At 43.0% G+C, this 121,896-nt stretch overlaps 2 protein-coding genes across 7 annotated transcripts; one reads left to right on the top strand and one right to left on the bottom strand.

Annotated features, from left to right (window-relative positions):
• Positions 1 to 672: 672 nt before the first annotated feature.
• Positions 673 to 41,662, top strand: NFRKB (nuclear factor related to kappaB binding protein). 4 transcript variants are annotated; one of them, XM_082683948.1, is made up of 27 exons: positions 673 to 793; positions 1,853 to 1,936; positions 3,741 to 3,896; positions 6,366 to 6,567; positions 16,318 to 16,445; positions 16,938 to 17,112; positions 17,699 to 17,800; positions 18,406 to 18,479; positions 19,471 to 19,555; positions 20,007 to 20,187; positions 20,441 to 20,549; positions 20,764 to 20,890; positions 21,133 to 21,198; positions 24,858 to 24,937; positions 25,046 to 25,092; positions 28,369 to 28,429; positions 28,858 to 29,032; positions 30,324 to 30,430; positions 30,840 to 30,963; positions 31,140 to 31,219; positions 31,354 to 31,574; positions 31,697 to 31,967; positions 32,555 to 32,767; positions 35,346 to 36,113; positions 39,437 to 39,543; positions 40,333 to 40,468; positions 40,584 to 41,662. In XM_082683948.1, exons 3-27 carry the CDS (start codon positions 3,762 to 3,764, stop codon positions 40,707 to 40,709), a joined length of 3,900 nt encoding a protein of 1,299 aa, XP_082540074.1. In that variant the 5' UTR covers positions 673 to 793; positions 1,853 to 1,936; positions 3,741 to 3,761; the 3' UTR covers positions 40,710 to 41,662. The 4 variants fall into 4 exon arrangements, with proteins under 4 accessions (XP_082540074.1, XP_082540072.1, XP_082540075.1 ...); XM_082683946.1 differs by having other exon boundaries at positions 682 to 793; positions 17,663 to 17,800; XM_082683949.1 differs by having other exon boundaries at positions 685 to 793; positions 28,372 to 28,429.
• Positions 41,663 to 44,288: 2,626 nt separating this feature from the next.
• Positions 44,289 to 78,275, bottom strand: TMEM45B (transmembrane protein 45B). Of its 3 annotated transcripts, XM_082683956.1 has the most exons (8): positions 77,884 to 78,270; positions 76,715 to 76,935; positions 57,854 to 57,954; positions 50,397 to 50,592; positions 48,200 to 48,406; positions 47,151 to 47,335; positions 46,530 to 46,675; positions 44,289 to 45,255 (listed from the first exon to the last, which is right to left on the bottom strand). In XM_082683956.1, exons 4-8 carry the CDS (start codon positions 50,575 to 50,577, stop codon positions 45,147 to 45,149), a joined length of 828 nt encoding a protein of 275 aa, XP_082540082.1. In that variant the 5' UTR covers positions 50,578 to 50,592; positions 57,854 to 57,954; positions 76,715 to 76,935; positions 77,884 to 78,270; the 3' UTR covers positions 44,289 to 45,146. The 3 variants fall into 3 exon arrangements, with proteins under 3 accessions (XP_082540082.1, XP_082540081.1, XP_082540083.1); XM_082683955.1 differs by lacking the exon at positions 76,715 to 76,935; XM_082683957.1 differs by lacking the exons at positions 57,854 to 57,954; positions 76,715 to 76,935 and having other exon boundaries at positions 77,884 to 78,275.
• Positions 78,276 to 121,896: the final 43,621 nt, after the last annotated feature.

Here is a 121,896-nt window from a genome sequence, read left to right as displayed (position 1 = left end):
ATTTTATTTATTTATTTAAGAGAGAGATTGAGAGAGAGCAACGAGAGGAGGGAGGGTCAGAGGGAGCATCAATGAGAGGAGCAGGGAGCCCCATGCAGGACTTAATCCCAGGACTCAAGAACGCGACCTGAGCGGAAGACAGATGCTTAACCGACTGAGACACCCAGGGTGCCTGGGGCCTAGATTCTTAACAGAGGAATGTTATCGAGTTTAATTTTAAATGTATTTCTTCGACGTGTTTATACTTTCTTTCTGAAGGTCAGGGGCCCAGGGACAGAAGGAAGATACGGGGATACTCAAGGGCACAGGCTCCTGTGTTTTCCTTCCTCCCTGAAACTCAAGAAACTGCAGTTTCCTCAGTTGTAAAATGGGAATAGTGCATAAGAGCAGACAGCTGTAGTACAGAGATGGGGCTAGAAAGTGCTTAGCATAGTGCCCGGTACAGAGTATACTCTCCGCAAACGCTGGCGAATAAAATTGCATTCACCATTCATGGGCCTCAGTTCGCGGCCAGGTAGACTACCGACACTGTTCTTTCTGAAAAAGCAGGTGAGACCATGGGCCGCGAGAAAACTGCAACCCAAACCCAGCAGCGCGGGCTCGCACCGCCCCAGGCCCCGCCCTTCGAGGCCCCGCCCCCGGCACCCTCCAGGTCCCGCCCCTCGCAACCCCGCCCCTTCCGCCGCCGAGCCCGGAGCGTGCACGCACCGAGACGCCTTGCGGGAGCGAGCGCGTCCGGGAGCCCGCGGGCCGAGAAGCGCTGCGGGTTGGGGGACCCGCGCCTGCGACTCAGGTGAGGGCGGGCCCAGGACGGCGAAAGGGTTAAAAGCGTAGCCGGGGAGTTGAGGGAAGGAGCGGCTGGGTCTCCGAGGGTCGCTGCTCCTGGGGACCTGGGGCAGGGGAAGCGGGCGGGTTGGGAGCCGGGCTGCCGGGTGGGTGGGGGTTAGGGTTAGGCACGGTGTGGGGGAGGGGCCGTGGGCGCAGAGGTGCAGTTTAGAGGGGCGGTACCCGGCCTTGGGCAGGGCCGGGTTGGCTGGGGAGGGGTTTAGTTGCAGGGACGGTGGATTTGGAGCCGGCGTTTGCTCCGGAAGCAGCCCGGGGTTTAGCTTTTTGCGTTGGGGAGGGTCCAAGAGCCAAGGCTAGCCCAGGTGCAGAGGCAGGGCCATCGGGAGACACCCTCCCGGTCCGGTACAGAGGTTCAGGACGCCGCAAGACTCAGAAATCCTTGGCTTCCGGGGTTTCAATCCTCTGGCAGCTCCCTGTTTTTTGTGTTTTGAGATCCTATTCAGAATAGTAGCAGGGCAAAGGTTGCCACTCGAATAGATTAAATTTAGCTACACATCCATCATAGTTGAAGAAACTTGTGAACAAGTTGTGAAACGGGTGATCCTCCTAAGAGTCAGAACACTGGCTTTGCAGTTACTGTCCTGTTCTATGTCAGTTCTGTGAAGAGTGTCTTGCTCTAAGCATCAGGTTGCTTCTGCCAATTTTTCTATTTTAAAGTTTTGTTAAACTCATGCGCCATGTGCTTTCTCACCTGCTTCAGTTACTTAGGCACCAGCAACGTTCAGGATGTTGACATTCCCCATGTACTGAAAGGTGATGGAGCACAATTGTTTGGAGACCATCTGGTTTGTCCAACACTAATCTTCCTACAGTATCTCTACATACATCTGAAATCTCTCAAAGATAACCTGAGATAATTTGTGGGAAGATGCTTATTTTACTAGTGGTATTACAGCTCTGCTTTTTATCATTTAAGAGTTTTGGGATCAGAAGTCATTACATTACTGTTTCTGTGACTGCATTAAGTCATATAAACTGTCATCCATCTGGAGATTATTTATTGTAGGATTCCAAGATTGGAAATAACTGTACAGAGGACCTGGTACAACTCCCCTTTGTCTTACAGATAAGGAAATTGACACCTGGCAAGGTAAGAATTTTGCCTAAAGTCACCGAGATTAGGCTAGAAGTTTGGCATTTTGACTGTTAAGTCTGTTTTGTTTTGTGTTTTTCTTTCCATTTTATTGTGCTTCTTAGTCCATTTGGTAGGAATAGGAGATGGAATTGATTTAGCAAATGTTTGTAGAGTGATTGAGTTCATACTCCTTGTGGTCCTGTTAGTTTAGTTCAGTCCTCTGGCCTCAGCTTTATAGCTGATTCAGGCCATTAGCCAAATGAGATGCTTTCTGAAGATATATATTTTTTTTTAAGGACTTATTTATTTGAGAGACAGAGCCTAAGTGGGAGGAGCAGTGGGAGAGGGAGACTCTCATGTGGATTCCCCACTGAGCATGGAGCCTGATACAGAGCTCGATCTCATGACCCTGAGATTACAGCCTGAGCAAAACCAAGAAGAGTTGGACCCTTAACCGACTGTGCCCCCCAGACAACCCTCTGAAGATGTGTTTTTTTATACATTTATAAAGAAGACCAGCAGTGTTCATTTATTATAAGAAGGAAAAAAATAGCATTATATTTACATGGTTACAAATACCAAATGGACCCTTAGTTGGCAGATTAGCTACTAAGTTTACTGGTGTGGTCAAATGCTTGGAGACTCCAAGTTGTTTTGTTTTTGTTTTTAAAGATTTTATTTATTTGTCTCTGAGACAGAGAGCGAGTGAGGGAGAGCACAAGCAGTGAGGGCAGGCAGAGGGAGAAGCAGGCTCCCTCACAGCAAGGAGCCTGCTGTGGGACTCATCCCAGGAGCCTGGGATCATGACCTGAGCTAAAGGCAGACGCTTAGACAGCCACCCAGGTGTCCCAAGACCCCAGAGCTTATGTGGACTAAAGTCATATTAACATGTTCGCCTTTCAAAATTGCAATTGACAGTTTATGTAGGAGGTGTAGTGTTAAGAATGTGTGGCAGACCTGAGTTTCATTCATTCATAACTGTTGAGATTGGGCAAGTTATTTATCTACTTTAATCCTCAGTTTTAGTATCTGTAGAATAGATCTGATGACCCTGTGTTGCACAGTTGTAGGAATTAAATGAGATTCATGAAAGGCCAGGCACTTAATAGGCCCTCATTAAATAATTTATTGTCAGTGTCTGAGCTTTACTAGTCTATATGGTTGATTTTTTTCTTCATGAAGGCATAACAAAGAGTTACTAAAAAAAACAAAGCAATAATTGTTAAAGAAATTATTTTTTAATATTTTTAAATTATTATCTTTTAAAGATTTTATCTATTTATTTGAGAGAGGGAGAGAGAAAGGGAGCATGAGCAGGGGGAGGGACAGAGGGAGAGGGAGAAGTGAGCAGAGAGCCTGTTGCAGGATCATGCCCTGAGCCGAAGGAAGATGCGTAACCAACCGAGCCACCCAGGCACTCCAAGAAATTATCTTATGGTAGAGAGATTATTGGCCTGAGAAGTTTTAAGTTATGAACTCTGATCTGTTTATCAGTTATCTGTTTAATCTCTAAGTCTCACTTTGCTCAAGTGTAAAATGAAGGTATAAGAAATTCTGCAGATTTGGGAGTTACTTTAGAAGCATTCTGAGCAGCAGGAGACCTGCTAGAAAAGGTTTGAAGATTGAGATGAGAATGCAGTTGTAGAAGAGAGAAGAGGTGTGTAGCTGTAGTTAAGGTAAGAGGATAAAATATTAAAAACTGGACTTGAGTTTGACTATTTTCTGGGCCAGAATATTTTTTGAAGGAGTGTTAGTATCACCCAGACCCCTGGGATTCCTACCTTTCTATCTGGAGGTATGACTTCATATATTTGTCTAGATTTTCTTTGGAACATAAACAATGGACTCCTTGGACCATATGCTGACGGATCCCTTGGAACTGGGTCCATGTGGAGATGGCCATGGCACTCGTATTATGGAAGACTGCCTCCTGGGGGGCACCAGGGTTAGTCTGCCCGAGGACCTTCTGGAGGACGTAAGTAGTAGCAACACCACCGTCTTCTTTCTGTCACCTTGCCCCTAACCACTATTCTAAACCTTTTCCACACACTGAAGGTTTTCAGTCTTTTGTGTACCCTTTGGTTTCATTTTCTACAATGCAGCCAGAGTGATATCTCTCACTTTTTTAATGTAAAGTCTTTAATAATGTGTTCAGAGAAGAAAGTTCAAGCTGTATACCGAAGCCCCCCCCCCTTTTTTTTTTTATTTGTCAGAGAGAGAGAGCGCGAACACAGACAGACAGAATGGCAGGCAGAGGTAGAGGGAGAAGCAGACTCCCTGCCAAGCAAGGAGCCCGATGTGGGACTCGATCCCAGGACGCCAGGATCATGACCTGAGCCGAAGGCAGCTGCTTAACCAACTGAGCCACCCAGGCGTCCCCCGAAGCCCTATTTTTAACCAGATAATTCTGAGCAGTTAACAAGAAATTAGATATTTTGAGGACAGAATTATGGATGTGCTTACATTGAATTTGTTACCCACATTGTGGATCGTGAAACAAAATCCAGGCATACTGTATCTGTTCATCAAGCAAGTAACCTCTAGTCAGTTAGTAGTACATGTCCTGGATGGGATATCCGTGTGCTTTTGGCCCCTTTCACAGGCAGGCTATGTAATCGTCATCATCATTAAGGCGGCTCCCACTTATTAAGTGCTTATGTGTAAGGCATTGTGTATGCCAAAAAGTGTATTTATTTTTCTCCTTTCTTTTGCCATTATCACATATACAGACAGGTGTAGGGTGTCATATCAAGCATTCATTTGTACATCATTCAGTTTTAGGAGATAATTGCACTTAGTTCTCTGCAGTTCAGAGTTTTTCGTTCCTAATATGTCAAATATTATAGATAAAATAATGCCACCATTTATTCTCTCTGCCACCTGAAGTAACAACTACTGAAGTGACATATATATCCTTCCCATCCATGTTTTCTTTGCACACTCTTTCAGATAAATCTCTTTCTGTTATTCATTTAGTCAGCAAACACTTACTTTATTACATACCTACTTGGGCAGAACTGAGACACAGGAATAAAGTGGTGTGCAAAAGTAGACTTGCAGGGGGACAGTTTGGACACTGAGGTGCTCTTGGTACATGCATGCAAGAGATGCCTGGTAGGTGGTTCGAATTCTGGCTTTTCTCCTGCTTCAGCCCTTTGGTGGCTCTCCATTGTCCTTAGGATAAAGTCACACGTACTTAACATGTTTTTAGGTCCCTTGCTCCTCTTCTGTCTGCTGCTCCCTCCCTCTGCGTCCTTGCGCTAGCTATGCATTACCTCAACTCTTTTCATTATTCAAAAAAATGGACTGTATCATATAGAAGAAGAGTATATAAAATCCATATAAATAAAACACGGATAAAACAACCATGTAGCTACAAGAAGTAGAACGTTGCCAATACTATTCAGGCCCCCACAGGTATCTTTTATATTAATTATTCTTCTGTTTTTATGGTTTTGCTCTGGATTTTTAAATTTTTGTTTATTTGTCTTTAATTTCTATGCCCAGTGTGAAGCTTGAACTCATGATCCACATGCTCTACCAACTGAGCCAGCTGGGTGCCCCTGCTCTGTTAGATTTTTAACTCTCCTCCTTCAGCACTTTTTTTCCTTTTCCTTTTTTTTATCCTTTAACTATCTTAAATGTCATTTTTTCTGGTAGGTGTTCTCTTGACACCTTGGGTGTGGGACACGGGCTTCTCCTGTATGCTTCTGTGCACATCAGCTTTTCCTTAGGTACATTGTAATTGCTTGTCTCCCCCCTACTCCCACCGAAACAAGCCGCCTAGCTTAGTACTCAGCACATAGAAGGTATACAGTATATAACTGAGCTGAGATTGAACTCCGTCCTGCTGCTTGTCACTCTTGGCAGGTGACTCAACTGCTCTTCCTCTCCTCCCATGTTAACTTTTTCCTGCCCCTCATCTCAAGCTGAATTCAGGTAGAAACTGACATCGTTTTTCCTTTGGGTTATTATTTACTGTTGGGTATAAGATAGTGGTTTAAATGTTGTTATTAATCTCTAAGATTTGAGAATTGAGTAAAGATCGATGACTTTTTTTGTTGTTGTTAAGATTTTATTTATTTGTTAGAGAGTGCATACACACAAGCAGGGGGAGTGGCAGGCAGACCGGAGAAGTAGGCTTCCCACTGAGCAGGGAGCCCAATGCAGGACTCGATCCCAGGACCCTGGAATCATGACCTGAGCCCAAGGCAGGTGCTTAACTAACTGAGCCACCCAGGCATCCCAGTAACATTTTGGTTTAAACCAACTTAAAAACTTGGGTATAGTGATGGTTGCACAACAGTGTAAATGTACCTAATATCACTGTACACTTAAAAATGGATAAAATGGTAAATTTTAAGTATATTTTACCGCTCATGGATAAACTTAAAAGTTTTTGTTTTTCTCTTATTTACTTGTCTGCTTTTCCTCATTGTCCTAGCCTGAGATATTCTTTGATGTAGTCAGCCTCTCAACATGGCAAGAAGTATTGAGTGACTCTCAACGTGAACACCTCCAGCAGTTTCTGCCTCGCTTTCCTGAAGACAGTTTTGAGCAGCAAAATCAGCTCATCCTAGCCCTATTCAGTGGGGAGAACTTCCGCTTTGGGAACCCTCTGCACATTGCCCAGAAGCTTTTCCGAGGTATGTAGGTTGGCATTCTTTTTTTTTTTTTTTAAAGATTTTATTTATTTATTTGACAGAGATTACAAGTAGGCAGAGAGGCAGGCAGAGAGAGAGAGGGTGAAGCAGGCTCCTTGCTGAGCAGAGCGCTAGATGCGGGTCTCAATCCCAGGACCCTGGGATCATGACCTGAGCCAAAGGCAGACGCTTTAACCCACTGAGCCACGCAGGTGCCCCGGCATTCTTTTTTTTGAGAGGAGTGAAAGAGAAGGAACACGTTCACTTATGTGAGTACTACTTTCTTCATTTATTGTATTTATTTTCATGTACTGATATTGACTCAGAGCCCAATTGTGTGTAACACTTTGCGTAGGCAATTCTTTTTTTAATAAAATTTTTAATTTACACAGGAAATATATCAATCATAAATGATTTGTTGTAAAATGAACTTAACTGTGTAACCACCACCTGGATCAAGAAATAAAACATTACTTGTGTCTTATAGGCACCTTTTTTGAGTAGTCTTTAAAAAAATTTCTAAACAGTGTATCATTTGCTTTTTCCTGCATACAGATGTGTGTATGTGTATTTGTGTGTCACACATACATACACTTTTTCTGCAGAAAATGTGATACTTTATTGTCAGGCACTTGAGCATGCATGTGTCTCTTAACAAGGATGTGCTGCCATGTAATCACAGTCCTGTTCTCACACCCAAGAAAATTTATACTGCACAAATACCATAGAATATCTCTTATTCAGAAGTTATCAGTGGTTTCCTAAATCTCCTTTATGGTGGCCTATTTAATTTTTTTCCTTTTAAGTTCATATCTATTCAAGTTTATGCGTTGTGTTTGGATTTCATGTCTCTTGGCTTCCTGAACCTAAGGCCCTCTGGCTTTTTTGTCTTTCAAAAAACAATGATTTCTTTTTTTTTAAGTGTGACTGACATGCAATATATTTTTTTTAGGTGTACCTCTTGATTCTCTGTATATATATATATTTTTTTTTTTAAGATTTTATTTATTTATTTGACAGATCACAAGTAGGCAGAGAGGCAGTCAGAGAGAGAGGAAGGGAAACAGGCTCCCCGCTGAGTGGAGAGCCTGATGGACTTGATCCCAGGACCCGGGGACCATGACCTTAGCCAAAGGCAGAGGCTTAACCCACTGAGCCACCCAGGTGCCCCAGTTCTCTATATTTTGAAGTGATCCCCATGATACATCTAGCTACCACCTGTCGTCATACAAGTTGTTACATATTATTAACTATTTTCTGTATGCTGTACATTGTATCCTTTTGTCATATTTATAACTGGATGTTTGTAGCTTAATCCCTTTCTCCTATTTTGCTTATACCAACCCCCCATCCCCCAAACACAATTGTTCTCTGTATCTGCTGAGTCTGTTCTTTTGGTTGTTCATTTGTTTTTCAGATTTTATATACAAATAAAACTCTGATACTTGTTTTTCTCTGACTTCGTTCAGTAAGCACAATACCCTCTGGGTCCATCCATGTTGTCTCAAGTGACAAGATTTCATTCTTTTTTTAGGCTGAATAGTAGTCTATTATATCTATCTGTAAACTCTTTATCCATATAGTCATCCTCATCCATTCTTCTATGGATGAATGTGTTACGTTGCTTCCATGGCTTGACTCGTGTAAATAATACCTCGGTGAACATAGGGATGTATGTACACTTTTTGAATTAGTGTTTTCAGTTTCTTCAGATAAATACCCAGAAGTGGAATTGCTGAATGGTAGTTCTGTTTTTAATTTTTTTTTTTTAAAGATTTATTTATTTATTTATTTGACAGAGAGAGAGAACAAGTAGGCAGAGAGGCAGGCAGAGAGAGAGAGAGAGGAAGCAGGCTCCCCGCTGCGCAGAGAGCCCGATGCGGGACTCGATCCCAGGACTCGGGGATCATGACCTGAGCAGAAGGCAGAGGCTTAACCCACTGAGCCACCCAGGCACCCTCTGTTTTTAATTTTTTAAGGAACTTTATACCGTTTTCCATAGTGGCTGCTCATTTCCACCAACAGTGCACGAGGGTTCCATTTTCCCCACATCCTTGTCACTTGTCATTTCTTGTCTTTTTGATAGTAACCATTCTCACAGGTATAAGGTGATTATTTGGCAGTTTTGATTTGCAGTTCCCTGGTGATGAGTGATGTTGAGCATCTTTTCATGTGCCTGTTGTCCATCTGTATGTCTTCTTTGGAGAAACGTTTGTTCACATCCTCTGCTTATTTTTAATTGGATTGTTTTTTTGATGTTGAATTGGAATTCTTTATATAATTTAAATATTAATTCCTTACTGGATATGTCATTTGCAGATATGTTCTCCCAGATAGGTTGCCTTTTTGTTTTGTTGATGGTTTTCTTTGCTTTCCTTTGTTTTCTAATTTGATGTAGATCCATTTGGTTTTGTTTGTTGGTTTTTATTTTGTTTTTGTTTTTTGCTTTTGTTGCCCTTGCTTGAAGAGAGAGATCCAAAAAAATTCTCTAAGACTGGTTCCCAAGAGTTTACTGCCTGTGTTTTTTTCTAGAAGCTTGGGATTTTCAGCCTTACATTTAAGGTTTTTTTTTTAGGATTTTACTTATTTGAGAGAGCACAAGCAGTGGGGAGAGGCAGAGGGAGCTGGAAAGACAGACTCCCTGCTGAGTGGGGAGCCAAAGACTGGGCTGTAGCTTAGGACTCCAAGATCATGATCTGAACCAGAGGCAGATGCTTAACCGACTGAGCTTCCCAGGCCCCCCTTACATTTAAGTTTTTAATCCATTTTTAATTTATTTTTGTGTGTGGTGTAAGAAAGCAATCTAGTTTTATTCTTCTGCATGTAGCTGTCCAGCTTTGCCAGCACCATTTCTTCTTCTTCAAAGAAGAAACTCCTCTTTTGTATATTCTGTCTCCTTTGCTGTAAATTAATTGATTATATAACCTAGTAGGTTTATTTCTGGACTCTATTCTGTTCCCCTTGATCTGTGTGTCTCTTTGTGCCAGTACCATCATGTTCTGATTACCGTAGCTTTATAGTGTAGTTTGAAATAAAGGAGCATGATCTCTCCAGCTTTGTCTTTCTTTCTCAAGATTGCCTTGGCTATTTGGGGCCTTTTGTGGTTCCGTACAAAACACACTGATATTTTTGAAGAGTCCAGGACACTTGAATTCTAAAATGTCCTGCTTTCTGGGGAATTGTCTTGTTTCCTCATCACTGGATTTGGCTTAAACATTTTGTTACTTCTTTCCCACCATCATCTCAGGAGGCATATGAGGTCAGTTTTTCTAGTGTTGGTAATGATGCATTTGATTACTTGGTTAAGTGGTGTCTGCCAGACATACTCCTTGTAACAGTACCTTTTTTCCTTCATAATTCAGAGGAAAAAAATGTAAAATGGTACTTTTTTCCCAAAAGCCTTTCTTTTACTCAGTGGTTTAACATTAATGATCCTTGCCCTGAGTCAGTTATTACATTGGGGATTGCAAAATGGTTTGGGGCCACTATTAAGCCACGGTTTCCTCTCTCTCCCAGGGAGAGCAGCAGAAGAGGCCTCTTCTCCCCTTTCTGGGGTGACTTTACTTTGGCAGGAGGCCCTAAAAGTACAGTGCATTTCCCTGAGTTTTGGAAAATTGGGCACAATCACTATAAAAGCCTGGACAGGGCAGGCTTATCATTGCAGAACTTTTATTATCTCTGCTGTTTTAAACTAGCTTTCCTTTCTTTAGTGAGCTACTGGTTTACCAGCTGTGTAGCTGGCAAAGGTGTACTTCTCTGCAGCAGGGGCCTCAGGTAGCAGTAAACCATTTCTTCCGATAGAACCTGCCTGCTTTTGGTGGGGCTGTGACAGGGACCTTGTGAAACGTATGCCTGGGCTGCTGTGCTGGCATGTTTCCCCCCACAGCAGTGTGCTGGTGTGGTGAGGACGCAAACAAGGAATGTCAAGACAGGAAATCCTGTGCGTTTCACTCTGAGCGCAGTCATATTTTGTTCTAGTGTTGCTGCCGACAGCTGCATGACTGTGCTTACTTGTATTTTTTTCACCTTGCTTAGCTTTCCTGATTCTGTTTTAAGTGTTCACCTTTTCCTTAAGTTCCACATGCTTAGCAGACTCTTGCTTCCTGCTTCATAAAGGATCTTCTGTCATAAACTCCCCACTTCCTACTTCCAACCTATACTCCTGCTCCCTGTTTTCATTTCCATTCTGACGTTCTTGTCTCTGAGGAGGAAGGAGTTTTGTCCTTCTCTTTGCGATTAACCTCTGCTCTTGATCCTTTCATCTTTTACCTCCTCTGGGACCTACATTTTCTTCTCTCCATTGTTTAACAAGCTGAATTGCCCCCTTCAGATCAGAGATGCACGTAGGAGAACACATCCAAATAAAAAGAGCCTCTGCTGATTCCCACATGGCAAAACATCTTAAATCTGACTGGCAAACTGCTCCCTCAAGAGTGAATACGTATTATATGGGCACCCACCATTTCCACATCCGAGCCTAAGATCCACTCAGAGCCACAACCACGTGCCTCGAAGATTACCACATAGGTCCAGACCCCGGAGCCACGAAGCCTGGTGCCCTATTCATCCGTCAGGGTATCTGGAGGCCTGTGTGCTCTCACACACACAGTTTCTGACATTCTTTACTTGTCTCTGAGGAGAAAGGAGTTTTGTCTTCTGTTTGAGATTAACCTCTGCTTTTGATTCTTTCATCTTTTACCTCCTATGGGACCTCTTTTCCTTCAGTTAACCATCCCTTCTGTACTGTGTATTCACTCTATCTCGCTGTTCGTTCCACTGGCTCTTCTTCAGCCTACAGATGTGTTCAGGAGTCTCACACTAAAAAAAAGTCCTTCACCATCTGTTCCCTCATTTGTCCTCTATCATTTGCCTTTTTATCTCCAAGCTGGTTGAAAGACATCCATAGCTATTCCTTTCAGTCATTCTGCCCCTATTCCCTTGTGACTCTTCCATTTTTACCTCACAGACAGTGCTCTCACTAATGCCACCAGTGACCTTTTTTTCCTTCAACTTTTTTACTTTTAGATTTCAAAGCTACAGAAAGGTCACAAGACTTTATAACGGACACCCATATACAGTTGACCTGTGAACACTGTGGGGCTGAGGGGCGCCTGCTTCCCACTCACTCACAGGTCCATGTTTAACTTTTGACTCCCCTAAAGCTTACCTCATAGCCTGGTATTGACTGGAAGTCTTACAACAGTCGATTAACATGTTATTTACATATTGTATTTATATGTGATACATACTGTATTTTACAACTTTTATTTACAACTTTTTTATTTTTTATTTTTATTTTATTACTTTTTAATTTTTATTTATTTTATTTACAACTATTTTATTTCTTTAAGCTAGAGAAAAGAAAATGCTAATAAGAAAATCATAAGGAAAATATATTTACAGTAAGTACCATTAAAAAAATCCACATAGAACTTGACCCACATGCTTTCAAACTCATGATGTTCAAGGGTCAGCTCTACTCTTCACCAGATCCACCAATTATTAACATTAACATCTTGCCACATTGGCTCTCATCGTTACTGTAGATTATTACTGTCTTTTTTTGCTGAACCATTTGAGAGTATTGCAGACATTGCAGCCCTACATTTTTCATCATTAATGTCTGAAGAATAAGAACATTTTCTTACATAACCACAAATGATCAGATTCAGAGATAATACAAGTACAGAATTTTTCTGTGTTTAAATTCTGTATGTACATGTAAAATGTAACATAGATGAGCCGTTACCTAGTTACATCACATCTCACCAGTGAGCATTTTCCCTGCTCCATGTCTCTTTAGTGAGCAAGTAATTTCTAAACCAGCAGATGCATTTTATTTTATTTTTTATTTTTTTAAAAAGATGTATTTATGGGGCGCCTGGGTGGCTCAGGGGGTTAAGCCGCTGCCTTCGGCTCAGGTCATGATCTCAGGGTCCTGGGATCGAGTCCCGCATCGGGCTCTCTGCTCAGCAGGGAGCCTGCTTCCTTCTCTCTCTCTCTCTCTCTGCCTGCCTCTCAGTGTACTTGTAATTTCTCTCTGTCAAATAAATAAATAAAATCTTTAAAAAAAAAAAAAAAGAAAAAAAAAAGATGTATTTATTTGAGAGAGTGGGAGTGTAAGAGCACATGTATGGGGAGGGAAAGAGGGAGAGGGAGAATCTCAAGCAGATTTCCTGCTGAGTGTGCAGCTTGTTCCAGGGCTCACTCCCATGACCTTGAGATCATGATTAGAGCTAAAATCCAGAGGTAGACGCTTAACTGACTGAGCCACCCAGACACCCCCAGCAGATGCTTTTTAGTTCTCTACTTGCTCCGTGCACAGCATCACAGTCTTTTTTTTTTTTTTTTTTTTAATTACTATTTTAGCAAGCTCTACACCCAACATGGGGCTTGAACTCATGACCCCAAGATGAAGAGTCTCATGTTCTACCAGCTGAGTCAGTCGGGTGCCCCTGTGGAGCCCAGCATCTGCTGTCATGGGCACTTTCTTCATCTTGAGACTTTCCTCCCTTTTGCATCAGTGACTCTTCCTTGGCCTGGATCTCCTCCTGGTTTCTGACACCCTACCTCACGCACCCCAGTTTCTCTGCTAACCCCTGTTCCGCTCACTGGTCCCGTCTGTGTTACTGCTGTTGAGGCACCGTTCTTACCTCTGTACTTGTCTGCTTTCATTCACTGTCTCTTCACTGCCGACTGCTGGGCTGCTTTAGCAGCCACCTCCACACAGCTGCTACAGCGAGCTCCTTAAAACCTCCTTTCTCAGAATATTTAGCAGTTGCCTTCACTTAAAATAAAATTCAGTGTCTGCAGGGCTCTATGTGACCTGGCCTTGCCCACTTATCCCAACTTCATCTGGTACTGCGCTCTCCTTTCCTCACTGTTAACTAGCCCGCCACCAGCCAATAGAAATGTTACATGAACTGGGGCACCTGGTGGCTCAGCTGGTTAAGTGACTCTTGATTTCAGCTCAGGGTTGTGAGATCGAGTCTGGCATTGACTCCCCACTCAGTGGGAAGGCTGCGTCACTCCCTTTCCCTCTGCTCTTCCCCCCGCCTTGCTCTCCTTCTCTCAAATAAATAAATCTTAAAAAAAAAAAAGATGAAATATGTGTGTTCAAGTTAAAATTTTCCAGTAGCTGCTTTAAGAATCATAAAGGCAGTTAATTTTAATGAGACATTTTGATCTATTATTATAATTATTATAATTATAATTATATTTATAATATATTTATATAAATATATATTATAAATATTATATATTTATAATAATTATATTTATAATAATTTATAATAATATTATAATTATTATTAATTTCTTTCCTTTTTTTTTAAAGATTTTATTTATTTATATGACAGGGAGAGACAAGCGAGAGAGGGGGAGTGGAAGAGAGAGAAGCAGGCCTCCTGCTGAGCAGGGAGCCCGATATGGGGCTCGATCCCAGGACCTGGGATCATGACCTGAGCCAAAGGCAGATGCCCAACCACTGAGCCACCCAGGTCCTTCAGTATTTTCCTTAATACATACAAAATATTTTTTTCACAGAGGTATGGCATTTAATGGCTTTCAAAAAGTGGGGGAAACTAAATGCTGAAGGAACATAACTTCAAGGAAGTCACCCAGAGGCAAAAAAGATACTCAGTTTTTATATATCAAACAGCATCAGTAGCATTCAACTCTTGGCTCGTTTCTTGAAGGTCACATCCTGTTTCCTGGAAGCAGGCAGCATAGCATGGTGGGTAAGACCTTGGACTGTGGAGCTGGATTACCTGGGTTCATACCTGCTTTCCCCTTTTATTAGGTGTGTGACCTTGGACAAGTTATTTAAATTTCCTATCCTTCAGTTTCTTCATCTGCAAAATGAGGATTTAGTAGTGCTTTCTATGGGGTGGTTTTGAAGATTAAATGAGTTAATAGACGCAGGGTCCTTATATAGTGGCAGTTGTCAAGGGCTGGTCTTTTTTTTTTTTTTTTTAAGATTTTATTTATTATTTATTTGGCAGGGATCAAAAGTAGGCGGAGAGGCAGGCAGAGAGAGAGGAAGGGAAGCAGGCTCCCTGCTGAGCAGAGAGCCCAACTCGGGGCTCCAGGAACCTGGGATTATGACCTGAGCCGAAGGCAGAGGCTTTAACCCACTGAGCCACCCAGGCTCCCCAGTCAGGGGCTGTTCTAAGTAAACATTTGCTATTATTAGTTACATTGGATGGTATTAGGGTGGTTGGGGCAAAAAAGAGAAACACTGTGTACTTTAACTTATCATTTTAGCCTTCTGAGATTAGCTTTTCAGTCTTTCCTTTTCAGTTTTCATCATGGTCTATCAGCTCAAATCCATATGTCCGAAGTAGACCTCTCCTCGACCTTTTTATCTCAGATGATAATATCAGTTTGTTATGTCCACTAATCAGGGTACCATGCTTAGTTGACCTCTGTGTGGCCCCCATCCTGTTCCAGGATCTGAACTATCAGCTGGTTTAATCCTTCTCCCTCAGGAATGTATCTCAAGTCTCTACTTCTGTTCATGTAACCACTATTTTACTTACTAGCCAGCTAATAGGTGCCAGACATTCTTTGAGGTTCTGGAAATATGGTAATGATCTTACATTCTCATAGGGAAGAACATGATAATAAACAAGAAAATACTTATGGGCATTAAGTACTTTTTAGAATGGGACTAGAATGATGGGAAGGAGCTCTTTTAGACATGGTACTTGGTGAAGATTTCTCTGATGAGATGGTATCAAGACAGGGACTTAATGAGGGTAGGATGACCAAGCTCTGAAAACACTGGGTGTTAGTAGGAAGCCTTGCATTTAGAGGGAACTTTAAGTACAAAGGCCTTGAGAAAATAGGGTATGTAGCCTATTCAGGAAACAGCTTGGAGGCCAGTAGGGCTGAGATAGAGGGAGCAAAGAGAAGACTGGTGGAAGATGAGGCCAGAGGGAGCCCAGGACACATGAATGGCCTTCCAGGCTATCTTTCAGACCTGGGCTTTTATTCTGAGTGTGGAGGGAAGCTGCCATCCTCTCTCACCTAGACCTCCTTCAGGAGTTTTCTTTCTTCTCTCTTGCTCTCCACCATGTCCTGCTTTAAACCCTTCAAATTATTCCCGTTGCACTTAGGATAAAATACAGCTCCACCCGTGCCCTATGGGTTTCTGTGTGGTTAGATCTCTGCCTGCCTTCCCAGGGCGTCGCCCGCTACCTCAGCTTTAGACCACTCTGTGTTAGTCATACATTTCCTCCAGCTTTGGGTTGTGCAGAGTCCTTGCTTGCATCAAATCTTCCTTAGCATGGACTGTTCCTTCTGCCTTCCCCCCATTTTTACTTCTTACTTTTAAATTCCCATTGATTTTCCTCCCAATTTTTTGTTTTGAAAATTTTTAAACAAACGGAAAAGTTGGCAAATAGTATAACAAACGTCTGTGTAACTTTTTAATATTTATCAGTTGTTAACATTTTACCGTAGTTGCTTTTATTAGGCTTCATTTTATGTTTTGTTCCTTAGAGATCTCTTTCCCGAATATACCCCTCCTCACTCTCGGTAGTTGCTTCAAATTCATTCCCCAGAGTACTTAAAAAGAGTATCTATCTGTTTAACTGCTTATTTTCTGCCTCCCATGGACTGTAGGCTCCACATATGCAACAGTCATCTTTTACTCTCCTGTCCTGTCTTCTGGTATCTAGCACCTTTTAAGCATGTGTTAGATATTTGTTGACCCGTATTCACACACAGTTTTGCCTCTGTTCTTCTCAGATGGACACTTCAACCCGGAGGTGGTCAAGTACCGGCAGCTGTGCTTCAAGTCCCAGTACAAGCGCTACCTGACATGTCAGCAGCAGTACTTCCACAGGCTGCTCAAGCAGATCCTGGCCTCCCGGAGCGTAAGTAGTGCTGGCCCCTGCGTGTGGCACGGGGACGCTGAACATACACATCTCATCGCTTCAAGAAGTTGTTCGGGTACCGCACGCCGGCGATAGCAGTAAGAAGAAAACGGGACCAGTAAAGTCACCACACAGTTAGGCTGTATTGTCCTTTCTTACTCATTTAAGATGTAGCCTGGTTTCAGAGATGTGAAAACATGGAAAAATGGTATCTCTTAAAACTGATGAAATATCATAGCTTCAGTCTTTAGCAAGGTCAGCAGATGGCTTTGAGATCCATCGTGGGTTGTTTAGGAGAAGCAAGTTGCTGCACAGCTGGCATGCGAGAGCACACAGGCCTCCAGATACCCTGACAGATGAATAGGGCACCAGGCTTCATGGCCTGGGAGTTGGACCTGTGTGGTAATTTTAGAGGCACGTGTTGTAGACTTGAGGAACACACCAGAACAAACTTTGGGTGATGACGTGTATGCCCATCTGCTCTCTTCCTAGGACCTACTGGAGATGGCCCGACGGAGTGGCCCAGCCCTTCCCTTCCGCCAGAAGCGCCCTTCACCGTCCCGGACCCCTGAGGAGCGGGAGTGGCGGACCCAGCAGCGTTACTTGAAGGTCTTGAGGGAAGTGAAGGAGGAGTGTGGTGACACAGACCTGTCATCTGATGAAGAGGGTGAGTGTCTGTGGGCACTTGGAGTAGCTGGGATGTTGGATTTACACCAGCAGCTTGTTGTTCAGTTGGAGCCAGTGGTAGCCATTTATCTCCCGCGAAGGAAGCTATCCCAATTGTCTCTCTTGGGGGGAGGTGGATGATGGGACTCAGAAGTCCTTAGTCTTTGGGCTCTGAGACGTTCCTGTTAGGTGGGGTGTGACTGCATACCTTTTTTACCCTTGATGCTTAAGTGGCATTTGAGTTTAGATGAGATGAATCCCTGCATGGCAGGGCTCTCCACAGTAGGCCTTCTGGTCCTATTGTGCCACTTGAGAGAACTGCTTTTCCCCTTACAGGAGAGTAGTAGTGACTGTTGGCCTGCTGCAATGCGACCCCATCACTCTGTTGAAGTCTCTCTTCCTGGAAGAGCCGTTTAAATGACCTAAATGTGCTCCAGTTCGTCTGGAGAAGGGTCAGAAAGGAATGGTGGAACCCTGGCCTCCATGTTGTTGGCTTAGCCTTGTTGAACCCAAATGGCCACTTACCCAATCTCCCCTATTGGAGTCCACAGCCACGTTGGATTTACAAGAAAAATTTTCTTTTGAAGATCTCAGCTCATGGCTTCCGAGCTCTCCAGCGCGTTCTCCTAGCCCTGCGGTGCCCCTGAGGGTGGTGCCCACGCTTTCAACCACGGATATGAGAACTGCAGGTGAGAGCTGAGTGATGCTGTGGACACTTCGGGAGAGCAGGACCTAGATCTGAGAACTAGGACGGGGGTGCTGGATTCTTACCTACCAGGGAATCGAAGCATTCCTTAGAAGTGGGAGATTAGAAGTTTTTGTAGGATTCCACTTGTCTCCAAGTAGGTAGGCCTGCCTTTCTTCCTTCCTTTGTTTTGAAGCTTTTCCTTAGTTGCTGATCAGATGGTATTTTGGACTAAAGAAAGCAAGATTCTTAAAATAGCAATATTTAGGGGCAGTTCAGTAATAGAACAAGAGAGGTAATCAGAGAAGTTTCTTAGAATGTGAAATTAGAGAAGAACTTTTAACTGGGATAGGAATCAAAGAAGATGGTTAAGAATTTTTGAGGTGTTTTAGGAGCAGCTGAGATCATTCTTATCCATCAACATAGAGAAAAGCTGAAGAGTTGATCCTGTGACTATTTCAAGATTGTGCGTGCTTACAGTACATGGGAGTCAGAAGGGACACTCAGAAACAGGTTACTTTGAGTATCACAAGTGACCAGAAAGACTTGAATTTGAGCATCATGCTAGTGAATGACCTAGTCCATATGGTTTGGTTCATTTTCTCTCAGATAAAATAGAACTGGGGGACAGTGACCTGAAGATAATGTTAAAGAAGCACCATGAGAAGCGGAAACATCAACCAGTAAGATTGGGTGGGGTGGTCACTAGTGGTTTTTGGTCTAACATCTTTGGATTGGCGTTTGGGAGATAAACACCAAATATCTTTGGATAGGCTTTTAGGAGATAAGGTAGTCACCATATTGTTTATGCTTCCTTTTCTTTCGTTGTTGGGGAACGAGAGCTACTATAGTGGCTAGTTAACACCAGCAATATGAGAGGAAGACAGATGCTTGACCTAGTGTCTGATTTATATGGTATATGAATCACTATATACATTTTACCTGTGTTCAGAGAGGTTAAGGAGCTTGTCCTTGGCCCTACTGCTAGGAAGTCAGGAGTCAGATTCTGTGTTCTTCCTACTTTTTACTCTCTGTTACTCTGCTGAGTCAAGGTGATGCCAGTACAGCCAAGTCAGAGAGCAGAGCTCCCGTCCAAGAAAAGGCAGGGAGGTGGGAAGCGTCCCACATTGGAAATCAGCAAATTCCTTACCTTTTATGAACTGCATTTTCAGACTATAATATAAAATATAATGATATTTAATAAGCTTGTTTGAAGAGCAGTAAGATAAGGAATGCAGAAGAGCTTTATAAACTAAATGTCATGCAATAGAAAGGTTGGAAGTGAGTTCTGTGTCCCGTTATGAAGGGAAGTAGTTTTTGTCTTTGCGTCTCCCCCCCCCTCTATATATATAAATAAAAGACTTTATTTATTTATTTGATAGAACTCACAAGTAGGCAGAGAGGCAGGCAAAGAGAGAGGGGGAGGCAGGCTCCCTGCTGAGCAGAGAGCCTGATGCGGGGCTTGATCCCAGGACCCTGAGATCATGACCTGAGCTGAAGGCAAAGGCTTTAACACACTGAGTCATCCAGGTGCCCCTCCATATATTTTTAATTGAACATGATTTCCCCAAGTGTGCCTAATATCTGATTGTATCTAGGTAAATTGGGAAAATAATCAGCAGTTTTAGCTTCTTTTGGGGGCCTGTATAACAAATCTTTGAATATCACATCCAGGATCATCCGGACCTTTTGACAGGGGACCTCACACTCAATGACATCATGACTCGAGTAAATGCTGGCAGAAAGGGCTCTCTAGCAGGTAAAGATGTCCTTTTTAGGTATATATCATCGGACTGTTGTGTTATGTTACATGAGCCTGTCTGTGTGGCAAAAATAAATGAGACCACAGCTTTCTTCTTGTTGATAGCTTTTGTTTAGTTATTGCTTGTTATGGACTTACAGGTGAAAAATGAGTATAAGATCAATACACTACATCTTTGGCTGTTTAATAGGTGTTAAAATTAACTTGTGAAATCTTTCAGTGGATTTGGTTAAAAAAAACAAAAAAAAAAGAAAAAAGAACTCAGTGTCTTATTACTTAAGACTTTTTTTTTTCTCCATCTACTGGTGGATGTTCGGAAAATAGCATTTAGATGGGACCCTCCCCTTTTTTTTTTTTTTTTTTTTGTTGTTGTTGTTTGTTTTTTAGGACCCTCCCTTCTTGATGTAGAAAATGCAGTTCTGTGATTTGTGTTGTCTTTTCTTCCTAGCCCTATATGACTTGGCTGTCCTTAAAAAAAAGGTTAAGGAAAAAGAGGAGAAGAAGAAGAAGAAAATAAAACTGATCAAATCAGAGGCAGAGGATTTGGCTGAACCCTTAAGCAGTGCTGATGGGATCCCACCTCTCTCCCAGGCCCCTTCTCCACTGGCTATACCTGCCATTAAGGAGGAGTAAGTGAGCAACAGAGATTCCTGCTCAAGGGTGAAAGATGAACCCGCAGTTTACCCAGCACTCATGCGTGGAAGAAGCCTGTGCATGTTGAATCTGCAAGACCAGAGTCCCAGGGGACCTGCTAGGGAATGTGTTTGGTGTGGTCCTTTATTGAACTTTTGTATGACTCTTAGAGGGTTTGGAGGACCTAAACCATCTGGGAATGTGTTCTTGGTCTCTTCAGTTGTTCTTACATATTTTTTCCTTCCTTAGGCCTCTTGAAGATCTCAAACCTTGCCTTGGAATCAATGAAATATCTTCTAGTTTCTTCTCTCTTCTATTAGAGATCTTGCTGCTAGAGGGGCAAGCTAGCCTTCCCATGGTAAGAGTTTTGGAAAGGTCAGATGTACATTAGAGTTTTCAAATTGTAGAAGACTGGCAGTGTTCAGCTGGAGAGGAATTCCAGGTTCCTCTCAGAGTTCTGCAGCTCACTTGCTCTGCGACTTGTAGATAGATTCTAGCTTGCTCGGGCGAGTCTGCAGGGTTGCTGATGTGGAACCGAACTCTGACTGGCTTCTGCCTTTGTGTTCCCTTAGCTGGAGGAACGGGTTTTGGATTGGCAGTCCTCTCCAGCCAGCTCCCTCAATAGCTGGTTCTCTGCGGCCCCCAACTGGGCAGAGTTGGTGTTACCAGCTCTGCAGTATCTTGCTGGGGAAAGTCGGGGTAAGATACTTTTTTCCTTAGGGTCAAGTATCCTCCCCCATTTAATTCATTTTCCTGTAAACCGCAACATTCCTGGTTAAAGCCCTGTGGTTTCACCTACTGCTGTGCCGTGGGGGTCTCCACTGTCCTGATCCACTATGAAACATTCAGAAGTTCTCTTGGGGCTCGGGGATCGCAGTTATTCAGAGTTTTGCGCTCTTTCTGACCTGTGCTGCTTGTTCATGTGATCCATTTCTTGGCAGCCGTACCTTCCAGTTTCTCTCCGTTTGTTGAATTCAAAGAGAAAACGCAGCAGTGGAAATTGCTGGGTGAGTAATTCATTCTGCTCCTCATAGCAGTGGGTTTTCATCCTTTCCCATCCCTGCTCAGCTGCTTTTGCCTTCCAGTCCATACAGCCCAATAGGATGTTGAGAACAGCAGTATTAAGCCTTACTTTGTTCAGTAAAAGAAGCAAAATATCTGTAAAAAAAAAATCCTTTGTGACTCTTTTGGTATCTCAGGGTCTAAGTTTCACCCCTCCTCTGGATTTTGGCTCCCCCAAGTTGGGGTGGATGGATGGCCTTTCTAGGACAATGCACTCTGGTGTTGGCTGGGTTTATATCTGTGGGGCTCTTTTACAGTAGGACCCATAGTCATATTAATTGCACCTGTTCTTGTAGATTAACCTGCAATAGTGTAACTATTTTTCTTTCCTAACAGTGGTCTTTGCTATTGAGGATAACGTGCAACAGGATGTCAGACAGCCCTGAATACACTATTTCCAAGTAGCAGGATTGTTTTTTTCTTTTTTAAATTTATAAAGTCCCACTTACTAAGTTTTAGTATCATGTATCTGAAGCACTTTGATGACTTTTACCAATGATGGTGATCAGAGGAAAATTCCATGTTGATTTCCTACTGAAACTCACTAACCTTTCTCTTTACCCCCTAGAGTGATCTGTGAAGGGAAAGAAGGAGAGAAGATTTTAAGTGCAGTAGATTAATTTATTCCTTAAAATGTTTATTTGGCTTTTAGATGTCAGGGATTGTGTTAGGTGCCAGAGTATATAATGAACAAATATTCATTCACATGAAAAAACAAACATTTACATTCTGTGAGGGGAAAGTACTAGAAAGATGGAAGTTTATGACAAGGTGTTGGTGTATTCTGCAGAGTTGGGAGGACCTTCCTGAGGAAGGAACATTTCAGCAGAGATGTTAATGATGCCTGGGAGGGAGGGAGGCAGACTGAGGGGAAGAGCTTTCCATGTGGGGGAAACAGTATGGGTCAGCTAGGGAAGATTGGATGCGAGAAAATCACACAGGCCTACGTATAGATGATGAGAATCTGGGGGCGAGGAGAGAGAATGGACAAATTGAGAAGTTGTAGGTGGTTAAAGCCATACGACTTGGTTATGACTGGCTGTGGGGAGTAAAGGGAGAGTGCTGTCAAGCATCACTTCCACATTTGTGCCTTGTACTGAAGCTGCCATTCATTGTGGTAGGCGGCTGTGGAGGGTGAGGGTGGAGATCCTGAGTTTAGTTTTGGACGTGCTGAGTGTGAGCTGCCTTCAAGGTGTTAAAGTGTCGATGTTGAGTAGGCAGTGTGGGTGAGAGGGAGTAGAGAGTGTGGGTTTAGAATCCAGATGGGAGAGTCAGGGCAGGGAGTTGTTGGCATATCTACAGTAGTCAAACCCAGAGGCGAAGTGAAGAGAAATGAGAACCTTTGACGAGGCTTTGAGAAGCTCCAAGACAGGGCAGGCTGAGCAGGAGAGCATCCTCCCCAAGGATACTTGGGGGGAAACCATGAAATAGTTGGATCTTGGAAGCCAGGGAAGGACCCAGTCAGGAATTGGGGAGTAGTCATTAGCCTTGATCATCCTAAAAGGTTCAGTAAGATAAAGCCCATGGATTCGAGGACATGGAAGAGCTGGTGAATTTCTTATAAGAGTGATTCCTTATCAGGATGACGGGCATCAGGGATAGTGGGGGGCTGAAGGCAACCCGTGATTGCTGACTGTGTTGCTCTTTCTGACTCTGTCAGCCTACTAGTGGCTGGAAGTCAGCCTGGAAGAGGACCTATGCCCGGGGTGGTAAACCTTATAGGACCAGCTAATAAGGATTTTAAGCTTGTGGACCTGATAAGACAGGTGGCCAGTTTGCTGACCCGTATGTAATGTACCCCTTGGAAATCTGCAGGTGCTACCAGTCAGGGCCCCCTTTTCTATAGTCAGTCTATTGACCATCATACCTCTGGTTAAAGAGACGATGAATCTAAACACCTTCTTTGAGGCTTAACAGGGAAGGGGATGATAGTAACAGGGACTTGTAGCCAAGAAAGGCATTTTTTTCAATGAGAGAAACTCTGAGTCTAAGTGTTGATGTGAAGAGTACAGTGGAGAGAGGGAGATTGAAAATGCAGAAGAGAAGGGGGAATTCACCATGAAAACGCCTGAGAAAGAGGGAAAGGGATTGGCCTTGGTTGACAGGAGAGAGTGCAGTTCTTACTGTGGGGGCAGGTGGTGGACACCCAGCAGTCAGCTGCGGGCTGTGTTTTTAAAAGTTCCCAGGTGATGATTCTGTGGATAGGGCTGGGGTTGAGGAACATTGCATTAGACATGTGGAGGATGGAGGAGTTTCAGGTAATGACAGAGTCCATTTGTGACTGTGGGAGTGAGTGGCTGGAGTGCAGTGGAGGGAGGTTGTGTGGACAGAAAGAACCTCAAGGTTTGCATATTGGCCGTACTGCCCATCTGGATGTGCTAGTTGCCCAGTGTGCTGGCAGGAAGTGTCATGGTAAGAGGCCAGGTGAGCCAGTGCTCTGTGAGAAATGACTAGGTCAGTAGCTGCAAGAAGCAGGGGGCAGGGTGGAACAGGTGGGTGGGTGATGGTAAGAGTCTTGGGGACCAGGCCTTTGTTTTATTTTGATTTTCCAGAAGAGCTGGGGAAAGGTAGTCCGGAAGCAGTGATGGGATGGAAGGAGGAACTTGTGCAAAAGGGCGTGGCTGTGAGAGGACAGGCCGCCAGTACTCCCCAAGGTAGACTGTGGAGAAGCAGACTTCACATTCAATAAGGATGTGGAGGGAGTGATTGAGAAGGGGATTAGGCTGTGGGGAAATGGACTATGAAGGAGCAATTCTAGAAGGCAGAGGAGTAGGGGAGTCTTCCCAGGATGAGAAAGTGCAGTACTTTTCGGGGACAGTGGGACTGTGCCTGACGATGGAGAGCATGTTTTGAGTCCTCAGAAGTGTCATCTCAGCTGCTTTGAGAAGGGTAGGCCCTGGGGGGCTGCATTCTTCCCACAAGCAGACCCAAGTGCTGGTGGTCTCTGTGGCTTCTAGCCTGGGCAGGAGACATAGGGACTGTCCTGTGATGGGTGCTTCCGTAGGAGACCGAACAAAGTAGTAGGGGAGGAGGGCACAGATGGACGTGCTTATTTCTCTAGGTGGGTCAAGGGGGTCAAGCTTTTCTCCTGCCTGAGGGCCTGCTCATTGCTGTACGAGTTGGTAGAATGCTTCTGTTGCCCCACTATGAGAAGAAGCCTTTTCTGACCCCACAAAGATAGGAAAACTTGCCTAGGGTAAGCTCTCATGATATTTTTTGTGATACCTTTCACTTTGAGATTTTATTAACATGTATTCTTTTCTCACTTGACTATAAACTCTGTGAGAACAGAGACTGAGTTCACTAAGTAACCCCGCCTCTCATGCAGTGTGTGGCACGTGGTGGCTGCTCAGCAAATCCCTGGGAAATGAGCAATTCACTCAGGAAGCATCAGAAGTGTTGGTCCAGGCAGACAGAGAATGGAAGGCAATACAGGCTGAGGGGATAGTAAGTGCAAAGGTCCATTACACCATCGGTTCTGATGGGTTCTTTCTTTGGTGTAGATACAGCAAGTAAGAAGAAAGTGGGATTTTGAGTAATACCTTAGATTGTTCTATTATTATTGTTGTTGTTGTTGTTATTTGCCTTTTTAATTTTTTGATAGGCCAGGCCCAAGATAATGAAAAGGAATTAGCTGCACTCTTCCAGCTATGGCTGGAAACCAAAGACCAGGCTTTCTGTAAGGTACGGTTTTTAAGAAATAACCAGACTTTTCCTATTGGATTTCTAGAGCCCTTAAATTAGCCAAAATTCTTTAATGTGTTTACCTGTTAATGTTTCTTCTTTCTCCAGCAAGAGAATGAAGACAGCTCAGATGCCACAACACCTGTTCCTCGGGTGTGAGTATAATACTTTAATGGGGGGTGGTAGTCCATGAAATTATAGTTTAAGGTCCTGCCATGGTTTTGATGATATTTCTTAGTATGTTAGAATGTAGTGAACTAGGTGTCCCCTGATTCTGACCTGCCTTAACATACCTGAGAAGGGTAACATGCTCCTATCAGTAAGAATGGCTTTCCGAGCAAAGGATTCTGAACTGGAGAGAGGATTGCATAGTAGATGCTCTGAAGAGCTTGTGATCCACCTTGTCGGAGGGCGTAGTCCTTTCCCTGAATTCTCCTTCAGTTCCCATTTGAGAGAGATATGATCTTTCTTATTCTACCTATGAAGAAATTGAGGCATGAGGTTAAATGACCTGCTGAAGGTTAGTGACAGGACCTCATCTAGAATTTAGGCCTCTTGGCCTCTAATCATGAGCTCTTGATATCACATCGTTGTCATGTGATTGTTTCTAGTCTGATGTGGTCCTTTTTGTCCTCCCCCAACCCACACCCCACCAAGCTTTGTAGAGATACAGTTGACATACAGTATTGTGTAAGTTTGAAGTATAGAACGTGTTGAATTGATACATGTGTGTATTATGTATCGATTACCGTAATATTAGTCATATTCATTATGTCACATAATCATCAGTTCATTTTAGTGGTGAGAACATTTAAGATCTCTATTAGCAACTTTTAAGTGTATGAAACAGTATTGATAACTGTAGTCATTTTGCTGTAGGTCAGATCCCCAGAATGGACTTGTGTTCTAACTGGAAGTTTATACCCTTTGACCAACCTCTCCCCATTTCCCATTTCCCCCATCCACCATTCCTTGATAATTGCCATTCTCCTGTTTCTGTGAGTTCAGCTTTTTTTAGATTCCACATATGTGAGGTCATAACAGTATTTGTCGTCTCTGACTTATTTCACTTAGCATAATGCCTTGAAGGCCATCCATATTGTTGCAAATAGCAGGAGTTCCTTCTTTTTTACGGCTGCATAATATTCTGTCTTATGGAGTATTATATACCACATTTTCTGTGCCTATTCATCCACTGATAGGCAGTTGGGTTGTTTTTGTGTGTAGCTATTGTAAATAATGCTGTGATGAACATAAAGGTGCACATACCTTTTCAAGATCGTGATTTCATTTCCTTCAGAAGTACACCCGGAAGTAGGATTGCTGAACCATGTGATAGTTCTAGTTTTTTTTTTTAACCTAACTTTTTGAGGAATGTCCATATGCTTTCTGTGTAGTGGCTAAAGCAATTTACATTCCTGCCAGCAGTGCACAATGGTTCTCTGTTCCCTGCATCCTTCCTAATGCTTATTTCTTATCTTTTTGGTAATAGCTGTTCAAACACATGTGAGGTGGTATCTCATTGTGGTTATGATTTGCAAATATTTCCTCCCATTTGGTAGGTTGCTTTTTCATTTTGTTTTTTTCCTTTGCAGTGCACAAGATTTTGATTGAAATAGTCTTACTTGTATATTTTTATTTTTATTGCTTGTGTTTTTGTATCATGTCTAAAAAATTGTTGCTTAGACCAGTGTCTGGGAAGCCTCTTTCATATGTTTTCCTCTAGGAGTTTTACAGTGTTAGGTGTTATGTTTAAGTCTTTAATCCATTTTGAGTTAATTTTTGTGAGTGGTATAGGGTAGGGTTCCAAATTCAGTCTTCCCATGTGGCTCTCCAGTTTTCCCAACACCATTTACTGAAGAGACTGTCCTTTCCTTACTGAGTATTCTTGGCTCCATTGTCAGATATGGAGCCAATAGTTTGACTATATACACAATGGTTTGTTTCTGGTCTTTTGATTCTGTTCCATCGGCTTATGTGTCTTCTTTTATGCCAGTGCTGTACTGTACTATTTTGTCTATTATAACTTTGTAATAAAGTTTGAAATCAGCAAATGTGATGCTTCCCAGGATTGCGGTGGCTATTTGGGGTTGTTTGTGGTTCCATATAAATTTTAGGATTTTTTTTTTCTATTTCTATGAAAAATGGTATTGGGCTTTTAATAGAGATTACATTGAATCTATAGGTGATTTGAGGTAATTGGACTTTTTATTTATTTTTTCTTATTTAAAGATTGATTTAGAGAAGAGCATTGGGGAGGGGGAAAGGGAGAGAAAGTCCCAAGCAGATTCCCTGCTGAGCGCAGAGCCCAGATCAGAGCTCTTACCATGATCCTGAGATCATGATATGAGTCAAAACCGAGTCAGATTCTCAACCGACTGTGCCACCCAAGTGCCCCCGTAATACAGACTTTTTTTTTTTTTAAAGATTTTTATTTATTTACCTGACAGAGATCACAAGTAAGTCAGAGAGGCAGGCAGAGAGAAAGGGGGAAGCAGGCTCCCCGCTGAGCAGAGAGCCCGATGCAGGGCCTGATCCCAGGGCCCTGAGATCATGACCTGAGCTGAAGGCAGAGGCTTAACCCACTGAGCCACCCACGCACCCCAATATAGACGTTTTAACAATATTTTTCTGGTCCATGAACATAGGCAATCTTTTTGTTTATTTGTGTGTGTGTGTGTGTGTGTTTTTCAGTTTCTTTAATCAGATTCTTGTACTTTTCAGTGTACAGATCTTTCTCCTCTTCTGTTAAATTTATTTCCAAGGGGGCGCCTGGGTGGCTCAGTGGGTTGAGCTGCTGCCTTCGGCTCGGGTCATGATCTCAAGGTCCTGGGGTTGAGCCCCGCGTCGGGCTCTCTGCTCAGCAGGGACCCTGCTTCCTTCTCTCTCTCTGCCTACCTCTCTGCCTGCTTGTGATCTCTCTTTGTCAAATAAATAAATAAAATCTTTAAAAAAAAATTTATTTCTAAGTATTTTATTGCTTTGATGCTGTGGTGCGGTTTTATAGGGCCCTGGGCACCAGCAGAGAGGGCCAGCCTGAATATGGCAGAACTGTTGTCTTACATAACAGTGGTGTAGAACTCAGTTTCTCTTGGGAGCAGAAAAACTGTTCTTGTCCTGTTACAAATTTGAAGTCCTTTGTTCCTCTAAAGCTGAATTTTTTTGTTGCTATTAGGTGGGGTTTACTTAGCAACAGTACTGAAAACAGGTAAAAATATCAACCTCTTTCTCACCTACCTAATAACTTTCTGGATTTCTAAGACTCAAGTAATTTTTGGAAATATAGGAGTTACTTGGTAGGGTCTGGAAAGTGGACTTTTTGGCCTTTGCAGGAACAGAATACTAATGAAGGGAAATTTTTTTCATGGTGCAAAGGACTGGTTCTGGGTACTGGAGAAGGGGTGATGGATACAGAATTCTTTATGTTCCAGAAGAACTGACTATGTGGTGCGGCCCAGCACGGGGGAAGAGAAACGAGTTTTTCAGGAGCAGGTAAGGGATTGCTAGTATCCACTGAAAATCGTTTCATCTGTGGGACCATGCAGAGAAAGCTCTGAGCCTAGCTCTCCTTGAGTCCATATTCTTAGAGGAAACTCACACTCTTAACCTTAGATCTTCTCCTGGTTGAGATTGTTTGCTGGGGTGGAATTGGTGTGAAGAAAACAAATGATTTTGTTTTCAAAACAAATGTTTTGTTGGGCTTTTGTTCCAGACAGCAGAATACCTCTATATTTCTCTCTCTGTCCCTTTGCTAGTGAGCTCTTTGGAAATCATCCTTTTCCCAATACGTTTGGCTCAGTATTCCTAGTGCAATAACCTGTTTCCTTGTTTTAGTCTCTCCAGGTCAACCCCTTATTGTGTGAAAGTGTCAGAACCCCACTAATAGTGACCTAGCAGCCCTGTCTCTTTTCTCTTGGTAGGAGCGCTACAGATACAGCCAACCTCATAAGGCATTCACCTTTCGCATGCATGGCTTCGAGTCTGTAGTGGGGCCTGTGAAGGGTGTTTTTGACAAGGAGACCTCACTCAACAAGGCTCGGGAGCACTCCCTGCTACGCTCTGACCGGCCTGCCTATGTCACCATCCTGTCTCTTGGTATGTGCCATTTGTCTCTTTTTTTTGTTTTTGTTTTAAGATTTTATTTATTTATTTGACAGACAGAGATCACAAGTAGGCAGAGAGGTGGGAAGAGAGAGAGGAGGAAGCAGAGAGCCTGATGCGGGGCTCGATCCCAGGACCCTGGGATCATGACTTGAGCCGAAGGCAGAGGATTTAAACCTCTGAGCCACCCGGCGCCCCTGTGCCATTTGTCTCTTGTCAGGGATCCCTTCTTTCTGTAATCAGCTGTCTCCCCTGCCAACTCCAAGAAGGGCTTTGAGGGTCAGATAAGTTTTAGGAGGCCTTGGAGTTTGGGACACGAAGAGGGAATTCTGTCCCCAGAGATCGATGTGAGAATCCGTGATTCTCCCCTGAAGTCTAGGCTCACATTTATTTTCCATGTGGAAATTTTTCACAGGCCAGCTAGATAGTTAAGTTTGGGAATTTGCTTTCTCTAGACTGTTTTAAAGATGAGGTTTTTAATTTTTTTTATGCCGTGAAGCTTTTTGGTGGTCTGGTAAATCCTACAGACTCCACCTCAGAATTTGGTCTTTATTTATTTTTTTTTTTTTAAAGATTTTATTTATTTATTTGAAAGACAGAGATCACAAGTAGGCAGAGAAGCAGGCAGAGAGAGAGAGGAAGGGAAGCAGGCTCCCCGCCGAGCAGAGAACCTGATGCGGGGCTCGATCCCAGGACCCTGAGACCATGACCTGAGCCGAAGGCAGAGGCTTAACCCACTGAGCCACTCAGGCGCCCCAGGATTTGGTCTTTAAATGCATAAAATGAAATGCATAGAGTTACTAAAGAAAATGGTCCTGTTAAAATATTTATCAAAATGTTAAATTTATGATGCAGAAATATGTATGTTTTTATTACAATATTAAATGACAGCCCTCAGCAGCAGGTCTTTTATCTCCTATAATTTCCAAATAGTGTTGGGTAGAAATGATGCTGTGATGTGATAATGAAAATACCTGATTTCTGATCCTATCACTGCCAACATAAGATTTGTTACCTTTGCTCATAATTGAAGGAAATGCTATATTTCAGTCAGATGTGGAAAATTTTTTTCCACCTGAATTTACAGACTTTAGTCTTGGCTGAACATATGAAGGGTGTAGGATACTGTCCCCTTATTACTGTCATAATAGGTGATAATGCCGAGTCTGACTAAGGCTGAGGCACTCCTCAGTGAGCTGCTCCCCATGAGAGCAGGTTAGAGGACAGTGCTCTGCAGTGACAGCCATGCTTGATTCTTGGACTTTCCATTTTCTGATGCCATCAGTTCGAGATGCTGCGGCCCGGCTGCCTAATGGGGAAGGTACCCGGGCAGAGATCTGTGAGCTGCTCAAGGACTCCCAGTTTCTCGCCCCAGATGTCACCAGCACCCAGGTAGGATGGAAAAGAGGTGGTGTTTGTTTTGTTTCAGAACGGATTTAAGAAAACTTACAAGGAAACATAAAATGTCATAGTTTTTTTGTTTTTTTTTTTTTTTAATTGAATGAAGAAAAGGAAAGGAAGAGGTCCTGAGAAAGGGGAACAGTGATGACCTAAGACCCTGTGGAGCACAGATTTCACTCGCACTTCCCTTCAGCTTCTATGGCTTCTTTGTTCCCTGCTCCTTCGGGGAGCAGCTCAGTCTCTCAGGAATCTTGGAGTGTTGCTAGGTGCTGCAGTGAGCCATCGGCAGTATGGCCAGCAGGCAGGAGAGGGTCTGTTTGTCACCTGCAGCTTAACACCTGGCATTTTGCCTCTGGTGTCTGAGTCTGAAGGGTCCCTTTCCCTTTGCTCTGGTTCTCAGGTGAACACAGTGGTGAGTGGAGCGCTGGATCGGCTGCATTATGAGAAAGACCCGTGTGTGAAATATGACATCGGGCGAAAGCTGTGGATCTACCTGCATCGAGACCGGAGTGAGGAGGAGTTCGGTGCGTTGAGGCCCCGAGCAGAATAGGGGTGCTTTTGGCTTCCTGCCCCAGGGCCATGACACTTCCCAGTGACATTCAGGCAGGACCTTGCCCGCTGGGGAGGCCACCAGCCAGGGCTTGGCTCCTAATGAAGGCACCCTGCTTACTGTGCTGAGGCTTACCACTCTTGTTTACAGAGCGGATTCACCAAGCACAAGCTGCTGCAGCTAAAGCACGGAAAGCCCTTCAGCAAAAACCCAAGCCCCCGTCCAAGGTGGTAAGTGACCTCTGAGGGCAGCTGCCTTAGGGGTGTCATGGTGGGTGGCAGTGAGGCCTGCCTTGAACCACAGTGCCGTGCCATCCTTTGGTGACTTTGGTTAAACTGCACCCACATTTCTCCTCTGCCTGTAGAAATCTGGCAGCAAGGAGAGTTCACTGAAGGTCCTCAGCAGTGGTCCCTCCGAGCAGAGCCAGATGAGCCTCAGTGACTCTAGCATGCCACCCACCCCGGTCACACCTGTGACCCCCACCACTCCAGCTCTGCCTGCCACTCCAATCTCCCCTCCACCTGTGTCATCAGTGAACAAAAGTGGCCCTACTACTGTCTCAGAACCAGCTAAATCTAGCTCAGGGTAAGGTCCTCCATTTTTTCCTCCAGCTTTCTCCCTCTAAAGGCCTTTTGGATGTGTGGCTTCAGTTGTTTGGTTTTTGTCATGTTCCCTTCCACCCCCCTCATTTCCCCATCTCCTTGCAGTGTTCTTCTGGTTTCTTCACCGACAATGCCACAGCTAGGAACAATGCTTTCCCCGGCTGCCAGCCAGACTCCACCAAGTTCTCAGGCCCCTGCCCGTGTCGTGAGCCACTCTGGCCCGGCTGGACTGCCCCAGGTACGGGTGGTGGCCCAGCCGGGCCTTCCCACTGTGCCTCAGCAGTCCACAGGGCAGACACAGACGCTGCCCCAGATGCCGGCGGGACCACAGATTCGTGCTCCAGCCAGCGCTCCACAGACCAAAGTCGTGCCCCAGGTAAACAGGGACAGCAAGCCTGGACCCTGCCATGGTCTCATGAGTCCAGTGGGCAGGCTGGGGAGGGACCAAGAAGCTTGACGCAGCAGCTCATTTAATATTCACAGCTGAGTAAGCATGACTAATAAGTTGTGTTTTACATGGTGGGAATCAGAACTTTGGAGCAGTTGAGTGATTTACCCAGGATTGTAATGTCAGGACACTTGTGGAAGTGGGATGTGTTTCTAAATCTCGGGCTCCTTCCGTTTGCCTTTCATCTGGTCATGCCACTAACTAGTCGGGTAATTTTAGAGAAGAGTCTTACTCCTGTCTCAGTTTCCTTTACCCTAAAAGTGGTATAATATTTGTTCTCATTGTGTAGGAATAAAATGGGAGGTTCAGCGTGAAAGCTTTCTGAAAATTAAGATGCTCCACACAGATACAAGAACTTTACAGTGTCCACTTATGAGTGTAGCAAGCCTTAAGCAGTGGTAGAGTACATGTGCTCTTAGAGGGACACTTCTGGCTGGGGGCATGCTGGGGACAGCTTGGTGGGCTGGGCTGCATTTCGGTGTCTTATCAAGCTCTTGGTCTCACACTTGAACCAGACAGTTATGGCTACTGTTCCAGTCAAAGCCCAGACTGCGGCAGCCACTGTGCAGCGTCCTGGCCCCGGGCAGACGGGGCTCACGATGACCAGTCTCCCTGCCACAGCCAACCCCGCGAGCAAGCCAGCCACAAGTTCTCCCGGCAGCTCCGCTCCAAGTGCTTCCACGGCTGCTGTCATTCAGAATGTCACAGGACAGAACATCATCAAGCAGGTTGGTGGAAATCTCTGGGTGGATTCGACGCCTTTGTCCTAAAGCAGGACCATTGGAGATCTTAACGATTTGTAATCTTTGATCTTTAGCTCACGGGTATTTCAAGGGTAAGTTCCCTGATGCAGTCTTTTAGATGCCAAAGATTTCTTCTATTTCTTTTCCGTATAATTTAGCAGTTAGTAGTATCTGGATTCAGAGTAGATGTTTCATGAATCTATTTAATGACAATCTTGTGGTATAACATATACTTTTTTGGTGTTTTTGCTTATCTCTGATAACAGTAGGATACATTTGTACTTTCCTGCTTGTGAATGTGCAAGGATGATCATTGAATTTTTGAACAATTGGTAAATAGGGGGGCACTTGGCTGACTCAGTCAGTGGAGCATGTGACTCTTGATCTCAGGGTTGTGAGTTTGAGTCCCATGCTGGGTGCAGAGATTATTTAAAAATAGAATATATTTTTTTTAAATCACAAAAATCCCCAAAGAATTATTAGGCACAGTAGCAGTGATGTGCTTTTCAGGTGCCTGCACTGTGCTTTTATAGGTACTGTGTAATTTAATCCTCATAATGCCATGGGATAGATGCTTTTATTATCCTTGTTTTATACATGAAGAAATGGAGTCATCTAATGGTAAAATAATGTCATTGTTTTCATTGACCAAATATTTATTGAGTGCTTTTTTTGTGCCAGGCACATTCCAGACTATTGGGGATGTAGTGGTGTATTCCAGAGACCGAATCCCTGCCTTTTTGGAGCTTATCTTCCCATAGAGCTAGGGGACTGAGCTGCTTCCGGGACAGGTGTAATAGCTAAGGAGAGCAGTAAACGGGGAGGGGTAGAGAGTGACAGTGTGCCATTTTAGCTAAGGCCATCTGTGCAGGCCTGAGAGGATGGCATTTGGAAGAGGGATGAAATGAGGTTAGAGTGTGCCATATTTGGATTATCTGGCAGCAGCATTCTAGGCATCAGATGAAGTAAATGAAAGTGCAGGGAATCTGTTGTTTTCACGTCATACTCTTGAGGAGCAACGGGAAAGCCATTGTGTGTGAAACTTAGTAAGCAGGTGTGAAAGCGTTCGAAGGGGGTTGCTTGAGAAGTTGGCTGTGGTTAAATCACATCACACTTTGATTTTAATTTTAACGTGGGGAGCCACTGAAAGATCGTGGGCCAGAATAAGTTGATTGGTTTATGTTTAAAAAGCTCTCTGGCTGCTGCGTAGGATGGGCTTCAGGGGACATGGAAGCAGGGAGACTGGGAGGTAGTCGAGGCAGTCCAGGAAGATGGTGCTGGCTTGTGTGCATCATCTTTGGAGGTCGGAGAGGTGCTGGGATTCTGGATATATGGTTGGCGGTTGAGCTTGTGTGATTCTCCGGTGGGCAGATTGGGGGGTCTGTTGAAAGAAGGGATTTGAGTGTGTCCCACAGCTTCGGGCTTGAGTGATTAGGTAGACTGTGATATCATCTCCCAAGCTTGCAAACACTGAGGTGCGGATACTGGAATTCAGACCTGGAGAACAGTGTGTTTATGAAGTCAGCACCTGTGTCGGCTGTGGAAGTGTGAGAGACGTGAGGCTGCAGGCAGATCACACTCTGCTTGCTTGACTGGCCACCAGTGGATTGGTGGCTGTTTGGGAATGGGTTCAAGAGAGAATGTAAGGTGAGGAAGTAGAGACAAGGAATATTGGCAGTTTTTCAGCAATTCTGTTTCTGAAGAGAGCAGAGAAGTGGGGCTGGGAGAGGGGACGGCATGTGGAGTAAAGGAAGGTCTGTTGCTTCGTAGGTTGAGAAATGTTAGAGCATCTTTGCATACTGATGAAATGCAACATAGAGAAGGTCCTTGAGGCTAGAAGCGTTCATGTGTTACACATGGGATATTGACCTTAGATAGGAGTTGGTGTAGGAATCCAGTAAGTCGGGCTCCAAAGCCCATGCTGTGGACCACTGGTGCCATTGTCTGCTCTTGAAATTAAAGGTCATCATAACTGTAAATAAAAGACATTTTTGAAACAGTTGGGGAAATGCAAATATATATTACTAGATAGTATTTATAGATGATTAGGTTTTAGTAGTTGGGTGTGTTGGGGTGGGGGCTGTGGCCTAATATGTGATCTGTCTTGGAAAACATTCTGTGTGCACTTAAGAACATGTATTCTGCTCTTTGGGGATGGAATGTTCCATATGTGTGTTAAACCCATCTGGTCTAATGTGTAGGTGATTTTTTTTACTTTAAAAAAAAAGTCCTTTTCTAGGTTAGAAGTGTGTACAGAAGTATTGATCAGTAAAATGATATAGTGGTTTACTTTAAAATATTCCAGCTCCTCTCTCCACCCCCCCAAAAAAGGAAAAGTGGGGCAGATAAAACAAGATTGGCAAAGTGATCACTTTGAAGCTGGGTACATGGATTTTTTACACACCATTCTCCACTTTTGTAAACATCCACAAGTTTTCAAAACAAAAAGTTAAAAAAATATCTAAAGCACACACCCCCAGGAAATGGAGATTTGTCTCATTACTCTGCACAAGCAGCTTAGCACTGCGGATCCCCTTGTCAGTGCTCTTTCTTTCCTATCCAGGTGGCCATCACTGGGCAGCTCGGTGTGAAGCCCCAGACGGGCAACAGCATTCCACTCACAGCCACTAACTTCCGTATCCAGGGTAAGGATGTCTTGCGTCTGCCGCCCTCTTCCATCACCACAGATGCCAAAGGCCAGACGGTTCTGCGAATCACTCCGGACATGATGGCCACATTGGCCAAGTCCCAGGTCACAACAGTCAAATTGACCCAGGACCTCTTTGGGACAGGAAGCGGCACTGCAGGCAAAGGCATTTCTGCTACCTTACACGTCACTTCCAATCCGGTCCATGCCACAGAGAGCCCTGCCAAGGCCAGTTCAGCTAGTGCCCCTGCGTCCACTCCGACAGGTACCACCGTGGTTAAAGTGACTCCTGACCTCAAGCCAACAGAAGCCTCAAGTTCAGCTTTCCGCTTGATGCCAGCACTTGGTGTGAGTGTGGCAGACCAGAAGGCGAAAAACACGGTGGCTTCTTCAGAAGCAAAACCAGCTGCCACGATCCGCATCGTGCAGGGCCTGGGAGTGATGCCCCCCAAAGCAGGCCAGACCATCACAGTTGCGACCCATGCCAAGCAAGGGTCCTCAGTGGCCAGTGGGTCTGGAACTGTCCATACTTCAGCGGTGTCCTTGCCCAGTATGAATGCTGCTGTGTCCAAGACTGTGGCCGTGGCTTCTGGGGCTGCCAGTACGCCCATCAGCATCGGGACGGGAGCCTCTGCAGTGCGGCAGGTCCCTGTCAGCACCACGGTGGTTTCCACATCCCAGGCTGTGAGTAACACGGGGAAGAATAGCCGTTCTCCTTAGGGAGCTTCTCTTTTTAGGAACGGAAAGTACACCCGCTCTCGATTGCTTCGTTTGACCCAAACAGGCTTACTTCCTAGTAGGCTTATTTAAGCCTACTAGCTAGCCTACTAGCCTAGCTTTTTTTCAAAACAAATTTATGAAGTAGTGTATGTGTTCGCTCTTATAAAGGATTAAAACGTACAAAAATACTTAGAGTAAAAGATAAAATTTTTTCAGTCACCCTCTACTTCACTCTTCACGAGTGCTCATTACTACTGGATTTTGGCATTTATCCTTCGAGTCCTTTTCCTGAGCGTTTTCATGCAGTATGTACACATAGTTTGAAAAGAAATCCCTGTGAGAGACCTTAAATCTGAGTACTGTTCTGTGCTTTGCCTTACTTATTTAAAAATATATCTTGGGCATTATTCTAGATCCCCTGTGGATATTGATAGCATTCTTTTTACTGATACATGGTAATCCTGTATCAGTGCATATTCATATTTTACTTTTCTAAGAAGCGGTGTGCTTGAACCTCTGTTCTGTTGAAGACCAGTGCTGCGGTGAATGCAGAAAAGCATCTGTGGAGTGGAGGATGCTAGAAGGGGGCAGGGATACACACGGAAAGCTTTGTTAACACCAGTCATGCAACCAAAAAGCTCACACCACCTTACACTTCCCTTGGCAGCTCTCCTAACCGATGCTGGGCATCCTGGGATTTGTAGTTTTAACTTTATCTAACTGGTGAAGAGAGTTCTTCTGTTTCATTTCTCTGATCTTTAGAGGAGTTGGGCATCCATTTTGCCATGGATGTTTGAGATGGCTCTTTATTTCTTCTGGATGTTATTCTTGATATGTGTAGAAAATACTTCGTTCCAGCCTGTCATTTTTTAACCTTGGAGCCTTTGCTCTACAGGTATTTTATCGGTTTAGATCTATCAACATTTTCTTTTATGGTTCCTGGGTTTTGCGTCTTGTGCTTTTCTTACTCCAGGGAATAAAGATATTAGCCTTCATTTTAATAAAATATTTTCAGGGTTTTAGAAAAAGTATAGTTGATAATGCATTTGAAATATGTTCTGTGAATGGCATGTCGTAGAGATGTCATTTTATAGTTCTTACTTTATTCCAACATCACTAATCAGTTTATTCCTTACTCACTAACTTGAAATACTACACTTATCATAAAGCAAATTCCCATATCAACACAGGTATGTTTCTGGGTGCATGTTTTTATTCTTTAGCCTGTGGATAAGGAGCATTCTTCTGTAGAGTGGGGTGCATATGCACAGTATTAAACACAGTTTTTACTTTTCTAAGCAACATATATAGTAAATCCTCAGGAATCTGGATAAAAGCCAGAGTGGTAGAGGAAGGAGGACATTAGTAAAACCAACCAGCCAAAAAACCCTGAAATATAGTGTGGCTTAAAAGAAAATATTTATTTAGGTTCTCATTATCACAGAAGTTAAATTAAGGAAAAAAGAAGACAGTGTGTACTTGATCCACTTTTGTTTCTTTGAATCTTTCTCCTAATACAGAAACGTAGTAAGCCCGTGGCATCTACTCCGTCACAGCCCAAGAGCCTGTGAGGGGCACGAAGCATAAAGCAGTGCTTTTTTTTCCCGGTCTATTCAGCAAGTTAGGCTGGTCACAAAGGGACGATTCCAGCTGGTGTTACGGTGGTCTGAAGGTTAAAAGCAGCTGAGGCATTTTTTTTTTTTTCTTTTAAGATTTTTATTTATTTATTTATTTGACAGAAATCACAAGTAGGCAGAGAGGCAGGGAGAGAGGGGGGGGGCAAGCAGCTCTCAACTGTGCAGAGAGCCTGATGCGGGGCTCGATCTCATGACCCCGGGATCATAACCTGAGCTGAAGGCAGAGGCTTTAACCCACTGAGCCACCCAGGCGCCCCAGCTGAGGCATTCTTAAGAAAATAAAAACCATAAGTAAATCCACCTGTAGGTACCATCTCAAGTTATTCTCTTGTCTGTTGACATCGTTGAGCTTTCTGATGGGCTACAACTTGTGAATCAGCTGGAGATTGGTATCGGGACCTGTGACACACAGTTTTGTACCTGAGTGCCTGGCTTCTTGAGAAATAGCTTGCCCTTGGGAAGTGTTGATGCCCTTTCTGAGTATCCTAATGACCACCCCTCTTGAATCTTTTTTTTTTTTTTTTAAGATTTTATTTATTTATTTATCAGTCAGCAGAAGCACGGGGAGCAGCAGGCAGAGCAGGCAGAGGGAGAAGCAGGCTCCCTACCGAGCAGGGAGCCTGATGCAGGACTCAATCCCAGCACCCTGGGATTATGACCCGAGCATGACTGAGCCAAGGCGTCCCTTGAATCTTTTTTTTAGGATTTTATTTATTTATTTGACAGACAGAGATCACAAGTACGCAGAGGGAAGCAGGGGCAGGTGGGGGAAGCAGGTTCCCCACTGAGTAGAGCCTGATGCGGGGCTCGATCCCAGGACTGGGATCATGACCTGAGCCAAAGGCAGAGGCTCTAACCCACTGAGCTACTCAGGCGCCCCTTGAATTATTTTTAAAAACCAGATTTACACAAGATTTTACTGTGTTTAAATTTTATTACCAGCCAAGGGTTAAGAGGCACCCCTGAACATCGGTGATTATGTGAGCTAATCTTCGCCATCCTGAAATGCAAAGACTGTAGGCCTGTTCACCTTCTACTTTGTTCCTTTTCGGCCTTTATTGGCTTTGGGGTTGGACTTTTCACTTGGTTGAGTTTATTATTAATGTCCCTTAACTAACCTCTCTTATCTCTGGGAGAGAGGGAAAGCACCTGGAAAATTTGACCTGTTCCCAATCTAGCATGCCGAGCTGCGTGCACCGCGCCAGTGAGCCTGCGTTCCAGGGAAGCAGGACTGTGCACTTTAGTAACTGCCGCGTGCCTCTGTCCTTCGTCACACTTCCTGCAGATAGTAGTTGTGTGCCAAGTATCGGGAGGTACACGGATGATTGAGAGCCCATCCTCTACGGAGCTCAAACTCCTACTCTGCTTAAGTGAACATGATGCTTCTCTTTGCAGTTTAGTACACGTTTTTATGCTGATGGCAGTGGTTATCTGTGTTTGTTTGCTGCTTTAGGGTGCGTGAAGGAGGATGGTTAATGTCAGATGAGACCTAAATAGAATATATGAACACTTACTACAGCCTATCGGCAGTTTTAGGAGAAATACTGGGCCCCTGCAGAGTATAGGAAATGAGAGCATCGGGGCGCTTGCTCCTAGCTGGTGGCCCAGTAGGTGACACTTGCCGTGAGCCTGATTTCTTTTTTTCTTTAGGGGAAGCTGCCCACGAGGATCACGGTTCCACTGTCTGTTATTAGCCAGCCTATGAAGGGCAAAAGTGTGGTCACGGCCCCCATCATCAAAGGCAACCTTGGAGCCAAGTAAGTGCTGGCGTGAAGGGCAGGGCTTCCACATGGCTCCCTGCCACACAGGGGAAGGGCAGCTCGTGTTTCTGGGGCTTTTGGATATTTCTCCTTTCTTGTGCTCATTAACATTTATCGAGTACCTAGTATTGTTTTTAGGCACTGGGGAAACAGAGCCGTGATTAAAACAGACAAAAGGCCATGCTGTTTTCAAGCTTACATCATAGGGGGAGGAGTGAAATGATGGAGTAAAATACCATGTAGCATGGTGAGACGTACTATGGAGAAAAAAGGAGGGGGATGGGAAGTGCTGGGATAGGTTGTGCTGGTGCTGTGGCTCAGATGGCAGTTCGCAGTGTGGGTGTTAGGGAAGGCATCATTTTGACACTGAGCTCTGTGTTACAGTAGTTCAGAGGAGGAGGACGACTTACTTGGGGGCTTTGTGTGGTCCTGACCTAAACAGGGATAAGGGGCATGATGAAATCAGATAGTCTCAAGACAGCTGTCATGGAGAAGAGTTTGTTTTCTGGAATGCACATTTCCCTGGAGTCCTGTCCATTATTTCTCCTGATCTGGATACAGTGTCAGAGCCGTTGTATTCAGAGCACTGAGGGCCTTGGAGCTTTATGGGAAGCCTAGAAGCTAGGAGAAAGGTGGTCTCACCAGCTGGTTTCCATTTTAGTCCAGAATGCAGGAAGTTTCGCAGGACTGCAGATCTCCCTGTCACCCTTAAGCATGCGGCCTGCTTCTGGGCCAGAGGTGACACCTTGCCTATCATGATGCCTCACCCCTGCTTTCCCTCCACAGCCTCAGTGGGTTGGGCCGCAATATCATCCTCACCACCATGCCGGCGGGTACTAAGCTCATTGCTGGCAATAAGCCTGTGAGTTTCCTCACTGCACAGCAGTTGCAGCAGCTTCAGCAACAAGGTCAGGCCACACAGGTAAGGGCCAAGGAGAGCTGTCGGCCATACCAGACTTCTCTCCCTGTCACTTTTTCTTTGCAGCTGAGGGGCTCATCTGTGACCTCCTAACCGGACGTTCTGTCTTTGTACACAGGTGCGCATCCAGACTGTCCCCGCATCCCATCTTCAACAGGGAACAGCTTCTGGTTCCTCCAAAGCAGTCTCCACTGTCGTCGTGACCACAGCTCCATCTCCTAAACAGGCACCTGAACAGCAGTGATTCGGGGAGAGACAGATGGCGTCCGTGCACGCACTCACGCATGCCCGCCTGGTTTGCCCTCCTGGCTGAGACGAGGGGAGCTGGGAGGCGGCGGCGTTCTTCTCAGCTTGTCTGGTTGGGGAAGGCCGGCAGTGGCGTGACGGCATCCGTGGCCTGGAATCTGCTGCCATACTCCACGGTGGAGCACTCCTAGAAAAGTCCCCGCCAGACTTCCTGGCGCTGTGCGGTTGCGATCGGGAGAAGCTCCTCTGCAGGGTGGCGTGAGGTCATTGTTGTGCCACACGAGCCCCAGTTCTCTTCCTAAGAGCCAGACACCAGGGGCAGGTTCATAGCCACAGAGTGTGCAGACCGGCAGGAAGCCATGTTCTCTGTGGGGATTGGATTTTCTAGCTTCTGCTCTTCTCTGTGACTAGTGGTCTAGATAGGAGTTTTGTGTCCAGAAATTTTTATGTAACTTATTTTTTTAAAGAACCTGTTGTACATGTTTATCCAATAGAAACTTGGGCTTTAGCCCTCTCCCCCCCGCCCCTCAAACTGAGGACTTACTCTTGACCATAATGAGAGAATCGCAGGATTCTTAGTAACTTGGTGGCTGACATGATCACTGCATAGTAGTGGGGAGGCTCCAAGGTGGTCAGGAACCCTAGGGAGCGAGAGAGTGCGGGTTCCCTGAAATGGTATGAATTTGGCACCACCTCATAGAGATGAGGCATCAGGATCTTGATTGTGGTCCTTACCTTCACCTGCTTTGTCCTCCTTGTCAAGCCTGTTCAAACCAAAGTCCAGAGTCAGTGGACAGAGTAGGCAAGTGCCAGCAGAAACGCTGCTGTCGCAGCTCCGACGTTATTACGGTTCAGAGATGATAGGTTTGCTTTGCTCCAGAGCAAGAGTCTGCAAACCACAGCCTCGGGGCTGGCTACCTGTTTTTGTAAATAAAGTCTTATTGGAACACAGCCTGTGGCCATTTGTCTCTGTACCATTACCCATGGCTGCTTTCAGTGAGAGGCAGACCTGAGTCATTGCCATAGAGTCTCTGTGGCCCTTAGGCCTAAAATACTTATATCTGTAGGCCCTTTAGGTAAAACTTTGCTGACTTCTGCTCCAGAGTAGAGACAGCAAGAAGAGAGTGGTGTGCACACCCTGCAGCTCGGTCTTAGGTCAGCTGGGATTTACCAGTCTTCTCATCCTGGCTGTGTCACCAAGCTCTAGGCAGAGTTCCGAACAATACTGGAAACTGTCAGAATTAAAGCCCTGGTTGTTAACAGCATAGGCCTCTTTTGTGTGGGAGCAGGGGTTGGATGGTGGAGCTTTCCTGCAGGGTCAGAGCTTCCTTGTCTCTCTTGAGAGTGTCCAGATTATTAAAAACGTGTCTTTAATCTGTGGAAATTCGGTGATGATCTTTTATGTGGTCTGGTGAGGAAGTGGAGTTAAGGCGCAGAAAATCTCAACAGCCTAGTTTAGAGGGGGTTGCTTGGTGGTGCCTAGTGATGAGATAGGCTGCAAAGGTCAGAGTGGCTGGTGGCTTTCTAGACCTCAGATTTGATTCTTAAAGCAGTTCTATAAAATAGACATTCTTCTCCCTCTTCTGACTTCTCATCCCTGTGACAAATGGCAAGTCTGAGTTGAGGTTAAAGAGAAGCAAGATGTACATCCAGTCTTCTGATTCTAAGTCAAGTATCCTTTTTGCTGCCTTCCCGGGGGAGGGTGGCTGTGATGTGTCCTGCTGAGAAGTGGGAACAAGTTCAAGTAACTTGTTCAAGTAACAAGTAAGGGTGGTAAGCCCCAGTTACAGAGTGCGGATTTGAATTGGCTGAAGGGTGACTGAGCTTTTGCTGGTGATCGGGGGCTGGCACAAAAGTCAGACTAGGAAGGGGAAAGGTAGGGATGCCACGAAGAAGAAAAATGGCCTTTTAGCTGAGTCGAGGAGAGGGCATCTGTTGTTTCCAGTCCTTTGATATTTGCATGTCATTGTTTCCTAGAAGAGTCCACCTGACAGTTTCTAAATGAGAAAATGGTAGACATCTGAGGGACCCTGTCTCAGGTCTTTATTGCTGGTTAAAACACACCCTTCCTGAAGTTACTTTTCAAGTGATTGTAGGAAAGTAGTTTGGACGTTCAGCCCCAGCCCTGCCTCCCTCTTTTGTTTACTAAAGTCACCTGGCCGTGTCTGTCTCCTTAGTGCCTGGAGACCTCCACCTGCGTGCTCAGAGAACAGGGACTTTTCAGGATGCTAGGGTAGGCCTGGGTCCCTGGTGAGTATGTTTCGGTATGGCCTGGCCAGTCGGTGGATGCTGAGGAATGGCAGCCCCTGCTGTAGTTGTTCAAGGGATGTGAGCAGCATTTGCATCAAACATGGTTCCTTGGATACAGACCTCAAGGGTCTTGTAGAGATGTGGGAGCTATGGTGGATACTTTGGGGGAACACGTCCAGAAGAACATACGGGAACAATTGAGCCTGTGTACCTAAGATTCAGAGGTTGGTACAGTTATTCAGACTGTGTGCCTAAGACTGACTTGGTGACTAGCACTGTGATGGGTTTGTATTTTGATACCACTTCTAAGATTTTTCTCCAAGGTAGATGAGTTCCATGAAGGTGCTGTGAAAGGGGCATCACAGTAATCAGTGTTTTCTCTCTGATCTTCACACCTCAGCCCCTCACTCTGGAGAAAATACATTTCCTTACAGTGTGCTGCACTGTCTTCGCCCCTTCCATCCGCAGAGGAGATCTTTACATGCAACTAACACTGTAAGTAGGTTCTTACCCCATGCCAGTCCCTAAGAAAAGAATGTGTTTTATGTTAATTGCCCATAATGGGTCCTCCAGTACTTACTGAATGGATGTTTGGGTTCCTACTTAGCAGGCAAATGGAAGTGGATCCTGAAAGGCAACCCACAGGTTCTCTTCTCATAATTAAATCCCAGTTTCAGGTAGTTAATTTTTAACCCCTTAGTTGTGAACTCAGTACTGAAGTGCTGGATAACCATGGGAGGTCAGCTCTCACGTAAGTGCATTTCTGCCAGAGAGCGCACAGTGCTTCATGTTGAAGATCTCTGCTGTATTTGTATGAAGTAGTGGTCTGAAGTAGTGGTCGTGGGGAGGGGGTCCTCTGTCGAGAAGTAAGCTGGCTTTGTAATCCTAAAGGCTGGCTTTGCAACTTTGTAGCTCTGTGACCTTCAGCTCATCAGCTTCTCTGCAGAACCAAGTGTGCTTCCATTACACGTGGTTGTGCAGGTCACATGGGAGACAGTGCCTTTCAGAATGAGGGGAGTGCTGTACACACAAATGTTACTGTTGGTCTGGAAGACCTTTCCAGCTTGTCCTAGCCCACTTCTGTCAGTTTGTGGAACTTAACTCTCTGTGTTCCTTTGTGATTTCGTGAACTTTGTGCTTCCTGTTCTCTATGCCTGGAATGTGCTTTTTCTACAGGGCAGACTCCCCATCTGCTCCCTCCCTCGTATTTCACGGTAGTTGCACTTACCCCTCATGGCACCAGTCACTCTGTAGGTAACTGGTTGCATATCTCTCCCATTAGACTGAATTCCTGGTTGGACAGGTATCTCCGTGATCCTTCCAACCATTTCCATGCTGGTGCAAAGCAGATGTTTAATAAATATTCGTTGAAGGAAGTTAAAAAACAAGAAACATCCAGAACCAACATTACAGTATTGAGACTTTACATTACTAGTTCAAGATCCACATCTTCTGCAGGATTCTTACCCTCTGCTTTCAGCTATATTTAAATTCAAGGTCTTTAGTAACCTGCCTTTTTCTCTCTACCTCATTATACAGACTTCCTGTTAGCATCTTCTTATTAGAGTACTTTTGAGGACCCAGAACATCTATGTTCCAGCTCTCAGCTGGGCCACTAACTAGCTTCCTAATTCAAAAAAAAGAAAAAAAAGTCACCTTTGGCCCAGCATCATCACTTATCAGTAGTATTGCAGTATTGTGGAATATTAATGGTTAATTAGGAAATGTTTAACAAGTAATATTTAAAGTACCAAAGCTTGTGAATTTTTACTTAAAAAAAAAATGTGCTAGAATTGCATCTTTAAAATAAAGGCAGTCTTGTTTACTTAATTTCTGCTAAGAAAGTACCTGTTTTCTTGAGAGAAAAAGGAATAATTTATCAAAAGCAGTATTTTCTGTTGGATTCATATCCTGGATTCATCCATGAGGCCACATCCTATTCTGAAACTTTCAGAGTCTTTGATTTCCCTTCATATGGGAACATAAATAAGGGCTTGTTGCTTCATTTTTCTCTATGAAGGATACCATAGCAACAGAGACCTTAGTTTAATGAGAAGGTGCGAATGTATAAACCCTGCAGACCACAGCAGGCACTGAAAGGGAGATGAGCTACCTCTTTGCACACTCTGGCATGTTGTACTCAGAGGGGCACATCCACCCCGCACTGGTGACGGGTGGCCTCCTCTCATTCCTCATCCGAGCCACTCAAGAGGGCTGTCTGGTAAGTGTGATCTGACTTCAGCTTCTGAATACCAATGATTTCTCCTCCGGGCCTCTTTAACCGGGTCAAATGGCTGTAACAGAGCAACAGTAAAAGCACATGACATTAGCTCTGAAGTCCCTTGTTCTCTCAACCAAGGACATTAAGGCATCCATTGGTTCTTTTTTTTTTTTTTTTTTTTTTTTTTAAATATTTATTTATTTATTTATTTGACAGTGAGAGATCACAAGTAGGCAGAGAGGCGGGCAGAGAGAGAGAGGAAGGGAAGCAGGCTACCTGCTGAGCAGAAAGCCCGATGTGGGGCTTGATCCCAGGACCCTGAGATCATGACCTGAATCGAAGGCAGCGGCTTAACCCACTGAGCCACCCAGGCGCCCCCATCCATTGGTTCTTAAAGCATTTTCTTTACATGTCTGTAAAATACTGTGACTTTCTGTATATCTCACTTCTTGGACACTATTCACTGGTAGATGATTAATAATATTTAATGGTTAATGTCATAACAGACTAAACATAGGTCTCCTATCTCCCATTTTATTGTTGCACTGGCCAGACAGTAGAACTAAAGGGAAAGTGTGACCTTAAGCTCCCTTCTGTTTGGTGTGTGTGTGTGTGTGTGTGAAGTCTATCTGCTTTGGGGAGGGAGATTGGAAACTAGAAAAAATGAGGGGCAGCTACAACAGGATTAATTACTAGCATACCCCAAAAATCACTCGCTTCACAGTTCAAGGCCCTGTCTGCTGCTGACTCAGTGGGTGACTTCGATCAAGTTACTAAGTCTTTGAAGCCTTGGTTTCCCCATCTGTAAAACCTTACAGCACATACTTCATAAAATAATGAGGATTCAGTGGGATAATAGACGTGCGGTTCTTACCGCAGGGCCTGGGACAGTGAGTACCGGGGAATGGTCAGCTATTCTAGTAACCTCTGACGAGCACTTGAAAGCGCGCCTGCTGTTACGGCACTGTCTGATTGCCACATCTCTGGGAAGGAGGAGGGGCAAATCCAGGAATAAGGTGATGGGTTCAAAACAATGGCAGAGTGGCATCTGCAGTCCAGTACTGATGCCTAATTCAGAGTTTTCCTTCAAGTCTATCAGAACTGCCTTTAAAACCTGGGTCTGTTGGGTTACTATGACAGACAGTCCTTTAACTTCTCAGAATCTCACCACCCTTATCCGCAGCACTGGGCAGATAGTTGGCTCTCAAGAAGTGGTACAAGTTAGCACTGCTTAGTTATGGAAGCTCAGTCACTGGAAATAAAAATGATGTAGTGTAATGGGTTTTGGGTATAAGAGGTTGTTAGGAGGAAAAAAACTAGACAGAACTTGTCTTCCCTTGGACTTACCAGAAAACGAGCGAGTAGCCGATGGCCACAATGCAGAGGGCAGCCAAGTAGTGCCAGCAGAAGCACATGGTGACGAACATTAGGTTTGCGTGATCTTTCTGGTCCCATTCGGGTCCTCCAAAAGGTGGGAACAGCACAAACCCGATCTGGTGGGTTATACAGAGAAGCTGGCCTTAGTTGCTCCTGAGAAGCGAGCCCACTGCCTCCCCACACTCCCCCCATTGTCCAGATCTCCCCCACTCGGATCTCCCCCACTGGCTCATCTTCCTCATACCTATACTGGAGGCAGAGAAAGGCAGGAGGATTACTCTCTGGGTGTAGCATGAGCTTATTTAAAGACAACATTTCAGGACATCCATTTCAGGCAAGTGGAGCCTGTAACAGTGTCTGCACCACAGGGCAGATGGGGTGTTCTTTAATATGCTCGCTCTGTGCTGTGTGGTTCCGCCCGTTGATCCATCAGTAAGATGCTACCGGATGAAATGACTTAAGGGGAGGGTAGGCATGGGAAGAAAAGTTGCCCTTCAGAGCTCTTCCTGTGCTGGCCTGGCGGGACCTGCCTTACACGAGCTCAGCGTGGCACCTGGAATCCATGCGTGTGAAGAGCACCGTTTTTCATACCTGCCAGAACCAGGTGCCCTGAAGAATAACGAGACTGGTTCGGAAGAGCTGCAGCACGATATTGTCCCGAAGGATCACCTCTACGAAGATGCTGAAGGCCCCTCCGAACACGGCGCACAGCAGGAGCGAGTGGATATGCTGGTCCAGGGGTGGGCGGTTATGGACGTGGTAGTAGAAGAGGAAACCTGCACAAAGCAATTTCAGCCACCACGGATTCACTGCTTTCTGCTCCAAAGGCTTCATCTGCACTGTTCCCGTTCCTAGAATGCCCTCCTACACCTGTCTCAAAGCTTGATCTTTTTCAGCAGTTAGGAAGTCAGCTGATACAACATTACAGGGCTATAGCAGATTGATTTTGTGTTATGTACGAAGTGGATCTGTGCTGCAAAGGATGGATCCTTTAAGTAAATGCCTTCATGCAGCTGCGTAGGTGAAACAGGTTGCTGATTTGTGACAAGACTGTGCGTGTGTATTAGAAGTTCAGTTTTGCCCTCATTCAACCTTTCTACTCCCCCAGCCTTCTTGAGGTACGGAAGTAGGGGAGGTTGTTGGATTACAAAATGCTTTTTCCTTATCCCAGTTAGTGTGAGTTCTGTGGGGAGAAGGGGAGCGAGGATTGTGATGGAGTCCAGACAGGAACACACTCCAGGGTGGGAGGTGGAGTGCAGTTTCTCTTCCCCGAGCAGAGGGAGTTCTGATGCGGGGTGGCATCCGGCCAGGTTTGGGAGAGCTACTGTGTGTGTGTGAGTGTGGATGTGCACACGTGCAACCATGATCGGGGAGGGGCTAGGGAGTTGATGCACAGAGAGTTCCAGAGACTTGGGCTAAAAGCCTTATGTTTTCATGTGCTGTTTTACGGACTACGTCCCCTGTATCATCCAGAGCACAGGACCCAGTCCTGTTCAGGTTTCTGAAATTCAGAGATTGGGGCTTTCTGGGGGAAAGTTACTGTATTTGCAGTATTTCTGGTCTTTTTATCCTGATCCGTCATAAACACAATTTGTCAGTCTCTTGCTTTGTTCTTTTTCCCATCCGCACCACTAAGTTACCTTCGGTGAATGCCGCCACGGCCATAACCAGTCTGTCCAGCCCCAGGGGAACATGGCTGACGAGGCAGGTGAGCAGATCCACGATCCCCGAGACGGCGAAGAATAAGTACATGGTGCTGTGCTGCCAGTTCATTAACTTCACCCACCCGCTTTCGTGGTACAGGTGGAGGTGGGGCCCGTCGGGAACAAACTGCTCTGCCAGGATCCCTGTGGGGGATGAGAGCAGAGCATGAGAGGGAGGAGGAGCTCAGCACAGACGAAAACACCCTCAGGTCATGAGTGAAGTTGAGACACGAAGGTGAAAGTGGCCCACACTTCACTGGGCCTACTTTGCTCCCTCAGATGCAGCTATTTCAGTGCAAAATGAGGCTTTTGCCGGGGAACCTGTGTGGACATCTTGCCTTTTGTTCCTTTGGGGATGGGCTGCGGAGAGGAGCAGCAGTAGAAACAGCCACACAGGTCCCCAGGATATTTGTTTGGTGACTGAGCTGAAAGCAAGGCACAATTACTTCGGTGAGAATGTCGCTGATGCATTAATCTTTGGGCTAAGTGAGCAGTGAAGGAAATCCTGGAACGAAACCATTAGGTTGAAAATAAGGGGACCTGAGCAAAGACACACTGGTGGTGGAGATAGTGGAGTGTGTCTGAGGGGGTGAGGGGGGAGAAGCAGCTCCCGGTGCGTGGTCATCAGGGCAGCCTTCGAGTGAGTGGTTTTCCTGAGCACAGAGTGAGCTCTGTGAGCTGTGAGCCCTTCGCGTAGCTTTCGGTCTCCGTAACCTAAATACTGGGAGAAGCAGGTGGAGGCACGTCACCGGGGATTCTTTGTCTTAAAAGAGGCAACCCTTTGAGACAGTGGCTCGTAGTTCTTAGCCCTCCTACTTCATCATCTGTTCTGGAAGGCAAAAGATTGGCCTTTATGCCCGGTGCCCAGAACGTTCTTGGGGCCTAGAATAATGCTTCATGACAACATTCTGGACCCTGTTCCCCAAACGTTTTTCCCTTAAACCCAGCCCCTTCCCAAATTTATATGTGAAGGGTCAAGGAACTGATGGCAAGGACCGGGGGAAGAAGTCCCCCTGACACTGGAATGGGAGCTCTGGGAGGGCAGGGACTCTGCTTGGTTCCCAGCTGTATCCCCGAGACCTGGAATAGTGAGTTCCTGCTGGGTAGGAGCTCAGGAGATCTCGCTGGATCGCAGTGGTTTTACCCAGCGAAGAGGCCAAAGACTTTTCTACCTCTTTTTCTAGGCAACACTGATGCTGTCTTTAGCATTTAAGTTGTGTAGTTCCCATCACTTCTTGACTCCAGAAAGATGAGATGCCCGAATGTCTGCTTGGGCGATGGGAAAACCCAGCGGGGCTGAGCAAAGCAAGCAAGGTGCCTCCGCACACTCCAAGAGGGGCTGCTGGTGTTGCTTCAGCAACTTCTGAGACGCTGTGGGCCTAAAATGAGAAGCAGCAAAACGCAACTGCAGAATGAAGTCCCCTGTTACCCCTATGATGGGCGGATCCTGAGGAAGAACACTTTTTTCTACTGTTGGCACTGCGGGCCCCTTCTCATGTGGCCATGAGTGGAGTGGAAGGGATGACGAGTCACCATGGAAGTGCGTGGGTTTTGCTGGAACAGGCACAGTAAAGGAAAATCCCTTTCCAACAGACCTCTGCTGGCTTTCTTCAGTCTCTTCCCCTGCCTCTCTTACTAGTCCTCTAGCATAAAGTCTCTGTCTTTGTGATTGCTTGAGATATGGGGATGGAGGATATGTCAAGGAATTAGGTGGTAACTACTCTTGAGATTCTAGTGGAGAGACAACTGAAAGGAAAGATGATTTTTCTAAACTCCATTTAGTACTTCCCTAATTCATGTACATGAGCTTACTCTATTATTTTTTCTATTATTTATGTTTTATCTCTTTCATCAAGTAGGTCTTCTATTCCTACAACCTAGACCTATGTCCTTCTAGGGCAAAGAATGTTTATTTGGTAGTTTCTCACAGCGCACTATGGTGTAAAGTGCTATTAACTATTAACACTGACGAAACTTGGATCACAATAGATACTATAAAATATTTAGTGGTGCACTGAAAATCCTTGTTTTGTTAACTGTCAGTGGAAACATTCCATTTCACAGAGTCCAGAAAATGGGTTAAAGTGGCTGGGTGTGGTGGGGAGAGCCCTGGACCAGATGACCCCCTTCTTACCAATGACTGAAAACAAGGTTCTGATTGCAGCTTCAATGATCTCGAGACGCTGTTGGTAACGAGTCAGTCGGCTGCTTTTCCCCTTCTGGTGAAAGTATATCAGCGGGTACTTTACTGACCACCACAGCCCAACTATCAAGAAGAAACTCCCTGGGAGAGCGTGGCCCTTAAAGTTCGCCATTGTGTTCTCCGGCACCTAAGAAAATAGGGGACAGCTGTCATGTGGCTGAACGAAGAAAACAAAAAAGGATATTTTGGCAGGAAACACGATATGTGACTGAGAATTCCAAATCATATGCCCAGGGAAGAAGGCCCCCCCCCATTCTCATGGGCAGGCGTTCAGCAGATAAGACTTCAAGGGCATAACATGAAGGCTTATTTTATGAGAATGACTATTCCAACCCTGGCCGTCAGGACTTCCACCCCTGAGCACTGGCTACATGGTCTGTTTCACATCTGATGCCCTTACAATTGAGCATCTCATCCTTCCTTAAGAACTTTCCCAAGTTTTAAAAAACCCTTATCATTAAAAACAAGTCAAACCATATTCAAAAGGCTTCTAATGGAAAGCAGCAGCCCTGTGACCCTTCCCTCCCCACCCACTAGTGAAATCACTCTGAACCCTTTCCACTATCTCTTCTGGTATTTGCCTGTAGGATTCTCGTGCATTTGTGCAGGCTCCCATTTGCTCGTTCGTCTCCATGGGGCCTTGTCTGCCAGCTTCCTGGAGCTCTCCCTCCTCAACCCTCACGGGCACCGCAGTCACATGATGTTCATTTGCTTCAATCATCGGTTTCATTATTATGGCTCTGTCGATCCAAAGTCCTTACCGCGATTGATAAGCCCTACATGATCCCTGCTATCCCTTTGACCTCTCCGACCCACCCCTCCAGCCCCACACCACGGGGTCCCTTCCCAGGCCTCCATTCCCAAGCACAGACAGCTCCTGCTTCAGGGCTTGAGCCGTCTGCTGTTGCCAGCAGGCTTTCCACAAAAAGCCAACAGGTCTCCCTTCATGTTTCTCAAGTCTCCATTCAAATGTTACTCTATTCCCAGACTACTTTGTGTAAAGTAGCAGGCACATCCCATTTTTCAATCCAGGTATGCTTTTTAAAAAAATTTATTCATTGTATGTTTATTATTTACAGCTAAGAACTACCTACCAAATGCTATCCAGCTATACGTCTAAATTTTCTTTAGAAACATGGATCACTATCTGATATTACATATTGATTTTTTTTTAAAGCATCCAGCTCTATCCACTGGAATGTAAAGTCCCTGAAAGTAGGGATTTACTCTGTTTTGTTACTGCAGTTAGCCCAGTGCCTACAGGGGGGCCTGAGTAAGCACTCAAGCATTTGTGGAACAAATACATGCTCATCCAAGTAGTATATTACAGGGTATGTTTTCAGCATTTTTTTTTTTTAAGAGCTGTTGTAGGTTTACAGCAAAATTGAGAGTAAGGTAGATTTTTCACACAGCTTTTGCCTGCACAGATGCATAGTCTCCCCCATTATGGATATCACTCACCTGAATGGCGCTTTTTAAAATTACTGTTTTAGTCATCATACAGTACATCATCAGTTTTTGATGTAGTGCTCCATGATTCATCGTTTGCATATAACACCCAGTGCTCCGTGCAATCTGTGCCCTCCCTAATACCCACCACCCGGCCAACCCATCTCCCCTTCCCTTTAAAACCCTTAGTTTGTTTTCTGGAGTCCACAGTCTCTTATCATTCATCTCCCCCTCTGATTTCCAACCCCTTCATTTTCCCCTTTCTTCTCCTAATATCCTCGACGCTATCCCTTGTGTTCCACATATAAGGGAAACCATATATTGACTTTCTCTGCTTGACTTATTTCACTCAGCATAATCCCCTCCGGTTCCACCCATGTCGATGGAAATGGTGGGTATTCGTCCTTTCTGATGCCTGAGTAATATTCGGTGATTTTTTTTTTTTTAAACCAAGGATGAATCCATACTGACACATCATCATCACCCCAAGTCCACAGTTCACCTTTGGGTTCACCTTTTTTCTTTTTTCTTTTTTTTTTTTTTTTTAAGATTTTGTTTATTTGAGAGAGAGAGTGCAGGTATTGGGTGGGGGTGGTGGGAAGGGCACAGGGAGAGGGAGAAGCAGGCTCCCCACTGAGCAGGGGGCCTAATTTGGGGCTCCATCCCAGGACCCCAGGATCATGACCTGAGCTGAAGACAGACGCTTAACTGACTGAACCAGCCAGGTGCCCCTAGGGTTCACTCCATGTTGTGCATTCTGTGGGTTTGGATAAAAGTATAATGACATGTATCCATCATTATAAATATCACACAGTATTTTCACTGCCCTAAAAATTCTCTGTGCTCTGCTTGTTCATCTCTTCCCCTCCCCACCCCCTACACCACCCCTTTTTACTGTCTCCACAGTTTTGCTTTATCTAGAATGTCGAAAGTTGGAATCGTAAAATATGTAGCCTCTTGAGATTGGCTTCTCTCATTTAGTAATACGCACTTTTCTCTTGTGCCTTTTCATGTCTGGATGTACCACAGTTTATCCATTCACCTACTGTAGGACATCCTGATTGCTTTTAAGATTTGGGAATCATGGGGCACCTGGGTGGCTCAGTTGGTTGGGCAACTGCCTTCAGCTCAGGTCATGATTCTGGAGCCCGGGGTTGAGGCCCACATCGGGCTCACTGCTCAGCGGGGAGTCTGCTTCTCCTGCTGACCTCTCTCCTATCATGCTCTCTCTCTCTCTCTCACTCTCTCAAATAAGTAAATAAAATCTTAAAAAAAAAAAAAAAGATTTGGGAATCATGAATAAAGCTGTTACATCTGTGTACAGGTGTTTGTGTGAACATAAGTTTTTATCTCCTTTGGGTAAACACAAGGAGTGAGACTGCCGGATAGTATGGTAAGTGTGTGTTTTGTAGGAACTGCCAAACTGTCTTCCAGAGTGGCTGTACCACTTTGTATTCTCACTAGCAACATATGCAGCTCACCAGCATTTGGTGTTGTCAGTGTTGCAGACACTGAATTTGGCCATTCTAAGAGGTATGTAGTAGTATGTCATCATTTGAATTTGCAGTTATCTGATGACATACTATGATGGGGAGCATCTTTTCAGATGCTTATTTGTGTATCATTGGTGAAGTGTCTGTCAAGGTGTTTGACTCATTTTTTATTTTTTTTTCTTCAGTTTTAAGAGTTGTTTATTTTGGATAGCAGTCCTTTATCAGATGTCTTTTGCAAATACTGTCTTCCAGTCTGTGGCTTGTCTTCTCATTTTCTTGATTTTGTCTTTTGCAGAGCAGAAGTTTTTTTAATTTTAACATATAATTATATATAGGAAACACAGTTGCCATGGTTATCATTATTATAGGAATCAAATGAGACAATGTATTTATTATAAAGTACTTTAAAAAGCGTATTACAAAATTTTTTTATAAACATTTTTATAAACATTAATTTTAGGGGTGCCTGGGTGGCTCAGTTGTTGGGTATCTGCCTTCAGCTCCGGTCATGATCCCAGGGTCCTGGGATCTAGCCCCGTCTTGGGCTCCCTGCCCGGTGGAGAGTCTGCTTCTCCCTCTCCCACTCCCTCTGCTGTGCTCTCTCTCTCACTGTGTCTCTCTATCAAATAAATAAAATCTTTAAAAAAAATTACTAATTTTAATGAAGTCCAACTTACCAGTTATTTCTTTCATGGATTATGTCTTTGGTGTTGTATCTAAAAAAGCATCACCATACCCCGGGTCATCTAGGTTTTCTCTTATATGTCTTCTAGGAATTTTATAGCTTTACATTTTACATTTAGATCTATGGTTCATTTTGAGTCATCTTTTGTGATGGGTAAGGTCTGTGTCTAGATTAATTTTTTGCAAGTGGATATCCAGTTGTTCAGAGCTATTTGTTGAAGAGACTATATTGCTTCATTGTGTTAGTTACCTTGGCTCTTCTGTCAAAGATCAATTAATTGATCAGGGTCTATTTCTAGGCTCTATATTTCTGTTTCATTGATCTATTTGCCTATTTCTTTGCCAATACCACAGTCTCTTGATAACTGTAGATTTATAATAAGTCTTGAAGTTGGGTCACATGAGTCCTTTGTTCTTTGTTCTTCTTCAGTATTGTGTTGGCTATTCTGGGTCTTTTGCCTCTCCATATAAAATATGAAATAACTTGCTGGGCTCTTTTCTTCTTTCTTTCTTTTTTCTTTTTTTTTTTTTTTTGAAGATTTTATTTATTTATTTAACAGAGAGAGCACAAGTAGGCAGAGAGGCAGGCAGGGGTGGGGGGAAACAGGCTCCCTGCTGAGGAGATAGCCCTATGTGGGACTCCATCCCAGGACCCTGAGATCATGACCTGAGCTGAAGGCAGAGGCTCAACCTACTGAGCCACCCAAGTGCCCCAACTTGCTGGGCTCTTGATTGAGATTACATTTAATTATTAGTTGAGTCAGGAAGAACTGATATCTTGACCATATCAAGACCTTGTTTTCCTATCCATGCACATAGAATATTTCTCCATTTATTTAATTCTTTCGTTTCATTCATCCAAGTTTTGTGATTTTCTTCAAACAGATCTTGTACTTACTGTGTTAGTTTTACACCTAAGTATTTCTTTTCGGGGGGTTGCTAATGTAATCTGTTTTTAATTTCAAATTCCTCTTGTTCTTTCATACCTTTTTTGTTCCTCTTTTCCTTATTTACTGCTGTCTTTTGTGTATAGCATAATTTGGATGTATTATTCTAATTCCTCTTTTCATATTTTTAAGCTATAGTTTTGAAAATATTCTTTTCTAGTGCTGGCTCTAGAAATTACGGTATGCATCACTGTCTACTTAGGTTAATATTAACTTAATTCTGGTAAAATATAGCCATTTTGCTAATTTATAGCTCCATATCCTACGCCCTTCATCATGCCATTGTTGAGATATGTATTAATGATGAAGAAATATAAATTTATGTATATAACATCTGTATTATAAACCAACAGCATTACAATTATTGCTTTAAATAGTCATTTCAAAAAACTTCTTAGTAACTTTTTAATTTTAATTCCAGTATAGTTAACATATGTGTTATATTAGTTTTAGGTGTACAATATAGTGATTCAATACAAAAATATGTTTGCATATCCTGCTTGTGCAGAGGCCAGGTTAATCTTCTCTGTATCATTCCAATTTTAGTATCTATGCTGTTGAACTGAGCACTGAATAGTCTTACATTTTTCAGGAAATAGAGACGGATATATAGCCTTTATATTTAATTACGTATTTACCATTTCGAGTGCTCTTCATTCCTTCCTGTGCATTTGAATAATACTTTAATCTCATTTACTTCCAACAGGAAGGAGATCCTTTAATATTTCTTATAGATCAGTTCTGTTACCAATGAATTCTTTCTGTTTTGTTTACCCGGAAATATCTTTATTTCATTTTCATTTTTGAAAAATAGGCTGGATACAGAAGTCTTAGTTGGCAGTTTTTCCTTTCAACACTTTGATTATGTCATTCCATTGGCTTCTGGCTAATGAGAAATCAGCTATTAATTATATTGTTATCCCCCAGGGAGTTACTTTTCTTCCTGCATTCAAGTTTTTCCTCTTATCTTTGGCTTTCAGCAGTCTGACTCTAATATATCTTTTTGCAGTTCTTCTGTGTTTTGTTTTGTTTTATTCTTTGATCTTGGCTAAGTGGCTTGGGTCTATAGTTTAATATTTTTCATCAAACTTGAGAAGTTTTCAGCCATTAATTCCTCAGTTATCTTTTCTGACTCCCCCCTCTCTCGGCCTCCCCTTCCCTGCTCATTCCCTTGTTTAACTCAGAGAGCCAAGGATTTTCAACCCCGGTTGCCACCCTAAATTGCATCTGTTTCTCCTGGCAGCAAAACTACTTGTTTACATAGCTAGCTCCACATTACTTCACAGACCTGTACCCCTGGGGCAAATAGTACATTATATGTCAATAAAAAAAAAAAAAAAAAGGAAAAATAAGTCATTGACTGAGTGGAGGTGTTAATGGCAGCAGCCTCAGGCAAAAAGCCCATGGCCTCCAACTGCTTTGCCTGAAGATATAGTAGCTTTTCAAAAACAAAAGCTGCTGTTGGGAGTTTAGCTGAATTACTCCATAACACCGCTGACCTCTCCACCATTTTGTGTGGGCAAGTGGCCAGCAGAGGCCTTGAACTGGCACGAGCCCGTCCTGCGAGCAAGCCCCAGAGATCAACAGCAGAGTCATGAGTACACGGAAGTTCCTGGTACCACTACCCCAGGGGTGTGTCCCCACCCCCCAACCCCCTCTCCACCCTCCCCACCTTCACTCCCCACCCAGGGCCTTCCCCGCTCTTAAATAAGACCCCTGTGAAGCTTACCAAATCCTGTTCTTTCTGATTGGAACTGACCAGTCCAGGCCTAGTCTGGGAATCCCAGGGGCTCCACTTGTGGATATGTGTGCCAGGTCCTGTCACACTCTCTACCTGTGCTCTGCCTTGACCTCCCCATGTGGTCCCTCAAGGTGTGACTTGCACCTTCTCCAGGACCTTTGGAAAATACAAATCTCTGTTTCAATAGTCATCTTTTGGTAAACAGAGACTCAGATGCCCCAGGACTCTTACTTAACAAACGTCAATTTAACAAAGTCACAACAGTGAATGATTTGTGGTCTGACTTTGGTCAATTTCCAGTTCCTGGAAATGGCTAGTTTTGACCATTTTTTCAACTTTATACATTTTTTCATTTGGTTTTTGCAGAAAGAAATTGCCAGTCTATTCATGCTTCCATTACCGGAAGGCTCTCTTCTCATTCTTTTTAAACCCTGTATTGATCAACATTTTAAAAAAGCCTCTGTTTTCATTTAGTGTTCAACACAGGTCCCCTTCATGATCAAGCCTGTTCTACTCCCTTGTTTTCTTAGCCAGAAGTGCAGAAAAACCAGCTCTGCAAATCCTTCCTGTCCTTCCCCATTTTTTGAGGAGCAATACCCTGAATGAAGGCAGAGTCCTTGTCTGTTCACACCAGTTTGTCAGGCTTCACCCTCCCTTTTTACCTGGTTTCGGATTCACATCAGTGAATGCAGGGCCTGCAGCACATCTGTAGACACTATTTCTGAACTTACTTATGCTACTTGGAAAGCTGAGTACCTTGATTTGATGAGGGAGAGGAGCAGGGAGGTAGATTTCTTCCAGTAACCAATTAGTAGATTACTTGATTAGCTACCTCATAGGACATGTAGTACAGATATAGGATAGGTCAGTTTCAATAAAGAGGAAAAAGGAACTAACTAACCTCAAATTAAAAAATAAAAATTTAGACTTCTAATAATTTGGATAACACCATTCAAAGAGGCTAAGTCCCTGAAGAGTCTAGCTTTAAAAAATAATAATTTAAAAGTAAATTAAAAAGCAGATGTTTAAGGGATAAGTCCTTTAGAATTACACTCTAAAATACTTCAGAGGTACCTGGGTGGTTCAGTCAGGTAAGCGTCCAACTCTTGATTTCGGCTCAGGTCTTTTTTCCCCTTTATTTAAAAGTAGGCTCCACAGGGCTTGTACTCACAAACCTGAGATTAAAAAAAAAAAAAAAAAAAATCAATCTAAGGAAAACCCACAGAGAAAACGTCAGAAAGTGCTTCTGCAAAGACAACCTTCCTTTCTTATTTTAATATATTTGCTCTTTTTTTGATATTGCACTAGCTACAGTGTGAAGGGAGGGCTGAGTGTTTTGGAGAGGTAGTAGCTTTAAGTTACAGCTGACAGCTGAGAAGACTAGTGGTTTGGGTACCTTTTCATGTCCTGTCTTAAAGAGATCACTGGACCAGGAACATCATTTGCATAAGAGGTTTGACATGCTTTTCCTTGTCCTCCTTCTCTTTAACCATTTCCCTCCTCTACATTCTCTAATTTTAATTTGAGATAAGTAAAATGGAAGACAAGTTGAACATGTCCAGAAGAGAAAAAAGAGGGAAGAGTAAGGACGAGGAGAAGACAGGGAAAGAGGAGGACTGGAGAGTCAGAGAAGTAGAGGGAGTGAGCAGAGCAAAGGAGAAATTATGCTTGATGTGGTTTGCCTGTAGTTAAAAATAAAACTTGATATGGTGCCCTTTGCTTCTTAATAAAGCCCATATTTTCCCTTATTTTAGATGAAGAAAGTAGGGAAAGGATGTAGTTAGATGAGTGAGAGAATCAAAAATAAGGAAATCAAATTTTATTTTCTTCCTTGAGTGCCTGGGCTTAGCAACCAGCACTCTCTAACATTAGAACTAAGGACTTGGCATTCATGGAAGGGGGGTTGGAATTAAAGCCAATTTCTCCCAATTTGAGATGACAGGATACAAATGTATAGATTACCAAATATCAGAGAACCTGGACCTCTTCTTAGTTCTCGCCATCCATTTGACTTAGTAAATTATGGTTTATCTTCACGATGGGAAATTATGTAATCATTAAAAAGAATGAATTAGAGCTATACCAGCTGTACTGGAAGGTTTTCCATGAAAGAGTTGGCTGAGACAAGCATGATGGAAACGAATACTTATAATATGACCCATTTAAAACAAAACAAAACAAACAAAAACAAATAATATGAACCATTTGGAGCAACAGTGGTACTGTCCTGCATATGTATATTATATATGTGTACAGGTATCTGATTATATGAACAGGGAAAGCAATATGGAAGGGTACTTTGAGGGTATGTAATACTATATATTAAGTATGTTTGGCTCTCTGTCTTCTGGGCACATGGTATGATTGCATTTTCTGGCCCCCTGTGGTTGGGTGGGGTCTTGGGAATTGTGGGCAGAAGAGTTAGTTCTGGGCAGAAACATGTGATTGCCAGTTCAAGGACTCCCCCCCACCCCCCAGAACACATTTCCCTTTACCACGTTACTATCAATATTCATGACAGTAGCTCTTCTAAGAGCCCAGATTCCAGAGTAAGGAGACATGGAGCAGAGCCCCAAACAAGCCATGATGAACACATGGCATGAGAAAAATAAACATGTGTAATGAGCCACTAAGCTTTGCGGATTGTTTTTATCCAGCATTACCTAAATTGTTATGAGTCATACGGATGTACAGGATCAACATGTTATAGGTAGGACACTCAGGCTTTTGCAGTTTCTTTAAAAAGATATTGGAAAGCTTTACTATTTCAAGGGAAGAAGTTATGATGTCATGAAGAATGGCAGAATTTGTACCAAAAAGTTGCAAAAGACAATTTTGGCAAATTGTATCTGCAACTGTCCTGACTCCCCCCCCCCCCCCCCCCGTCTTTCTGATATCTGATAGACACATTTTCTCTTTCAAAATGGTGCCTGAGTTCTTCTACCTCCACCCTACTGCCCTGCCTTAAAAGGCAGCAAAATTAAAATTCGAGCAAGTGGGGGGTCTGTTTGTTACATTGTAAGGTTAACCTCTAGGGCCATTTCTCCAGCCCCCTGATGCATTCTCAACAGTGGTGATGTGTCTGTGGATACTTCTGGTCGTTGTCACAAATGGGGGTGATGGCGGTGTTGTTCGCATCCAGTGGGTAGAGCCTGGAAGTCCTGCTAAGCGTTTTGCAGTATGCAGGACACCCCCCACGACAAAGCAATTCTGCAGCTCAACTCTCAGTAATGCTGAGGCTGTGAGACCCTGAGACCCTGATCTATTCTAGGATAGCTCCCTATCTTGTTTACTTTCTGAAGGAAGCAGAGATCCGGCTGCCTTTATTTGTTGTGTATGTCACCACTTATTAGAGTGTTCTACCTTCAAAACTGTTTATGGGGCATAAACTCACTTTCCTAGAAATTATCTCCCTTGCCTGCCATGATGCTCTTTTTGTTTGTTTGTTTTTAAGTAACAGCTTTATGGAGATATAATTCACATACCATTTTTACCTACAGTATAAAATTCAGTGGTTTTGCATATATCTATGGAGTTGTACAATCAATCACCACAGTCAATTTTAGAACATTTTCATACCCACAAAAAAACTCCCCCAACCCATTAGTGACTCCATTTTCCCAAGTCCTCTTTCCTAAAAGCCCTAGGGAACCACTAATGTACTTTTTATCTCTACTAATTTACCTATTCTGGACATTTTACATAAATTGAGTCAAACAACATGTAGTTACTTGAGACTGACTTTCTTTTTTTTTTTAATTGTTTAATTGCTACACCCAGGATGGGGCTCGAACTCACAACCCCAAGATCAAGAGTCACATGCTCTCCCAACTGAGCCAGCCAGGCGCCCCCAGACTGGTTTCTTTCTTTTTGCATCATGTTTTCAAGGTTCATCCACGTTGTGGCATGCATCGCTACTTATCCCTTTCTATGGCTGAATATTTCATTGTATGCATATAACGCATTTATTGGTTTGCTGGGGCCGCTGTAACAAACCACACTGGGTGGTTTAAAAAAAAAAAAACCAAAATTTATTTTCTCACAGTTCTGGAGGTTAGAAGTCTGAAATGGAGGTGTTGGCAGGGTTGGTTTTTTCTGAGGCCTTGGTCCTGGGTTTGAAGATAGCACACCTTCACATTTATCTTCCCTTGGTATGCGCCTGTGTCCTCTTCTTATAGGGCAACAGCTAGATTAGATTAGAGCCCTCCCTGATGATGTCATTTTAACTTAATTATCTCTTTAAAGACCCTGTCTTCAAATATAGTCACCTTCTGAAGTACTGGAGGTTAGGACTTCAACAACATATGAATTGGTGGGGGGTGGGGAGCATAATTCAGCCCATAACACCCCATTTTATTTATCTGTTCATCACTTAATTAACAGTTCCATATACTTTTATAGATTTAATTACTAAACCACTACAAAAGACAACTCAGATGTATCTAAGAAGACACTCTGAAGGTTTCAACAACTTTGCTAAGTGTTCCTGCTTTGTATTCCTGGGACAGTTTTTCCTAATGAATCTGAAAGTCACCCTCATATGGTTCTAGAAGTCTTAGTGCTTTCTTGCTATTTCTCTTTTTCTTTTTTCAAATAATAGCTTTGTTGACATATAATTCATATGTCATAAAATTCAGTACTTCAAAGCATATAATTCAGTGATTGCTGGTATCTTCATAGTTGTGCAACCATTACCACCGTCTGATTTTAGAACATTTTCATCAACCCAAAGCCATCATTCCCCATTTCCTCCCAATCCCTCTGACCCTGGCAACCACTAGCTTCCTTTACGTCTCCATGGGTTTGCCTATTCTAGATATTTCCTATAAGTGTAATCCTATATCTCTGCCTCTTTCTTTTTTTTTTTTTTTTTCTGCCTCTTTCACTTAGCATGGTTTCAAGGTTCATCCAATCTTGTAGCATGTATCAGTGCTTCACTCTTTTTTATTGCTGTTGTTATTTCAGAGGGAGAGAGAGTGCAAGCAGGAGGAGGGAGAGAGAGGTTGAGTAATGCTCAAGCAGACTCCCTGCTGAGCGGGGAGCCCAACTTGGGGGACTCTATCTTATGACCCTAAGATCATGACCTGAGCCTTTGGAAACCAAGAGTCCGATGCTTACCAACTGAGCCACCCAGGCACCTCCATTCATTTTTATTGTTGAATAATACTCCATTGTACAGATCTGGCATATTTTGTTTAGCTATGTATCTGGTTTTTAAATTTTAATCTTTCAAAAATCTTTAAAAATATTTATTTGAGGGGCACCTGGGTGGCTCAGTGGGTTAAAGCCTCTGCCTTTAGCTCGGGTCATGGTCTCAGGGTCCTGGGATTGAGCCCCACGTGGGGCTCTCTGCTCAGTGGGGAGCCTGCTTCCCCTTTTTTCTCTGCCTGCCTCTCTGCCTGCTGTGATCTCTCTCTGTCAAAATAAATAAATAAAATTAAAAAAATATATTTATTTGAGAGAGCGAGAGTGAGAGAGCGAGAGAATGAGCACACAGGCAGGAGAAGCAGTAGAGGGAGAGGGAGCAGGGAGCCTGATGCAGAGCTGGATCTCAGGACCCTGGGATCATGACCTGAGCTGAGGGCAGATGCTTAACAGATGGAGCCACCCATGCATCCCAGAAGCTTTTGATTTTAATGAAGTCCAGTTTACCTATTTTTTTTCTTTTGTTGTTTGTGCTTTTGGTGTCCTAAGAAACCACTGCTTAACTCAAAAACATGAAGATTCACTCCTGTGTTTTCTAAGATTTTTACAGTTTTATTTCTTACATTTATGTCTATGATCCATTTTAATTAACTTTTGTATATGCTGTGAGGTCATGATCCAACTTCATTTTTGCATATCCAACTGTCCCAGCCATCTGGTGAAGAGATTCTTTTCCCCTTTGAATTGTCTTGGTGCCTGTCCGTTTACGTTTCTACTCTTGAAAATGGATTTTGTCAATCTTCAGAGAAGGACCTTGACTACAATAAGGTGAAACTCTGGTGAAGAAAGAGTACTTCAACTCTTATGACACATATATTAAGTATTTTAAAAGAGTGTGCAGAGTTATGACAATGCAAGGAGGACTCTGACTCACCCTGAAAGAAATAGGAGAAAGATTATAGAGGGAAGTGTCCCTAAAACTTCCTTGAAAAACAGGTAAGCATAGGTAGGGTGGATACAGTGCCAGGCAGAGCAAATAGTACATGCAAAGGCGAAGAAGCAGGTGCAGCTAATCATCCATACAGTCAGAGCTGAGACAGGTAATGTTGCTTACTCTCTTCACCCTGCTATTCCTACCTTCTTTACCAACAAAGACCAAATGTCACTCTCTTCCATGGGTCGAATCCATTAACCCTTGAAATTATCTCAGAATGGGAATGAACAAAGCAGTATACTTCAAGTCAAATAAGCCAAACCTTGGGGTCCTGTGTGCCCAAGGGTCTCTGGAAAGGATATGAACCAACTCACAAATGGGCCTGAGGAAGGTTAAGTTAGAAAAGATGCAAGTCAAGTTTTATGTTAGTTCGGGTGCATTCAATTTCCCAGATTTCCCTAAAGGAAACTGGGTTCTTACACGTTCCTTTAAGAGGAAATATAGTCACATAATAGAAAGAACATGAACTATGGAGTATAGATCCTTCTTTTGCTACTCCTGCTGGTAAGAGCTTGCGTAAGTTCCCTAACTTCTCTGGATCTCAATACCCCCTTTTCCAAAACAGGGACCTCAACAGAAGCATCTTGTGAAGATTAACTGAGAGTTTCTAGCAGCTAACTAGAGTGAGTGTTTAACAAATGTTAGTTTCCTCTCTTCTCTGGTATTCTTATACTTATTCCCACAGCTAATGGGGGGAGAAACTTGGGCTTCTCTCTTAGTGGAAGTATAATTATTGAACTAAGGCTGTTGTCCTTTGCCTTTGGTACTTATTTCCAAGTGGGGAGGGAGGAATCATTTACTGACCCTGGAGAAGGTAGCCGTTGAGTATCTTTTTTTTTTTTTTTTTTTTTAAAGGTTTTATTTATTTATTTGACAGTGAGAGAGGGAACACAAGCGGGGGAGCGGGAGAGGGAGAAGCAGGCTTCCCACTGAGCAGGGAGCCCGATGCGGGGCTGGATCCCAGGACTCCGGGACCACAACCCAAGTTGAAGGCAGATGCTTAACGACTGAGCCACCCAGGCACCCCCGGTTGAATGTCTTTTTAATAGGAATGGGATGTGTGTTTGGTCAGTAGGCAAGTATGTTATGGGGAGGATACAGAATATTACTTTACTCCACAACACGGTTTTTATACTTTTTGAATCTATTCTTGCTTACAGAAACACTCAGATGGCTTCTGGTCTGAGTTTACTTTGGAATATAACCAACCCTACCTGACTCAGCTTTCTGTTACTCTGCAAATAACAAGCTTAATACCCCTCCTTCTTCTATGAGCTGCTTGGTAGTAAGATGCAGAGAAAGCAGAAGTACAGAGGTGAAAGTTCTCTGTTGCCCACAGCTGATGTGACAGTGAACTTCACTGAACTTTAGGCAGAGTGTACCCCTGCTTTACAGTACCCGAGAGCCCTTATGTCACTCTGGAAGCTATCACTCTTTTTAAAATTTCATAACTACTACTGTCACTGTTATTTTCTCTGTAAGTGGGTAGGTGGGTCCTTGAACAACTGGTCAGAAGGCATAAGACCAGAATAAGAATCTAAAACTTGTCTGGCATGAGTTCATGAGCTATGGAACAACATTCCATGAACTTAACATGGTTTCAAGGTTCATCCAATCTTATAGCATGTATCAATGCGTCATTCCTATCAGAGCTCAGTTTCTTTCCAGCTGAGTTTGATTTCTAAGCGAAAGATGGTCTTAGTCCTGCTTTCTTTCTTTCTTTCTTTCTTTCTTTCTTTCTTTCTTTCTTTTTTTTTCCCCCTTCATGTGATCCTATTAACTAGAAGACTCTGTGCTGGGTGATGAGGAAATAATAAAGTGAATAAGAAATGACCCCTCCTAAAATTTGTATGGACCCACAAAAGATCCTGAATAACCAAAGCAATCTTCAAAAAGAAAAGCAAAGCTGGAAGCATCACAATTCTGATTTTAGTATATGTGCTGTGGAAGTGAGCACAGCATCACAATTCTGAACTTCAAGTTATAGTACAAAGCTGTAGTAGTCAATACAGTATAGTATAGTCATAAAGACAGACACAGAAATGAATGGAACAAAATAGAAAATCCAGAAACAAACCCACAATTATATCATCAATTAATCTTTGATGAAGCAGAAAAGAGTATTATTGGGAGAAATATAGTCTCTTCAGCAAATGCCAAAAAACTGGATGGCAACATGCAAAAGGATGAAACCGGACCACTTTCTTTCTTTCTTAGAAAAAAAAAAAAACGATTTTATTTATTTATTTGACAGACAGAAATCACAAGTAGGCAGAGAGGCAGGTGGAGGGTGGGCAGGCGCAGAGCAGAGAGCCTGATGTGGGACTCAATCCCAGGACCCTGAGATCATGACTCGAGCTGAAGGTAGAGGCTTAATCCACTGAGACACTCAGGTGCCCCTGGATCACTTTCTTATACCATACACAAAAATAAATTCAAAATGGATTAAAGACCTAAATGTGAGACCTGTAGCCATAAAAATCCCGAAGACAGCACAGGCAGTAATTTCTCTGACACTGGCTATAACAACTTTTTTCTAGATAGGTTCCTTGAGGCAAGGGAAATGAAAGCAAAAATAAACTACTGGGAGTACATCAAAATAAAAACTTACGCACAGTGAAGGAAACAATCAGAAAAACTAAACTGCGACCTATGGAATGGGAGATGGTATTTGAAAATGACATATCCAACATATCCAAAATATATAAGAACTTATAAAACTCAACATTCAAAAACCAAATAATCCAATTTAAAGTGGGCAGAAGACATGAGCAGACATTTCTCCAAAGAAGACATACGATGACCGACAGACACATGAAAAGGTGCTGATCATCACGCATTATTCGAGAAGTGCAAATCAAAACTATAATGAGATATCACTATACACCTGTCAGAATGGCTAAAATCAACAACACAAGAAACAACAGATGTGGAAAAAAAGGAACAATTATGCACTGTTGATGGGAATACAAATTGGTGCAGCCACTCTGGAGAACAGTATGGAGGTTCCTCAAAAAATTAAAAACAGAGCTGCTCGATGACCCAGCAATCACACTACTGGGTGTTTACCCAAAGAATACAAAAATACTGATACAAAAATACTATTCAAAGGGATACATGCACCCCATGTTTATAGCAGGATTAAATAAGTACAATAGCCAAAATATAGTAACAGCCCAAGTGTCCACTTCATCCATCCAAGTGATGAATGGATAAAGAAGATTGGTATATATATATATATATCTTATATATATTTTGGTTATTGTACTTATTTAATAAGTACATATTTTGGCTATTGTACTTATTTAATAATATATATATCTTATATATATACATGAAATATATATTTATATATACATATATGTATACATACAATGCAATATTACTCAGCCATAAAAAGGAATGAGATCTTACCATTTCAATGACATGGGTGGGACTAGAGAGTATTATGCTAAGCGAAATGAGTCAGTAACAGAAAGACAAATATTGTATGATTTCACTCATATGTGGAATTTAAGAAACAAAGCAAAAAAAAAGAAAAAGAAAGGCAAATCCAGAAACTATAGACTCTTGGAATGCCTGGCTGGCTTAGTCAGTTAAGTGTCTTTGGCTCAAGTCATGATCTCAAGTTCTTGGGATCAAGCCCCGCATCAGGCTCCTTGTTCAGTAGGGAGCCAGCCTGCTTCTTTCTCTGACTGCTGCTCCCCCTGCTTGTGCTCTCTCTTTCTCTGTCTCTCTGACAAATAAATAAAAAAGGAAAGGAAAAGAAGGGAAAGGAAAGGAAGGAAGGAAGAAAGGGAGGGAAGGAGGAAGGAAGGAAGGAAGGAAGGAATTATGGAGTCTTTTTTTTTTTTTAAAGATTTATTTATTTATTTACTTGACAGAGAGAGATCACGAGTAGGCAGAGAGACAGGCAGAGAAAGAGAGGGGGAAGCAGACTCCCCACTGAGCAGAGAGCCTGATGCGGGACTCGATCCCAGGACCCTGAGATCATGACCCAATATGAAGGCAGAGGCTCAACCCACAGAGCCACCCAGGCACCCAAAACTATAGATTCTTAACTATAGAGAACAAATATGGTTACCAGAGAAGAGGTGGGTGGGGGATGGGTGGAATAGGTGATGGGGATTAAGGAGTGCACGTGTCATGATAAACGCCAGGGGATTAAAATAAAAACTTAAAAAAAGAAAAGAAAAGAAAAGAAATGACCCCTCTCCTTAAGGAGTTTATAATCTAGTATGGAGCTATATACTTGTGAAAGTTTGAATGTCAGGAAATATATGGATTGTAATTCTCTAGTCACAGAGGGGGCTGGCATTACAGTTGGGCCTTTCTTGATTGCCTCTTTCAAACTGTCATGAAAATTAGTCTTAGTGGAATCTTGAATTAAAAACTGAAGAACATATCTGGGCTAAGTTCCATGAGTTCTCAAGAACTAATAAAGAACACTGGCCTCTGAGTCAGCTGACCTGGATTCTAGTCCATGTTTTGTTATGAACTTACTTTGTGACCTTGAGCAAGATATATAACCTCTCAGGATCATAACTTCTTTGTTAAATGGTAGTTTGGAAGAGGTCCTCTCCATGGCTTCTCCTAGTTCTAAAATCACTTTCCATGTTCGCTCCTAACACAATACAAAAAATGAACTGAAACATGAAAAGGACAGAGCAAGTTCAGACATGAACATGGGGAGAAAATGGAACTAAAGTTGTGGATATGACCAAAGAGGACAAGCAGTCACTTCTGCGTACATTACAGCAGGAGGGGCATCCCTAGACTTGAAAGGCTCGCTTATTTTTTAAGCACCAAGAAACCATTTCTCATGTATTTTTCCTTCCTTCTGTACTATCAGTGAGCGTGTCTGGCATTTAAGTCAGTGAACAAGATGGATGCTGGGCCTTCTACTGCATTCAGCAGCGCTTCTGGACACATGCAAGGTCTTACTACCATTTCCCATAGACTGGTGTCTGAAAACTCGTCCCTTCCCTCAGAGCTGAGTTCACTCAACCCTAGGTAAATCTTTCCTCTCATTCCAGGAAAACAATCGAGACTACAAGGCACCAATCATCTCAATTTCCTTTTCCTAACCTATGAATTCATATCTTTCCACACCTATTCTTCTCAAATTCACCTCTCTGATAGGCCAGTCTTCCATCTGTGTCCTCTGGGTCTACTTCTATTACTCAGGAACTTCTCTCACTTGTTGTTGCTTTCTTCCTTCCAACTATGACCAGGCACAAGACTTTTCCCACACAAAATAACAAAAGAAATCAGGAAAAAGAAACAAACAAAAAAAAATCTGCTTTGACCCTGGCTCTCTGAAGAACCACTGTGTACCTCTTCCTATTTACTATTTCAAACATAAAAATAACATAGCTAATGTATATAAAGAGTTATAAAGAGTAACTTAACAACTGTGTCTGATGACCCAGCTTAAGAAAAAGAACACTACTAACATCCTTGGAGCTTCCTGTTGACACCTCTTGATGGCTTTTCCCCTTCCTCCCTCTTGAGAAATAAGCATCATTTTGAAATGTGTGTTCAGCATTCACTCACTTTTGTTTTATTATATACTACATACTTACTACATATATTATCTCCAAACAAAATACAGTTTTACAAAGTTTTTAACTTTATATATATATATTTTTTTCTCAAAATATGTGGATCTTTTTCTCACCATCTCCCCTAGTCCAGAGACAAAATACCTTTGATAATAGGTCTACTTATAGATAATTAAAAACAATTTCTAATATTGAAATTCTTTGACAAGTCAGTAAATTACTGAAATAAATTACCAGTTACATGAAATTTTCTTTGGATAGAAAGAAATTTTGATGGTTTTGTGTAATGCAATCAAACATTGTCAAAATCATTTAAATTTCTTGGAAAAACCTGGAAATACAACTGTTTTCTCCATTTATTGCTCCTCCTTCACCACCATGACAATGAAATGATTCATAGATGTCACCAAATGTTCCTCATACTGCTTCAATGAAATCTTTATGTTCCTCATACTGTTTCAATGAAGTCTTTAATATATCACGTGAATAGACTTCTCTTCTGTTCTTGTGTTGCTACAGTTGAAGATGTCACTTAGTCACTTACTTTCAGAATTAACCTTCTGTTTTTGGCTTTCATGATACTCTTCTGTCCTGGCTCTCTTCATCTTATGTAATCTTCTTCCTCTACTTTGACTTCCTCTCCTTTGACTCCTGTCCTGTCTCTTAAACCCTAGCAGACTTTGGTCCACTGTTCTTCTATATATCTTCTTCTTGCAAGAACACACACACACCCATAGTTCAATAACCACCTGCACACTGATGACACTTATCTCTAGCCTTGACCTCTTTCCTGAGTTTCAGACTCATATATCTAACTACCGGCTGAACCAACACACACACACATAAACACACAGATTCTTCTTAGACATCTCAGAGTCAACATGTCCCAACCTGAATTCATCATCTTCCTTCCCCATCAATTTGGCTTCTGTTCTGTATCTCAAACTCAGGTAATAGCTTAACATTCAGTCATTCCTAAAGTCAGATTCCTAAGACTCACCCTAGACACCCCCTCATCCTCCACTCTCTCCCACAGTATTCCAATTTCACAAGAGACTAAAATACTCTGCTTATTTTGTTTCTCCAAATTTTCTGGTGTTCTGTTTCCTTTCTGTTCCTACAATAGTTATCTCATTTAGGCTTTTGTTGTCTTTTGCTTTGACTACTGTAATGCTTATAATCATGCCTTCCATAAATCCTCCTTCCACTCTGCTACCAGAGTCATCTGCTTACAGATCTTACAATCTGACTACACTACTATAAAATTTAAAATATTTCATTGACTAACCACCACACCGATGTAATTCGCCCCTTTTCATGGCATATACCCAGAACCTGGCTCTTAGCCTGTCCCTTGAGCCTCATTTCCCATTTCTTTCCACCACAAACCTTATAGTATACACTTTGTTCATGTTATTCCCTCTACCTTTTTCAGTTTTACCATAGTATCTTACACTTATCTTGATTTTTATCACTTAGCTTGTTATATGAAAATTACACATTTACATGCCTTACTCACAAGACTATGAGTACCTCAAGAGCAGAGATCTTATCAGCTTCATCTTAAACTTCCCATGGCTTAGCACAAAACCTGCCATATAATAATAGTTCTTGATCTGAACTGAACTGATTCACCTTAGCTGTAATCCTGAATCATGAGGAAACTAGCTCCTAAATCCAGTAATTAGTAAGGCTGTGGCTAACATTACTTTTGCATATGATTTTTAGAGCTAAATGAGTCCTTCAGAGATCATCTTGTACTATGCCTCTTAGACCCATGTATGGTTAAGCCAAAATATATCTGGAATCATATGACTCACATGGTTATGATCCTGGAGTACCAATATCACTTCAAGATTTCGGAAAAAATGATCTTCAAGTTAAAACAAATAGAGATGTATTTTGGGGTAGCATATACTTTTTTAGCATTAAGAGAGACTGTAGCTTAAGCCGTCCTAATTTCATCCAAGACTCCATGCCATGAGAGTATAAGTTCTGTGGTGAGTAATAGTGTTTGAGAGACACTAATCTACCGATCACTATTTTACAATAATCTTGTAGTTTAGCTCTTGTTCTAGAGCCTTCTATATAAAAACAAACAATCCCAGTGGGAACAAAGCATAGAAACAATTCCAACAACAGCCAGAAGAGAGAGATTCTTCATTCTGCAACCTGGGTTAGTTTAAAAAGATGTCTGCTTGGTAGTCAGGGTAGGTCTTTTGAAATTAGTATGTCACTGTGCTTTTTGCAAAATATACCAGAGGGCAGATGAAGGTAGGGGAGAGGAGGCAGAAAAACAGCATTATAACAGAACAAAGAGAAGGTCTGGGTCAAAGCGGGGGTCAAGGAGTGGGAGGAAGCAAAGGACAGTACAAGTGAGGCATTGAACATGAGGGGAAAAAAGCATTCAAATAGAACTGTTGTTCAAGATGGTACCAGACTTAGGGTGTTTGGTGATGACCTAAGAAATTATTACATCTTCAGTAAGATGATATAGGGAGTTTTACCCCCGGAAATTATACCTGGAGTCCTGGTAGAAAATCTTCCTAGTCTGTTTTTCAACACATCTACACATCAAATTTGAGAAACAGAGGAAACAGCAAGAGGACCATTAGGAAGGGTTAATTTAAAACAGGTAATGGGGATGCCTGGGTGGTATAGTTGGTTAAGCAACTGCCTTTGGCTCAGGTCATGATCCCAGGATCCTGCGATCAAGTCCTCCATCAGGCTCCCTGTTCAGCAGGGAGTCTGCTTCTCCCTCTTACCTTCCCCCTCTCTTGCTCGCTCTGTCTCTCTCAAATAAGTAAATAAATAAAATCTTAAAAAAAAAAATAAAACGGGTAGTGGGGTTGATTTGATTCAAGCAACATTTACCCAGGGCCTCTTGTGTTTCAGCATGGTTCTAGATGCTGGAGAAACAGAGATAGCAAGGTTGGGCCCCAGCCTGAAAGGGCTTTGCAGTTAGTTGTCTTTAAAGATGCCTGAGAAGGAAGATCCAACAGTAGAAAATCTGGTATCTCATGCCTAGGCTTTCCTGTGAAGACAGCACTGAGAGCTAAATCAGTGAACCATATTATCTGGTGACTTTACGTGATCTAAAACTTTCCTAGCAAAGAGGAGTGCCGAATCTGCCCCAGGTTTGGGTTATCACATGTCAGGCTGAGCAAAGAAGGAAAATACTATGGCTTTGGAGAGTGACTTTCAAGGGCAGAAAATTTCTCCCAAATTCTATAACTAAGACATTCTCTAGTGGTATTAGAAAAATATTTTCTCAATATAACCTCTTAAAGAAAAATACTAAGCTAATTATCATTTTCCATCTTATTTAAAACCTTCTTGTAAATGACCTGTTAAGAGGTACCTGGTGGGGGCGCCTGGGTGGCTCAGTGGGTTAAAGCCTCTGCCTTCGGCTCAGGTCATGATCCCAGGGTCCTGGGATAGAGCCCTGCATTGGGCTCTCTGCTCAGCAGGGAGCCTGCTTCCTCCTCACTCTCTGCCTGCTTCTCTGCCTACTTGTGATCTCCGTCTGTCAAATAAATAAAATCTTAAAAAAAAAAAAAAAAGAGGTACCTGGTAGCTTAATCTGCCGCCCAGCTCTTAAGCATCAACCCTTACTTAGCTCAGGTCATAGTCCCAGGGTCCTGGGATCAAATACCACCCCCCCCCCATGCTTCTCCCTCTCCTTCTTCCATGCTCATGCTCAAGCTCTCTCTCTAAAAAAGAAAAAATATATATGTTTATATCATATATATCATAATAGACATGTAAAAGTTTAATACGAGGATAGGAAGACTTATTAGAACTAAAAGATAAGAGGTTTTTTAAAAATAGAAATGAAAAATTTGGGCGCCTGGGTGGCTCAGTGGGTTAAAGCCTCTGCCTTCGGCTCAGGTCGTGAACCCAGGGGATTGAGCCTGGCCGCATTAGGCTCTCTGCTCAGCGGGGAGCCTGCTTCCTCCTCTCTCTCTCCGCCTGCCTCTCTGCCTACTTGTGATCTCTGTCTGTCAAATAAATAAATAAAATCCTAAAAAAAAAAATAGAAATAGAAAAGATAAAATAAGAGGGCTGATGCAAGAGATCCAGCATCTAAGTAATTTAAGTTGCAGAAAGTACAAGTTGCAGAAAGACAGAACAGAGGAAATTATGCAAAGAAGAAACCTGAGAACTGAAGAAAATGATTTTTAGACTGAAAAGGACTTTAAAGTGCCTAGAACAATGACTTGCGGGTTGGGGGAAGCCAAAGCCAAAATCAACTAACAACATCATGACATATCAGAACAGGAGGAATGAACAAAAGAAAACCCTACAACCTTTCAGAGATAAAAACTAAATACAAGGGATCGGAAATCAGAATGGCATCAACTTCTCAACCAAGCTATTTAAAGACAGAGGAAAATGGAGAAATACTTTCAATATTTGAGGGGCAGTTAATTCCAGTTAATATCCTATATTCAGCCAAACCATCAATCAAATGTGAAGGAAGAAAAATGATATCTTGAATGTACAAAGTCTGAAAAAGCGGCAAGGTCTTGTGGGGCCTGCATCTTGCATAATTTGGGGAGCCCACTTTAAGGAAAAGTTGTCAAGTTACAAACACAAAATTGGGTGTGGATGTGAATATTTATTTATATTGAGAAAAGAAATCACAACAAATGGGAGCTTGGAGGCTCAAAGCTCTTTCTTCTAAGATCTCTTTAAAAAATGTGACACAAATGCTTCATGATGGCTACTTGGCTTTTCCTCCCCGTGGGTCAACTTGCAACAGGTTGCAGCCCTCACAGTGGCCATGTGAGCTTCAGCACCTTCAGGACAAATCCACCTCATCCTTCCACATGCCCTTTCTCAGGAAGTTATGCTCCAGCAAAACCAAACTGAGTGAGAAGGCATGTATTCCAAGAATCAGAATCCAGTACCATCAACAAGATGGCAGCCAGGGGAGCTCCCAGGGTAACAAGGGACTCAGAATAACCAGTCCCAGAGAATGGGGTTGGGGACGCTGAGCCAGGATGCTTCCAAGAAAAGCAAATCAAACTGACTACTTTCTTGATGCTTTATTGGGAGGAACTTTACCCTCCTGTCAAAGTTTGAGTCAGAATTGTAGTGAGTGTTCAAAAAACACTAAGCAACTGAAGAAGAGGTAGCAGTAACTAAGTCCAGGGGATAGAAAAAGCTTATATGAGAAAGGAAGTGTAGAAATCATGATTTATCACACAGCTGGGTTGTGAATAACATTTACAGAGTCATAATAATGTAAACACTAAACATTGCTATATCAAAAAAGTTAGGCTATAACTATACTGGGACATTGTAAGAAAGGGAAGCAAATGTGATAAAGAAAAACAAGGGCATAAGGGAGAGATCCTTATCCTCCCAGGCAGGATGTCAGTAGATACTATCCAGAACTAGGGGGAAAAAAAGAAAAATAGCCAGTATTAGCATGTTATTTGGCAGTATGAAGGTAAATATGATAGAAACAGCTGAGAGCACTGAAAATAGTTGCCTCAAGGGAGATAGCTCAGTGCAGACTTAGTAAGAACTTGTGACTTTTAAGACTACATATTTATTTAAAAAAAAGGCTACATATTTATTTATATTGACCAAAATAGAAAATTAAAAAAGAAAGTAATAGCTTCAAGAGGAATAAATGAGCCAGGAAAGACTTTGGAAATAAACTGAAGGTGCCTCTTCTAAACCACTTCCCAATTCCATGTTTTTCAGATTGTGCTCCTGTGACCACCTGCATTCAAATGATCTGGAGTGCCAGTTTATATAATTCAGATTTACAGACTCATCCCAGGCCTAAATAATCAGCATTTCTTGGACTGGACCTCAGAATCCATAATTTTAGAAAGTTCTCTACAACCACTGCATTATCTATTGCTTTTTTAGTAAACCAAAGAACAACAAAAAGTAAAAATAAAACAGCAAGGATAATCCATGTAGAAACAAAGAGTCAATGACTCATAAAACATACTATGGTAGGTACTGCTAGTTGTTTACCCAATATCCATTCTCCTCTTCTTCCTTGAAAGAATCCCTACTTTGTTGTATTGGCAACATGGTCAGCTAAACCACTAGCTTTGCTCAGGCTCCCTTACAGTAAGGAGTGGCTTTGTGACTTAGTTCTTATATGAATGAGGTACAAGAAGTCTATTGGGTAGATCTTTCAAGAATGATCTATTATTATAAAAACACAGGTTCAGCTGGCACACACCTTCTGTCCTTTGTTGTGCCCTTTTTTCTGGTAAGCCCTCTCTGAAAAGAAGAGATGCCTGTCTTTCAGTGAGTAGGAAAGCCATATACTAAGGATGGTGGTACAGAAAGACAGAGGATACTGGCCCAGTCCTGAGCTTCTCACCTCTAGACATCTAGCTATCTGAGAAAAACAAACTCCTCACTTATGTTACTCCGGTGGGATTTTCTGTTACTTGTAGCTGAATGAAGTCCTAATGACATCTCACACTTGTTCAAATGTTTATTTGATGGGTATTGAACACATTTTCTTGAGCGCCTCCTGTGCTTAGAATAACACAATGCACCAAATCAATTAGGCTCTTTCCTTCATAGAATGTGGAATCCAGTTATAGCTAAAGAATCTACAGATATTTGAGTCCAGGATTCAGAGAGGCTATGGTTTGTTATCCCAGACACCAAAGCAACACAGTACATCAAACTGAACAACTTGATTTATATACATATCTAGGAAATCCTCAAGAGACCACATGTTGGAAAGAGTCTGAATGCCAGGAGGCCTAACTTCTAACAAAATAGGTTTGGGTACTTGCTTAGTTTTCCCTGTATCTCCCCTTGCTCTTTGAATAAACTAAAAGATTGGGCTTGGTAATATTTCAGGTTATGCTCAGCTCTAAAATATTTTTGCAGTTACACTGAACAAAGGTTCGCATGAAATATGCCAAACAAGAATGTTTCTGAATTTAGATTCTAAGAGTTCAAGTCAGAGACTATATTCAATAAAAAAGTCAGGAGAAACTATCACAAAGAACTCCCCATCCTCAAATTAAATAAATGAACAAATAAAAAGACACCATGTAAGGTACTGAGGTATTAAAGAAGAAGTTCTGGTTTGAGTCCTGGCCCTGCCACTTACCAGCTAGATAACCCCAGGCCAGATACTCAGTATTATAAGACTCACCTTCCCCATTTATGAACTAAGCAATTACTCTTTCCTCACACTGCTGCTTATGGAAATCACCTTGTACAATGTAAAGCCCCCTTACGATGTGATACCAGCAAGATATCAATAACAGCTCATTATATCTAAATCTGCAAGGGAATAAATGAGTATGCTTTGGTATTTTCAGTTTAAATTCTTCCTCACATAAGGGGGATACATGTTTTGAGTTTCTCTGTCCCTTCAGGAGTGCAGCCTGTGACACAGAGAAAAGATAAGACAGAAACAAAGATCTAAAATTCAAGTCACCTCTAGCCCCCAGCAAAGGTTTGGGGGACAAGACTCGTTAAAAGGAAGGCTGAGTTCAAAGGAAGTGTGGGGATTACAAAACTTACTGGTTCCTCTAATTGTTCCTACTGGATATTGTGTAGTACTGTGCATGATCTAGTTTTGGTCTTGCAACCTGTCTCTAGAAATAAATACAGATGTGAAATCTGTCTGGTATACATCCATTAGTTGATGACACAGTGGTGACTTCCACTCTCTTAGCGCAATTATAAAAAGTTTTGCAATAACAGAACTTTGGCTATGGGAGCGGTTCCACATATGGTAAAACTGCCCTTATCCATTTCCAACAGGCAAACGCGTTTGAGGAAAAGAGATAACCCTTTGATTACAATCAACGTAAGTAATATCTGTACTTTGACCGATTAAGCATGGCAGCCGATGTTACCTTTCGAGTTAGCAGTTGTCCGTCTTTCTTTTTACTCCTTTTCTCTCCCTATCTCACAGTGCCATTTGCTAAGATGAGGCAAGAGACACAACCAAAGACATACTGGAGCACACCCCAAATAGAATCACTGGTGTCAAACTCCAGCTTTGATAGTTCACCTGGGTCGTCATAACCATTGTCCACCAGAAGGGTGAGGGAGGAATCCACAGAATACAAGGAAAAACCTGCAGCCTGAGGTAAGGAGTGGTACTGTCGCTACCTCCCATGGAAGAAGTGAGAGGAAACCAAAGTCCTTTCAAAGGAAACTGAATGCGTCACACCAGAACTAATAGTGCCCAACCAGAAGTAACGCTTCCCTTCTGCTTACATTAGGCATTCTCCCTTGTAAAATCAAGACACCATATTCAATTAAGGCCTTCATATCAAGTCCACGTCTGTTCCAGAAACTCCAGGAGCGGAGGGCAAGCACAGCCTCACGAAGCGGAAGAACCCTCAGCCAAGAAGGGCGCCGCCGGAAGTGACGCCCGACCGCGTCTTCCGGTATGTTATGACTCTCCTCCACAAAGTTTGACACCGACAAACTCCAGACTGTACCGAACAGGTTAAGTAGTACATGTTTCTTAGAACAATAAGTCGTACTACCTATTAAAGTGAATGTAAAGACCCAGATAAGATTTTTACGCCACTTTATGATCCCAGCAACCACTGTTGGAGCGGTGGGCGGGGCCGACGGGCAAACGGTCAGGGATGCGGAGGAACATGGCAGCTGTGAAGGGAAATGGCCGAAGGGCACGTGGAATCAATGGTCGCTTCGCAGAAGAGGTGGCTGTCTAAAATTTTTTCAAAGATCTCTTTCATGAGGCGACCGGTTTCCCTTTCTGAAGCGCAAATCCTTCCTACATCTGGGGCTGGAATGTATCTGCAGAGGTTAGACTCTGGACCCAGACGGGTCGCCTGAAACGATGTTTGGGTCCAGTGTAAACCTCCCCGAGCCCTGCTCACCGCCCCTCGGCCCCTACCCACGGAGGCCGCAGTGGAAGCTAAGTCACAGCTCGGGGAGCTTTGTCGGCCGGTCGCCTGTTGTTACTGAATCCCGGGCTTCCTGGCTCGGGGAGAGGCTCCGGCTCGTCCTATTTGTGGGCAGGCGCTCACGAGGCCGACGGTAGGGCGCTGAGTGCCCGCGGCGACGTGGGACCGGCCGGTCTCGGCCCGAGAGGAGCCCTGCGGGCGGGGTGTCCTCGGATCCTGGGACCCGCGGGGCGGAATGGACGGCGGGGGCTTCGTACTTCGAAGCTCCTCTGGCCCAGCCGCACGGTCTGCCTGACCGGCCGTGGCCGCGGCCGCCGGCGACCCGACAGCGGTGCGCGCCCAGGGGCCTCCCCGATCAGCTGCCCCAGCCCTGGGCCGGCCGGCCCCTCCGACTCTCCTGCGCGCTGCATGCCCCCCACTCTTCCGCCCCATCCACCCCGCAGGAGGCCGCGTCCCCTGGCCCAGCCCGCTGGCCGTCCTCGCCCCCAGCCCGCAGCGGCGGCTCACCTGCGCCGAGCGCCCGGGAGTCTTCCGCTGCCCGCGTCGAGCGCCCACTGCCGCAGCCGCCCGGCAGGTGCGAGCGCCCGGCCCGGCCCAGGCAGCGCCGCCAGCCGGCGCTCCCCACCCCTGCCCGGCTCTCCCCGCCCTCGCGGGCGTGCGGGGCCTCCCGTCCCAATGCCCGCACTTCCCTCCACGCCCCGACACTCCCGCCGAGGTGCTCTCCGGCCCCAAGACACGCCCTGGGGTGTGCTCGGACGGCAGCCGGTTCCTGGGCACCCGAGGCGGACGGCGAGCCACCGTGACCTCCTATGATGCAAAGCGCTTGCAGAGCCTGGGAGGCGGCGAGGCTTCGGGAGCAGAGGCTGTCGCAAGAAGGCTGTTTACCGAGCGGGCAGTCGCGGTGAACACACCGGCGACCTAGTCACGGATCTCCCTGCAGCAAAGGAATGCTGTGGAGTCATATCCTGGACCAGAGTCCGATTTTCTGGTTTTAGCTTAGGGTCACACGCGATCTGCCGCATGTTAGATCCGCACAGTTCCAGGCACTGGAGAAAGAGCTGCGAAGCAAAGCCCCTGCTGGAACGGGCTGGCTTCCGACGAAGAAATGCGCGACTTTCTTTGTAGTATCCGTGTGTGCTCAGTGCCCTCATCTGTAAGGGGTTGGCCTCGTAGTTTCCTACTCTTAATCGTAACACTCTGCGGAAGTTAAAAACTTACCCCTTAGCAAGAGCTAAGGCTCCACGTCAGACCTACCGATCCGAATCTGGGAAGGAGTGAGGGCAGAAGGACCTGTTATAAAAGTTACCTAGGTGACCTCAGGAAGTCAGGGTTGAGAACCTCGCTGCTAGATCTCTAAGATGCCTTCCAGCTTGTTCCGTTGTTATCAGTGCTAGAAACCAAGAAAGCCTTCATGGACAAGATGGTCTATGTAGGTTTTAAAGAAAGGTGAAGGATATACAGGAGCAGGGCAGCAGGGGACGAGATCCCAACTACAGCCTCTTTTGATCAAGTAACCTTTCTTTTCTATAAAGTCAAATGAAGGCGCTTCTGAGAATAAGGCATCAACCTGAGCAAATCTTTCCTCTGTGAGACAGAGTGAATGAGGCCTGATGGAAGATAATGGCAGAGAGGCGCTGCTATCAGTTAAAAGGCTAATTGAGCCACGCAATTCAGATGGATTGTGTGCCAGCCCCAGGAGCTGGGAGAGCTCCTCTTTTATTTCCCATCAATTTGGGAATTTAGCTAGCCACCAGACCTCATCTTGGCACTTGCTCACATCCATTGTTTTTGAAATGGGTGAGAACGTGGAGTCCTGGATGTCTGTTACCCTGGGAAACTCTGTCGCTAGAAGATCCCTGCAATGGTTAGGCTTTCTCTTCACTGATGTTTTCCTCTAAGGCTATGGGGATGAAACAGATGTGTGACCTTTCAGTTGTAGTTATTGCTGGGTAGAGATGCTTCTTAACATTGAAAAATTGGAACTAAGAAAATTATACCTGCCTCAAATTATAATATCGAAGTGCCAGGACAAACTAGTTTTTGCAAATTAAGTTTGACTGTCCTTAACTTGATCTGTACAAACAACACAAATCAACTAGCTTCAATCAGTTAACAAAAAAAATAAGTAATTAATATATCAACAGCCATAAATTAATACAAGAACAGCTACCAATCATGATAAAACCATTTAATAAAACAATGAAACAGATTAGTGTCTAGAAACAGATCCAAGTATATGTGGATCTTGATAAACACAAGAATGGTTTTTGAATTAAATTCAATGGGAAATAGTTTGCTTTATAAATACTGGGGATATAATGGGCTGTTCTTTTGGAAGCTCTTATCACAGACTTGACCATTATCTGATCTCCCCTAGGCCATCATGATAGTAATAGGGCACATGGACACCTGGAATGAGTACCATTTTTTTCCAGCCTCCCTTTTAGCTAGGATGGATTATATGACTAAGTTCAGGACAATAGGTAAGAGCCGGAAGTGTGGTACAGGCAACTGCTGGGTGGAGTCTAGAAAAGAAGGAGATGTGCCCATCCTCTCCCCTGTGCTGTCCTGCTGACCAGAATGTGGAGGTGGTAGTGAGCCATCTTGGAAAATGACTGGTGGAGTAAGGGGATGAAAGAAGGCTGGGTTCCGTACCAGTCCTGGAATGCCCATCTCCAGGTGGTTATGTGAAAGAGACATAAAATTATATCTGGTATAAGTCCCAGCAGTTGGAGGTTTTTGTCGTATGCAGCCAAATCCATAACCTAACTAATGCAGAGCATCTTTCCTCCTTGCTTTAAACCATGAATAAACAAAAGTTGAGGGTAGATTGGGGCGCCTGGGTGGCTCAGTGGGTTAAGGACTCTGCCTTCGGCTCAGGTCATGATCCCAGGGTCCCGGGATCGAGCCCCGCATCGGGCTCTCTGCTCTGCAGGGAGCCTGCTTCCTCCTCTCTCTCTCTCTCTCTCCCTCTCTCTCTCTACCTGCCTCTCTGCCTACTTGTGATCTCTGTCAAATAAATAAATAAAATCTAAAAAAAAAAAAAAAGTAAAAAAAAAAAAGTTGAGGGTAGATTAAAGAACGACCTAAATATACTATTTACTTTGCCCAGTAATTGCAGTTTGAAGGCTCCATTGTATGGAACTGATTCATCATATGAACCTTAAAGATTTGGACCACAGCATTATTTATAATAGCAAATGTGTGTAGTGTGGTAGTGGTTAAATCTGACATAGCATGTCCTTTTATGATATAGTGTGCAGTTATTAAAAAGGCTGAATTTAATTTGTATATAGGGACCAGGAAAATAGTCATGGTATATTGTTAAACTTACAGAGTTTGCAGAGTGGTATGGGATGTGTGTGTGTGTGTGTGTGTGTGAAAATATAGAAAACATAAAATTACCATTTTAACTTATACACAACAGTAGTATCAATTATGTTCACATTAATGTACCGTCATTACCACTATCTATCTCCAGAGCTTTTTCATCATCCTATACTGAAACTCTATACCCATCAAGCAGTAACGACACATTCCTTGGTCCCCCAGCCCCTGATAACCACTTTTCTAGATTCTGTCTATAAATTTGACTACTCGAGGTATCTCATAAAAGTGGAATCATACAATATCTCTCCTTTTGTGTCCAGCTTATTTCAATTAGCATAAGGTCTTCAAGCTTCACCCATGTTGTAGCATGTATCAATTTCTTTCCTTTGTGACACACACTACATATAATACGCTACATTTTGTTTATCCACCTATCTGTCCATGGACCCTTTGGCTATGTGAACCATGCTGTTACAAACTTTGGTATACAAATAACTCTTTGGGTTCCTGCTTTCAATTCTTTGGTGTATATAACCAAAAGCAGTATTGCATCAAATGGTAATTCTGTTTTTTTGAGGAACTGCCTTACTGTTTTCTGGAGCAGCTGCACCATTTTACATTCCCACCAGTAGTACACAGGGTTCTAATTTTTACACATCCTTGCTAACATTTGTGTTCTGTTTGTTGATAATAGCTATCCTAGGGGCGCCTGGGTGGCTCAGTGGGTTAAGCCTCTGTCTTCAGCTCAGGTCATGTTCTCAAGGTCCTGGGATTGAGCCCTATGTTGGGCTCTCTGCTCAGCAGGGAGCCTGCTTCTCCCTCTCTCTCTCTGCCTGCTGCTCTGCCTACTTGTGATCTCTCTCTCTCTCTGTCAAATAAATAAATAAAATCTTTAAAAAAAAATAGCAATCCTGGGACGCCTGGGACGCCTGACCGCTGCCTTTGGCTCAGGTCATGATTTCAGCATCCTGGGATTGAGTCCCACATTGCGCTCCTTGCTCAGCGGGAGCCTGCTTCTCCGTCTGCCTCTGCCTGCCACTCTGTCTGCCTGTGCTCTCTCTGACAAATAAATAAACAAAATCTTAAAAAAAAAAATAGCCATCCTAATGAGTACAAATCCAAATGAGTATTTTTGATTTGCATTTCCCTAATTATTAATGCTGGTGAACATCTTTTCTTGTGCTTATTGGCCATTTGTACATATCTTCTTTAGAGTAATGTCTGTTGCTCATTTTTTTTTGAATTGGATATTCTGCTGTCATTCACTTCTAGGAATTCTCTACATATTTGGTATTAATCTTTTTATCAGATAGGTGATTTGCAAATATTTTCTCCCAATCTGTGGGTTGATTTTTACTCTGTTAGTGTCTATTGATGCAACAAGTTTTAATTTTGATAAAATCCAGTTTTCTATTTTTGCTTTTGTTGCCTGTGCTCTTGGATATGAGCTCTTAGATATTTCTTGGATATCATATCCAAGAAATCACTGCCAAGTTCAATGTCATGAAGATTTCCCCCTTCTCTTCTAAGAGTTGCATAATTTTAGCTCTTAATCTTTAAATCTTTAATCCATTTTGACTTAATTTTTGTAAATGGTGTTAAGTAAGGATATAACTTCATTCTTTTATCTGTGGATATCTAGTTTTCCTAGCACCATTTTTTTTTTTTAAAGATTTTTATTTATTTATTTGTCAGAGAGAGTGAGCACAGGCAGACAGAGTGGCAGGCAGAGGCAGAGGGAGAAGTAGGCTCCCCGCTGAGCAAGGAGCCTGATGTGGGACTCGACCCCAGGACACTGGGATCATGACCTGAGCCGAAGGCAGCTACGTGACCAACTGAGCCACCCAGGCGTCCCGCTAGCACCATTTTTTGAAAAGATTATACTTTCCCCACTAAATCATCTTGGCATGCTTGCAAAAAAAAAAAAATCACTTGATTTTATATGCAAGGGTTTATTTTTGGGATCTCTATTTTATTACCTTGATCTATATGCTTGACTTGATGCAAGAACAACACTGTTTTGATTATTGTGGCTTTGCAGTGAATTTTAGGTCAGGAAGTATGAGTCTTCCAAATTTGTTCGTCTTTTTCAAGATTGTTTTGGTTATTTGGGAATCCTTGAATTTCAGATGAATTTTTGGATGGATTTTTCTATTCCTGAAAAAAATCTTTCGGATTTTGATAGGGATTGCACTGACTCTGTAGGTTGCTTTGGGTAGCTTTAAAATTGTCTTCCAATCTGTGGACACAAGACGTCTTTCCATTTCTTTATGTTTTCTTTAATTCCTTTCAACAATATTTTGTAGTTTCTAGTGTACAAGACTGTCACCTTCTTGGTTAAGGTAATTCCTAAGTATTTTATTCTTTCTAAAAAAAATTTATTTATTTGAGACAGAGAGAGATGGGTGGGGCAAAAGGAGAGGGAGGGAGAGAATCCCAAGCAGACTCTCCGCTGTGTGCAGAGCCTGATGTAGCCTTGATTCCACAACCCTGAGATCATAACCTGAGCTAAAACCAAGAGTAAAATGTTTAACTGACTGAGCCCCCTAGTACCCCAATATTTAATTCTCTTTGGTGTTTTGGAAATAGAATTGCTTTCTTAATTTCTTTTTCAGATTTTTGTTGTTGGTGTATAGAAACACAACTGATTTTTGAGTGTTGATTTTGTTTTCTTCCACTTTGCTGAATTACTACTTTATTACTTCTAACAGTTTATGTGTGTGCAAGCACGTGTGTGTAACAGGGTTTTCTAAATAAAAGATCATATTATTTTTGAATAGAAATAATTTTATTTCTTCCTTTCTAACTTTTCTTGACTGATTGATCTGGCTAGAATGGATGAAATGAATGAATAAGAATGAAAATGAATGAATATGAATGGAAAAAGTGAACATAATTTTCTTGTTTTAATCTTAGAGGAAAAGCTTTCAGTTTCTCACCACTGAATACCCTGTTAACTGTGTATTTTTCATATATGACTTTTATTATGTTGAGGTGGTCTCTTTCTATTTCAAGTTTATTGAGTGTTTTTTTTTGAAGGGGTATTGAATTTTCTCAAATGCTTTTTCTGTTCATTGAGATGATCATATCAGGTTTTCTCCCCTTTTGTTCTGTTAATGTGGTATATTACATTGATTGATTTTCTTCTTTTTTAAGATTTTACTTATTTATTTGATATATAGAGAGAGACAGCAAGAGAGGGAGCACCAGCAGGGGCAGTGGGAGAGGGAGAAGCAGGCTTCCTACCAAGCAGAGAGCCCAATGTGGGGCTCGATTCCAGGTCCCTGGGATCATGACCTGAGCCAAAGGCAGACACTTAATGACTGAGCCACCCAGGTGCCCCTCAATTGATTTTCATATGTTGAACTATCCTTGCATTTCATGAATAAGTTTCATTTGGTTATGTTATATAATCCTTGTGAGATGTTGTTGAATTCCATTTGTTTGTATTTCATTAAGGATTTCTGCATCAATGTTCATAGTGATATTGGTCTATAATTTTCTTTAATTGCAGTGTTTTTATTTGGTTTTGGTATCAGGAAAAGGCAGACCTCATAAAAATGAGTTAGAACAAGTTTCTTCTGCTTCAATTTTTTGGAAGAGTTTGAGAAAGATTGGTGTTAGTTCTTCCTTAAATGTTTGGTAGAATTACTCTGTGAAGACATTAGGTCCAAGACTTTTCTTTATCAGGAGGATTTTGAGTACTGAGTCAATGTTTTTAAGAGTTAGGGGTCTGGGGTGTTTGGGTGGCTCAGTCTGTGGCCTCTGACTCTTTTTTAAGAAAATTAAAAAAAATTTTTTTTTACTAATTTTTTATTTTTTATTAACATATAATGTATTATTACCCCCAGGAGTACAGTTTTGTGAATCGCCAGGTTTACACACTTCACAGCACTCACCATAGCACAAATCTTCCCCAATGTCCATAACCCCACCACCCTCACCCTACCTCCACTCCCGTAACCCTCAGTTTGTTTTGTGAGATTAAGAGTCTCTTATGGTTTGTCCCCCTCCCGATCCCATCTTGTTTCATTTATTTTTCTTTTCCTAACCCCCAAGCCCCCCACGTTGCCTCTCGACTTCCTCATATCAGGGAGATCATATGATAATTGTCTTTCTCTGATTGACTTATTTCATTAAGCATAATACACTCTAGTTCCATCCACGTGATCGTAAATGGCAAGATTTCATTTCTTTTGATAAACCTCTGACTCTTGATTTTGTCTCAGGTCATGATCTCAGGATTGTGAGACTGAGCCCAAGTCAGGCTCCGCATTGTGTGTGAAGCCTAATTAAGATTCTCTTTCTCTTTCTGCCCCTTTCCCCCTTAAAAAAGAGAGAGAGAGAGAGAGAGAGAGAGAGAGAGAGAAAGGAGTCTGTTCAGGTTTTCTATTTTTTCATGATTCAATCTTGGTAGATTGTGTACTTCTAGGAATTTGTCCATTTCATCTAGGTTACTGATTGTTGGCCTACGGTCATTCATAGTACAATTGTTCTCTCCAATTCCTTTTTCTTTCTATAGAATAGGTAGTAATTTGTCTGCACTTTCATTTCAGATTTTAGTACTTTGAGGCTTCTCTTTTTCTCTCAGTCAGGCTAGCTAAAGGTTTGTCAGTTTTGTTGATCTTTTTGAAAAAGTAACTTTCAGTCTCCTTGATTTCCTGGTCTCTCTTTTACTTATCTCTTGGACATAATTTTTATTATGTCCTTCTTCCTGCTACCACTGGGCTTATTTTCTTTTCTTTCTAGTTCTTCGAGTGGTTAAGCTAGATTGTTAATTTGAGATCTTGATTTTAATGCAAGCATTCCTGGCTATAAATTTCCCTCTTAGTATCTTTTTGTTGCATCCCATTAAGTTTTAGTGTGTTGTTTTCATTCTCATTCATCACTAAGTATTTCCTAGTTTCCCTCATGATTTCTTCTTTGACTCATTGAGAATTTAAGGGTGTGTTGTATAACTTCCCACAAATTTGTGAATTTTCTCGTTTTCTTTCTGTTATTGATTTCTAAGTGCCTCCTCTTGTGTTCAGAGAAGATACTTTGTATGATATCTGTCTTTTAAAATCTAGAGTTGATTTGTGGCCTGACATACGGTATATCCTGGAGAATGTCCTATTTGCCCTTGAGAAGAATGTGTATTCTGTCCTTGTTGGGTGAAGCATTCTGTATATGTCTGTTAGATCCAGTTTATTTTTTCTTCTCTTTTTGTGTGTTGTTTTATTCACAATCATGAGGTTATACTACATACACACACACAAGTGCAGGGTGTGTATGTTACATGTATGAGTAAAAAGGAAAGTGTGAAAAGCTACCTTGATTAACTCATGAGAATAACAGCACTGGACCGGAGACAGAACTTTTTCAGAATTGTGCCCCAAGCTAAAGGGCTGGTGGGGGTGAATTAGACTGGGTCATATGTGATGACCACTGCAGTCACAGCCTCAGAAGCAGCGGAGCTGTGGGGACTGGTGTTTGCTCCACTCATCCTTTTGCAGAAACGACGATCAGCCAGGGCATGAAAGGAACCCCTTGATGGATTGGACTGAAGAGAAGGATGAGTGCCTCAAAATGGATAGCACTAGACGTCTCTTGTGCAACCCTTCAGAATCATCTCAGTCACTCTTCTCAATTTAGTTGTGGGTGTGGTGAGCAGTTCAGCTGAGCTTTGACAGGCTTCGTGTAGGTACGGTCACAGAGCGCGTCCCTCCTGGTTGTGCAACGGTCTCTTGCTTCCTGCCTTGGGGCTTTTTTGAGGCTTGCAGGATGTAGAACATTGACATGACTCCACTCAGTGGTCATGAATGTGCAAGTGGGAATTTGGGAAGAATAAATGCCATGAAGCCATTCTCCATCATTGGGGAATAGTATCTAAGCAACAAATGCTTTCCCTTTTTGTCCCATGGGTGGATAGTTTTTTTTTTTTAAAGATTTTATTTAGTTTTAATTTGAATCTCCCTGAGGGCTAATGATGATGAACATTTTTCCATGTGTCTGATAGCTATTTGTATGTCTTGATTGGAGAAGTGTCTGTTCATATCTTCTTCCCGTTTTTTGATATGTTTGCCTGTTTCGTGTGTGTTGAGTTTGAGGAGTTCATTATAGATCCTGGATATCAACCTTTTGTCTGTACTGTCATTTGCAAATATCTTCTCCCATTCCGTGGGTTGCTTCTTTGTTTTTTTGACTGTTTCCTTTGCTGTGCAGAAGCTTTTGATTTTGATGAAGTCCCAAAAGCTTATTTTTGCTTTAGTTTCCTTTGCCTTTGTAGACATATCTTGAAAGAAGTTGCTGTGGCTGATATTGAAGAGATTACTGCCTATGTTCTCCTCTAGGTTTCTGATGGATTCCTGTCTCACGTTGAGGTCTTTTATCCATTTTGAGTTTATCTTTGTGTACGGTGTAAGAGAATGGTCGAGTTTTATTCTTCTACATATAGCTGTCCAGTTTTCCCAGCACCATTTATTGAAGAGACTGTCTTTTTTCCACTGTATATTTTTTTCTGTTTTGTCGAAGATGAATTGACCATAGAGTTGAGGGTCCATATCTGGGCTCTCTACTCTGTTCCACTGGTCTATGTGTCTGTTTTTATGCCAGTACCATGCTGTCTTGGTGATCACAGCTTTGTAATAAAGCTTGAAATCAGGTAATGTGATGCCCCCAGCTTTATTTTTGTTTTTCAACATTTCCTTAGCGATTCGGGGTCTCTTCTGATTCCATACAAATTTTAGGATTATTTGCTCCAGCTCTTTGAAATTAGCCCTCAGGGAGATTCAAATTAAAACCACATTGAGATATCACCTTACACCAGTTAGAATGGCCAAATTAACAAAACAGGAAACAACATGTGTTGGAGAGGATGTGGAGAAAGGGGAACCCTCTTACACTGTTGGTGGGAATGCAAGTTGGTGCAGCCTCTTTGGAGAACAGTGTGGAGATTCCTCAATAAATTAAAAATAGAACTTCCCTATGACCCTGCAATTGCACTCCTGGGTATTTACCCCAAAGATACAGATGTCGTGAAAAGAAGGGCCATCTGTACCCCAATGTTTATAGCAGCAATGGCCACGGACGCCAAACTATGGAAAGAACCAAGATGCCCTTCAACGGACGAATGGATAAGGAAGATGTGGTCCGTATACCCTGTGGAGTATTATGCCTCCATCAGAAAGGATGAATACCCAACTTTTGTAGCAACATGGATGGGACTGGAAGAGATTATGCTGAGTGAAATAAGTCAAGCAGAGAGAGTCAATTATCATTTGGTTTCACTTATTTGTGGAGCATAACAAATATCATGGAGGACAAGGGGTGTTAGGAGAAGGGAGTTGGGGTACATTGGAAGAGGAGGTGAATCATAAGAGACTATGGACTCTGAAAAACAATCTGAGGGGTTTGAAGTGGCGGGGGTGTGGGACGTTGGGGTACCAGGTGGTAGGTATTATAGAGGGCACAGATTGCATGGAGCACTGGGTGTGGTGAAAAAATAATGAATACTGTTTTTCTGAAAATAAATAAATTGAAAAAAAATTTTAAAAAAAGATTTTATTTAGTTATTTGAGAGAGACCAGCGCACAGGGGGAGAGGGAGATGGGGATCCCGACATGGGGCTTGATCCCAGGACTACAGGATCATGACCTCAGCCAAAGGCAGATGCTTAACCGACTGAGTCACCCAGGTGATCTGGGTAGATAATTCTGATATATATTTTTAAAAATTCCTCAAGAAGTATCAGTCAAAAAATTCCCAATGGCCAACTGTCCCTCCTTCCTGCGACACTCCCCTCTCTGTGACACTTCCTGCTCTCTGGAATCACTTGCCCGAATATACTACTTGGATAAAAACTTTTTTCTCAGGCTCTGACTTGGGGAAACCTAGGTAAGAACAGGAGCTTTGTCAAAAGGACAAGGAAGCTAGCTTGAAGGGACACTCTAAAGATGGGACAAATTGAAAATCCAATAGATTACCAACCATTTATAAAAACATAGTGATATTCAAAAGAGAAAGATAAATAAAAATGTTGGGTAGTAGGGATGCCTGGGTGGCTCAGTCGGTTAGGTGGCTGCCTTCAGCTCAGGTCATGATTCCAGTGTCCTGGAATTGAGTCCAGCATCGGGATCCTTGCTCCACGGGAGCCTGCTTCTCCCTCTGCCTCTGCCTGCCACTCTGCCTGCCTGTGCTCTCTCTCTCTCTCTCACTCTAACAAATAAATAAATAAATAAAATCTTAAAAAAAAAAAAACAAATGTTGGGGGGCGCCTGGGTGGCTCAGTGGGTTAAAGCCTCTGCCTTCAGCTCAGGTCATGATCTCAGTGTCCTGGGATTGAGCCCCGCATTGGGCTCTCTGCTCAACAGGAGGCCTGCTTCCTCCTCTCTCTCTCTCTCTCTGCCTGCCTATCTGCCTACTTGTGATCTCTGTCAAAAAAATAAATAAAATCTTTAAAGAAAAAAAAAATGTTGGGTAGAACACCACACTGTTTTCCAATCCCAGGAGAGGACCCTTACTGCACAGACGATAGCAAATCTCATCACAGTGTCAATTACTCGGAATAGCAATCCATACATTCTGCCCACTGCCTCTTGGTTTCAAAGTCAGCAAGGGAAACACACATTGTAAAGCACTGGACAGAACAATGCTTTACTCACACGGAGAAGAAACAGTTCGAAGACTGTGCCCCTCTAGCCCTGGCCGCCAATGTAAGGCAACTGGTCTGCATGCACCCCCTCACGCTAGAGCAGAAGGACCCCAGCTCCTCTACCATAGAGTGTGAGAAACTGAATGCTGGGGTATGCCTGAGGGGCACTGATGCAGTCTCAAGCAGAACAAAGGAGCATACATTGAGTCTGAAACAGGGACAGGTGTTCCTACACAAGGCTGGAAGCCCAGCACAGTTGTGTAGGCTTTCTGTCTCGTAGTGAGGAAGTGTTCCAGACCTAGGACCCATCCTTATGCAGCCTTGAGTGTTTAAGGACTGCATGAGACTGACTTTCTGAGCCTCCCACCGATCCTCACCTATCCACTGAAACAGCAGATGAAACACATCAAATCCAGCAGGACCTTTGCCCACCTTGAAGTGGGAGGTGAAATCTGGTCTTATGGGGCTACTAAACCACCTACTAGATGGATGCGGTTTGTTGCCTCTCTGTCATTTTGAGACAACACTTTACTAGGGTTATTAGGAGGACCAAACCCAAGAGGATGGCCAGGCCTTCCTGGAGGATGGTCCTCAAACAGGAACCCCAAGTGCCCCTGTTATTTCAACTAAACACATCAAGGTTTACAGGGATATGCGAGCTGATAACCATTCCATCGGAGCCTGGATTTTCTAGTTTGGTTTCTACATTCTCTGAATTATTGATATTTTACACAGCAAGAGGCATTGGCAACAGCACGGATACTGCCCTGTTCCATCACCTCCACGTCTAGTGAGTTCACGGAGAATAGCGTGGGGAGCAGTGTTAACTATCTCTGCCATAGTTAATGATATACCATTTTTTTTAAAAGATTTTATTTATTTATTTGACAGACAGAGATCACAAGCAGGAGAGATGCAGGCAGAGAGAGAGAGAGGAGGAAGCAGGCTCCCCGCTGAAGCAGAGAGCCCAATGTGGGGCTCGATCCCAGGACCGCGGGACCATGACCTGAGCCGAAAGCAGAGGCTTAACCCACTGAGCCACCCAGGCACCCCAATGATATACCATTTTTTTTCCCCCAGGGCATGTGAGCCTTTGCCAGGTATGAGGACAGAGTCAGCAGAATGGAACCAGTTGTCCAGTTGTTTTTCTAGTAGTGTCTCTGGAAACCCTGCAGTGTGGCCCAATTGTGGGGCCCTTCCAATTTAGAGTATCATTTTGTAGCAACACCCAAGAACCATGCAATTCCAAAGAGAAATCCCCCTCTGAGGGTGACAAGCACTTCATAAGCCAGTGTACTCCTCAGAGAACATCTAACTCAGAGGAGCACATGTCTCTCTGGTCAGGGAGCACTCATTAGAAGAATCTCTAGACCAATTGTATGAAGCTCATGGCTAGTTTAACTGAAAGTTAGGTGGCAAAGTAAAGTTGCCTGATGGATGACGGTCCTCTACCATCAATGATATTTAAAGTCTGCCTCTCGCTTTGTGTCTATGTTCCAAGAAAGCTTCATGGATGGGGTACTAGGTACCCTATGGATCTGAACCTGCACTGAGGGCGTCAGCCTCTGACCAGAACCACTGATGGCTTGGGACCCCCATCAAAGGAGCAACAGGCCACGCTTGGACTGTTTGAGCCTGGGGGGGAAAGGCTCAAAATATGTGGGTGGCAGATCCAATAACACTTCGAACCTTCCTCTTGGTTGGATGGTATGTCCCTTGGCAAGAATCCCAAGATTGTACTTTGTCCTTAGTCTTGCCATCTTCCAGCATCACTACTTGGGCCTTTACATTTTGCTGCACCTCAAGTGGGCTTCCATGTCCAGTTCATTGATGTATCCATTGAGCTACTATTGTTACTCCTTGGGCACAAGCTTCACTAGTATGAGAGTTCATTCATGTTCCATTTAAAAAAGTCCTTTGCCATGAGCATTACTACATATTTTTCCTTTCCAGGCAGCAAGCTGCTGATGTAGTTCTTGTCCCCACACAAGGAATCCCTTAACAGTCCAATCATTCAGTTGCCATTCTCCTGACCAGATGGCTAGGCCATTGGCAATGACCCACAAGTTGGTGAAAATGTAACAAGGGTTGGTTACATTGTATGGTGGCCCACACAACCATCACCACAACCACCCCTGGAGTTCAGCCCACTGAGCAGAGTGTCCATATCCAGTCCCAGCCAAAAGATGACCACTATGGCTAAATGGTGGCCACAGCTGTGATGACTTTGTCTGTCTTTAGTTTGCAGAGCCATCAGTGAACCATTCCACATTGTCAGCAGGAATACCTTTGGATCTTGGGCGCTGAGTAGCCATGGAGGTAAAGCAAAGCATTCCCTCTGGGTTGCTCAACCCTTCCTGGTGAACTGGCTTGTTCATGGAGGCTATTGGTCCCTTGGGGCCGTGGCTAGGCCTCACCTTGGATATATCATTCCTACTTAATAATTGAGCTCTATTGAGCTTGTCCAATTTTATTGGTGGAGTCTGCAAGCACCCAAGCAAGAATGGGCAGTTCAGGTCACAGAGTCGCAGGTGGTGCTCTGGCTCTGAGGTGTTTAGTCCCTACCAGGGCTGGAAAACAAGCAAGGAGTTGGTCTTCAACAGGAGTGTATCTGGTGGCTGCCTTAGGCAACTTAAGGTCCAGAATCCATGAGGCCAGCACCCCCTAGTGGCAGCTTTTTGTTGCCACGTAGCCTAATCAGCACGTAGGGAGGCTGTGGACACCTGTGGTGTCTAGGCTCTGAAGGTCCCAAATGCAGTGGCTGGGCCACAGATAGTTGATTAGCTTTCTAGACCTGCTGCAACAGAGGGCATGATTCAAAACTGATAGCCTCGTGGGTCACCTTAACTAGGGGGAACAAAAGAACATCCAAGTGGGGTACATGCTGTCTCCAGGACCCAAAAAGGTCTATGAGATGTTGGACCTCCTTTTTAGTAGTGGATGCCACCAGAGCCAACAATCCCTTTACTCTCTCAAGGATACTTCTTTGGCTTTGTGCCCAAGTGACCCCTAGGAAATGCACCTGCTGTGTTGGGTCCTGTACTTCCCCTGGGTTTATAGCCCAGCTGCCACTAGTCATTGTACCAATGACTAACCGAAGTGTCACCTCCTCCTGTTTTTTGGTGGACTTTCCAGCTAAGATATCATTGATGTGATGGATGTCCAAAACACCTGTGGTGACCTGGGTTAGTTGAAGGTCAGGTCCCACCCCAAGTTAGCATATTGAGCATATGAGCACCTGTCTGCCATGGGTTCCTCATTTACCCCCAAAATGTCCCAAAGTCATTAATTTTCAGGTCCTTATGGCACCAGTATCCAAGAGCCCCATAAAACTCTCCATTTCTCTCTTTTCCCTTTTTATCCTGACAGAGGTACAGGGCCACTGACCTCGGCCCCATTCTTAACTGTGGCCCCCAGACTGAGACATTTGGGTCTGTGGTCTCTCTTTATCAAATGGAAACACCAGCCATGCTGCAAGATATTACCTTGGCCTCTGTCTGTATCTGTCTTCCAGTTTTTGTATTTTATTTTCAGATAAGGATCTTATTTCAACAGTTTTGTTTTTAGCGATGCCATCAGTAGTTTGGCATTGAGTGAAAACAGGTCTTATGTGAGGCCCCAAAATTAGGGGGACTAGGTGGAACTACCTCCACAGGGCTCCCTTACTTCCCTTGGACATCACCAGTGACCCTGTTGGTTCACAACCTTGGGAGCCTCCCAGAAAAAATCTGAAACTGGTCACCATACCCAGAAGGCAGGAAGAGACTGAAGAGGCAGGCCATTCCAGATTGGTAGATGGCAGGTTTAACAAGCAATGGTACTTAAATATGAGATTTGTCTTGGGCAGCTACAAGATGAATAGAGCTCTATACCTACCTACTGAATCTTAAGTTTGTGTAGACACCTTACCTGGGTTTTAGTCGTATTTACTATCCAGATGGTCTCAATACTACATCACTCTATTTTTGGCTATATCCACTATATCCAAGGCTATATCCTTGGGGCAGATTCTGGGAGCTGGAAAGCTGAGCAGAATGCCATTCTAAGGACAGGGAGGAGATGAAGAGCCTCCATTGCCTGAGTCCAGCTTGCAAGTTAACCGGCAGTCATGTCGTCTCAATGAACTGGGAGTTGGCTGGTGGTGTAGCAATGCGAGGGTGGCCAAGAGCCAGGGTATAGGTGTTTTTAGGACCCCCCTCTTGTATCTCTGCCCTCATCCATTGCAGCAGCTCAGTCCTATTGACAGGGAGATTATCTACACATCCCATTTATGCCCATAAAGCAGAGGGAAGCAGCCCATGATCCTTGAGGGGCTGGCACCACCCCGGGACAATGCATATGACAAGCCCTTGTGCTTCCACCATGCCACAGTTGGGCGACCTTGCTCACTATGCCAGACTGTCAAGTAGAACACAGTGAGGGGAGGACTCCAACTACCTAGAGGATAGCAAAGCTTATCACAACGCCAGCCACCTGGAGTAGAAGTCCAGACACTGTGCTCACTGCATCTTGTTATCAGAGGCACCAAGGAAAACAAAGCCAGCAGAGCACTGGATGGAACAAAGCTTTACTCTCACAGAGAACGAAACAGCACAAGGTCAGTTCCAATAGTGTGTGTGGCCACCTCATGACCACCAAGGTCCCCCTCCATTCCTGACAGCCACTGCAGGGCAATAGGTCTGTAGGTGCCCTTCTTGTCCAGAGTGGAAAGACCCCCAACACCTCCCCATGTTGCCTGAAATAATGAATGCTAGGGGTGTGCCTGAGGCCATCGACACACATGTTTAAGCAGAAGAAGGCTGTAAGCCTGGCACGGGTGTACAGGCTGCGTGTCTCTGGGTAAGGAAGTGTTCCAGGCCCAAGGCCCATTCTTAGGGTGCTGACTGGGGATTGAAAGACTGCACATGAGATTTCCTTTACCAATGAGCACAACTAGTGAGTTTTGGGGGTTGCTGGAGTGCCAACTCATTAGTAACTAAAGGGAAGGAATTAAGCCTTTCTTCTTCCTCTTCCTCTTCTTCCTCTGCCTCCTCCTCCTCCTCTCCTTCTCCCCCCCCCTCCTCCTTTTTCTTCCTCTTGCCCTCCTCCTCCTTCCTCTTTCTCTTCTCCTCCTCCTCCACCTCCGTCTACTTTAAAAAAAAAAAAATCTTGCTGTGAAGTGTGTAAACCTGGCGATTCACATACCTGTACCCCGGGGGATAAAAATATATGTTTATAAAAAATAAAAATTAAAATTAAAGAAAATCTTATTTAATTATTTTAGAGAGAGAATGAGAGCATAAGCAGGAGGGGCAGAGGGAGAGGGAGAGAGAGAATCTCAGCCAGGCTCCGTTCTGGGCTTCCAATGTGGAACTTGATCTCGCAACCCCGAGATCAGGCCCGAGCAGAAACCAAAAGTCAGACACTCAACCAACTGTGCCACCCAGGAGCCCCTATCCTTCCTTCCTTATATGAACTGTAAAGCAGAGAAATTAGATAGTTTTAGAGAATGCAGGAGAGTATTTGTAGAAAAATTCTATCTAGGAAGTACAGAATGGATGATAGAAAATTACCATCTGGATTTTTTTTTTTCTTTTTTTTAGAAAGAGTGAGAGAGAACAAGCATGGGAGGGAAGGAAGCGGAGAGAGAATCTTAAGGAGGTTCCATGCCCAGCACAGGGAGGAATGGGGAGGGCCCTCCATCTCACGACCCTGAGATCATGGCCTGAGCTGAAATCAAGAGTCAGAGGCAACTGAGTGAGCCACCCAGGTGCCCCACCATTTGGCAATTTCTAACGAGACAATTAACTTAGGTAATCATCATTAATAAATAAATCTAACACAATATGTCCAGACTTCTACCCAGAAACCTATAAAACGGCACTGAGAGAGTTGAAAAAAGACCTATGTAAAAGAGAGATATATCATGTTCACATTTTGAAAGACTCAGTATGATTTAATCTTCTCTAAATTGATCTACAGAGTCAATGTGATCTCAATCACTCAAGATGTGTGTGTGGAAAACAATAAACTGATTTTAAAACAGACACAGAAATGCAAAACGGTAAGAACTGCTAACAAACTTGAAGAACAAAGCCGAAAGACTCATGTTATCAGTTATCAAGACTTACTACAAAGTTGCAGTAAGCATGATAGTATGGAAATTGGCACAAGAACAGACCAATTAACAAAAGGAACAGAAAACAGAGTCCAGCAGCTGACCCACACATAATCTGTCACTTGAATTATGTCAAAGTTTGGAGTGCCCTGGTGGAAAGGATAGTCTTTCAATAAATAGAGCAGGCACCTGTGTGGCTCAGTGGGTTAAGCCTCTGCCTTCTGCTCAGGTCGTGATCTCAAGGTCCTGGGTTTGAGCCCCGCATGGGGGTGGGGGGGGGGTCTCTGCTCAGCAGGGAGCCTGCTTCCCTCTTTCTCTCTCTGCCTGCTTCTCTGCCTGCTTGTGATCTCTCTCTCTGTCAAATAAATAAACAAAATCTTTAAGAAATATATAAACAAAGGAGTTAAATAGCCACTTAAAAAAGAGGAATAAATATCCAGTAAAATGTGTAAAAATTCTCAAATTTTTTCAGCTTTATTGGGCTATGATTGCCATATAACACGTCAGTCTAAGATTTACATTGTGATAACCTGATATATGTATATTTTGGGAAATGTTTATCACAATAACATAGTTAACACATCTGTCACTTCACATAATTACCATTTTTGGGAAGTTGTTGTTAAAGTGGGATCATTTAAGATCTATGCTTAGCAACATTCAAGTACACAATTCAGTGTATTTATTATAGTCACCCTTCTGATATTAGATTTCCAGAACTTACTCAACTTGTAACTGAAGGCTTATATCCTTGGACCAACATCTCCTCATTTCCCCCACTCCCTAGCCCCAGGCAACCACCCATTTACTCTCCAGTTCTATGAGTTTGGATATTTAGATTCCATAAGTAAGTGAAATCATACGGTATTTGTCTTCTTTTGTCTGACTTTTTTCAGTTAGCATTATGCCCTCAAAGTTCATCTGTGTTGCAAAAAGCAGAATTTCCTTCCTCTTTATGGCTGAATAAAATTCCATATGTAGATAGATATAGATATGGACAGATTGATATATCTCATGTTTTCTTTATCCATTCATATGTTGATGGATTTTCCCCATGTCTTGGCTGTTGTGAATAATGCTACAATGAACACAGAGATGCACGTATCTTGATCAGATAGTGATCTCATTTTATTGTGGTATACACTCAGGAGTGGGATTGCTGGATCATATGGTAGTTCTATTTAAAAATTTTTTCCATACCTATTCCTGTAGTAACTATATTCTATATATTCAACTTACATTCCCACCAACAGTACACAAAGGTTCCTTTCCACAACCTCACCAACATTTGTTATCTGTTGTCTTTTTGATATTAGCCATTTCAACAGGTATGAGCTGACACCTCATTGTGGTTTTGATTTGCATTTCCCAGATGATGAGTGATGTTGAGCATCTTCTCATGTACCTGTTGGCCATTTGTATGTCTTCTTTGAAAAAAAAAAAAAAAAGTCTGTTCAAGTCCTTTGCCTATTTTAAAATCAGATTGTTGTTTTGTTTTTTTGTTTTTGTTATTGAGTTGTATGAGTTTCCTAAATATTTTGGATATTAATTCCTTATCAGATATATAATTTGCAAGTATTTTCTGATTCTGTAGGTTTTGTTTTCATTTTGTTGATTGTTTCTTTCGTTGTGCAGAGGCTATTTATTTATTTATAAAAATTTTATTTATTCAAGAGAGAGAAAGAGAGGGAGAGAGATGAGCAAGGAGAGGGGCAGAGGGAGAGGGAGACTCCCTGCTGAACAGGGAGCCCGATGTGGGGCTCAATCCCATGTTGCTGGGACAATGACCTGAGCCAAAGGCAGATGCTTAATTGACTGAGCCACCCAGATGCCCTTGTGCAGAACGTTTTTAGTTTGATATAGTCCCACTCACTAATTTTTGCTTGGGTTGCTTCTACTTTTGGTGTCACATCCAAAAAAACCATTGTCAAGACAAATGTCAAGGGGCTTTTCCCCTATGCCTTCTTCTAGGAGTTTTATGGTTTCAGTTCTTATGCTTAAATCTATTCAATTCCTTCTCCCATTTTGAGTTAATTTTTGTGAGTGGTGTAAGATAGGGGTCCAATTTCATTCTTTTTCACACAAATGTCCAGTTTTCCCAACACCATTTCTTGGAAACACTGTCCTTTCTTCATTAAGTGTTCTTGGCACTGTTATCAAATATTAGTTGACCATAAATGCAATGCTTTATTTCTGGGCTCTTGATTCTGTTCCATTGGTCTATGTCTATTTTTATGCTAGGATCATACTATTTTGATTACTATAGCTTTGCTGTATAGTTTGAAATCAGAAAGTGAGATGCATACAACTTTGTTCTTCTTTCTCAAGATTGCTTTGAGTACTCATGGTCTTTTTTGATTCCATACACATTTTAGAATTGGTTTTTCTATTTCTATGGAAAAAAACCCATTGGACAGAGATAGATAAAGATGAGACTGCATTGAATCTACAGATGGCTTTGGATAGTATGGACATTTACACAATATTCAATCTTCTAATACATGAAAATTAGATATTTTCTCACTTATTTATGTTTTAAGTTTCTTTAATCAAAGTCCTATAGTTTTATAGAACTTTCAGGTCTTTGGTTAAATTTACTCTTAAGTATTTTCTTTTTTGATGCTATTTTGAATGACACTTTTCTTGACTACTTTTTTTCCAGGTACTTTGTTGTTTTGTATAGCAAGAAACACAACTGTTATCTCTAGGTTGATTTTCTATACTGCAATTTAAATAAATTTATTAATTTTAACAGTTTCATTTATTTTTTTTTTTAAAGATTTTACTTGTTCATTTGAGGAAGAGCGAGAGCAAGAGCAAGAACAAGAGAGAGAACGGGAAGGAGCAGGAGGGAGGGGCAGGGAGAGAGGGAGAAGCAGACTCCCCAGTGAGCAGGGCACCTGATGCGGGGCTCCAACCCAGAAGCCCTGGATCATGACCTGAGCTGAAGGCAGATGCTTAACTGACTGAACCACCCAGATGCCCAGTTTTAAGTCTCTTGGTGGAGTCTTTAGGATTTTCCACAAGACTGTATTATTTACAAAGAAAATTTTACTTCTTCTTTTCTGCTTTTGATATCTTTTATGACTTTTACTTGTCTGATTGCTGTGGTTATGACTTCTAGTATTGCATTGAATAGGAGTAGTGAGAGAGGCACTCTTGTCTTATTCCCAGTCTTAGAAGAAAAGCGTCATTTTGGGGGTGCCTTGGGTGGCTCAGCCATTAAGCCATTAAGCATCAGCTCAGGTCATGATCCCAGGGTCCTGGGATCAAGCCCCACATCAGGCTCCCTGTTTGGCGGGAAGCCTGCTTCTCCCTTTCCCACTCCTTCTGCTTGTGTTTCCTTCTCTTATTGTGTTTCCTCTCTCATTGTGTTTCATCTCTCTGTCAAATAAATAAATAAATAAATAAAATATTAAAAAAATATAAAAAAATAAAAAAATATTTAAAAATAAATAAATAAATAAATAAAATACAAAAATTCTATAAAATAGAAAAAAGAGAAGTGTCATTTTGCCTGCATTATTCCATCCCCAAAGCAGTATTGATCAGTGCCAAGAAGGAACTCCCCAGCAAATTCTCTCCTCCACAATTAATTATCAAACTGGACTAAATTGTCACAACAACCATTCCAGGGCCCTGGAGATTGACCAAAGGCATCTGACTAATTTAGAGGTAGTTATTAATGAAATGCTAAACTTTGAATTGAAACAGTAGGTTCTGGGGCACCTGCATGGCTCAGTCAGTTTAAGTACCTGACTTAAGCTCAGGTCATGATCTCAAAGTCCTGGGATGGAGCCCTGTGTTGGGCAACCCACTCCGTGCGGGGGAGGGGTGTTTCGTCTGCTTGGTCCTCTCCCTCTGCCTCTTCCCAATGCTCATTCTCATTCTTTCTCTCTCTCTCTCTCTCAAATAAATAAATAAAATGTTAAACAAACAAACAAACAAAACTCCAACTAACAGTAGGTTCTGTGATTCTCTTACCCGAGGCTGCTCCCATTTCTTCCACCTTCCACCTCAGTTTGTGGGATATTCTACCAAGGTGTTCAAACTGTGAACACCCACAGCTTCACCATCAGAGGGGGCTCACTTGGTTTTGAATAAAACAACAACAACAACAACAACAAAACATACTCCTAGCAGGACTGGAAGGAATAGGATCTCAGGAGCAAACAGAGAGGTAAAACCAATGGTTGTAGTCCTGGCTGGCATTAACAATGACCTGGGGAGCTGGCCAAAAAGGTAACAGGAGGATCTGGGATCTGGGACAGTTATAGGTCTGGATAGGTTTCTACATGTCTGCACAGGATGGAGCAAGGAGGATCCAAGATAGCCATGCCAACAGCATGATTAAGAGAGAAAATGTTGATAAATTGGACAGGATCAAAATGAAAAACTCAAAAGACACCAGTGAGAAAATGAAGATAAGCCACAGACTGGGAGAAACGACTTCCAGGTTATGTATCTGATAAAGGACTTTTGTCTAGAGCGTACTAAGAAGACTTACAATTTAATAATAAGGGAGCTCAATTAAAAAACTGGCAAAACGATTAAAAAGATGTTTCACCAACAAAGGTATATGAATATTTAAAAGCCCACCCAAACAAGGGTGCCTGTGTGACTCGGTTGGTTGGGTGTCCAACTCTCAGTTTTAGCTCAGGTCATGATCCCAGGGCCCTGGGATTGAGACCTGTGTTGGCCTCCATGCTCATCGGGGAGCCTGCTTGAGATTCTCTCTCCCTCTCCTTGTGTCCCTCCCCCTGCTCGGGTGCTTTCTCTCTCTCTGTCTCTCTCTCAAATAAATAAATCAATCTTTAAAAAATAAACAAAAGCCTATAAAAGGATAGTTAGCAAAATTAGAACTAAGAAAATGCAAATTAAACCATAATGAGATACCAATACACACACTAAGTTAGATTAAAAAATAAAGGACCCCCCCCCCCCAAAACCCAAGTGGATATTAATCAGGAGTAATTGTGGAAACAAAAATAAAATACAGAAAATAGTAAGAATTGGGGAGGATATGGATAAACGAACCTTCGTATATTTCTTATAGCAACATCAAGCAGAACAGCCACTCTGGATTTCAATCTGGCAGTTTCTTAAATGTTAAACAAATTTATCATCTGACCCAGAAATTTTAACTCTTGGCTGTATACCCCCAAAAATGAAAACATGTATCAGCACAAAGGCTTACATGCAAATTTTCATAGTAGCATTATACGTAGTATTCAAAATTGGAAGCAATTCAAAGGTCAGTCCACTGGTGAATGATAATGTGTTGCATCTATAAAATGGAATCCTACTCAAAAGTGGAAAGTAATGAACTACCAAAATAAGCTTCAATAATATAAGCTTCAACATGTATGGCTGTAAAAACTACGGTGGGCGAAAGAAGCTAGTTAGAAAAGACCACATATTGTATGATTCCATTTATAAGAAATGTTCGGAGAAGACAAATGTATAGAGATTGAAAGCAGGTGAATGTTTGGTTGCCTGGGTGTTGGAGGATACGGCATGGTTGGAGCCGTGGATTAAACCAGGCCCTGACTTGTGTCTCCTTTAAAGTCCGGACACCTTGATAAGGAGTCAAGGACAGGAAAGTTGAGTAACACTGAGAAAGGGTCTGTGCTCTGTGTCATGAGCTCGCCTACGTGACTTCCCACACACTCTCCCTTTAGAAGGGAATAATGTGGTCAGGGTCATGAATTCTTTTTTTTTTTTTTTTCATTTATTTATTTTCAGCATAACAGTATCATTATTTTTTCACCACACCCAGTGCTCCATGCAATCCGTGCCCTCTATAATACCCACCACCTGGATCCCACAACCTCCCACCCCCCCGCCACTTCAAACCCCTCAGATTGTTTTTCAGAGTCTATAGTCTCTCATGATTCACCTCCCCTTCCAATATACCCCAACCCCCTTCTCTCTAACTCCCCACGTCCTCTATGCTTTTTGTTATGCTCCACAAATAAGTGAAAGCATATGATAATTGACTCTCTCTGCTTGACTTATTTCACTCAGCATAATCTCTTCCAGTCCCGTCCATGTTGCCACAAAATTTGGGTATTCGTCCTTTCTGATGGAGGCATAATACTCCATAGTGTATATGGACTCTTAATTGGTCCTTGTTGTTCCTGTACCTCCCATAACCCGCTCCCTGGTTGATTGTCTTGCTAATGGCATTAGCCTAGACTACCTGGCATCATGAGGTTTGCTTGTAGTTAATGTAAACTTGTTACAGAAACTTGTGGTCATCTGACTAGGTACTGATGTATTACTCCTTCTATTGTGGTCTGCCTTATAAATGCTTGTAAAATGTGGAATAAAATCGGTACTGTTGGACATCATCCTCAGTGCTCCTCCTGCCTCCATCTCTTTGTCTTTTAATTTCTTTTCACCATACTCTTACCCTCACTTTTCCTGGCTATTTGTTGCACGCAGGCCATGACACCTGGGGCTGGAGCAGGAGCAGGGGTAGGGACTGATGGCAGTTGGGGAAGATGGAATATTCTGGGACAATGGAAGTTTTCTCCAACTGAGCTGTGGTGATGTTTGCACATCTTCTTAAATCATTGAATTGTGCATCACAATTGGTGGATTTTTGGGTTAGTTATATCTCAGTAAAGGTATTAAAAATCATAACCCACCACGGGTACTGGGTGGAGACATACAGATGAAGCAAGATTGTTGAAGCTGGACAATAGGTAATAAAAGTTCATTACACTATTCCTTCTACTTCTCTGTGTGTTAACAAATTGCATAATAAAATGTTCTAAAAAGCTGAGGGCTAGCCCTGTTACATATGAATTAAGTTGGAGAACTTACACTTTTAAATTTTTTAAAAAATTTTTTAAGACTTTAATTAATTATTTGACAGAGAGAGACACAGCAAGAGAGGGAACATAAGTAGGGAGAGCAGGAGAGGGGAATAGACTTCCTTTGGAGCAGGGAGCCTGATGCGGGAATCAGGAATCTGGGATCATGACCTGAGCCAAAGGCAGACACTTAACAACTGAGACATCCAGGCGCCCCTATGTTTTGAAAATTTTTAAAAAAGATTTTATTTATTTATTTGAGAAAGAGAGAGAGAGAGAGAGCGCACACAAGCAGGGCAGAAGAGAGAGAAGCAGACTCCCAGTTGAGCAGGGAGCCTGATGCAGGAATCGACTGCCAGACCCTAGTATCATGACCTGAACCTAAGGCAGACACTCAACCCACAGAACCACCCAGACTACACTTTCTGAATTTAAATTTTAATATGCTAGTTAAGATAGTGTGGAACTGGTGTGAGTATAGGTGTATAGATCAAGGGAACAGAACTGAAAGTCCAGAAAGGAATTCTTACATTTATGCTTAATTCATTTTAGACAAAGGCAATTTAAAGAGAATTAACAAATAGCCTAATGGAACAAAACAGAGAGCTCAGAGATAGACCCAACCTGTTTATATAAACTTGATACATGACAAACATTGGTGCCACAAATCAATGCTTAGTAGATGTTCTTGAAAAATTGGCCCATGAATAGAAAACTAAAACTGCATCTCTTCCTTATCTTTCCCTATTTATAGAGGTGAACTTCAGATGTATCAAAGATCTAAAGGCACATTCCTAAAAAAGCTTATATAAAAATATCTTTATGGCAACTTAAGACCACAAAGCACAAAGCAGGAAGCAAAAAAATTTAATGGATTTCATTGCATCAAAATTTGTATTAAATGAAGGATCTGGGAGAATATATTTGCCATATCTAAAATTGACAAGAGACTATTATTCTCTAACTATTAGCTAGAATATACAAACAACTCTTGTGAATCAACAATGAGAAACTCAACAGAAAAATGGGCAAATGGTATAAACCATATTTACAAACAGAGAAACCCAAATGAAAAGTAGTAATGAGGTACTCTAGTTCATTAGCAATTAGAAAAATGTACTCTGTATTAAAAGACTGAACATAAGATTTGCAAAAATTAGAAATCACCATAATGCTAAAAAAATGTAAGAGTGTGGGAAAAATAAGAACCCTCCCGCATTGCTGGGGGAAGTGGTGACATTGGTACAGTTTTCTTTGGAGAGTAGTTGTAGTATTGGGTCAAATTAAGCATTCATATGTCGCAGAGAAATTCACATGCAGACTCACAGCAAGGCATGTATATAAATGGTCATTGTAGTTGGAGACAATTAGACAATGCAATTGATACATATTAGGGAATGCTGTGTGCATTAGAAGCAACAATGAAATGTATGTAACAACAAGGGTATGTTGTAAAAAGGGTGCTGAGTAAAAATAGTAAGAAATAATACAAGGTCTATACAGTAAAATGCCCTTTATATAAATTTAAAGCATGCGCGCACACACACAAACACCATTACCATCACCACCAACATGGATGAAATATGGAATTTAGAAGATACATACACATTAAATCATTAAATACAGAATTTATTAGTTTTTTACTTTTTAACGATTTTGTTTATTTATTTGACAGAGAGACACAGTGAGAGAGGGAAACAAGCTGGGGGAGTAGGAGAGGGAGAAACAGGCTTCCTGCACAACTGGGAGCCCGATGCAGGGTTTGATCCCAGGACTCTGGAATTAAGACCTGAGCTGAAGACAGACGCTTAAAGACTGAACCACCCAGGCATCCCAATATGGAACTTAGAAGACACATAAAAAACTCGTTTGAATATTATGCATAATACTACTATGAAAATCATAGTTAACAATGAAGGTGAAAACTGGAGAGTGGGATTCATTCAATCATCCTCATCCGAGATCCAAAGGTGGGAACAGGTGAGGGGGAAATCATGTATGTGTATGAGAACATCTTCAGCTGAGTGGTTATTTGGCGGGATATAGGGAGAAAAAGAAGGGGAGCGATCTGTATTGGTTTTATCTGTATAGTTTAATTTTTTAAAAAAATAGATAATCTATCCTATAGCCTCTGTATTAGTTAAAGGCAGTAGAGTTTATGATCAAAATCATGGGCTCTGGTTGTAGAAGATCTGAGCCCAAACCCAAATCTGCCAGTTATCAACCGTGTGACTTACTGCAGCCTTCAGAACTCAATTCCTTCAACTGCAAAATAGGAATGATGATAGTATCTGCCACACAGGGCTGATCTGATTACCAACATATGTATTTCACATGAGAGTATGTACACTGAACCACCCAGGCATGTACATATGTGCACGGCTCTGACTGGGCTTGGCACACAGCAGTGTACTGTAAGTGTTTTCTGTTATTTGAGAGATCTAAAGCAAAAAGGACAAAATCGAAGCATCCATTTAATAGTGGCCAGGCGTAAGCTGGGGTGTGTCTATATAAATTTTTGTTTTTGAAATATTTTTTGTTAAAAATAAAAACAGGAATATACTTACCAAGAGAAGGAAGGAACACACACGCAACGCAGGAAGAATGGAAAGGAGTCGAGAGCGAAGCAGGATTTGAAACCTTGAAGCTTAGAGAATTCTCCAGGAGCAATCTGTCAGTTGGCCTTTGGTTGTTCTTCCCTTTTAACAACTTTTCGGTTTATTAGCATCAAAAATCAGGGAGAGGAAATCTGCCAATTCTGTAACCTTGAGGCAGCATCCGCTGCTAAAAGCTTTGATGACAGAATGTGGAATCTTGGTTAAAATACAGTTCTTTGTGTTCATTTGAATTGATTTTTTTTTTTTTTTTTTGTGGATCAATGGATAGATTTCCCCCACAGCTCGCCCTCTACCCTTGCCCCCCTTAGCCCCACCCTGGATATAGGTCATAGTTCCTGCTTATTTGCATACCTGGTAATGTTTGATTGGACTCCAGACATTGTGTGTTGTCTGTTATCAGGCGCTTTTTTTTTTTTTTTTTTTTATTCCTTTAGATTTTTATGGGCTTGGTTTAGAATGCAGTACATTGTTTGGAAAGGGTTGTTTTTTGTTTTTTGTTTTTTTTTTTAGGTTTGCTTTTAGGCTCTGATAGGACAGGTGTAACCCAACTTTTCATCAAGAGCCAATCTGGCCCAACGGAGGCACTATGCTTCTGAGCCCTGTGTCAGAGGGTTCAGGTGACAGGCAGTCTTCCCACCCTGGCTAGCGGGGAGCACTATTTCTGGCCCTGTGAGAGCTCCCCAGCTTGGTCTACCTCTTCCTCTTTGGTGTTCCTTCTGCAGCCTTGGAGGTTTCCTTCCACACGCAGGACCCTGTAGTGCTCAGCCAAAGACTCTAGGGACGCCCCTGCGGATCTCCAGAGCTTTCTCTCTGTACAGTTCCCTCGCTGATGCTTCGCTAACGCATTTTCCTCACCTTGCCCTCCTCCAGCTCTGAAACTTTCTCCTTAACCCAGTGAGAATTCTGGGCTCTGTTTTGGTTTCCACTTTCTGTGTCCAGTCTAGAGACTCTCCGGTGGTGAGCTGGGACACTTTTCGGGATCACTTTGCTGGTTTTCCTTCTCTCTGGGGTCACTGACCTGCGCTGGCTGAAGTACAACATTCAAAAACTTTTGTTTCACATATTTGGTCTAGCATTTGGTTGTTTAAGGAGGGAGCGTGAATCTGGTCTCTTACTCCATTATGATTGAAAGCTGAAGTTGAATGTTGGTTTTTGCTAAATAGTTTCATCATATTTAAGAAGTTTCTTTCTATTCCTATTTTAGTTAGTGTTTTTATTAGAGCTACTATTAAGTATTAAGAAACATGGGCACCTGGATGGCTCAGTCACTGAAGCCTCCAACTCGGTTTCGGCTCGGGTTGTGATCTCAGGGTTGTGATTTGAGCCCTGCCAAGGGCTGCCTGCTCAGTGCAGAATCTGCTTGAGATTCTCTCTCCTCTCCTCCCCCTGCCATACGCACATGTGCTCCCTCTCTCAGATAAATAAATAAACCTTAAAAAAAATAAATATGAGGAAACAACTTTCTTTGCAATTATTTATAAAATCATGTAGGTTTTCTTCTTTAGCATACAAATATGATAGTTTATGTTGCCAGGAGTCCCACTGTTGAACAGCTCTCATATTACTGAACTGAACCATTCTTGGTCATTATTATTTTTATAGTAATAGAAAAACACTGATAAATGAGCAGTGTGATTGAAAGTCCTAGGATGACAGCATGTCAGCCTAAGAAAAATAATTTTTTTACTCCATTTAAACTATTAAAAAATTCTGATGGGCTCTCTGGCATTTTAGGGGACTCCTTGTTACATTTGGAAGATTTCTTAGGGTCTCCTTTTTCATACCTTAGGCTTGAAGTTGTCACCCAGTGCCCTGATGATCTTTTCAGTTTTTTCAGTATTTTTCCCCTCTGTGTTTCCTTGTGGATGGTGTACATTGCTCTGTCACCAAGTTCACTAGCCTTTTCTTTTTCATTGTATAATCTTCTGTCAATCCAATGCAGTGTGTTTTCATCTCAGAATTGTAGTTTAAAAGAAAGCTGAGGGTGCCTGGGTGTCTCAGTTGGTCAAAGGTCCGACTCTTGATTTTGGCACATGTCATGTCAGAAGTTCAATTTGGGTCTTTTTATTTCTTCCACATCTCTGCCAACATGTTCAGTCTCTCCTCTAACTTCTTGAATATACAGGAAATGCTTACACACAACCTGTTTCAATGTTCTTGTCCACTAATTGTATAACCTGTGCTGTTTCTGGATTTGGCTTCGTGTTTGCTTTTTCTCTTCATTATGGATGGTAGGTGTGTGTGTGTGTGTGTGTGTGTGTGTGTGTGTGTGTTTTTCATGCCTGGTAATTTTCAATGAGAGGCAAAACACTGCACATTATACTTGTTCGGTGCTGTATCTGAAAGAGAGTGAAAGACTTAGGGTCTGGGTGGCTACCAGCCGGGCTGCTGGCATGAGACCGCCTCCTGGGGATGCCGCAAGGAAAGAAGGGAAAGTGGGTCTTCCTCTTCTGGAGCAGCAGCCTCCAGTCCCCGCTCTGGCCTGAGGCACCCACGCCCGTGTTAGGGACTAGCTGAGGGGGTGCATTCAGGCCAGAGGGAGTAATGGTGACTAGAAGGGTTCCAGTGGGAGTATGTGGGCCCAGCTTCAGGACACTGTAGGGCTCGAGGGTGAGCGAGGGGAGAGATTTTAGTATCAGTAAAGCGAGTCATAAGAGAAAGAGAGGAAAGCAGCTCTAGCAAAGAGAGGAAAACCCAGCTGACCAGCGGAAGGGAGCTGATTGCAAAGAAGATGGTTTGGTAGTGTCTGGAGGCTAGAGGGACCTTTCTCAAAACACCCAGGAACTCTGATAACAAGCACCAAGGCTGAAAGCAAACTGTATCCTGCTGTCTTTGCTGGGGTGAGTTCCAGACAGAGGCACTGCTGTTATTCAAATGCCATTCTGGCCATGGTCGCCAAACTGTGGAAAGAACCAAGATACCCTTCAACAGACGAATGGATAAGGAAGATGTGGTCCATATACACTATGGAGTATTATGCCTCCATCAGAAAGGACGAATACCCAACTTTTGTAGCAACATGGACGGGACTGGAAGAGATTATGCTGAGTGAAATAACTCAAGCAGAGAGAGTCAATTATCATATGGTTTCACTTATTTGTGGAGCATAACAAATAGCATGGAGGACAAGGGGAGATGGAGAGGAGAAGGGAGTTGAGGGAAATTGGAAGGGGAGGTGAACCATGGGAGACTATGGACTCTGAAAAACAATCTGAGGGTTTTGAAGGGGCGGGGAGTGGGAGGTTGGGGGAACCAGGTGGTGGGTATTGGAGAGGGCACGGATTGCATGGAGCACTGGGTGTGGTGTAAAAAGAATGAATACTGTTACACTGAAAAGAAATTAAAAAAAATGCCATTATTCTTGTCAACCTTAGTCTCTGCTTTTAACTCTCTAAGGTTAATGAACTTAGAGAGTATTTGGTGTAGATGAAATAAATTTCTGAAATGTTAATACATAGATATGATATATTAATATGTGAATATCTAACAACAATGGCTTGAGAAATAGAGTTTGAAACAGAATGATGTTAGGCAACTTATCTCTGCCTGAAAGTCTGTGGACACACACGAAGTCCTCTATTGTTGTTTTAAGACATACTTATTCTTTTTAAAGTTTATTTATTTAAGTAATCTCTACTCCAACATGGGGCTCAAACTCATGACCCCAAGATCAAGGGTCACATACTTCTCTGGACTAAGTCAGCCAAGTGCCCCAGCATGTACTCATATTTTGACTGAGATCAATGAAGTCTTAATGCATAATGCCTGAAGGTCACCCATGACAGTAATATTAGTTTTGATGCTTGTCTATGCGGATTGAATATTCATAAACATTTTGGATTTCTTTTTCATTACTCATCGTGTATTTTCTGTGTTCCACTTACGTGCCCGCTTTCCCCCTGAGAATGTCATCTCTTCAGGGGAGCCTGCTTTGTGGTTACCACGTGTGGAGCGATTGCCAAGTGGACGAACACCTGATGTGCCTTGTGCTTCTTCCCTCTCATACTCCTCTGAGAACCTGAGTTTCTTACTTTTATCTCCATTTTCAGGTTTAGGAAACTGAGGCGCAGTGAGGTTAAAGTAAGATGCCCCAATCCATATGGCAATTAAAAAAAACTTGAACTCTAAAACTGTCTTACCATCTCTGAATGGCCTGGACTTAATGGAGTGAGGGAGGCATAGTGCCCAACATTGAATGACTGATTAACGCTTGCCACAATGTGTAGAAGGTGTCGCTGTCACGCGGTGAACACAAGATGGCGCTCGAGGCACAGCCACTCTGCCTTGTCAGCGTGAGAAGATGAATTGGGCTCCGTTAGGTTCTCTGGCTGGGTCACTTCAGTTGCTAGGACAGAATTTCCAAAATCACTGACTAAAACTGAAGTTAGAAAATGCAGACTCCCTTGGTACTATTTTTTCTATTTTTGAAATGGTAAGACTAATTCTGTCCCTTATCTTTAAAGAGCAGAAATGACAGGGTTATTCATAAATATTTTGTATATATGGGTGAGCAAATCTGATGGCATTAATGAAATTATTTTACTCCCATGTAGTATGAGGACCAAGGACATAGAATGGTGACATGGAATCTTCTTTCCTTAAGGAAGAAGATCTGCCTCCTTACCCCCATGCAGGATTATAAATAACTCCCAGGGAAGATTTTTTAGGGCCTATAAGCACATATGGTCCCCTTCTTCCCATCTCCTGCTTGTCTCCTTTCCCAGTGATTCACAGCAGAAATTTCCACATATAAGAACGAAGAATAACTATATAATCTTACATTCTCTGAAGATAGTTATTGGCCCCACCCATTAGCCTTATTTATCTGAGTGATTCTAGAATCATTTCCTATGGCTCTTTCCCATCATTTTATTTTATTAATTTTTTTTAAACTTGTCTTTCCCATGATTTTAAAGAAGTCTGGTGCTTTTCTAAACAATCTCCTTGAGATCTGTACATGTGTCAAAGTACGATAGTTGTTTCGGAAACACGCTCCATTCACTGCCCATGGCCACGTTGGGTGTGCTACACTCGTGGAATTCAATCAAGTCTGTATCAAACTTGAGCTTGCTTCTCTTTCTTTGAAATATATTTCCCAGAACTGTAACCCCATTCCAAAATATATACCCAACAGAACTGCATGCAATGTTTACCAAAGGACATGTTCTAGAATGTTCACAACACCTCCATTCCTAATGTCTCCAAACTGGAAAGTGCCCAAATGCCCACAGTGGAAAGGATGAACATAGACTGTGGTGTAGTTACTCCCTGATATACTGTACAGCAATGAGAATGAATTAACTACAAACACACACAAGAAGAATGAATCTCACAAAATTACTCAGAGTGAAAAAAGCCAGACACCAAAGTGTGCATACTGTATGATTTTACTAGATTAAAAAAAAAACAACAGGGACGCCTGGGTGGCTCAGTTGGTTAAGCAGCTGCCTTCGGCTCAGGTCATGATCCCAGCGTCCTGGGATCGAGTCCCATGTCGGGCTCCTTGCTCCGCAGGGAGCCTGCTTCTCCGTCTGACTCTGCCTTCCACTCTGTCTGCCTGTGCTCGCTCTCGCTCGCTCTCTCCGACAAATAAATAAAATCTTTAAAAAAAAAAAAAAACAACAACAGGAAAGTTAATCTGTAATGTTAGAAGTTAAAACACTGGTTGTCTTGGGGTTGGGGGGCATGGAAGAGCATCAGGAAGTGGGGCTGGGGGGCTTCTGGGATTTTGTAATATTCTGTGTTTTGATCTGAGTGCTGGTTACCCAGGTAGGTCTGCTTGGTGAATGTTTATCAAGCTGTGAGTTTAATGACTTATGTATGTTTCTATATGTATGTTTTATAAAATTTGCAGATGTTAAAAAGAAAACCACAGGCCCCAAATGGAGTCACTCAATGTTAAGGGTCCCACATCAGCAAACCAAAACACAATACTTTTTTTTTTTTTTAAAGATTTTATTTATTTATTTGACAGAGAGAGATCACAAGTCGGCATAGAGGCAGGCAGAGAGAGAGAGAGGAGGAAGCAGCCTCCCCGCTGAGCAGAGAGCCCGATGCGGGACTTGATCCCAGGACCCTGAGATCATGACCTGAGCCGAAGGCAGTGGCTTAACCCACTAAGCCACCCAGGCGCCCCCCAAAACACAGTACTTAACCTAACCTAAGAACAGTTTCAGCTCCTCTCCCCGTATAACCTTTGACCAGTCAACTTGGGATTTCCTGGCCAGCTCTAGGAAATTTACGGATAGACCCTTTCCATTCCCCTTAGGAGAGTGACTTTGCCTAAAACAATGGGTTCTTTGCTATTAATATCTTTTCCCCTAGCTCCCTCTCTATATTTAAACCTTTCCTTTACTGCAGCTTAATGGGGCTCCTTTCTGTTTGCTAGATGGGATGCCACCTGATTCATGAACCATTCAAAAAAGTCGGTTGGGTTTTTAAATTACTCAGTTGAATTTTCATTTAACACAAAAAATAAAGTAATATACGGTCATACATAATTAGAATCCATTCAGGGCTAGTTTGAAATGGCACTTTATTTTTTATTTATTTTATTTAAAAAAACTTAAAAAAAGTAAATTTAGTAATTTAGTAAAGTAAAGTAAATTCAGTAATTTATTTACTTAAAATAAGTAAATCTTATTTGACAGAGAAGGAGAATGAGAACAAGCAGAGGGAGCAGTAGGCAGAGGAAGAAGCAGGCTCCCTGCTGAGCAAGAAACAAAATGTGGGTCTCCATCCCAGGACCCTGGGATCATGACCTGAGTTGAAGGCAGACACTTAACTGACTGAACTGCCCAGGACCCCCGAAATCACTTTTTAAAGAGAGCCAGTGCTTAGCATAGACCTTAATACATAAGAATCCCGACCCTGATTCTGGTCATCTTGTGAAAACAATAAAGCCAATTTTAAAGAAATGTCTTCACAGTTGTTGAAAAGAAAACCACAAGCCCCAAATGGTGTCACTTAGGCCCAGGCAGCAAACAAAGACTTAATGCCTAACCTAAGTGCAGTAGGAATGCAACCTTTAATCAGTCAACACGAAAAATCCTGGCTAATACTAGGAAATTTACTGAGAGACCCTTCCTCTCCCCTAGGAGCACAGCCTTGCCTAAACAATGCATTACTTGCTAATAAATTCCTTCCTTCTTCTTCTTCTTCTTCTTCTTCTTCTTCTTCTTCTTCTTCTTCTTCTTCTTCTTCTTCTTCTTCTTCTTTCTTCTTCTTCTTCTTCTTCTTCTTCTTCTTCTTCTTCCTCTTCTTCTTCTTCTTCTTCTTCTTCTTCTTCTTCTTCTTCTTCTTCTTCTTCTTTTCTTCTTCTTCTTCTTCTTCTTCTTCTTCTTCTTCTTCTTCTTCTTCTTCTTCTTCTTCTTCTTCTTTTTTTAAATACGCTGTCTTTACCCTTAAAAACCTTTCTTTTGTCTCCATCAGTGGAACTCCCCTCTACCTGCTAGATGAGATGCTGCCCACTCATAAATCATTTAATAAAGCCAATGAAATCTTCGAATTTACCCCATTGAAATTTTTTTTTTTTTTTTTAAACACAGTCCTTGTGTATTTCAGGGATGAGAGCTGTAGGAATTTGGTTTCAGATTCATCCTTCGTGCTCCTCCATGCTCTGGTCATCCTTCTGTAGAAATGCAGAAGTCCAGGCGTGAGAATTTGTCGACCCAAACAGCTGGCCATGCTTCCCTCCCGGTGGTCACCTTGTCTTCTTGCATTGTTCTGGGTCTCGGCCTTAACAGACCTTCCAAAATAACCGCGCAGTTGTCATCATTGTTCGGGAGGCTATTTTGGAACCTTGGCTTAGCTTGGTGGTGTGAGGGCATCCAGGAAGGGCCCAGCTGTCGGGAGGCCCAGGGATGTCAGGGAGCTGGGGGGGGGAGAGGAAGCCCCAGAATCTCGGGGATTGGGCTGCGGGAGGTTCCGAGGGGCCCAGAGGGAACACACTCTCTGACAAGTGTTCCGTCTTGGTGTGGGGGACTGGGGAAGGAGGCGGAGAAAGGATGGGGAGGAGTGGGTTCGAGGGAAGCTGGGGAAGGTGGCTGGAGGTGGAGATAGAGGGGCGGAAGAGAAGAGTGGTGGGCAGAGGAAGGCGCAGGGCAGCGGCGGCCGTGTTGAGGGGCACTAATGGTGTTTTGACAGACTGTTGAGGGAGAGCTTTCTATAGCCGGGGAGAACTTGGGGACAGCTGTGAGGGACTTTCCATGGGATGAGAGAAAAGCAGGCAGGAGCGAGGGGGTGTGATGATTAACGGGCAGCCTCAGGCGCAACTGGACGACACCCTGCCATCGTCAGCAGCCTCGTCGGTGGTCGCCGTCACAGCTTCCGTTCTGTGGAAACGGCAAAAGCAGGTCTCCAAGGTGTTGTGATGGAGGAACAGGGAGGGTTCCCGAGGGACAAAAATGCAATCCCCCTAGTTAAAAATTTTTCTCTTGACCTCACAGCCTGTAGAAACAGCATATCATGGGTTAAAAACTCCAGTTTCACTGGTCCCCGCACCCCCAAGATCTCACAGGATCTCCAGACCTTTCAACGTCTACACCAAGTGTCTGGTGTCCGGGGATATAGGGATTCATAATAAGAAACACATATTTGGCCTTTGACCCCGTTTCTGGCCCAGGACTCCTGGAACTCTTGGGCTGTCCTGTGTCAAGAGAAATACAGGTGTATTTAGGTATGTTAATGGGATGACTTTTGGAAAGCCCCTAAATGGCCTAAGAATGAGGGGTGGTCGCGAGGGGGATCAGCCAGGTGACTAGAGGGCTGGAACTCTCAGTGCCCCCACCCAGGGGGGAGGGGCTGGAGATTGGGTACAGTCACCAGTGACCAGTGTTTTAATCAATCAAGCCTGTGTATTGAAGCCTCTATAAAACCCCAAACAGATGAAGTTCAGACAGCCTCTGGGTTGGTGAACATGGGGGAATGCTGGAGAGGGCCTGGAAGCTCTGAGCGCCTTCCCGCCTACCTGGCCTTTGCTTCCCACCCCTCGGGCTCTTCTGACTTACATCCTTTAATAATAAACTGGTCGTCTAGTAACTAAAATGTTTCCCTGAGTTCTTTGAGCTGCTCTAGCCAATTAATTGAACCCACGGTGAGGGGTGTGGGCATCTCTGATTTATGGACGGTTTGGTTGTTCAGAAGCCACAGGTGAGGGGCGCCTGGGTGGCTCAGTGGGTTAAGCCGCTGCCTTCGGCTCAGGTCATGATCTCAGGGTCCTGGGATCGAGTCCCGCATCGGGCTCTCTGCTCAGCAGGGAGCCTGCTTCCTTCTCTCTCTCTCTGCCTGCCTCTCAGTGTACTTGTAATTTCTCTCTGTCAAATAAATAAATAAAATCTTAAAAAAAAAAAAAAAAGAAGCCACAGGTGACTCCCTGGGTTTATGATTGGCATCTGAAAGGGGAGTGTGTTGGGGACGGCCTGGCGGGACTGAACCCTTAACCTGTGGGATCGGATGCTATCTCTGAGTAGACGCTATTTCTGTGTAGATGCTATTTCTGTGTAGACACTATTTCTGTGTACACGCTATCTTGGTGTAGAGAGCATCAGAATTGAGTTGAATTGTAAGACACCCAGCTGGTGTCTAAGAATTGCTTGGTGGTACGGTAGTTCCAGCACCCGCACCCCCCTGCCAACCTTGAAATTGGGTTCAGATTCCTAGTTGGATATGGTGACCAGACTCTTAGGTCCTATAGGAGCATTTCATGAGCTCACGTACAAATTAGCTGCCCCTGCACAGCAGCTACACCTCCGGGTCTGGATGCGTCCCTGCACACTGAGCATGAGTTTTGCGGACTTGTCCCAGCACGGCTCTGCTGGGCCCAGCGGCCAATGTGTTACGCTGCTCTGTGGGGAGCCTCTCTCAACCTGGACTTTCAGTTTAATAGACGGGCTCCTAAGAAGGGATGCTTATGTCTCAGAATTCTGGAGACTTTCAATGAAATATCTCCTGCTGGGCTCAGAATGCTCTATCCTGGGCTCTGTTCCGGGTTAGTTTGCAGTGACCATTTCTGCTTTTCCCATAATGAGCTGTAGCCCCGAAAACTTCTTAGCAGCTCCACCCTTCACCCCCTTAAAAGACTGGGCACTCCCAGAGATGCACCAGACTTACACGGACCCCTGCGATGGACTCAGCCTCCGTTTAAGCTCAGATTCCTGCTTGCTCTAAAGGCCTGGTCTCACTGGGTTTATCTTTGGGTTTTGTTCTGCTTGTCTTCTGCCCCCCATCTGGGCCCGATTTCCCTACCCTGGTGTTTGCATCAACTCTCCTTACCACCTCACAATCGAGAAAACCCTTGTTCTCGGTTCCTTTCAGAATTTTCATGCTTTCAAAAGGGCCAGGGACATTCACTGCTCTCATAAAATATCTCACCTAATAAGAAAATCTGAGGAGATGCTGCCCTCTTACCCTGGGCTCTCCATCCCAGCCCAGATAAAGGGGTCTCTATTTATAGTTGACACGATTCTGTATGTAGGAAATCTCAAGGAGTCTGTAAAAATCTTCCTAGAACTGGTAAGTGAATTTAACAAGATTCTAAGATATAAAGTCAATATATAAAAAATGAATTATATCTCTGTATACCAGTGTATTAGTCAGGGTATTCCAGAGAAACACAACCAATAGGATGTGTGAAAAGAAAAAATATATGGAGTGTGTGTGTGTGTGTGTATTTCTTTCTCTAGTCTCCCTATGCATATATATATATATATATATATATATATCTTTCTCATATATTTGAGAAAGAGCTAGAAAGAGATTTATTTTAAGGCGTTGGCTCGCACAACTGTGGGGGCTGGTGAGTTTGAGTCTACAGACAGGTCAGCAGGCTGGTGACCCAGGAAAGACTTGGCAAAAGACTCTCTGGAGGCAGAATTCCTTTTTCCTTGGGGGATCTTAATCTTTAACTGGATGAAGCCCACTCCCACTCTGAAAGATGATCTGTTTTATTCAGGCTCTAGGGATTTAAATGTTAATCCTATCTGGAAACTACCTCACCGAGACATCAAGAGACTGGTGTGCTTACCCAGTACTGGCTACCATGGATGGCCTAGCCAGCTGGACAGAAAATGGATGATCACAACCAGAAATAATGATTGGAAAGCAAAATTAAAAAACAATATCACTTAAAAATCTCCACAAAAGTGAAATATGTAGATAAAAATCTCACTGCGATGTTGGTGAAAGAACTCAAAGACCTAAGTAAATAAAGAGACGCACTATGTTCATAAATGGGAAGATGTCATGAAAAAGTAAAATCTGCTGAAATTGACCTATAGATTGAACACAAGTCCAGTCGGAATCTCACCACGACATTTTGTTGGTATAGGTTTGAAAATTTATAAAGAAAAGCAAAGGATTAGAATAGCTTAGACAGTTTTGAAAAATAAGAACACTGTTGCAGGAATCAAAGTTATGCAATTTTAAGAAATGCCATGACGCTACCATCATCAAGACAATGTGGAATTGCAGACGGATACACACTGACTGGTAGAACAGACGAGTCCAGAAATAGATCCATGCAAACATGGCCAACTGGTTTTTGACAAAGGTACAAAAACAGTTTGGGACAGAATGGATCATCTTTTCAATGAATGATATTAGAATAACTGGAGCTCCATAAGCAAAAAAACAAACAAACACCAAACATAGAAAAGAACTCTAACCTCATGGCATTTACAAAGGCAAAAATGAGATCAGTGTAGATAACAGATCTAAATGTAACATGGAAAACTAAAACTTTCAGAAGAAAACAGGAGAAAACCTCTGTGACCTGAGGCTGGGAAAACAGTCCTTAGACAGGATACGGAAGCATGGCTTATAACCAAAAAAGTTGATGTATTCTTTTTTTTTTTTTAAAAGATTTTATTTATTTATTTGACAGACAGAGATCCCAAGTAGGCAGAGAGGCAGGCAGAGAGAGAGGGGGAAACAGGCTCCCCGCTGAGCAGAGAGCCCGATGTGGGGCTCGATCCCAGGACCCCGGGATCATGACCTGAGCCGAAGGCAGAGGCTTTAACCCACTGAGCCACTCAGGCGCCCCAATATATTGTTCTTCATCAGAACTAAAAACCTTTGTGAAAGATGCTGTTAAGAGAATGAAAATACTAGATACAGTCCTGGAGAATATATTTGCAAATCACACGTCTGTCATAGGACTCCTGTGCAGAGCATAAGAATATAGATAAGCACACACAATTAAGTTAACATCATTACATATTAAGGCATTGTGAAGTAAAACCACAAAGGTACTATTAAGGTACCACGAAGGCATAAGATAGCACCACATGCCTAGACTAGTTAAAATAAAAATCACTAGTAATATCAAGGGCAACTTCACTTTCATACATTTCTGGGGCGGGGGCGGGGAGAGGAATGAAAAATGGTACAGCCATTCTGGAAAATACTTTGGCAGTTTCTTATAAAGTCAATGTACATTGATCAACTCCCTAGAGAAATTAAAACTTACATTCACATAAAAAGCTGTATATGAATGTTTACCAGTGTTCTAGTCATAATTGTCCCAGGCTGGAAACATCCCAGTGTCCATCAGTGGGTGAATGGATAAGCAATTGTGGTACATCTACATAATGCACTACTACTCAAGAATAAAAAGGAATCAACTATTTTTATGTGCGACAATCAATGACACTCCAAAGTATGCTGAGTGGAAAATGTCATTCCAACAGAATACATCTTATATTGCTCATTCAAATGCCACCTATATGCAGTTTTTGAAAAGACAGGTAGTGATGGAGAATAGACAAATGGTTTCCAGGAGTTAGAAGTCTGTGTGTGGGGGAGGGCTGTGATTATAAAGGCAGGGTGTGAGGGAATTTTGTGGGGTGATGGCACTACTTCGTATCCTGATGATTACAGGGCTCTTTACATGTGTTAAAATTATGGAACTGTACACAAGAGAATCTCTTTTATGATTTAAAAAATAAAGTTAGTAAAATTGTAGAAGATGGACAGCGCATTCTGATGTAGGGCTCCAGTTTCTCCTCACTAAGGTGAGGCCAAAGATCTATTATCTGTGTTTCTACTGTAAAAATTTGGCTTTGTATATGAGGTCTGTGTATTTTGATTTGGATTATTGCTTTGGATCCATTATGACTGACAAAAAGGCTCCTTACGTTCTCCTTGTCAGCCCCAGGAAGCTGCTGACAATCTTCCCCTCTCAACTGAGTGCCCAACAGAGGCTCACAGCTGTGTTCCTTTTCACACTTTGATAGTGGAGATTTCCCTCTCATTTACTGAGGTATGGAGTAATACATAGGTATTATTTTCTTTCAACTTTATTTTTTTATTATGTTATGTTAGTCACCATATAGTCCTTCATCGGTTTTTGATGTAGTGTTCCATGATTGATTGCTTGCAAATACAGAGATATTAGTCATATAGTCTGATGAGTTTTGACAAAGGTATGAAGGCACAGTGGTATGTTTGTAAATGTTTAAGAACTGGTTGTCTGGTGGAATAAAAAGCCCCTGCTTTGTAGTATTTGAATTTCTGTGGAATGAATACTTTAACCATAGTGAATTCCAACCTACAGATATCAACTGGCTGCAAACTTCCTGAAAATGTGGCAATCAGTGTTCTCAATGTTTCCAGTGGGTTCCAGCATGGCATTGCCTGTACCCACCTGTGTGACCATCACTGAAATTAAGACTTAAAACATTTCTATCACCCAGAAGTTCCCTAGTGCCCCCGATTGTCGGTCCCCATCCCCATCCAGTGCAAACTACTGTTCTGATTTCTACCAGCACAGATTAGATTTTTGTATTCTGGAACTTCATCAAAAGCGTATGTATATGTGTGTGTGTGTGTGTATATTTTTTTTGGGGGGCGATCTGAGCTTTTTTCCCCCTGAGATTTGAGATGTACCCAGATGGTTGTGTTTGTCTGGTTGTTTGTCCTTTCTCTTGCCCGGTGGTATTACATTGTATGGAGAGACTACAATTTGCCTTCTTGTTAGTGGACATTTGGGTTGTTGCCGGTATTGGATTTTTCTGAGGAGTCTTGAAAGTAGGAGGTTTTTCTATTCTTGACCAAGATTTTTCTGGTGGAGAGAAGGGATGATCTTGGAGCTTCCTATTTTATTGCTCATAAGCATCTCTGAAAATGTCTAGCATGTGGCTGACATTGTCAATAAATGTGAGTGGAATCTCAGTTTGGTTGAACTCTGTTTCTAGGCCCTGTGACCAGAAATGGATTATTTTTTGGAGTAGCATCAGAATTAACCACTCTAGGGAAAAGAAAATTTAGACTACTTAAAAAAATACAAATATTCTCTCTTCTCTTTTTGATGCATCCATTTCAGGAATATTTCACAATTCTTACACTGGGGAAAATGTCTATGTTAGATATTTTATGTTATGATTTCGAAGCCTGTTTTTTATACATAGTACCTGATTTACTTGATACACATTTTATTTTTAACTCTGATACATTATTTCATTTAACTTTTTCTGTAACACACCTCGGTCTTTCAAGATGCGGAAAACTAGAGCTTTGAGATGTTAAGTAACTTTCCCAAGTTCACAAAACTAATGGGAATTTGATCCCGTTGTCTGACTCCAAAATCCATGCTTTTTTCACTGCACGATGCTTCCTGCCTGCCCTATGTTCACAACTCAGTATTCATAGACAGCACTTACTATTGAAATAATGACTGCCTATTTTTCTCTGATTCCCATTGTTCCAGTAAGCAAACCATCTTGTATTTTCTTTTTCCTTTTCCGAGTCACCAGTACACTTTCAATAAGCCCAATACTGCCTAATTTAAATAAGCAAATGAAAACGTACCTTCAGAAGTTTGAGTTGACAAATCCCCATGTTACAGAATGTTCAGTAGGTGGCGCTGTTCCCACGCTATTGCAATGACCTCCGCACGCCCTTGCCACTAGGGGGTGCTGTCTCACTCCTGGGGACGTATTACTGCTGAGGGCGCGCCCTCTGACTCTTGCTCCCTAGAGCAGACACCAGAACCACCAAATCAATCTCAGATATTCTCAGCGTGTCCATACAGCTGGAGCGATTATGTTAATAGTCTTCTGGACCAAGTTTCATCCAGAGACACGTTCATGTTCAACTCTCCTGGAAAGTACAGGACTGTGCAGAGCTCCCCCACAGCAGCCACGAGGCAAAAATCCATCTCCTCTCTTTTGCTGTTACTTTCCAAGATTTATCTCCGGTCCCACACAACCCAGGTCCAAGACAGTTTCACAACACTATTCTCTCCTGGCTTCTGAGCTTCTTATTATTCTGAAGGGTGAGAGGACACCAGGGTTTGAAAAAGTGGAGGCATGAAAAGGTATTCTGAACAAGCCCTACGGAATGAGCAACAGAGGTGTCCCAGCTTCATCCTGGCATCTGTCAGCGGGAGCCTGTCATTGAGGCACAAAACTGGATCCTAGGCATATGCTATCCTTAGCACAAGTATGAATTTCTTTGGCAAATCTTTCTTTTCAAGGGTGAAAGGAACACACCTCCTTATCCCCGTTCTTGTCAAGTTAGCACCCTGGGACGCTCATCAGAGAGGCAGGACCGGGAGGCAGGAGGCTGGGTGACCTCCGTCGGAGGTGGATGCTACAAGCCAAGGTTATCCCTTCTGGAACCATCCTCTCCAAATGGCCCTGGGCAGAGAACAAGTGGCTGAAGGCTTACCAGCACCTTACTCCTTGAAGTGATTCTAGCTGTGAGGTCAGAGATTTCATGGAGTCCAAATCTCTTTTATTTCCCTGCATGGGTTTTCTGCTTCCAAAAGTTCCTCTCCCTCAGGCAGGGGCAGGAGGGAAGAGGGAAGACCGAATGTTGAAAATGAAAGGATGTGAATCTGGTAGGGATTGAGACAATCTGAGTGTCCAAGAAGTGGATGAAGTTTTGGGTGGAGAGGAACCAGAGAAAATCATACCTTAACTCACTTCTTAGACCTCTGACTGCGGTCTTTGATGCCCTGTGCAAGGCCAGGATGTTGGTAACAGAGCAGAAAGACCTGACTTTGAGTCTCTGACCAGCCACTTAAGTGTAGTTTGAGTACAGACTGTGGTTAGTTTTCTCCTTTGTGGACTATGGACAGCAATTCTACCTATAAGTTTGCTGTATTAAATGAGATAGATCTGTATCATCTATACCTATAAAAAAGGCCATTAGTACAGGGCCTGGCAGTTAGCTGACATGCAAGGAATAGCGGGGATCATTATACATCTTTACCCTCAGTTCAGTAACTTTGTTCAACCTTAGAGAACGAATTCAGAGACCACCCATCCTACTACCCAAAAGCAATCACATGAAAAAGATCACCATACTTTTGGCCAGTTAATATTTCTGGTATAAAAAGTAGTGGGCTAGGCACTGTGGGCAGAAAAGATGAAAGAGTATCCTTGAACTTGAGGCGAAGTCCGGTGTGTGAAGCGCCAGCCCTGCAGGAGGAGTGTGCTCTGTGCTTCCCTGTGGAGGGCCCGGGTGCCTGGCTTTGTGGTCCCGTGGACCTTCACCCTCGGGCAGGTCTCCTGAGGGCCTGGGTTCCACCAGGGCCGGGTATTTCCTTTGTGAGGGTGGAAGGCTCATTTCTTCCCTTGAAGAATTCCAGACCATTTGGACCAAAGCAAGGACTTCGGATCGAGTTCTTGGCTGCTTCAGAAGGAAGTGCTTCTAGGAACTGAATTAATGGAATAATTCTCTCAATCCTGCCCACACTCCAGTATTAATTTTCACTGTATTTCATCCATTGTCGCCCTTGCCATGCCGTTCACAGTGCCCTGAACCTACGCTTGATGTGAACACCTACCAATTCTTTTCAGAATTTCCGAAAGCCCTCACGGTTCCAGAATGCCTTTCCTGAGCCCCTTGCTGGATCTAATGATTCCCTCACCACTGACTCCCTTTACGGTTGTCCATTCCCAGAAACCGAAACTTTGTTTGCACATTATCTCCCTGTGTCTTCTAGGCTCTCCTCCTAGAGGTCACATTTACCTCCACATCTCCAGCATGCAGCCCAAGGAAGAGCCCAGCACGTGGGAG

This window comes from Mustela nivalis, assembly GCF_964662115.1.
Source record: "Mustela nivalis genome assembly, chromosome: 9".
NCBI lineage: Eukaryota > Metazoa > Chordata > Mammalia > Carnivora > Mustelidae > Mustela > Mustela nivalis.
The sequence above is the reverse complement of the archived record's forward strand: the minus strand, read 5'-3'. Positions and strand labels throughout refer to the sequence as shown.

Excerpts from the sequence above, each read along its gene's own strand:
- NFRKB (XM_082683946.1), top strand. The coding sequence starts at position 3,762 with ATGGACTCCTTGGACCATATGCTGACGGATCCCTTGGAACTGGGTCCA. Across the intron at positions 6,568-16,317 it reads TGCCCAGAAGCTTTTCCGAG|ATGGACACTTCAACCCGGAG; the intron begins GTATGTAGGTTG and ends TGTTCTTCTCAG. Across the intron at positions 29,033-30,323 it reads TGTCACCATCCTGTCTCTTG|TTCGAGATGCTGCGGCCCGG; the intron begins GTATGTGCCATT and ends TGATGCCATCAG.
- TMEM45B (XM_082683957.1), bottom strand. The coding sequence starts at position 50,577 with ATGGCGAACTTTAAGGGCCACGCTCTCCCAGGGAGTTTCTTCTTGATA. Across the intron at positions 47,336-48,199 it reads CGTGGCGGCATTCACCGAAG|GTTTCCTCTTCTACTACCAC; the intron begins GTAACTTAGTGG and ends TGCTTTGTGCAG. Across the intron at positions 46,676-47,150 it reads AGGGCACCTGGTTCTGGCAG|ATCGGGTTTGTGCTGTTCCC; the intron begins GTATGAAAAACG and ends ATAACCCACCAG.